General features: G+C 44.5%; 2 protein-coding genes, 1 long non-coding RNA gene and 1 pseudogene across 11 annotated transcripts; 1 reads left to right on the plus strand and 3 right to left on the minus strand.

The window, feature by feature from the left end:
• Positions 1–21,666: 21,666 nt before the first annotated feature.
• Positions 21,667–35,409, minus strand: LOC138422779 (uncharacterized). Its single transcript, XR_011250013.1, has 5 exons — positions 34,945–35,409; positions 34,473–34,600; positions 24,746–24,793; positions 22,853–22,983; positions 21,667–21,964 (listed from the first exon to the last, which is right to left on the minus strand). It is a non-coding gene; the product is annotated as an uncharacterized lncRNA (long non-coding RNA).
• MASP1 (MBL associated serine protease 1) lies at positions 34,093–101,099 on the plus strand. Of its 9 annotated transcripts, XM_069558245.1 has the most exons (18): positions 34,229–34,832; positions 40,962–41,193; positions 51,135–51,260; positions 61,886–62,063; positions 63,829–63,960; positions 66,079–66,275; positions 68,179–68,326; positions 70,246–70,364; positions 71,300–71,378; positions 78,193–78,330; positions 79,162–79,236; positions 88,948–89,085; positions 92,108–92,221; positions 93,105–93,290; positions 95,078–95,145; positions 97,487–97,586; positions 98,036–98,261; positions 99,647–101,099. In XM_069558245.1, exons 3-17 carry the CDS (start codon positions 51,225–51,227, stop codon positions 98,224–98,226), a joined length of 1,899 nt encoding a protein of 632 aa, XP_069414346.1. In that variant the 5' UTR covers positions 34,229–34,832; positions 40,962–41,193; positions 51,135–51,224; the 3' UTR covers positions 98,227–98,261; positions 99,647–101,099. The 9 variants fall into 9 exon arrangements, with proteins under 9 accessions (XP_069414285.1, XP_069414346.1, XP_069414337.1 ...); XM_069558199.1 differs by lacking the exon at positions 51,135–51,260 and having other exon boundaries at positions 34,284–34,832; positions 99,250–101,099; XM_069558207.1 differs by lacking the exon at positions 51,135–51,260 and having other exon boundaries at positions 34,284–34,832; positions 99,628–101,099.
• Positions 101,100–109,843: 8,744 nt separating this feature from the next.
• Positions 109,844–112,688, minus strand: RTP1 (receptor transporter protein 1). The gene is made up of 2 exons (XM_069573032.1): positions 112,417–112,688; positions 109,844–110,363 (listed from the first exon to the last, which is right to left on the minus strand). Exons 1-2 carry the CDS (start codon positions 112,686–112,688, stop codon positions 109,844–109,846), a joined length of 792 nt encoding a protein of 263 aa, XP_069429133.1.
• An 8,945-nt stretch (positions 112,689–121,633) lies between these two features.
• LOC138430959 (Golgi phosphoprotein 3-like) lies at positions 121,634–122,835 on the minus strand (annotated as a pseudogene).
• Positions 122,836–144,179: the final 21,344 nt, after the last annotated feature.

Here is a 144,179-nt window from a genome sequence, read left to right on the forward strand (position 1 = left end):
AACTTCAAAGAAATCTCAGCCTATTTCTGCTGTTACCTCATTTCCAGGAGTTTTCAGTCTTTAAGAGACTTTAGGGGAATTAGGTCCAGACCCAAGAGCTGGTAGTAGTTAATACTACTGAACAAAGGACACATAGATTCTGTTGAGCCTGTCAGACATTCCCATGATCAGTAGAGCATGCAAATGGTTTTGTAACTTTATTTTGATAGAAGGGTTTGCAAGGGAACTGATTTAATGTGACTTAGGTTTTAGAGGACCACCCTGGGTATAATTTTTTAAATAGAGTGTGTGGGGAAAGTAGGGAAAGCAATTAGGAGGCTATTGCACTAATCCTACTGAAATCTCAGATCACAGTAAGAGAAGTAAGACATGGTTGGATTCCAGATACACTTTGAAAATAGAGTCAATAGGATTTCCTGACTGGTTGGATCTGTGGCATAAGAGGAAGAGAGGGGTCACAAAGACAGCATGGTTTTAAGGCTGAGCCCCAGAGAGTGGGAGCCCTCACAGCACCTCACATGACCCACAGGACACTCTTGGTTTTGAGAAGATGTATATGAGGGCAGGACAGAGGAAGAGTTGTATTAAATAAAACTGTTTTGTACACAAACATTGCACATATGTCTTCTATAAAGCAGAGAAGAGTTTTTGAGAGAGAAGGGTTTGTCCTCAGAATTCCTAATAATTAATTCCTGCTTTCCTTGCTTCCTTTTTATACTCTGTCCAGGAAAACTAATTTTCTGAATAACTTGCACATAACAGAATAGCTTAAGTCTAACAGACTGTTTAATTAAAATGCAACTTTAAAGATGTCCACACACTCACAGTGCTTCCTGAGGGAACTCTGACCCTCAACATGCAGGTTTTGTCTGAAAGCTCTGTGTTGATTTGCTTATTTATTTATTTGTAATTGGAGGGTAGTTGCTTTACAATTTTGTGTTGGTTTCTGCCATATATCATCAATATGAATCAATCATAGGCATACATATGTCCCCTCCCTCTTGAACCTCCCTCCCGCCTCCCAGCCCATCCCACCCCTCTAGGTAGTCACAGAACACCGAGTTTAAGGCTCCTGCATCATACAGCAAGTTTCCGTCTGTTGGGTTATCCTGTTTTGCATATGGCAATATACATGTTCCAGTGCTCCTCCCTCTATCCGACCGCCCTCTCCATCCCTCACTGTTTCTACAAGTCTGTCCTCTGTGTCTGCACTCCATCGCTGCCCTGCAAACAGCTTCACCAGCACCACCTTTCTAGACTCCACTTCTATGCATTAATACACAATATTCTCTTTCTGAGTTAACCCGTTCAGTCTAAGAAGTTCTGGGTTCATCTACCTCATTAGAACCGACTCAAATGCATTCCTTTCAATGGCTGAGTAATATTCCATTGTATATATTTACTACAACCTCTTTATCCATTTATCTGTTGACGGGCATCTAGGTTTCTCCCATTTCCTAGCTATTGTAAATAGTGCTGCAATGAACATTAGGGTACATGTGTCTTTTTCAATTCTGCTTTCCTCAAGGTATACGCCCAGTATAGGGATTATTGGGTCATATGGTAGTTTTACTCTTAGTTTTTAAAGGAATCTCCATACTATCCTCCATAGTGGCTATATCAACTTACATTCCCACCAACAATGCAGGAAGGTTCCCTTTTCTCCACACCCTTTCCAGCATTTATTGATTGTAAATTTTTTTGATGATGGCCATTCTGACTGGTGTGAGGTGATACCTCATTATAATTTTGATTTGCATTTCTCTAATAATGAGCAATGTTGAGCATCTTTTCATGTTATTAGCCAACTGTATATCTTCTGGGAAAATGTCTATTTTGGTCTTCTGCCCACTTTTTGATTGGGTTGCTTGTTTTTCTGGTATTGAGCTGCATGAGCTGCTTGTGTATTTTCGGAGATTAATCCTTTGTCAGTTGTTTCATTTGCTGTTATTTTCTCCCATTCTGAGGGTTGTTTTTTCACCTTGCTTATAGTTTCCTTTGCTGTGCAAAAGCCTTTAAATTTAATTAGGTCCCATTTGTTTTTTCTGTTTGTTTGTTTTTATTTCTGTTGCTCAAAGAGGAGGGTCATAGAGTATCTTGCTGTGACTTATGTCAAGGAGTGTACTGCCTATGTACTGCTAAAAGCTTTATAGTGTCTGGCTTTACATTTAAGTCTTTAATACATTTTGAGTTTATTTGTCTGTATGGTGTTATGTCAGTGTTGCTCTAAAGCCCACCCAGTGAGAGGGGTGAGTATTCAAATGACTGAGAGGAGTACAGGGAGGGGGAAGGGCTGTATTTTACATTTCTAAGCCTCGTTTTCTGATCCAGTGTCCTCTGGGCTCTTGGATTTCTACAGCTACACAATGTCAATCTGTTCAATGACAGTGTCTCACCCAGACAGAGCCTGACCCAGGGGATGGGCCTTGTTGGAGACAAAAAGGGGAAAAGAGTGGAGAAGAGGACCAAGGGTCTCCCAGCTCCCCATCACTAACATTAGGTTACTCTGTGTAGGTAGCCTATGACTTGGAAATCTGGGATCACATGAAGCAGTAAGGCCAGACAGAAACTGACAGCTGGGTGTCTCAGGATGGCCTGGGGGGCTCAGGATGCCGTGAGGAAGAGCACAGGGTTCAGGAGACTCGGCGTGTCCTGAGGCGCTTCCCTGGCCAGCAGCTCACAGGTCTTGTGTGTCTGCCCAAATTTCAGGGGAGAACTGTGTGTTTTGTTTGAATAGTGAAGTCCCCAGTAAAATTGAATCCAGCCTTTGTACTTCAACACTGAATTAAATCTCAGGGACAGAGTTTTGGGTGAAACAGAAAAGAATAGCTTTATTGCTTCACCAAGCAAAGGGGGCCACAGTGGGCCAATGCCCTCAAAATTGTGTACCCCTTGGAGAGAGCAGTTGTTATGCCCAAGTCGCGAAATCTCCCAATGACCACCCAGGAGCTGATGTCCGATGCAAAAGCAAGAGAGTCTTTATTACCAAGCTCGAGCTAGGGCTCTCACCGTTACCGACTCAGCAGCTATGGGGAGGAGCCCCGAGTTTTGGGTTACATTGCTTATATAGGGTATATTCGTGTAAAAGGGGATTTTCAGACTGGAGGACATCTGATTGGTCACCGTCTTTCGAAGGGCTGTGTTTTGATTTCTGATTGGTTCTTATTATCTAGGCAAACCACAAATTCCTGAACGTAAGGTCAGAGGATTTTTGTCTGAGGTCTGATTGGCTCATGGGTGGTGGGGTGAGGTCAGGGGATTTTCAAAGTCTCTTTCCTAGAACTTTAAAAAATGGAGTTCTCCTATTAGACAAGATGGAGTAGCTTAAGCTCTTCACAGTGAAGCTTTATAGGAATGGTTCAAAGAGGACATGATCAGCTCATGGGCATTATTCTGATTGGTTGGTGATGAGGTAAATGGAAGTCAATCAACATCATCGACCTTCTGGTTCCAGCTAGTCTGGGGTCTACAGGTTTATGGTCAGCATCCTGTCACTGTTAACTTCTCCCAACTGGTTGGCGTTTCAGTATCTGCAAAATAGCTCACAGATATGTATGTATCCCTTAACGGGGAACAAGGACCTTGCCCCAGCGATGCTCTACTGTTTCTCTTGACTGTTTGTTTCTCCCTGGTTTCACATCCCCTCCCTTCCCTAATTAAAAACTGCTTGAATCTGCCTGTTGAAACTCAGGGAAGATCATGGAGGGTGTGTGCATGCTAAGTTGCTTCAGTCGTGTCCAATTCTTTGTGACCCCATAGACTGCAGCCCGCCAGGCTCCTCTGTCCGTGGGATTCTTCAGGCAAGAATACTGGAGTAGGTTGTCATTTCCTTCTCCATGGGGATCTTCCCACCCAGGGATCAAACCTGCATCTCTATGTCTCCAGCATTGGCAGATGGATTCTTTACCACTAGCATCAGGGTGAATGTAGCCTATTTCCTGTTATCAAAGAAATGAGGGACACAGAAAGCCTTTTTTTCCCAGGAACCCCAGAGGCTCCTGCTTGGTATCACCAGTCCCATGCTCTTATCTTCCAGAAGAAAGATTTCAAAAAAAGAAAAGAGGATGGGCATGGTCAGACCAGTTACAATTTCCCACCTAGCAGGACTGAATCCATCAACTCTGCTAGGAGATAAGTTCCTCATATTTGTGTTCTTTGGAGCCCTGAGTCTGTGTCTGTTTGGAACCCTATCTCCTGCCACAACAGCCTGCAAAGCCATTCAAACAAAACCAGCAGAAAGATTGCGTGTCAGCAGAGCACTTCATAGTTAACAGAAGGTATTCAGATGTTTTCTGGTTTTGATTCTCAAACTAGCCTGGACTGTCAGCTTCATCAGGACAGAGAACCATGTCTGTTTCATTCAGTGTATCCATGGTGTTTGGAGCAGGAAAGTGACAGTGAAAGTGAAGTCGCTCAGTCATGTCCGACTCTTTGCGACCCCGTGGACTGTAGCCTACTAGGACGCCTCCATCCATGGGATTCTCCAGGCAAGAATACTGGAGTGGGTTGCCATTTCCTTCTCCAGGGGATCTTCCTGACCCAGGGATCGAACCCAGGTCCCCCGCATTGCGGGCAGATGCTTTAACCTCTGAGCCACCAGGGAAGCAGGGAGTGGTGCATAATAGGCCGTCAGTGCATGTTTGTCCAATAACTGAACCCTGGGGGACCACAAAAGGGAGTCATTATCCCTATTCTAGATTTAAGGTCTAGAGACTCACAGTTAATAAATGGCAGAGCCAGGACCAGGCAGAGCCTCCTAACCTAAGGTCATTGCTAGTCATTTGGTCCCTTGATGCTTCTAGGTCACTAGTCTAAGGAAGCAAAGAACCCTAAAGCCATGAGTATGTGTAATAGCCATCTAGTGCACAGAACAGGCAGCAAAGGTTTTCCAGCACAAAGAAAAATATTCAAAGAAAATTCAGGACAGAGATGTGGGCATATAGCTGACAAAAAGCTCCATGCCCTCCCTGTGCAGAACAAAGTGTGTTCCAGCAGGCAGACACTGGCTGGAAACATGTGCAGCTCTTCAGCATCCCCTGGAGCAGAGCTCCAGAATACAGCCTTTCTGCAGGGCTCAAGTGCTCATAGGAAACCCACATCCAAACACACCATAGTTATATCTAACTGATGCTTCATGGTTCACTATTTAGTTTTTAGCTATTAGCCATAGTAAGGCTCAGGATTCACCACTCCTTCTATTTCTTCTCTAGGGAAAATAACCAAGAGTTTAGTCTAACCACAAATCAGAAAGCAATGTGCATAGCTGCCAATGCTCAGTTGGTAAGTTGTGTCCGACTCTTTGTAACCCCATGGACAGGAGACAGCCAGGCTTCTCTGTCCATGGGATTTTCCAGGCAAGAATACAGAAATGGGTTGCCATTTCCTCCTTCAGGGATCATCTCAACTCAGGGATCAAACTCGTGTCTTCCGCATCTCCTGCATTGTCAGGCAGATTCGTTGCCACTGAGCCACCTAGGAAGCCCAGCATAGCTGATTACTGAGAGTGAATACATGATCTTAGGTTCTTAAGGCTGAGAATTCTGAGTGGTTCACAGCCTGGGTCCCTAGAAACAAGGTCTGAGAAGCTGCTGAAATAACATGTTTGTCATGAGTGTTCTCGGAGAAGGCAGTGGCAACCCATTCCAGTGTTCTTGCCTGGAGAATTCCAGGGACGGGGGAGCCTGGTGGGCTGCCGTCTGTGAGGCCGCACAGAGTCGGACACGACTGAAGCAACTTAGCAGCAGCAGCAGCATGAGTGTTCTGGAGGACAGCATCCTCACAGAGGTCTCTGAGTTCATTCCAGCCACTGAGAATCTGGAGTTACCTCCCCGACTTCCCACCTTTGCTCAAAGGCCCAGGGATGGGACATAGGTCCCTAGCAAAATATCCCAACCATTTCTTGGCACTTTCCATTGCCCAGGTGATCAATACCTGGCCCCACAGAGACTGAGGTGTGGGCTGATTGTCCCACTAGGACCTGAACAAAGCATCTCCCTCCAGTGTCTAGTCCATGTTATCAGAACCAGAGCTGCAACAGCAATGCTAGGACGACCTTCAGCAGGTATCAGGGGCTGCTTTTCAAAAGGGTGTATTTAGAGACAGTTAATGACAAGTTCCCCCAAAGTGAGGCATTTATGTGCTGCTCATATATCTCAGAAGAGCCTCTTACATGGAAGCCACATCTGGAGCTGGTGGTGTCCATCAGGCCCAATTCTAATGGACTGCCCCCAAACGAGATTTCAGTGATTGAGGCAAGACCCAAGTTTGTGAAAAAAAGAGATCCTCTCCTGCCATCTGGTGGCTAACGCTAATTATGCACCTTTTTAAAACATGTATTTGTATCAAGTTCAGTCTCAGATCTTTTCAAGGGTTTCAGAACTGAACCCAGTATAAACTCCTCCCTTTACTTGCATGAAGTTGCAGCTCAGGAATTGTATAAGCATGTGTCACACATCTTATCAGTGGCAGAGCCCAGACTGAGGCTTAAGCCTTCTTGCTGTCCTTCAGGAGCTCTTTCACACCCTGTGCCGTGTTTTATGTTTAATCTTTCCTACCTTTTTGCCCTTTTCCTAGGACAGGCACTTTCCATCTGGAAACAAGGTCCAGTCTGGTTGCACCCCTCCACACCCCCACAGCTCCCCACACTTCCCTCTATAACAGATTCTCTCTCTACCCAGGGTCTCTCCATAGACTTTCCCGTGTCCTTCACTCAACAAGAAACCTGTGAGAGCAGAGACGGTTCACAGCCTAGAGCCCAGCGGATATAAACTGATGAGAGAAGCCGCCTGTCACCTTGCTCACCAGGTGGGCAGCACAGTCTGTGTCTGAACCAGGAGCATCTTCACCACACCTCTCACCACAGCCACTGTCTTCCTGTTCTCTGCTATGGAACCCCATGTTTCTGGGGTCCTGGAGAGAGCAGGTGTGGGTCCCCTTGTGAAGAGCTCCAGAGGGTAGGAGGCCCAGCCAGGACAATACTGAGCTGGGGGCTGCTTACACCTGGGTGCCCGAAGGGCAAAAAGAGAATGTGGTACGGCTGTCAGGCTCAGGGTAGTTTCGGTGAAGAATGTTCAGGGAAGTTTCTCGGACTTGAAGGTGAATTCAGGAGAACCTTGGTGGAGAGCAGCAGAACAACCAGGCCCAGAGGTGGAACAGGCAGGTGTGTTAAGGGTACATCTAGGGTATGGAGAACTCTCAAGAGTTGTGGGGAGAAGAAGCCTAACCCAAGAACTGCACCAGGGCCAAATGACAAAGGCCTTAATGCCAGGGTCTGGGAGCTTAGCCTCAGTTTCCAGGGGAGAGAAGGCCATGCAAGACTTTAAGGAGAACAATGAGATGGGGACTGGACAGCAATGGGGTCGATGAGTCAGGAAACACTGGATTAAAAAGTGTGGCCCAGTGGAAGTCCATAGATCTGGTTGTTCTCACACTTCATCATGCTTTCGAATTCCCAGGAGAGCCAGCTTGAATGCAGATTCCCAGGTCCCCTGCAGAGATTCTGATTCAGCAGGTCTGTGCATGCGCACTTTCAGCAAGCAGCAAACCCTTTGAGTGTTTCTGATATATATGACTTGAGGGCACACTTGAGATATCACAGAGGAGAATGAGAAGAGGAGAGAGCAGAGGACAGCAGGCAACACGCAGGGGGTGGGCAGTGAAGCTGGTGGTGGACGGAAAACAATTTGGTAACAGGAAGTGGAAGGGAGAAGCAGCGCCTGAGAAATGGAAGGAAGACTGCTTTACGGAGGAGAGACTATTCCTTCCCAAATATAGGCAAGGGACTTGTCGACACGGTAGGGGAAGGAAAGAGTGTAACAAATGAAGAAAGTGGCATCCACATACCATGTGTAAAGCAGCCCAACCTGGTGCTCTATGATGACCTAGAGGGAAGGAATGAGGGGAAGGGAGGGAGGCTCAAGAGGGAGGTGATATATGTATAGTTATGGCTGATTTGCTTTGTTGTATGGCAGAAACCAACATAACATTGTAAAGCAATTTTCCTCCAATTAAAAAATTAATTAAAAGAATAAAATAAGGACCAGTCACGCATACCAAAAAAGAAAAAAAGTAGAGACTATTCCTCAAAACAAACTCAACATGAAAGTTAAATTAGGTATGAATAGACAATGGATTGATGGGATTTGGACAACTACATAGTCATTACTGACTCTATCCAGCAGTGGTTTATTGAACAGTGGGGACAAAAGCCAGACAACAGAGGGTAGGAAGTCCCTGCAGGAGAGAAGCACCAATACTCAGGGGATTTTCCTTCTGGAAGCTTGACTTGAAAGAAAATGAGAAGGGGAATGGAAGCTGGGTGGGAAGGGACTGATGGTGTGGAAGCATTTTGGTTTTAGATGGGAAAGACTGGGATATTTTTCCATGTGCTGGAGGACGTGTGGGCTGACATCAGAGCAGAGGGTCCAGGAGAGAGAGGTGGGGTTCCCAGAGGGCAGGCAGGATTGGGGAGCCTCCTGAGCCCCAGAGACAGGACCCTCCTTTCCTGAGGCAGACGATAAGAGGAAAAGCGTGAATGCAAATAGGTCTGCAGGTTGACTAAAGTAAGGGACAAAAGAAAACAAATAGTGTAAATATGTAAACTTGCCTTGTCAAAATTTGAGTTGAAAAATAAATCTGGGAGAAATAGAGAGTTCATTAAATAACTGTATTAAGAGTTAAAAAATTGTTGAGTCTCAAATGAAGACCTAAAAACTGACTTTGACCATGCAAATGTAAATTCTGCACTTGGTTTAAAAATTAGCTTCTGAAAATACAAAAGTGCAACTTGACCTAATGGCAGCCAACTATTTTTAAAAACTAATAATTGATGATATTCTCCATTTAACTGAAAAGGATATGAAGCTTTTAAAAGCTAAGAATTTGAGATTATCAATGTAGGATCCAGGAATTTGCAGAATTCTAGCTTAAGACTGTTACTCCATCCCTTTCTAAAGGAATGAAAGTGAGAAAGAGTGGGTGGTGTGATTGTTGAGACAACTTAATCTATACTTTGCTTTATATTTAATTCATTCATTTGCAAACTTTTATCTTTTAACTGTAACTGGAAACTAGTTTATTGTGTTCTGTCTCAAATCTAATCACACTGATCTCACCAAATGAAACTCACAAGTCTCCCTGATCACCTAGGAAGTACTTCTAAGGCTGCTGCTGCTGCTGCTGCTAAGTCGCTTCAGTCGTGTCCAACTCTGTGACCCCATGGACAGCAGCCCACCAGGCTCCGCCGTCCCCGGGATTCTCCAGGCAAGAACACTGGAGTTGGTAAAGAATCCTAAATCTCCACGCCCTCGGATGCTCTGATGGCCTGGGTCTTGGGAGTGGGATGGGAGGCTCTCCATGAATCATTCTCATGATCCCTTAGGTTTGGAAGCCACTGAACTGATTAGGAAATGTTTGGAGGTGTCTGGTTGCCACACTAAGCTACTAAGGAGAAACAGAACTTTTTTCCTTGTGTTTTGCAAGTATCCAGAGCTATCAGATTATGCCTTTGGGAAGTATGACAAATTACATACCTGAAACTATGGCTAATTATGGTCTACATCAAATCTAGCCAATCCTAAAGGAAATCAAGCCTGAGTGTTCATTGGAAGGACTGATGCTGAAACTGAAGCTCCAATACTTTGGCCACTTGATGCGAAAAACTGACTCATTGGATAAGATCCTGATGCTGGGAAAGATCGAAGGCAGGAGGAGAAGGGGACAACAGAGGATGAGATGGCTGGATGGCATCACCGACTCGATGGATGTGAGTCTGAGCAAGCTCCGGGAGTTGGTGATGGACAGGGAAGCCTGTCGTGCTACAGTCCATGGGGTCACAAAGAATCAGACACCACCGAGCGACTGAACTGAACTGAACTGAATGGCATTTGTTGGTGTAGCATAATGTTAGAAGACTTACTCAGGCTTATAAACTCCTTAAAAAAGTTTTAGTGTTCAGTATAAACCTAATCACTCTATAGCTAATCTTTTCAAATGACTAGTATTCATGAGTAGTATATTTATGTGCAGTGATGCTGTGGCTGATATGAAGAGAGACTAATAAGGCAATAAGAGGTGGTCCAGAACTAATTCATCACGCCCCCCAAAAAACACAATTGAATAAATCATGTATCATCTTTATCCTTTGGGTTTAATTTTATTAGTTGTCATATCTCTTTGAGTTATAATGTACATATTGTAAAGTTCACCCATTTCAGTGTACAACTGGATGAGTTTTAGCTCATCCAGGGCTGAATAACATTCATCACAGTTTTAGAATACTGCTGTCACTCCACAAATTTCCCACACAGAGCCCTACAGCCCAAGAAAACCTATGATCTGCCTCCGTCTTGAAGGTTTTGCCTTTTCTAGAAATGTCATGTAAGTGGAAACACAAAGTATTTAGTTTTCATGTTTGTCTTCTTTCACTTCACATAATGTTCATGAGGGTTCATCCTTGCAGTTAACATATGCTCATAGTTCACTACTTACTTTTAGCCCTTAATATTTCAATCTAGGATCCATTTTTAATTCACTTGTGTGCATCATGTGAAGTACATGCGCATATATACATATGCATATATGTATGTATGTATTTTTGAATATGGATAGTCAATTGTGCCACCACCACCTAAAAAAGCTGTTCTTATTCATTGAATTGCCTTGGCACCTTGGTTGGAAATCACTTGACCGTAAATGTGTAGGTTTATTTCTGGAGTCTCTCTGCTTTCCATTGATCAACATGTCAGTGCTTGCAGGAAGGGTAAGCACTGATTTGTGAAAACTTTGTTTCAGTTACATATACTAAGTAACTCTGGGAAATGTATTTCTTAATAAGGATTGTGGTAAAAATATTATCCAGGCATTTCCAGATAATATTCATAGCAAGACACACAAAAAAGGGTCCTAGAATAGTCTATCGGGATGCATAAGGATGGTGGAACATGAATATAGCCACACACTTTGCAAAAGGGGAAACTGAGGCTGGAAGGGAGGAAGTAACTTACCTAAAGTTACACCGGAATGCAATCCAGGTGCTCTTCCTGATGCCCCCATCTTTCCAATGCGTCGGCTTTTGCTCCCTGTTCTTCAGCAACTCCTTAAGCTGTTTTCACCCCACCCTCCACTGAGGCTGTTCTGGCAGCAGCTGGCTGAGCCCACGTAGGCGTACAGCTGGGCAGGAGTCTCCCTGTCCTCGGCCTCCTCTCTGAGACTTGCCAGTCTCCTCAAGTGCTGAGTTGCCTGCAGGATGGCCCTAGATGACTTGCCCCCTGTGCTCCTGCCCCTCCCTCTTCGGGGACAGTAGAACTGGCTTTTCTTCAGGGACTCTTCTCAGAACAGAAAGAAGAAAGTCATGCCACCGACGTCAAATGGCTCTTACACAACGGCAGCATCTTGCTGAGTATTGTGCAAATAACTCCAGAACATATGGATTGAATTTCCCTTCACTTATTCAGGAATGTAATAAGTCATTGCCAATGGAGGAAAGCTGCCACTGGGCCCTGACACTCAGAACACTTGAAAGAGTCGTCTCCCCATGCCAGGGACCTCTTAGTCTGGAGCTCTCCCATTCGTCTCAAGTTCAAAGGGCTCCTACCCTCAGCAAGGTGGGTCACAGAAGCAGTGTCCCAGGCACACTGCTGCCACCCTCCTTCATAGGAAGACTGTGATTCTAAGCACATAAACTGGGCAGAATGCCTGCTCATTAGTTCATTCATCCATCCATTCATTCAGCTAGCACTTATTGAGCCCTGTGGGAGCAGGGGGAGTAAGAATATCAGAATGAGCAAGAAGGCACAGCCCTGTTCTGGTATCCAGTGAAAGAACTTTTTTAGAACTCTAGGCTTTTGAATGGGAGTGAGTTCCCTTCAGAGGTTGATAGAAACTGAAGCATCAGATGAAGAACCGGGTGGCTGAGCTCTTAGATTCCTCCCAAGGTTTCATGAACTTTTAAGTTCTTGGAATGCTGCCACTGCTCCCTTGCTACCTGTGTCCCTTTGGATGGCACCTGCAGAAGCTTAGACCCAGAGATTTTTGTTGGAAGGCAAGGGTGGTCTCGAGAAGCAATAGAGGATCCAGGAAAATCAGATACCTGTTTTTCCTGCTGAGAAAAGTCTTTCCTTTCTTATTTCTTTTCATATCCTGTCTTCTTTATCTACTCAGAAGAGATTTGAGAAATTTACCCTCTTTAACCCACAATTAGGGAGGTTCTGACTGTGCTTGGGAAGCAGAGCTGAATAGTCAGGTCCTCAGCTTCCTTTTGCCTCATTTCCCTAGAACAGTAATTTTCACACTTTTGCTGCCTTGGAATTACCTGGGAGCTTCTTATAACACAGACCGCTGGGCCCCGCCCCTAGAGTTCTCTGATCTCTGTTCATTTCCAAGGCAAACCATTCAATATCACGGTAATCCAAGCCTATGCCCCAACCAGTAATGCTGAAGAAGCTGAAGTTGAACGGTTCTATGAAGATCTACAAGACCTTTTAGAACCAACACCCCAAAAAGATGTCCTTTTCATTATAGGGGACTGGAATGCAAAAGTAGGAAGTCAAGAAACACCTGGAGTAACAGGCAAATTTGGCCTTGGAGTACGGAATGAAGGGCCAAGTCTAATAGAGTTTTGCCAAGAGAACACACTGGTCATAACAAACACCCTCTACCAACAACACAAGAGAAGACTCTACACATGGACATCACCAGATGGTCAACATCAAAATCAGATTGATTATATTCTTTGCAGCCGAAGATAGTGAAGCTCTATACGGTCAGCAAAAACAAGACTGGGAGCTGACTGTGGCTCAGATCATGAACTCCTTATTGTCAAATTCAGACTTAAATTGAAGGAAGTAGGGAAAATCACTGGAGAAGGCAGTGGCACCCCACTCAAGTACTCTTGCCTGGAAAGATCCCATGGATGGAGGAGCCTGGTAGGCTGTAATCCATGGGGTTGCTAAGAGTTGGACACGACTGAATGACTTCACTTTCTCTTTTCACTTTCATGCATTGGAGAAGGAAATGGCAACCCACTCCAGTGTTTTTGCCTGGAGAATCCCAAGGACAGAGGAGCCTGGTGGGCTCCTGTCTATGAGGTCGCAGAGTCGGACATGACTGAAGTGATTTAGCAGTAGCAGCAGCAGCAGGGAAAATCACTAGACCATTCAGGTATGACCTAAATCTAATCCCTTACGATTATACAGTGGAAGTGAGAAATACATTTAAGGGACTAGATCTGATAGACAGAGTGCCTGATGAACTATGGACTGAGGTTCATGACATTGTACAGGAGACAGGGATCAAGACCATCCCCATGGAAAAGAAATGCAAAAAAGCAAAATGGCTGTCTGGGGAGGCCTTACAAATAGCTGTGAAAAGAAGAGAAGCAAAAAGCACAGGAGAATAGAAAAGATACAAGCATCTGAATACAGAGTTTCAAAGAATAGCAAGAAGAGATAAGAAAGCCTTCCTCAGTGATCAATGCAAAGAATCAGAGGAAAACAACAGAATGGGAAAGAGTAGAGATCTCTTCAAGAAAATTAGAGATACCAAGGGAACATTTCATGCAAAGATGGGCTTGATAAAGGACAGAAATGGTATGGACCTAACAGAAGCAGAAGATATTAAAAAGAGGTGGCAAGAATACACAGAATAACTATACAAAAAAGATCTTCATGACCCAGATAATCACGATGGTGTGATCACTCACCTAGAGCCAGACATCCTGGCATGTGAAGTCAAGTGAGCCTTAGAAAGCATCACTACGAACAGTTAGCGGAGGTGATGGAATTCTAGTTGAGCTATTTCAACTGCTGAAAGATGATGCTGTGAAAGTGCTGCACTCAATATGCCAGCAAATTTGGAAAACTCAGCAGTGGCACAGGACTGGAAAAGGTCCATTTCATTCCAATCCCAAAGAAAGGCAATGCCAAAGAATGCTCAAACTCCCGCACAATTGCACTCATCTCACACGCTAGTAAAGTAATGCTCAAAATTCTCCAAGCCAGGCTTCAGCAATATGTGAACCGTGAACTTCCAGATGTTCAAGCTGGTTTGAGAAAAGGCAGAGGAACCAGAGATCAAATTGCCGACATCCTCTGGATCGTCGAAAAAGCAAGAGAGTTCCAGAAAAACATCTATTTCTGCTTTATTGACTAAGCCAAAGTCTTTGACTGTGTGGATCACAATAAACTGTGGAAAATTCTGAAAGAGATGGGAATACCAGACCACCTGACCTACCTCTTGAGAAACCTATATGCAGGTCAGGAAGCAACAGTTAGAACTGGACATGGAACAACAGACTGGTTCCAAATAGGAAGAGGAGTATGTCAAGGGTGCATATTGTCACCCTGCTTATTTAATATATGCAGAGTACATCATGAGAAACGCTGGACTGGGAGAAGCACAAGCTGGAATCAAGATTTCTAGGAGAGATATCAATAACCTCAGATATGCAGATGACACCACCCTTATGGCAGAAAGTGAAGAGGAACTAAAAAGCCTCTTGATGAAAGTGAAAGAGGAGAGTGAAAAAGTTGGCTTAAAGCTCAACATTCAGAAAACTAAGATCATGGCATCTGGTTCCATCACTTCATGGCAAAATAGATGGGGAAAAAGTGGAAACAGTGTCAGTCTTTATTTTGGGAGTTGGTGATGGACAGGGAGGCCTGGCGTGCTTCGATTCATGGGGTCACAAAGAGTCAGACACGACTGAGTGACTGAACTGAACTGAACTTAACTGAACAAAATCACTGCAGATGGTGATTGCAGACATGAAATCAAAAGACGCTTACTCCTTGGAAGGGGAGTTATGATCAACCTAGATAGCATACTCAAAGGCAGAGACATTACTTTGCCAACAAAGGTCCATCTAGTCAAGGCTATGGTTTTTCCAATGGTCATGTATGGACGTGAGAGTTGGACTGTGAAGAAGGCTGAGCGCTGAAGAACTGATGCTTTTGAACTGTGGTGTTGGAGAAGACTCTTGAGAGTCCCTTGGACTGCAAGGAGATCCAACCAATCCATCCTAAAGTAGATCAGTCCTTGGTGTTCACTGGAAGGACTGATGCTAAAGCTGAAACTCCAATAATTTGGCTACCTCATGCAAAGAGTTGACTCATTGGAAAAGACCCTGTTGCTGGGAGGGATTGGGGGCAGGAGAAGAAGGTGATGACAGAGGATGAGATGGCTGGATGGCATCACTGACTCTATGGACATGAGTTTGAGTAAACTACGGGAGTTGATGATGGACAGGGAGGCCTGGCGTGCTGCGATTCATGGAGTCGCAAAGAGTCGGACATGACTGAATGACTGAATTGAACCAAACTGAACTGAGGCCTGGTGCCTTCAGGGAATGTGGGTCTTCAGCAAGTCCTCAGATAATACTACTGCTGGGTTCTCTGCAAACCCAGAAGATGGCTACAGGCCCCATGTTCCAGGGGAAAAAAAAAAAAATGCAGATTTGCCGGGAGCTTGGCCCTGAGGCCTGGGGCCAAAGAGGAGAAAGAGATGGGGACAGATGGGAGGGAGTCTGATAGAGATCAGAGCAGGGACCAGCCCCAAGATAAGGTCGCTCTAACTTTTCCTTTTCTTTCTCCCTTCCCATTTGAAATGAAGAACTGCCCCCCAGCCCCTCTGCCCTCACTCCCACCCCTGGGAAGTCACCAGAATCAGGTGAGGATAGCCCCAGGCTGAAGTTCTGATATTCTCCCTGGCAGAGGGAGGGAAAGGAGCCCTGGGGGAGGACCTCCAAAGCCCAAGACTCACAAGCTGGGAGGGGAGTGGAATGGAGTCCATTCCAGACTGGTTTGTTGGGGGCACGTTCTTGGTAGGTGGAGGACTATGGAAGTGGGAGCTTGCCTGTGGCCGTGCTTGTGTTTGCCAAGACGCGCATGTGCTGCAATGAAAAGTGAGGTGGGAGATGAAGAAGAATAGCTAACTTTTATTTAGTACTTAAGTAAGCGTCAGGCCCTGAGTAAGCACCTGAAGCAGGTATTATCCCCATCTCACATAGTGGATGCTCCCCAGTTACACAGGCACTTGCCCCAACTGACACCTGATATCAGATCCTGCTCCCTGCACTGTCACAACCTCTTGGGCTCTGCACCCCTACAAGCCATGAGACTTTGACCCAATCAATTTTTCTGAGTCCCAGTGTCTCTGCCAGTGTTAAAAAAAAAAAAAAAGTCAATATTGAGTGCTTCCAAAAGGATGTTAAGACACAGATAAACAGCAAGGTGAAACAATGAGGTGAGATGCAGTTAGCTGTGCTGTGTATATCTCAGCCCTCCACCTAGTAGCAATGACCCCACTGCTGGCCTCTGACATTAACTTAGAGGCCTTAACGTTTGGTTCTGGGCATCACCAGGTTAACATTTCATCTTGTTTTAAATAAAACCATTACTCACCAGTGTAACTAATGTTTTATTATTACTAATTCCAAAACCATTACACCATGGAGCCAGAGTTTAAAAAGAATTTAATTGAAGACCAAAACATGCCCAGTAGCATTGCCTATTTTGTAAACAATTTCTGTTCCAAATCCTAACTTGGTGCAGCTTTTTTGGTATATTTCAGTTTTCAGTGTATGATATAAAATGTTTTCATTTTATCTCCATGCAGAATCCTGAAACGTTCAGAAATGTATTAACAACAACAACAATTATCCTTCTCACTTTTGTAGCACCAAATGATACGCTGAATGACCACTCATGTCTTTTTGTTATAGATGAGGAAACAGGCCCAGGCAAGCAACATGGGATGCTCAGGTTCTTAGATCTGAATCCATCCATTCAGGTAGCATGTGTGCAGACCCAGTGTTCTTTGTTTTGTCCATGCAATTTCCACAGAACATTTGAAAAAAGAACATGCTGCCCCACCCAACAGTAACAGCAAGGCTGTCTTTTCATCTGAGTGTGTGCAGCCATCCATAGGGAAATGCCCTCTTAGAACCAACACCCATTCCATCCCCCAGCTGCTAATTTTATGGAGCCATTTCTCAGGCTCTGGGAATGACTTTGGGTGGCTTTGATCAGTAAGCTATGTCCTGGAGTTTTGTCGGTTGTGTTCTCTGTAAGTGTCTCTGGGGAGCTGTATGGTTTCACAGGGTCCCAGGAGTTTCCTGCCAAGACCATTGTCCTGGAAAAAGTCTGGAATGACTCTCAAGTGACTTAAGTTTTTTTCTCAGGACTATAAGCGTAAGGCATTTCCTGGAGTGTATACTCATATGTCCTCTATTTTCTTGATAGACAGCAGAATCTTTTCTATCTTGTTGTTAAGATTAGAGACTCTGGAGTCGTATGAATGTCGCTTTGTTGCTTGTTGGGTATATGACACTGGAAAACTTAAATTGTTCTGAGCCTCAGTCTCCAAGTCTGTATAATGCAAATAATAATGATGTTTAACTCAGAAGATTGTTGGCATAACCTAAGTGCTTGATATATGCATGCTGTCATTTTAATTATGCCTTTCTTTGCACTCAAAATAATACAGACGCTTTTGCTTCCATGAGAATATCTTTTTAAAACAAGAGAAGGGCAAAGACCTTTCCAGATACACAACTTTAAAGAACTGGAGGATAAATCCATTAAAAATATGCAATAGAGATATGCTGGGGGAAAAAAAAGCAGTGAAATCAAGAGCAGCCTCTTTGAGGAGGTGATAAAGCTGACAAACTTCTATCAAAACTGATCAGCACAAAAAGAAAGAAGATACAATTACCAAATTCAGGAATAAAAGAGGCAACATTACTAAAGATTTTATAAGTAGTAAAAGTACAATAAAGCAATACTACGATAAACAATGTTATACCGTTAAGCAGAAACCAACACAATAGTGGAAAGTAATTAACTTCCAATTAAAAATAAATTTTTAAAAAGACAGCATAGATAAAATGTACAGATTCCTCGGAAAACACAAAAATTTACTCAAGATGAAACAGATAACTTGTACAACCTTTTATCTGTTAAATAAATGGAATTTGTAGTTAAAATTATCTCCCCACAGAGAAGAAGGGGGGAAACTCAAGCCTATATAACTTCACTGTATTAAGAAATGCTTAAGAAAGAAAGAATGCCAATCCTATACAAACTCTTCGAGTAAACTGAAGAGAAGTGAATGCTTCTCAACTCATTCTTTGAAGCCAGTGTTTTCCTGATACCAAAATCATATTAAAATGTTATAAGAAAACTTCATACCAATATGCCTCAAAACCATATATAAAAAATTATTGACAAAATTTTATAAAATTGAATTCAACAATATACAAAAAGATTAATATATCATAACCAAGTAGAATTAATGCAAGATTAACTTTCTGGAAAAGTCGAGAAAATAAATCAATGTAATTTACCATATTTTTAAAGTGGTAAATTTTTAACACTGACATTTTAAATATTAACAAATGAAAAATCATATGATTATGTCAATAAAAGTAGAAAGTAGAATTCCCTGGAGGTCCAGTGGTTAGGACTCTGTGCTTCCACTACCTGGTCGGGGAACTGAGATCCCACAAGCTGTGTGGCATGGCCAAAATAAATAAATAAATAAAGGCAGAAAAAAATAATTTATAAAACCCAACAGCCATTCCTGGTATAAATTCTCAGCAAACTAAGAATAGATGGGAACTTCCTCAATCTGATAAAGGACAACTACAAAAATCCCACAGTTAGCAAATAACGTAATGGCAAAGACTGAATGCTTTCTCCATAAGATCAAGAATAAAACTTTTATGTTCAGTCTCCACTTCTATGCAATATTACACTTTTGGTTCCAGCCAGTGCAATAAAGCAAGGAAAAGAAAAGAAGTAAAACTGTCTTTATTCTTTTGATGATATGATCATCTATGTAAAAAATCTGATGGGATCTTTAAAAAAGTTATTACAACTAAAATGTAAATTCAGTAAGATTGCAGAAGACAGAAAGAAATCACTTATATTTCTATATTAGCAATGAGCAATAAGAAATCAAAATAAAGATAAAATGCAATGAAATCAAAATTTATGAAAGGCCTAGAGATAAATATGACAATAGGTAGATAAGAATTATTCACTAAAAACAACAAATCATTACTGAGAGAAATTTGAAAGAACTTTATAAGTGAAGAGATATACGGTATTCACTTAAGAATACTGAATGTTCTTAATATGAATACTTAATTATTCTTAAGATGCCAATTCTTCCCTAAACTGATGTATAGATTCGACAAAATTCCAATCAAAATCACAGCAGGCTTTCTGGTAGGAATTAACAAACTCTTTCTAAAACAACTTTAAAAAAGAACAATGCAGGAGAGCTAACACTACATATTTCTAGATTTTTATAAAACTACAGTAATTAAGACAGTGTGGTACTGGCATAAAGATCCACAAATAGATGAACAGAACAGATTGAGAAACCAGATACAAATTCACACTTAAGGACAACTGACAAAGGTGTAAAGCAAATCAGTGGAGAAAGTATAGTCCTTTTAACAAGTGATGCTGAAACAATCGGATATCTATATGCTAAAAAATGAGCTTCAATCCAAATCTTGTGCAATATACAAAAATCCACTCCATATGGATCATAGACCAAAATGTAAATCATAGTATCATAGACCTAATGTGAATCTAAGTCTAAAAATTTTGAAGGAAATACAGAGAATAAAAAAAGAAAATACAGGAAAAACTATTGTGACCTTGGTGTTATAGACTGAATATTTGTACCCCCTAAAATTCGTATATTGAAGCCCTGTCCCTCAACGAGATAGTTTGGAGGTGGAAACTGGGAAGTAATTAAGGTTGGAGAAGATCATGAGGGTGGTGCCCATGATTAGATTAGTGTCCTTATAAGAAAAGACACCCTTTCCCTCTCCCATGTGAGGACACCACAAGAAGGCAGTCTGCCAACCAGGAAAAGGGTTCTCACCAGAAACCCAATCTGTGGCACCTTGCTTTTCGGCTTCCCAGCCTCCAAAACTGAAAAATAAATGTCAAAAATGAATGGCTGTTGTTTAAACCCCCAGTACATGGTATTTTATTATTGTGAACACTTGGGTTAAGCAAAGATTTTCTTGATACAACACCAAAAGCATGATCTATAGAAGAAAAAATATTGATCTTATACTTCATCAAAATTAAAAACTTTTCCTCTGCAAAAAACATTAAAGTAATGAAAAGACAAGCCGTGGATGAGGGAGAAATATTTGCCAATTATGCATCTGATATACAGCAGTGTGCTTAGACTCTTCATCATGTCGGACTCTTTATGACCCCATGGACTGTAGCCAGCCAGACTCCTCTGTCCATGGGATTCTCCAGGCAAGAATACTGGGGTGGGTTGCCATTTCCTCCTCCAGGGGATCTTCCTGACACAGGGAGCAAACCCAAGGCTCTTGTGCCTTCTGCATTGGCAGCCAAATTCTTTACCACTAGTGCCAGTGGACTCATATATAAATAAATTAATAATTAGAAAAAAAAATTTTTAAACAGGCAAAAGGTTTGAACAATTTACCAAAAATGATACATGAATGAAAACACTTAAAAATGCTCAAAATCATTAATCATTAGGGGAATGCAAATTAAAATCCAATGAGATACCTCTACATATATATGATAATGGTTAAAGTTTTTCAAAAATCAAACTTACCAAGTTTGGGCACAAGTATGGCACAACTGAAATGTTCATTCATTATTGGTGGTAATGTAAAATTGTACAACCACTTTGGAGAAGTGTTTGGTAGTGTATTAAAACATTAGACATATACTTACAATCTGATCTAGCCATCCCATTCCTAGAGATGGACCAAATAAAAATGGAAGCATCTTTCCAAATAAAGACACATACATGAATGTTCATAGAAGCTTTATTTGTAATAGCTGAAACCTAGTAATAACCCAGGTGTCCATGAACGGATGAATAAGCAAATCATGACATATGAACTAATTACATGTGTAACAACATGAGGGAATCTCAAAATAATTATGCTAAGTGAGAGAAGCCAGACAAAAATGAGTATATGCTATATGATTCCATTGGCTTAAATCTCTAGAAAATGCAAATGAACCTGTAGTGACAGAAAGATAACCAATTATTTGCTAAGGAAGCAGGAGCAAAGTTGAGTGGGTAATTCTGCGTAAGAACATTTCCTTTTCTCTGTTTCCTGTTCTCTAACAATATCTCATTGTGGAGGTTGAAGTAAATAATGCATATCACACCTGGAACGGAGCTAAGTCTCAGTAGTATTGCTCATTCTGCATAATCCCTTCATCACTGAGTCTTCCATTTTTGCCATTACTGTAGCTCTTGTTTTTCTTTCGGCCTGTTGAAATCCTACTCATCTTTTCAGGCCCATCCTGAAGGCCACTTTCTTTGTATATCTATCATGGTCCTTACTCTTACTTTCTAATTATATTAATAACAATTACTATTGGTTGAATCTCCACTAAGGGCCAGGAGCTTTGCAGGCAATTTATAAACATTACCAAAGCTGGGCTTCCCTCATAGCTCAGTTGGTAAAGAATCTGCCTGCAATGCAGGAGACCCAGGTTTGATTCCTGGGTTAGGAAGACCCACTGGAGTAAAGGATAGGCTTCCCACTCCAGTATTCTGGCCTGGAAAATTCCTTAAGAGTCGGACACCACTAAGTGAATTTCACTTTCACTTCACCAAGGATTAATCACCAGTCTTATAAATATCTAGATACAGGAAAATTTTATATTTTTCTCCAGAAAAGGTCAACTTTCCGTAGAATCCCAAAGGTATTACTCATTTAAAAGACTTTAAGAACAACTGTTTCTTTGAAACAAGATGTAAAGAAAAGTGCTTTCATTTCTCCCATCTTGTGGGGAAAACGAAACAACTCAGGCCTAGAGAGTTACCACAGCTTACCCAAATACCCTCACTGTCCTGATGAGTGCAGCATTGAGTGTCATGTTCTGCTCAACTATCAGGGTCTGCTGGCATGTCTTCAGAAGAGTCATACTTGTTGACAGTCCTATATGGATAAAGACACACAAAGAGCTATGTGACCCTTCCTGCTTCAGTCCCTTCATCTGGGGCCCGAAAATATTTTGAAGCCCACTATTTGAAAATCATTATCTGAGGGATGGTCAGCTTTCTTGCAATGCTTTTTTTTTTGTGAAATACTTTTGGAGAAGGAAATAGCAACCCACTCCAGTATTCTTGCCTGGAGAATACCACGGACGGAGGAGCCTGGTGGGCTACAGTTCATGGGGTCGCAAAGAGTCGGACACGACTGAGCGACTTCACTTCACTTCACTTTGGTCTTAAAATCCTGCTTTTAAAAAGTCATTATGGTTCAGGTTCACTGTTTTGTGACAACAGAACATTTAAATTAGCACTGCCGTTTGGCCAGAGAATGCTGATGGCCCCAAGGCCTATGTGCTCCAAATGCCCCTGGGCTTCAGCCAAGCTGTGCCCTGGGCTGGGTCTGGCCAGGAGGTCTTTTCAGCTCTTTTCCAAACAGCTTTAGTTCCATTAAATTCTTCCTAGCCTGGGAGCGGCTGAGAATCAGGCAGCCTGGGTTTGTTAGGTATTGTAGCTCCTGTTTATCCTCCAATCTCTTGTGAACTCACTACTGCTATCAAATATGAATTTAAAAAACAAAACAAAACGCTATCTGATCATGTCATTCTCCGTTTAAAAATCTTGCCTTTCTGTGGCCTAAAATGTCAGCGTTCCTCAACTCTTTCAAGATTTTGGATGGGATCAAGTCTGGGAGCTGTGGCAGAAATTTGAATTTTTCAAGCTTCCCACGTGATTCTCTCATTTATCCAGAGTTGAGAAAATTCCCAGCCTGCCTAGTAGATTTTCTGCATCTAGTGTGGCGTGCAAGGCCCCTTACACCCTGACCCCCACTCACCCCCTACTTCTCTTCCCCCATCTCAGTAAGTGGCAACAACACAATCTTGAGTCAGCATCCTGGAAGTTGTCTTTGCTGTCTTCCTCTCCCTCAATTTCTCACTCTCAGTTTACGGCCAGGTTCAGGCTTTTCTGAAAGACAAAATTTATTTTGTCTTTATCCTCTGGGTTCCATATTTGCCACCACCAGTCCGATCCATCCAGGCATTCTCTCTCCTAATCTGGGCTTTATTCATAAAAATAAAAATAAATAAGCAAATGTTATATTTTAATGTTGCATTGCTACAAAGATAACTGGATTCTTTATTATATATCCATTATCATTTTATTTTTTAATTCCAATTTTAAAAGAAATTAAAACATTTACATGGGCCCCAGGCTCTATGCCCAGAGTGCTGAATGGTCCTAAGTACTGCAACAGGCTCCAAACTGGCCTCCAGATACATTTTCCTCACAATACCCAGAGTTCTCCTTCACCCTTAAAATTCCCTGCTTAAACAGACTTGATCAGTCACTAAAAGTTTTGTTTATTATAAATATGAATAAAGCCTCTCACCACATCCTCCACACAAGTAACTAGTTATCTGTAATTTATTTCCTTCCACTTTTGTCAGTTATATATGGAAAATATATGCAAAATATCTATGATATGAGCCAAATGTGTATTTCATGTTGAACCTATTGCTTTTTCATTAAATAAATAGTATCCTAATGTACATACCATTCTTCAACCTACCCATTTCACTCAACAGTAAATCTTAGAGATAAATCCAGGTTGATGCGTATATCAATAGATCTTTCACATCCCTTCTTATTGTTGTTTTGTGTTCCATAGTATGACTATATTATATTTAGCCATTATTCCACTAAAGCCCATTTTTCACCTTGACAAATAATGCTACAATAAATATGTTCGCAAATGAAAGTTTCTCTGAGACAGATATCTTGAGGTAAGATTATTGGTTTGTAGGATATGCCTATTCTTATTTTGTTAATATCCCCAGATTGTATTCCAAGTAGCCAGGCCACTTTATGTTCTGACAAGCATGATACGCATGTACTTGAAAGTGTTGAAAGTGTTAATCGCTCAGTCATGTCCAGTTCTTTGCAATCCCATGGACTACACAGTCCATGGAATTCTCCAGGCAAGAATACTGGAGAGGTTGCCATTTCCTTCTCCAGGGAATCTGCCCAAACCAGGGATCGAACCCAGGTCTTCTACACTGCAGGTGGATTCTTTACCATCTGAGACACCAAGGTTCTAGTGTGCTTCAGTTCAGTTCAATTCAGTTCAGTCACTATTTCTCCACAATTTCACCAACGCTAACCAGCTCCAACATCCTGCAGTAACTCTTTCTGAAAGGGCCTGCAAATGGTAGGCTTTTTAGAGTCTGAAAATGTCTTCATTATTTCAGCTTCACTTACATAATCCTTAGTAAACAATGATAAACTTAAAGGTATTTTCTTTTTTCACATTTGGATATTCTCTATTTCCCTTTTGTTTCCATGTGGTTGGTGAAAATGTCTGAATGATAATCTAATTTCATTTTTTTCTCTTAAAAATTGGTAATTTTAAGATTCTAATTTTATTCTTAATACATTGACCTTTCATGACAAGGAATCTAGGTCTAATTTTATGTAAATATCTCACTTGGGCCTTGGTAGATCTTTTCAGTTTGAGAATTCTTGTCGTTTCTCAATTATGGGAAAATTAAGGCCAATATATCATCAAAGATTATTTCACATTCCCCCTCTTTATTTCATCTTTAAAGAAAATTCTATTAGACATATGTAAGAACTTCAGATTGACTGGTTTTCTGTGAGTATGGTTTCAGTGTGTCTGCCCTCTGATGCCCTCTTGCAACACCTACCATCTTACTTGGGTTTCTCTTACCTTGGGCGTGGGGTATCTCTTCACGGCTCCTCCAGCAAAGCACAGCCGCTGCCAAAGGCAATGCAAAAGAATGCTCAAACTACCGCACAATTGCACTCATCTCACATGCTAGTAAAGTAATGCTCAAAATTCTCCATGCCAGGCTTCAGCAATACGTGAACCGTGAACTCCCTGATGTCCAAGCTGGTTTTAGAAAAGGCAGAGGAACCAGAAATCAAATTGCCAACATCCTCTGGATCATGGAAAAAGCAAGGGAGTTCCAGAAAAACATCTATTTCTGCTTTATTGACTATGCCAAAGCCTTTGACTGTGTGGATCACAATAAACTGTGGAAAATTCTGAAAGAGGTGGGAATACCAGACCACCTAACCTGCCTCTTGAGAAATCTGTATGCAGGTCAGGAAGCAACAGTTAGAACTGGACATGGAACAACTGACTGGTTCCAAATAAGAAAAGGAGTACGTCAAGGCTGTATACTGTCACCCTGCTTATTTAACTTATATGCAGAGTACATCATGAGAAACGCTGGGCTGGAAGAAACACAAGCTGGAATCAAGATTGCCGGGAGAGATATCAATAACCTCAGATATGCAGATGACACCATCCTTATGGCAGAAAGTGAAGAGGAGCCAAAAAGCCTCTTGATGAAAGTAAAAGAGGAGAGTGAAAAAGTTGGCTGAAAGCTCAACATTCAGAAAACGAAGATCATGGCATCTGGTCCCATCACTTCATGGGAAATAGATGGGGAAACAGTGGAAACAGTGTCAGACTTTATTTTTCTGGGCTCCAAAATCACTGCAGATGGTGACTGCAGCCATGAAATTAAAAGACGCTTACTCCTTGGAAGGAAAATTATGACAACCTAGATAGCATATTCAAAAGCAGAGACATTACTTTGCCGACTAAGGTCCGTCTAGTCAAGGCTATGGTTTTTCCAGTGGTCATGTATGGATGTGAGAGTTGGACTGTGAAGAAGGCTGAGCACCAAAGAATCGATGCTTTTGAACTGTGGTGTTGGAGAAGACTCTTGAGGGTCCCTTGGACTGCAAAGAGATCCAACCAGTCCATTCTGAAGGAGGTCGACCCTGGGATTTCTTTGGGAGGAATAATGCTAAAGCTGAAGCTCCAGTACTTTGGCCACCTCATGCGAAGAGTTGACTCATTGGAAGAGACTCTGGATTGGGGGCAGGAGAAGGGGACGACAGAGGATGAGATGGCTGGATGGCACCACTGACTTGATGGACGTGAGTCTGAGTGAACTCCAGGAGATGGTGATGGACAGGGAGGCCTGGCATGCTGCGATTCATGGGGTCACAAAGAGTCGGACACGACTGAGCGACTGAACTGAACTGAACTGAAGAACTTCAGAATCTATATCCCTTTATTTTTTGCTATACTTCTGATCTCTTTATCTGAGAGAATTCTTCAGCTTGATTTTTCAAATCATTAATTAATTTTTCATTTGTAGCCATTCAGCTATTTATACTTACAATTGCATCTTATTTTTTAATTTCAATAAACATTTAATAAATGCAAAAGTGTTACTTTCATTTCATTAATTGTCCAGTTGCTTCTTTTTTGCATTTCAACCTGTTCTTATTTCAAATCTTTCTCCTTGTCTCATAGATGATATCCCCTCCTTTAACTTTCTAGAGACGGTTGTTTTAAAATCCTGTTCTTGTGGTTCTATTAACTCTATTTCCTTCCATGAAATTCTTTTCTTATTGAGTTTAGTATCACTTTTCCATATACAGGCTTTGAAAAATATTTGTTGGCTCTTGCTTGGCAATTTTTCTGTGTTGGTGATTCTTTCTCCTTTCCCAGTACTTCACATACAGTCTTGTCAGCCCCAGCAGGACTATGAAGATATCCCACATGGTTAGGATGGGTTCCCACTGTGGGAAACTCACTGCCATAACTTCTCATCTATCGCCTTCCTTTTATGGACTTTCCCACTTCCTCATCCACAGGTCATTCCTCTTCTTGATTCTGAGCGCAGCTGTTCACATTTCTATATCTTTATTATTTCTATGAACTGGGTTATAAAAATGGGGAGTTTCCACACGTGTGATGTCCAAGTAGGGTAGTCCATTGTTGAGAAATCACCAGCTCTTCACTAGCAAACTTGTACTCATCCTATTGATTTTAAATAACAGTTCACCAGGATTTTGCTGACCACTCTGCATAAATTAAGCCCTTCTATTAGCCTCTCTCATAGTTCTCTTTCTTTATGATAGTCATCATAATTTATAACTATAGATTTAATTATATGTTTACCTGTCCTGATATCTTTCTAAAAATTTATTTAGACATTATGCATTCACTAAGCATTTATTGAGTTGAAAGTACAAACGATATTGTTCAGACCCTCAAATTATTGTGATGAAAGAATGACACAAGTCAACAAAAAAATTGCTCCGAAATTTGACACATGCAATTTAAAGTATAATTTAAAGTTTAAGTGTAAGGAACAAAGGTAGTGTTTACTTCCATGTTGACTGACTGGGGAAAATTTTCCAGAGAAGCTGATGTTTAAGAAAGATTTCAAATGATAAATAAGAGGAAGTTCTGTAGACAAATGAGGAAGAAAATAGCATTAAAGACAAACACAACCAAGTATGTAAGTGCCTACAGACATGAGAGAGCATGACAAAATCTGGAACATGAAACTAGTTTGGTACCAGTTCTAGACATTAAGTGCTATGTGTAGATGTGCTGGTTCTGGGGGAAAATACAGAGGTGAAAGAGTAAACCCATATAAGAGTATTGTGTCAGTCAGAATAGGCTAAATTATCTACAATAACAAACAATACCAAGAGCTCAGTGGCTTCACACAACAGTTTCTTTCTAGCTTAAGCAAAGTCTGCTGTGGATCCAGGCCATTCTCCAGGCAGCTGTCCTCCACATGTTGGCTCAGCACTGCAGGCTACTTCAGTTTCATGGCAGCATTAGGCTTTAAGGCTCAAAGGCTATTCTAAGGTATTTTTATTTTATTCTCTAGGAAAAGGAAGGATCTGAAAGGTCTAGCAAAGGGAGAGAATTAGTGAGACTTGTATACTTATAAGAGTGGTACTAAAGGTAAAGAAGCCAATGAGAAGTTATTGAAATAATCCAATGAAAACTAATGAATCATTCCACTAGTGCAAGGGCAATGGGGAATGGATGTTAGGCATAATGATGGATTTAAAGATACTTATATGTAAACAATAGGAGTTATTGATCCATGACAGATGAGAAGAAAAGGAAAAATAAGTCAGTGATGACACTCAAATATCTGGCTTGAATTTCTGATTTGCTAGTAGTTCATGAACATTGTTCATACGAGAGAATGAGCAAGTTGGATACAGAAAATGACTTGTGCCTAATGGAACCTTGCGGTGGAGGTGAGAATAGACATTTGATTTGAGCATGAGGAACTATGGAAAGACATTTAGGCTAAAGAAGTAGTAGATTTGCTAGTGATCAGTATGCAATGATTTTTAAACCTATAGTGGGATGTATGAGAAATATTTGAGAAGCCTGGTTACAATTGAACTTCTGAGCTCCATGGTTTTAGGAGAGCCATCAAGCCCCTGAAATTATATCCCAAATTTGAAGAATAGTGCCTATTAAATGTTTCTTGGAAGAAAACTCATTCCACAGATGTTTATTAAGGTCCTATTTTGTGCAGGCCAAGGGCATTATTCTTGGTACTGGAAATAGAGCAGTAAACAAAAAAATACAAAAATACTTGTCCATTTGTAGACAGTGTTATTCTAATGGGGTGGAGAATAAGCAACAAACCAATAAAAACTTAAAATAAACACCATCTTAGCTGGTGGCTAGTGCCGCAAAGACAAATGAAGCAGGATACGGGGAGAGCAAATGGGGGTGAGAATAGAAGCAATAGAGTAGAGTGGCCAGGAAGGACCTCACTAATAAGGTGACGTTTTTAGAAAGAACTGAAGGAGTGAGGGAATGAATTATGTGGTCTTGTTGGGGATATTCCTGGAGAAGGCAATGGCAATCCACTCCAGTACTCTTGCTGGAAAATCCCATGGATGGAGGAGCCTGGTAGGCTGCAGTCCATGGGGTCACTAGGAGTCAGACACGACTGAAGTGACTTAGCAGCAGTAGCAGTTGGGGATATTCCAAAGAGAGGGAATCTGGCTTTCATTAGACTCTCACTGATTTACCAGAAATATGAAGAATCATTCCTCTGAAGTAAGAAGAGAGTCAAGAAACTGGTTAAAAAAAAAGAAGAAGAAGAAGAATCCACTAAGGAGTGATGGTGATTGGTTGTGGAATTCAGAAAAGATATAAAGCCAAGAGAATCTGATAGACTGGAAATGGAATTGTGTTAGAGGGCTAGCTATCCTGATGAGGTTGAATTCTAGGGTTATTGAAGAAGTCAGACTTAGAAAGATGGGAGACAGTGGTTAGGGAATGGGGTATCACAGGGTAAGATTTCAGACATAGATATGGCTATAAGTAAGAGTAGATGGCTATGGTAAAATGGAAGAAATCATCATTAAACTAGATCAAGCAATGAGAGGCCACTATCACTCAGGATGTCAGGAGGAATGGGGAAGGAGAGGTGAGCATAGTGTCACATGCCTAAGTTATTAATGAAAGGAACAGAGGATAGGATAAAGAAATTGGAAGATGACAGTAGTAGAGATGAGTAGAATGTGCCAGAATGATAGAAACGCAGGGGAATTTAGAAGGAGTTTGGAAAAGTAATGGTCATGAAACAGCACTAGAGAGTTAGAGAGGTGATAATCCTGAATCCCCTGACCTTTCACAAGGTCTGACCCCTCCTGTTCATTTGCTTCTTAAGTCATGTCCAACTCTTTGCAACCCCATGAACTGTAGCACACCAGGCTCCTCCTTCCATGGGATTCTCCAGGCAAGAATACTGGAGTGGGTTGCCATTTCCTTCTCCAGGGGATCTTCCTGACCCAGGGATCGAACACAGGTCTCCCGCATTCCAGGCAGACACTTTAACCTCTGAGCTACCAGGGAATTCTTAAGGCCTAATTAATCCTGTCTGATGGTTGTATCTTCTTGATCCATGCGGTCTTAGCATTTGAGGAACTTCTGTGGGAGGGGAGACCTAATATGAGTGAATAGCAACCATAATTTGTATCAAACATATTTAGGTGAGCAAAGGTAAGGCAAGTATAGATGGTGTATTAGCTTCCTAGGGCTGCTACACTGAAATACCACAGACTGGGTCACTCAAGTAAAAGACATTAATTTTCTCACAATTCTAGAGGCCAGAAGTCTAAGATCAGGGTGTTGGCAGCTTTAGTCTCTTTTGAGAGCCTTTTCCTTGGCTTGCAGATGGCTGCCTTCTTACTGCGTTCCCTCATGGTCTCCCCACTGTCTGTGTTGTCTGTATCCTAAACTCTTCTTCTTACATTAATAATCAGATTAGGCCCATCCAGCCCTATTTTAACTTAATCACTTCTTTAAAGCTCCTGTCTTCAAATATGTTCATATTTTAAGATACTGGGAGTTAAGGCTTCAATATATGAATTTGGGGAGGAAATAATTCAGCCCATAACAGATGGTCTATGTTTCACGTACCTAACCCTAGGACACATCACCCCTCCCAGGACTGACAGAAGAGAAAAAAAAAGAAAAGGAAAATGTCCCCAGGCCCACCTTCTGCCTCACTTCTTGCTACACAAGGAAAATAAACTCTGTTTCAGCACTAGTCAAGGTTTCTCTTATCACCTACCAAACAAAATCTTAACTGACTCAGTATTTGTTAATTCCATGTATGTGGTGCTTGAACTTAGCTTGACACTATGGCAGTATGGGCTTACTTACGCTTTGGGAGAACTTCTATTAACAGTCTGCATTAGTCTGCCAGAGCTGCCATGGCAAAGGATCAGAGACTAGGTAGCTTAAACGGCAAAAACATATTTTCTCACAGTTTGGGAGACTAGAAGTTCAAGCTCACGGTGTTGGCAGGTATTTTAAGGAAGTTCAAGATCAAGGTTGTTCTTCTGAGACCTCTCTCCTTGGCTCACCGATGGCTGTCTCTTCACCCCATCTTTCCTCTGTGTTGTCTGTATCTTAATCTCCTCCTCTTATAAGGACACCAGTCATACTGGATTAGAGCCCACCCTAACAACCTCCAGTTGAATCACCTCTTTAAAAATCCTATCTCCAAATAAATTCTGAGATCCTGGGGGTTAAGGCTTCAGCATATGAATTTTGGAGGAGCACAATTCAGCCCATGAATTTTGGAGGAGCCTAGTTTATTTTTTGCATATAAATTATTTTTCCCTCCCCTAAAATCTTGCAGTCACAGGACAGCATGGCTCATGAATGCTCAAAATCCACGGACAGAATCAGGGGTCTACAGACGAGGACAAGGAGGGCTGGACTTGGGGTCAGGAGTCCAAGGCTCTAGATGTTGATCATCCTCTTGTCGGCATACTTAGTCTCTCTGAACCTCATCTGGAAGCACATGTCAACATTACATGTAATGATGTACGGTATCTGGCAGATGCTAAGAATACTACATCAAATATAAGATGTCATTAATTATGACATACCATTATATGTACCCAAAATGGGACACTTGTGCATGGGAGCTTTTAAGATTATAGATTCAAGAGCCCCTCCCAAGATTCATTGAATCTGAATCTTCTGAGACGAAGCTCAGGCACTGTTATTTTTTTAATTTCCCATATTTTTCTGATGACCTGATAGTTTCTAAAGTCAGGGTTTCCAGCATTCTGTCAGTCAGTTTATTGAATAACCCAAAATTTAATTCTAAGGTGTAATCTTTGGGGCCATTGATCAGTTTTTAGATATTCTATAGGAAGCCTGGATTTCACATTTGGCCAATAAAAACTTTTTGCCCAAATATTTTACTTTTTCCAATGCATTCATGGAATTCCAGAAAGTCTGTGCTCAAGAGTTGTATATAATAAACACTTTGGTAGAACATGTAAACAAAGCCCTATTCTAGCTGTAGGAATGCTGTAGTATTTACTGTTAGTAGTAGGTTTCTGATCCGTTTCCCTTACCATGAACGGGATGTTGAGCCAACATCCGTCATTCTACACTTTTATGATTCTAACTGACATACCGTTAGTTTCCTATATGTAAGTATGTTCACTTTTTCATCAACATTTTTTAAAACAAGTTGAATCTTCTTAGAAATTATCTTTCTGAATACCTGTGATTGAATCCTGAGTATGTAATATTATAACCACAGATAAAAGCAAGTGTCAAGATTAGAAGGCCACTCTGGGCTTTTTGACTTTTAACAGATTATTAGCAATTCACCTCGCCACCCCCACTGCAATTTCATTCCATAGTCCTCACACTCACATTTATATGTGCTTCGTGCTCCCAGTGGACTCCTATCCCCTGAGTTTACAGTAGAAAAAACTGATGTCCCTCCTTCCCCTCCTACAGCAGAGAAGGTAGGTGACTTTCCCAAGGTCACACATGAGTTACCCATGTTTGAGTCTATTCCTAGACCACTGCCTTTTCCATTCCTCCCATTCTTCATGATTTATTCATGTTGCTCCAGGACGTTCTTATCAAAAGATCAGGACGGTATCACCAGTGCAGCCCCACACAATGGGAAACTGCCCTGAGTCCAGGCCAGATCAGTCCCAAGCCACAGAGTTTTCATGCAGATTCCATCTGAGCCTTGGCTAACTCCCAAGGAAGCACATATCAGCTCTGCTGTATATTGGCAGAACTTTGGCTCAGAACATATTTCAAATGCCTCCCATTGAGCGTTGGCAGCCTTAAAAAAAACATAGTCAGGAAATTATTCTGGGAGGCTCAGTGGCTCTGTGACACTTCACAAGGAGAAGCTGATGGCTTTCCCTCCCAAACTCTCCCCTCTCTGCCCAGAGCAAATGACTGCATTTCCCTGGATATGCCCTAAATTAGGAGAGGGCCAGCTCATCTGCAGCACTAATGGAGGAACGTCTTTAGTGGGCAGGGCCCTCTGCATGGCGCAGGGTGCTTTGTGCCAAGTTCTTCCTCTCGTGGTTTTAAAATGCTTGTCTATTCCAAAAGAAATGCAGCCCATGTGTTTCTGATTCATTTACACTTAAATCATTAAAATGTTGGTGAGAGTTATTTGATGTCGGAGGAGCCTGTAAGTCTTCTTAATGGGACTTTTAAAGGTTTGTTTTGTTTTGTTTTTTTTTCTCTTGCCTAAACCAGAAAGCAGTATTTTGCAAAAACAGTGCCTAGGTTCAAACATTTCCTCATCGCATATACTTGTACCCACAATATCAAACATGGCTTCTTAATAATGCCCAGCTTAGTGAAGTTGACCTTTAAAGGTGATAAAACAGAGAAACTGAAGAAAAAATGGAACAAGGAGAACTTCAGCAAGATTCAAGGCACTGTTCCCCAAAATGTGCCAAAGCAGTGTTATCAGAGTGTGGAGAATGCACATGTTTGCCGTCTTGCTTGGAATGGGTGGGAGCCGTCTCTTGAGTACACTGAACAGTTAAAAAAGTGTAAGAATAATTCCTTTAAGTCTCATAGCAAGCCCCATTTTCCAGATGAGGAAACAGGATCAGAGATGTTATTGAGTCCAAAGTACATGGTTTGCTTGAATAGAAAGGAAAGATTATAGCTAACTCTGACTGAGTCTAATTGCTCTTTTCAAAAAATGCCTCAAATTGAGTTTCTCTGTGACTGCGGTATGTATCTGTAATGCCATATGCACTATAATATGTTTGTTAGTAAGAAGCAGCACAACATAGTGGATACCGGCTCAGATTTTTCCCCATCACTTTCTAGCTGTGTGATCTTGGGTAACTTACTTAAACTCTCTGAGCAGCTTCTTCATCTGGAAGCAGAAATAATATTACTACTCAGCTCTGCAAAATGTAAAGACAATCAAAAGCAGTTAACCCATTACTAGAACAGTACCTGACACACAGTGCTCAGTAAATGTTAACTATTAGCTGTGACAGCAGTAGGCGTAATAAGAAGCTGGATAATCTAGGCAAGTTATGGACCTCTCTTGCCTCAGTTTTCTTGTCTGTAAAATGGGTATGATAGTGTGACCCTCTCACGTTTGTGGAAATAATTGAGATGATGTTTGCACCTAGCCCTGTGCCTAACACAGAAAAGGTTCTCAGTGAACTGTACTGTTTTTAACCAGACATCCCTCTCCTTGTTCAGGACTGGTGGTCATTGTTGTGGAGAAAGGAAATTTCCTTCTTCAGCTCGGCTGAGATCTGCTGCTGCTTTTCTTCACAGTCCCTGGGTCTAGCCATGTACACAGGCCCAGGTCTCTTCACACCCATGGGGTGTGAGGCTTTTTGACTGCGGTGGGTCCTCCCTGGGCGGTAACAGGCCCCTGCACAGTCTGAGTTGGTAAAAAGCTCAAGCCTCACTTTCAAGTGGTGAGAAACAACTAGCCAAGTGAAGGACAGGCTGCTAGCTCACAAGCGCGGCCAGCTGCTCGGTTCACCAAAAAGCCTGTGGTTGTTTGTAGACAGACAAGCTTTGGGATTTGGATCTTTTTTCTTGCCTAGCGTAGGATACTAGAATTGCCTTCTTAGTATTGTCCTTGCTTAATTGATGTCCTTTTGCCAGTGTCCTGAAGACGAGCAGAGAATTATAGCCATCTGGCAAGGGAGACTGGGGAGAGCTGACGCTGTCCCTCTCTACTATCTACACACACACACACACACACACACACACACACACCACACACACACACACACGGTGATACAAATACCTATTCGAGCTGCTCAGCGATTCTCTCCCGGGAGCTGGAAGCAGCCGTACAGGATGAAGGAGGGAACTGGAGGAGGAGATCTTGTAAGGAAGAAGACGGATTCTGTTCTGTCAGGTCCCTCTGAGTGTCTGTAAGAGCAAGTCAGAGGAGAGAGAGAGAGAAGGCAGAGGGAGAGAGGGGGAGAGGGGATCTGTTGCAGGCAGGGGAAGGCGTGACCTGAATGGAGAATGCCAGCCAATTCCAGAGTCACACAGGGACCTCAGAACAAAGATAAGGCTGATACCACACTGGGGACGAGCTCGCAGACGAGTCAGGCCAAGGGGACCAGGCAGCCAGGAGCACTCAAGGCAGGAAAATGAGGTGAGTGCCAGGGCAGAAGTGGGCATGGGGTGGACGGAGGGGGGCGGCAGCTTTCAGGGACCAGATGCCAAGTAGCTCTGGAAGGTCTGACCTTGTCTCTGGGCAGACTCACCTGCGTGTCCTATGGTTGGTGCAGGGGCTCTTCATCAGTTCTCGGGGCTCTGAGAAGGGAGCCAGGCTGGGGCCTTGCCTGGGACTCCAGAGACTTGCAACTTGAAACGGGAGGCTGTGGCTGTGTGCAAATGCCGCCGGTGCCGCTGGAGCTCAGATTTCTCCTCTGCCAACGCAGGGTGCTGCCTGCCGGCCAATGTGAATTTTATCCTGTTGCCTACAAGGTTGAGTTTTTGTTTTCCTCCTTTAAAAAGAGCACTGGTTTCTCTCTTCCAACACTCTGTGAGTTAAATATGTGTTTGTGTGTTTATTTGTTCTGACCGGAAAAGAAACCAGATTCCCATTGCTCAGCTCTGTGGCTTCTTAAACCTTCAGAAGTTTGCTAGTTTAAACCTCAGTTTAAAAAAGCAAAAACCTGTCCACATTTTACAGTCCCCTATAAATTTCTGCATTTCTCACTGAAATCAGAGGCCACCAGTAGCATGAATCAGGCTATGAATTGCACCAAATGACTCTTAAAGGGATATTTCAAATTAAAAAAAAAACAAAAAACAAAAAACTTCCTGATTCTGAACCTAAGATTTTAAATTGCAATTGTTTCCAAGCTCTTCAATATTTCCAGTGTCTCAGCCTATATTTAGTTACTAGCTGCTTGTTACCAGACATTTCTTGTAAGTTTTCCTCTCTAAGTGTCAAAATCCAGCCACCATAATTATTTCTACTACTTATAAGTGCTAATACTGTTAAAAATACAAAAAAGAAAAAACGAACACTCCAGAGACGTGTTAAGTCTCTGAACACCTCTTTTCCCGTTAATTTTACTCTCAGTTGGAAAGGGGTTTCTATTTGTTTCTCTTCTGCAGTCACCTAGCAACTTTTCAGGGTCTGGGGCCAATGAGGGGCTTCAGGCTGTGTTAACTCTTTGAACTCAGATTACCTGTGGTTTAGAGAGATAACCAGCTCTTTAAGGTTAATCCAATCACTCTGTTCTTTTTAAATCCATTGTAATGTTAAACCTGCTGTCTAACTCCATTTTCCTTTTTCCTGAAAGAGATAAGATTTATGCCCATCTACATGGAATGACAATTTGACTCATCTGTCCACTATTCAAGTCTTCACCCTGCCACCCAGGACCCCAGCCATACCAAACTATAGGGCCAATGATCAGTTCTGCCTTGGCATTTGCTCATCCCTCAACTCTCTTATTTCCCCTATTTCTAGAGCAGTGGTCCCCAGTCTTTTTGGTACCAGGGACCGGTTTCATGTAAGAAAATTTTCCAGAGATGGGGGAAGGAGAGAGGGGTTCAGGCAGTAATGCAGGCTACAGGGAGTGACAGATGAAGCTTTGCTCACTGGTCCACTGCTCACCTCCAGCTGCACAGCCCGGTTCCTAACAGGCGGCAGACTGGTACCAGTCCTTGGCCAGCCCACGGGTTGGGGACCGCTGTTCTACAAGACTTGATCATTCAAGCTTGCTCAAACATCACCTCCTCTTCCCTGCTCAGCTTCCCCAGAGTCAGCATCTTACCCTTTGTGCTTTCTCTGTCCTTGGGAGTTATCTCTCTTAATATTATCATGCTGAAATGTTCACCACCTCCTCCAAGGCTGGATGTTCCTTAAGGAATAGGATCTGTGGCTTGTTCACCTTTATATGCCTCATACCTAGCATAATGTTTCATACATACAATCATTTCATTGCATACAATCAATACTGGCTGAATTGAATTCAGTTGTTCAATAGCAAAACTTCTCCTGGAAAAGTGCTCCACTAGAAGTCTCTAAGGAAATGGCAACCCACTCCAGTGTTCTTGCCTGGAGAATCCCAGGGACAGGGGAGCCTGATGGGCTGCCGTCTATGGGGTCACACAGAGTCGGACAGTCGGACACGACTGAAGCAACTTAGCAGCAGCAGCAGCAGAAGTCTCTAAAAGGTCTTGCCTCATACAGACACAACACTTCAGAGTTTGCAAAGCACTTGTATAGTCACTGTTTGCATCTGGTCTTCAGATTTTGGATGAGGTAAGGGTTTATGGAGACAAGAGGATAAAAGAGTTAAGCAACTTGCCCAAAGCCACACTGATGATCTTGAAAAAGCCCAGACCCAAATTTGGATCTTTGGGCTCCAAGTTTAGGACTTCTTTCTATAATATTGTGCCAGACTCTCAACCAAGTGTATTATTGTACATCAGCAGCTCTCAACCCTAGCTGCACATTAGAACAATTTATAGTACTTTTTAAAAAATGCCAATGACCAGGCCTCACTCCAGACCAATTAAACTAAAATCTGACCAATTAAACTAAATACTTTTGTATTAGAATTTTTTTTTTTTTAATTTTCACATAAAGCTATGGGTTTTTAAAATTATTTTTCACAGGATTAATTGCTTTGGCCAGATGCCTGGGCATGATATGGGCATGGACCCAGCTTCCTCTGTGAGCTTTTGTTATTGCTGTTTTCTGTGGAAGCTAACTCACCATATGGCATTGGATGTGACGTGTCACCTCTTGGGGTATCCTTTTTGTCCTCTGTCAAGCAAGAGTGTCAAAGAGATCTGCACAAGCCTTTTCAACTCTTCTATCCCAAAACAGTCTTGGTGTTGCGTAGGCTGAAGTGAGGAGTGAATGGAAAGGATAGAAAGTGCTACTCGTACCACAACCATGGCTATGTGCCGGCATTTTTTATGCATTCCTCAGAGCCTGCGCCTACAGTAGGGCTTATGAAATTCCGGCTTTATATATTACTTGTGACATTTCAAGCAAACGTAACTAAACTTTTTGATTAGTTGGAGAATAGATAGCAGGTGTCAGAATTTGTACAGCCGGTGCCTGGTGGATAAGAAGCCAAAAACACTCAGAGAGCGTGATGGGGAATGGAAGCCGCCACTTACATTCTTTGATTTGCAGCCCCGCAAGCAAGCAAGTGAGCATATGCTCAGGCTTATTATGTGAAAAGAGAGATTTGTTTCATATGTTTGAAACTGTTTTGAAATGCAAACAAAATAGAACAGAGTGCTTCACAGGCCTTCCTCCTACGCTGACCAGTTGCCTACTACACGTGGTCTGAGGCCTCTGAGGATAGATGGAGCCATCCACCTGGGCCAGCCCATGACAGAACTAGCAGCAGGAAGCTCAGGGTCTCCTCCATGTGGTGTGAAAAAAGCAGAAGTGGAGAAAGCTGACCTTTCAGCCTTGCATAATCTGTTGCTATTGCAGGGAAGTCCAGTCTAGGAACCAAAGCTCATTCCTAACCCCTGCTTTTCGGGAAGCCGCCTGATGGGGTAATAGTAACTAATGTTTAACTAGGGCTGGACAGTCGACAAAGTACTTACTCTCCAATCCTCCTTTACTGTGACAGCAGCCTCGGGGGGTGTCATTACTATGACACTTAATGAATGAAGAAGTTGAGAGGGAAACCTTATATGACTTCCCCAAGATGGGTTAGATGAATGAAGTAAAAGTCTGGACTGGAATCCTGCTCTTCCAACCCAAGACTAGTGCCCTCCCCTGCTCAAGAGGCACTTAACCAGAATTTCCAGCGCAGGTTGGAAATATCAGTAAATTTCCTCATTTCAAAGTAGGGCTGCCTGACCCCTGCAAGCCAGAGTTTTCAAACTTACCTTTCCTACTACTTCATCAGAGAGCTTGGACCCAAGCCTGCCTTTCTCTCTGCCTTAGAGGCCCTTCCTCCACAGATTGGCTTATAAAAATATTGACCCTGGCAATTGCATGAAAACATTTTGTTTCCTTAGTTGCATCTCCTGTGTTGCTATTGTAGGGGCCTTGGGAAAAAATTTACCTCTATTTTTCTTAATTGAAAAAATAGCACAAGGTCCTTCTGGACACATTTGAACATTTTACATACACAAAAGTAAAATTGAAAGCACTCATTTTTATTGAGTGTAATTTTATATTACCACTTCAGAGATAACCACTGTTAATACCCCTGCTGCTGCTAAGTCGCTTCAGTCGTGTCCGACTCTGTGCGACCCCAGAGACGGCAGCCCACCAGGCTCCCCCATCCCTGGGATTCTCCAGGCAAGAACACTGGAGCGGGTTGCCGTTTCCTTCTCCAATGCATGAAAGTGAAAAGTGAAAGGGAAGTCACTCAGTCGTGTCCAACTCTTCGCGACCCCACAGACTACAGCCTACCAGGCTCCTCTGTCTATGGGATTTTCCAGGCAAGAGTAATGGAGTGGAGTGCCATTGCCTTCTCTGTTAATACCCCAGTGATACCCTTCTAGGCCTTTTTGCAGTTATGTATTTACCTTTTATGTAAATATTATATAAAATAGATAGATAATTTCATTGTGGTTATCTCATTGTGTTTATACACTCAAAAATTCATATATATGCATGTAGACACATATATGTATCTTTTTACTGGGCAGGGAGGGGTAGGTTAGGAGAAACAGCTTTCCAATTAGCCAAATTCTAACTATTAATGTTAAAATGCTGGTATAATTCCCCAGAACTTACTTTTTAGACTATATATTAATAACGCTGTGGCCCCCACATTCGTGCTTTACCTCATTCATTCATTCATCATCTATTATATACCAGGCTTTATATTGGGCCCTTTACATACATCATCCTTAATATTCACGTGAGCTGTGTAAATTAAAGACTATAATCTTCACTTTACATTTGAGGAAACCTAAATTCAGAGACTAATTCCCCAAGATTTCACAGCCAGTAAGGAAGTGAACTGGGATTTGAACCCAAATACACCTAACTTCAGGGCTGTGCCTAAAGCATTGCTCTAATTGGAAGCATGTACAGGGAGCTGCAATCTGGAGTGAAGGATATTCCATGGTATCCTGGGAAGCTTTGAGTTGGAAGGTGGAGGATAAATGAGATGACCAGGTGAGGAATGAGTGGGGCATGTGTGATGGAGTTGAGGCCTGGATGGGTGTGGCATGCTTCCAGAATGATCTGCCTCAGGCTGGTATGAGATGAAGCAAATCAGCGCTAGATCAAAAAGGGCTCATCAGCCAGCCCAGTAGCAGATGCTTTGCCCTGCAGGCACAGTGAAGCCACATGGACACGTCTGTGTTTTAGAAAATCAAATTTGGCAGAAGATTGCTAAATGGTATGAAATGGGGGCCAAGGAAATCAGTTAGGATTCAGTAGCAATAGTCTGGATAAGAACATTTAAATTAATTGACTGAGGAGAAACAGAAGGGTTTCCAAAACATAGGAATCAGCATAAGATTTAGGGGAAAATTGATGAGCCAGGTTTGAGATGTTTGAGTTCAAGGTCTTTGAGTCTTGCAGGGGAACAGTCTATTGGATGCCTTGGTTGTGCTGTACATTGACCATTAGGTTTTTGGCAAGCCTTGGACATTCTGCCTCTATTGCATCAGCCACTTGGGTGTGTTCTGTAAGTTTTAGTTGAATTTCCCATGCCCCTTATGCAACTCTTAACAGTCTAATATCTTGGATTCCTACAACTGGAAATAGATTGTAAGTTTTTTATCCTTTAATAAGAACACTTGTCAAAGAGGGGGGAAAACAACTTCTTTTGGTAATTTCTTCTTAATTCAAAATTTTATATTTCTTGATTAATTTTGTTTAATTTGTTTAAGGTACTGCAGATCCCATCATTGAGTACAAGCCTTATCTCAATATTTCCATCTTACTATTACTTACTTTTTAGGAAACTGAATCAAGAGTTTATGATTCTTAAAATAAGCTGAGCTGAAGAAATTATATCAGCTTTTACTTAACTATGAAATTTATGTTTTAAACCAAATAGCAATATGTCTCAGAGTCCCAAATATGATATTTTCTGGGAAAGTTTAATACTATTATTGAATCTTTAAAAGAGCACAACTGGGAGTAACCTTAGAAATCAAGTTACTATCCTTCAGTATTATACAGTGGATAAGCAAGGCCCATAAGGGAAAAATAATTACAGCAAGTCAGTGGTATGCTGCAAACTTGGCCTCCTGGCTGTTGATTTAGTTAAACGACAAGGACCGCTATCTGAGTGTGCGTGAATCCATTCCTGTCTTTCAGGTGGCTCCTTCTCTCTCATGCGCTGTGCTTCTCCTTGTTGAAGGCCTCAGCCCACATTGTGGAGCTTAACAATATGTTTGGCCAGATCCAGTCTCCTGGCTATCCGGACGCCTATCCAAGTGATTCAGAGGTGACTTGGAATATCACTGTCCCCGAGGGATTTCGAATCAAGCTCTACTTCATGCACTTCAACTTGGAATCTTCCTACCTTTGTGAATACGACTATGTGAAGGTGAGATCTGACGTTCCCTTACCGTGGCAGGTTCTCTACTGGAGGATCTGCTGGGAGTTAGAGGAACCTAGATGAATTAGATGCTGTGTTTGCCCCCCAGGCTGGCAGTCCAGTGAGGGAGACATACAATATCATAGCATGATAAATGAAGGTTGCGGGTGGTACACTAGGAGCAGGTTGAGTAGGAAGACCTAGAAAAGATCTTAAGGGAAGATGAAATTGGCAAAGTGTTACTCAAATACAGCCTTCCCTTTTCCTTTCTGTTCTCAAAGTCTAACATTTCTGCTAACCTCTGCTCCAATGTCACCTTTAGTTCAACAAGCTAAAGAGACTCCAGAGTAAGCTATCATTATATCCAAAGCTGAGGCATTAGAAAGCATTGTCCAGTTCTCTAGGTAATGATCAAGATAATGAGAAGTATAGAGTATGTCACAGGGGAAATAAGAGGTGAGGTTGGAAGGTTGATTGGAGTGAGATCCTGAAGGGCTTTGAATGTAATGCTAAAGAGTTTAGATTTTATCAACAAAGAGTATAGGCAACAGAAGATGGAAGTGACGATGGATATAAAAAACAAAGGGAAGAGGAGCAGGAAATGATTACAGCATCAAACAATTTCTCAGAATTTAGAAAGTACCCATAGCAATGCCATAGATATGAAGCTGTTCTCTTTTAACAGTGGAGCTAAAACAGGTCAAAGTACTTCTGAGAGATGACATATATTACAGTTGTATCTGGTTCAAAAAGAGGTGAAGACCTAGCTTAAAACCTACTTATAACCTCTCTCTGGCTTCCTGGAAGAAGCTCTTATTAAACCACTAAAGCTGAAACTCCAGTACTTTGGCCACCTCATGCGAAGAGTTGACTCATTGGAAAAGACTTTGATGCTGGGAGGGATTGGGGGTAGGAGAAGAAGGGGACGACAGAGGATGAGATGGCTGGATGGCATCACTGACTCTATGGACACAAGTCTGAGTGAACTCCGGGAGTTGGTGATGGACAGGGAGGCCTGGCATCCTGAGATTCATGGGGTCGCAAAGAGTCGGACACGACTGAGCGACTGAACTGAATTGAACTGAACTGAGCATAGACTTCCTATATTTTTGGTATTAGTATAGTTTCATTTTTGTACAGCCATAATTCAGTAAGAATTAACCTGGTATTAACCAGGATGTTAATACCACTTTGCTCACTTCCCCAGCAAAGAAGTGAGTTGGCAAGATGCTTACACTTATAATCTCATTCAACCTTTAAAACAATCCTATGAGATAGGTATTACTATCCCATTTACAGGCAAAGACACAACCCCAAGAAGGTGAAGCAACTCATCTAAGATTGTACAGCTAGTAAATGATGGATCAAGATTCCAAATCCATGTCTTATGACTTTCAGTACTTCCTTCTTTTGGCTCCGCCAAACTGCTCACAAGCTGTACTCCACTGAGCCCTAGGATACTTCAGAGGTTGACAAGAGCACTGGGGTGGGGGCCGGGGAAGCCTGGTAACTGGGGCTGTGAACTCCTACCCTGATTAACTCATTTTGAATGGTGAGTGTTGCTGATTACATATGTTGGATATGCATCAAGTATCCCATTTCAAGCAAGTTTTCTGTGACTGAAAACTTTCTAAAATTGGTCCTCCATGGCACAGTTTTTCAGTTTTAGCACTATTGACATTTTGAGCCAGATAAGTATTTGCCGAAGAAAGCTATTCTGCAAATTATAGGATTTTTAGCAGCATCCCTGGCTTCACTTACTGGATGTCAATAGCACTCGCATTCCAGTTGTGACAACCAAAAATGCCTCCAGCAGTTATCAACAGCCCCAGAGGAGCAAAAGCTCCACATGTGAGAACCACTGCTCTCTGTCCTGCTGCCCATCTTTGAACGTCCTGTGCTAGGAACTGTGAGAATTTAAGGACCCAGAAATCTAGCCCATTAGCGAAAGAGCTGATCCTAGAAAAAGAGCCATTGCACCAGGTGGAAAAGAGTAATGATGATAAAAGATTGACAAAGAAAGAATGAGAAATGTTGAAACTATCTGCTCTCAGAGATGATGTGGCTTGGTAATCTAGACCGAATACAGCTTCTATAAATCCATTACAAATGGAGCCAACTTCTCAGAGTCACAAGGATCAAACAGGGAATATTCACCAAGGCCCTAAGTGTTCATCATAGTAAACTGAAATTTCCAACAAACAGGATAGTTATGTCTTCTAAGATATAATCTAGCCTCTGGAAGAACCAAACTCCAGGATCCCAGATGTACTATGGGTAAGGGGCATTTGGTTAGCAGAATCCCCCAGCCCATTCCCCTAGCTAATGCTGGCTGTACCACCATTGTATTCTCAGATATTTAGGTTGGAGAGCAAACTTAGCAGAAGGAAAATGACCAAACATTGGCTTAATACGAGAGTAAATTCCATTGATTTAGACAAGGCTAGATGTGAACTTCCTAACTGCTTTTTATCTACTTTCAAACATGTCAAACATCTAGAAATTTTGCCAGTGGAAACATTTGCCTTTATTAGTAGTTGAGGCCTCAAGATCACAGAAATGGCAATTTTTTTTTTCTTTAGCTGTGACAATGACTTTTTTTCATTATTTCCCATCCCTCCACTGCAAGAATTCACTCTCAATTCATTTGCAATTTTTTTTTCTAACAACTTTTCCCCTTATTGAGACAGAGGTCAAGTCTGACCTTGTTAGGACACCTTTGGGGCTTTCCTGGTGGCTCAGCTGGTAAAGAATCTGCCTTTAGTACAGGAGGCCTGGGTTCGATCTCTGGATTGGGAAAACCCCCTGGAGGAGGGCATGTCAACACATTCCAGTATTCTTGCCTGGAGAATCCCCATGGACAGAGGAGCCTGGTGGCCTGTAGTCCATGGGGTCGCAAAGAGTAGAACACAAGTGAGTGACTAAGCACAGCACGGCCCGGGACTCCATCACCAAGATGATAAACACACACTAGAGGACGCAACCCATTCCATTGCTCCCAAATAAGTGGATTCTCCTGACAAGATAGATTAAGGATTTGACATTGGCTATTTTGTAATGGAAACACACACACACACACACACACACACACACACTGTACTTTTCAAGGGCCGCAGTAGAATATGAAGACCTCTTCTGACCCTGACTTAGGGACACTGGAGTACATTTAGACCCAAAGCTTGGCTTTTCTGGCTGGAGAATATTTTGGAAGTTAATTGATGATTTCTATCCAGGGTGATATGGCACCTTCCTGAAAATTCAAGGAGATGGGACTAGGCCCTCTGGAAGGGCAGCATGCTCTGGGTCCTTGCCTGGAGTTTGGGAACTTCCTGTCCTGGCCCCAGATCTGCCACTAAATCCCAAATGATCTGGAGTGGACAAGACAATCTTTTAGCACTCTCTGCTCCAAAATTAGACCTCTGAGCATAGCAAAGAATCAGTCTAGGTGAGACAACACAGAGTTTGAGCCACCAATCTGAAGTACCCGACAGTTTCCCAATTTCTTTAGAAGAAGAGATTAACATATTGGACAGAGAGGTATTTCTTTCCTCGGGCTTGCACAGCTCACTTCCTTCCAGAATGCTGTCCAGCACCATCACTGGCCCCTCTTCAGAGGTTTTAGCAGCCATGGGGCCTGAGTAGGCCTTTCTTCACAGGACACTGCACCCTGATCGGCTGTCAACTGATGCTCACGTGGAGACAGGCCCAGTGCCCTTGCTCACACACCCCTGGCAGAGTTCCCCTCCTAGACTCAAGAACTTATGGGATGTCAGACTGCAGAGGGCCACTGGAGACCCACTTAGACCCACATTGTTGTTATTGTTTTTCAAATACTTTCTCCCCAGTGGACATTTTTCTCCTTAGAAATCTTCTAGTAGTACTGATTCAGGAAACAGAAGTGGGGCTGTTGGGGCTGAAGGTGGCTCAGAAGCTCACTCTGGTCATTTAGTCTCCTTGGTCCCCCTGAAGGTCACAGCTTGTAGGAATTACAGTTTGTGTGCATGCGTGGGCACATTTTAGGTTGCTTCAGTTGTATCAGACTCTTTGCAACTCTATGGATTGTAGCTCTCCAGGCACTTCTGTCCATGGGATTTCCCAGGCAAGAATACTGGAGTGGGTTGCCCTGCCGTCCTCTAAGGGATCTTCCCAACTCAGGGATTGAACCCTTGTCTCTTACATCTCCTGCACTAGCAGGCAGGTTCTCTATGACTAGTGCTACCTGAAAGTGAAAGTGAAGGTCGCTCAGTCGTGTCCGACTCTTTGAGACCTCATCAACTATACAGTCCATGGAATTCTCCAGGCCAGAATACTGGAGTGGGTAGCCTTTCCCTTCTCCAGGGGATCTTTCCAACCCAGGGATTAGACTCAGGTCTCCCGTATTGTGAGTAGATTCTTTACCAGCTGAGCCACAAGGGAAGTCCAAGAATACTAGAGTGTGTAGCTCATCCCTTCTCCAGTGGATCTTCCCGACTCAGGAACTGAACCAGGGTCTCCTGCATTGCAGGAGGATTCTTTACCAATTGAACTATCAGGGAAGCCCAACTGGGAAGCCCCAATTACAGCTTAAATACTCCCTAAGTCCTCAATTCAGGTACAAGACTAGTATTTCCATCTGAGAACTCAGAAATTTCAAACCCAGAAGTCTTCCACATATAGTTGAAACCCACTGAATTTTTCAAATTGCATACTCTTCCTAACCCTCTACCCCCAGGATATGTGGGTTTTCTGGCTATGAATGAGAAAGAGGCTCTTCCCTTCTCGTCTGAATGAAGCATGAGCATGCTGGCTTTATCACCCTTAGATAAGTCAATATCCCTTTACAAAATTTTGTTCTTTCATTTGTTCCGTGAAGAGTGAGATGAGATGATCCCTAAGGTCCCTAAAATTCCAGGCTTTTAATCTTAATTCTCCTTTCCAGGGCTGTCCAGATGACCTCACTAAATCCTCATTATCGTAGGTAGGATAATGCCAGAAAATAGTAATAATATGGTACAACAGCCACTTCTCCAAGTTCCAGCACTCCGGTAAGAGACCATAGTCTGCTGGAGTTGCCTTAGTGACATGTCATTTAAAGAGAACTTGTAAATATATCATTCTAGTGCTGTTTTTTTTTTTTTTCCCAAGGAACTTTGCATATCACACATTTCCTTCCAGTGAAATAATACTCCTGTCCTGAGGATCTTTCACTCTGTGACTGAATTCCCCTGGCAGGCCTGGGAGTGGGTTTAAAGGACCCTCCAGTTCACAGGAATCCTTTCTGCCCAGCCACAGTTCCACAGACTGCCCTTCCCATCCTGGCCCATCAAGGTCATGATGACAGAATTGCTGACACTGCACATCAGCAGCTTGAAGAAGAGCAGGACCCCGAGGCTGTGGTCCAGATACTCACACTTTATGAAAATTCCTCTCCAGACTAATCTCCTGCAGTCCTTGGTCTTCAAGGCTCATGAGCATCTGCACGACAGTATTTGCCTCTTTGGAATGCGGCTGCAATGTATGGACTCCTGCAGTGCACAGACAGGCGTAGGAGTCACATCTGGTTAATGCCGCAGGCCAGGGGCAGAGCACAGACATGGGCCAGGCAACAGGAGGCCTGGATTCTTGTGGCCATTCTCTATAACTAAGAGACCCTGGGCAAGGGATTCCTCTCTCACAAACAGGGAGTTGAGCCACATGGTCTCTAAGGCTCATCTAGCCCTGATATTCTATGTATCAAAGACCCCAGGAATCATGGTTCAACTTCATGATCATCACGCTGAAGCCCAGGGAAGGGCAATTCTTGGGCCAAGGTCACACTGGGACCAGAATTTATATCTCAAAACATTCAGTCTTTTTTCCTTTAAAAATATTAAGTCACAGTGAAATCCCCCATCATATGGATGCTTAGGCTTTGAAGTGTAATGTAATGCAAGTGTTGTACGGATGTGAGAGTTGGACTATAAAGAAAGTTGAGCGCCGAAGAATTGATGCTTTTGAACTGTGGTGTTGGAGAAGACTCTTGAGAGTCCCTTGGACAGCAAGGCGATCCAACGAGTCCATCCTAAAGGAAATCAGTCCTGAATGATTCATTGGAAGGACTGATGCTGAAACTGAAACTCCAATACTTTGGCCATCTAATGCGAAGAGCTGACTCATTTGAAAAGACCCTGATGCCAGGAAAGATTGAGGGCAGGAGGAGAAGGGGATGACAGAGGATGAGATGGTTGGATGACATCACCTACTCAATGGACATGAGTTTGGGTAAGCTCCTGGACTTGGTGATGGACAGAGAGGCCTGGCATGCTGCAGTTCATGGGGTCGCAAAGAGTCGGGCACAACTGAGTGACTGAACTGAACTGAAGGCAAGTGTTGTCTATAATCAAACTTAATCTCTTAAATACACTAGGGCACTGTCTTTTAGAATGTCCAGAAGAGACTTTTTTTCAGAAATGCAACCAATTATGGTTCCTTTAATTGAGCATCAGGTGAAGTAACTGATTTATGCTGAGAAAGGAGCCCTGGAGCTATACTTACTGCAAAAGGTACTCAGAAATCAGAACCACCAAGGGAACAGCAGATTCACACATCCTATTTTCAAGTTCACTTCATGGCATCTGTCCATTGGAAAAGGAGATTAAAACCCCACATTTGGCTTTCATTCTCTTTCTCTCTTTTTCCTTCTCCTGTTGAATGCATACAACTCAACTGGCAACTGTTAAATGCTCTTATGATGTAACACCATTTTTTCTCCCCTTAATCTTATATTCTTGATATTTTCAACATTTTTTTCCCATTCTCTTCACTTTAGCCCCTTAGTTCCAATTCTTGTTGTTCTCACCTAGTTTATTATAACAGCCTCCTAAATGTCTGCCAGCGGTCAGTCTCTCCCCGTCCGATCCGCCGATACACGTGTCCAGAGAGATGTTCTTAAACATGCTTTGATTGTGCCATCCTCAAAACCTTTCAACGGCTCCCCACTGTCTATGGAATGAAGTCCAAGAATTCTATTGAAATCCTACTGTAAGTTGGACACTCCACCAAGGACGGGGCCCATGATGATGAGTAAAACAGTACCTGCCCTACAGGAACTCACAATAGTATATCATGAGACAAGTATATAATTAATAAGCTAAAGCTGGGAAGAGGAACACAAGAGTGTGAGGCAGTATATATGCTGTAAAGTGGTCATTTCTGGAGGTTCAAAAAAGGCTTTGGAAATGGTTGATGTTTGAGATAAGTCTTGAAGGATAAATAAGAATTTAACAATTTCTATATAACAATTCCCTAAATGCCTTGATCTCCCTAAGCATTGGTTTTGTGATTATACAAAAAAAAAAGACAATAATGCAATACCTTCCTCGAAGGTTATATGAGGATTTAAGCGAAATGATAGCTGTGAGTGGAATCAATACTGTGAAAAGGCAAACATTTTCAATGGTTTGGACATCAGGGTCTAGAGCCAGTCAGACCTAGAGTCAGGTCCTATCTCCACTACTTATGGAAAAATAGGGATAACAATAATGCCTGTCTCCTGGGCTTATTATTGTGAATGCCAAGTGAGGCAAATGCTGTATCTGCATGTGTCCAGTGCCTATGGAATGAGCTCAGTAAGTATTATTTCAGTGGTGATGATGGCAAGGGTGTGAGTACTGAAGCGCCAGCTGATATTACTGGATGCTCAGTGAGTGTCAGCTTCCTCATCTCCTCTAACACTAACTGGTTGCCTATGACCTTGCTCAAGTCACTGAGTTTCTCAATTATGGGAAAGTACTTTGAATGGACTGATCAAATGCAAGAGGCTGTTTATTTCTGTTGTGTGTTCACCTTGTAGTGACACAAGTGTATGGCAATGTCAACTAAAAAATATAGTTACAACCTGAAAGTAGAGAGCTGTTTTCTTTGGTGGGAATGTTTAGTACTCCAAGCCCCAGTAGCTCTGAGAAAACTGTTCCAAGGAGGACAGAGGGGGAGTCCAACTATATACTGGTTTGCAACAAACAGAACAGACAATCTGAACATCAAAGATCAGATTTCAAGCTAAGGAATTTAGTGTTCTGTGTCTGGGAAGATACAAGCTTCTGGGCTCAGTGAATTCGTTCCCTTCATATGCACCTCTGCTCTGGCGGGGGCGGGGAGGGGGTGTATGGGGTGTGGGCAGCACAAACCCTGTTTTGTTGTTCACCTTAAAGAGTGGCAGATGGCTGCTTCTTGCATTCCCCCAGCTCCTTAGCAATCATGGTAGAGGGTTGACAGCATCTGTTGGATGCCAGTTTTGGGAGCCCTCATTCACATTCGGAGGCCAGAAATCAACAATGGCTATGATATTTCCTGTTTATTGTTATGGCAGGAGATATCTTCATTTCACAGCACTTTCTAATCTGTTACCTTCTTTGATGCTCATGGACTAGGGAGAGTCAGAATTATTACACCTAATTTACAGGAAAGGACGCTGAGCATCAAGAGCTTAAGTGCATTCGTCTAGGACTTTATAGCAAAGCCAGGTCTCAATCCCTGGTCTTCTTACTCCCAAGTTAACATTGAGTCTCTCTGTTTGGCCCTTCTCAGAACAGGTTTTATCGTGAATGGAGTATCAGGATTTTGTATATGCTTCCTGAGTTATAAGAGAAATTTAGTAAAATTGTGTAAAACTGTGGGACCTTGAGGGCCCCTGTGTTGTCTCAGTTCAGTTCAGTCGCTCAGTCATGTCCGACTCTTTGAGACCCCATGAATCACAGCACACCAGGCCTCCCTGTCCATCACCAACTCCCGGAGTACACTCAGACTCACGTCCATTGAGTCAGTGATGCCATCCAGCCATCTCATCCTCTGTCGTCCCCTTCTCCTGCCCCCAATCCCTCCCAGCATCAGAGTCATTTCCAATGAGTCAACTCTTCACATGAGGTGGCCAAAGTACTGGAGTTTTAGCTTTAGCATCATTCCCTCCAAAGAAATCCCAGAGCTGATCTCCTTCAGAATGGACTGGTTGGATCTCCTTGCAGTCCAAGGGACTCTCAAGAGTCTTCTCCAACACCACAGTTCAAAAGCATCAGTTCTTCAGCACTCAGCCTTCACAGTCCAACTCTCACATCCATACATAACCACAGGAAAAACCATAGCCTTGACTAGACGGACCTTAGTCGGCAAAGTAACGTCTCTGCTTTTGAATATGCTATCTAGGTTGGTCATAACTTTGTTAAAGAATTTTTTCTCTTATCCTGACTTTGTGAGGAAAAAAATATTTTATAAAAATAAGAGGAAATGGAGTCTGTGCTATGAAGGATGGAAAGTGTTTGATTTATCTGTTTGCGGTACACAAGTTCTAATAGTAAACTCAAGGTCATTGCATGGACCGTCAGCCTCATGAGCTCAGGGCCTGTGTCTGTGTTTGTTTCTTGTAGTGTGGGGCAGAACAGGAAAAAGCATGGGTCTCCTGGTGGTGAGCATAAAGGAAAGGGCTCTGGTTTACAGATGAGCCACTGACTCCTGCTGAGACATTGCCAAGTCACCTGTCTGTTCTCAGCCTCAGTTTCTCCATCTGCTCAATGAGGAAATTGGACTGGCTCGCCTCTCCCAGTCCTTCCAGTCCTGATTCTCCTTTCCCAAGCCTCGCTGGGTCAGTCTGCATCCTGCTGCATAATTGAGATAAGTCCCTCCCATGGCCCTGCTCCAAGACTGAGTCCTCTGACCCCCAGCTCCTAATTTCTGTACAGTGCTCTGTGTTTACTCTGAACATGCCCTCGACCTTCAACTATGATGCAGCTCTGCTCATTCTCTGGGAGTAGACAGGAAGCCTTGCTTCTGAAGGAAAAGAAGAATGAGCAAAAGTTTCTCATGAATTTCAATGGTATTCCCTAGTGGAATTCCTCCACTCCAGAGATACCCAGTTCCCAAATCCATTCTAGTTGATTCAGAACAATCAAGAAGTGAAAATGAGCTTCAGAAACAGTGTGATAAAGGCTTATTTTATGCAGGAGATGCAAGCGGCACAGCCTTGGGAGTGATGAAAAACAGGAGGACGGTCCCAGCTCTGAGGCAGAGAATGTGCGCAAGAGAGAGGTGGAATGCTCTGGAGTGCCCTGGTGTGCAAATCTGTGGGTGTAAGTGTACACAGGCTGCTCTCAGACACACCTTAGTACAAAGCAGAGCGTGAATTTACTTTGGTGTGCTCATACAAGAAGGGAATGGGAAGTATTCATTTATTCAATAAATCTTCATTGAATGCCTACCATTTACTAGCACTTGGAGTATAGCAGTAATTAAGACAGAAAAGTTTATTGGCACTGCTTACATTACACTGGGGGGAACAGACAATAAACGCTAAACAAAATTCAAAGCTAATTATATAATGAGTAGTAAGATATGGAAAAGGAAATGGCAACCCAACTCTAATATTCTTGCCTGGGAAATTCCATGGACAGAGGAGCCTGGTGGGCTATATAGTCCATGGGGTCAGGAAGAGTTGGACCTTAATTAGCAATTAAACCACCACCACCACCAGTAAGGTAATAGGCAAAGAAATGAAATAGAGCAGGGTAAAGAAGTGTGGGTGTTACGATTGAAATGTGTTGGTCAAGGCAGTCCTAGATGAAAGGGTGACATTTGAGCAAAGATGAAGAGACAGAGGAAGTCGGCCATGTGGCTTTCAGGGAAAAGCTCTCAACTAGAGAACAGCCAAGACTTTAGAGGGAAAATGCCTAGTGTATTTGAAGAATGGCAAGGAAGGCTGGCTTCCCTGATATCTCAGTTGGTAAAGAATCTGCCTGCAATGCAGGAGACCCCAGTTCGATTCCTGAGTCGGGAAGATCCACTGGAGAAGGAATAGGCTACCCACTCCAGTATTCTTGGGCTTCCCTTGTGGCTCAGCTGGTAAAGAATCCTCCTGCAATGTGGGAGACCTGGGTTCGATCCCTGGGTTGGGAAGATCCCCCGGAGAAAGGAAAGGCTACCCACTCCAGTATTCTGGCCTGGAGAATTCCATGGACTATATAGTCCATGGGCTTGCAGAGAGTTGGACACAACTGAGTGACTTTCACTTTCAAGGAAGGTTGTGTGGCTGGAGCACAAGGGAGAAGGGTAGAAGATGAAGACAGAGGTATAGATGGGAGCTGGATTGCCACGGGGCCTGGGAAATAAAGGCCCTGCTGAATGCTCACAGGCAATGGCAGACTTTACTAGCTGCTTTTCTGCCCATGTGTCATTTGACCTCCTGACTCTTAGAGGATAGAAGGAAGTTCCACCTAGTATGTTTGTAAAACTGAGCCGGAACCCAGTAGGGTCCTTATCATAATCAGCAACTGGATCTGGACTGGGGGTGGACTAGGAGGGCAGACAGGAGCCCACTCTTCATCACTCCAGTATTCTAGAAGTAAGTAAACTCAACTGCAGAGATAATGGTAAAATTTTAGAATTGTTCGGAGGTGATGAGTTTTTACATAATTTATTTCTTTTTAATATAATTTATTTAACTGTAAGTTTATAAAACTGAATCTTTCATAATGGCTGTGTCTAACAAAAGCATAGCAAAAATCCCTGAGAAGTGACAGCTGGTCCCTATAGGTTGATACAAGCCAGCTCCAGGGCACATGCTGGGGAGAGGTTGAAATAACACATATGAGTGGTAGGGTGGTGGCCAGAACCCAGGTCATTAGGTCCCTATTCCAGGGACCTTAAAATTTTCCCTGCGAAGATTTGAGGATGCACTTTCAGACGGTGCAGGGCAGAGTCCCAGGCGATATCAGAGGGACACACCAGCTCACACATTCCTGGAAAGTGCCTGGCGACGCTGGCCCGCGGCAGATCCCTTCTCTCTGCTAGGCACTTATTTAATCACTGCTTTCACCCCAGTGCTGACTGCGACTGACTTGGAGCCAGGCTGCCTCTGCCACAGAAGAACACAACAAGGCTTTGTTTTTGCCTGTCCCCAGGCTATTTTCCTGCCCCTGAACCACTTGGGGCTCAGCCTCCCAGTCCCAAAGGAGATTTGCATGTGAATAGGCCTGTCTCTGAAGTCACAGAAGCGGTGTGTGGAGAGCCTAGGCCAATGAGGGTAAAGTCCTTCCTGGCCCCCCTTCCCAGCCATGACTCCCAGACGCTTCATCCCACACCCCCAGCCCTGCCACACTGAGATGCCAGGCACCACCAGTTTCCCACCTGCGGGATGCCTGCTTCCCACGCTGGAGGTTACTCCTCCCCAGCCAGCTCTTTCTTCTCCCCATGCTCTGCTGCCTGGAGACCATCTCCTTTTCTGCCCAGGGCCCTCCTGGCAAATGGGCAATCCTTCCTGGTAGCAGTGGAATTCCTGGATTCCAAGGACCTGCCAGCGGGTCTAGGCCCTCACACTGTTAGTGGCGTCCAGTATTGATGTCCAGTATTTGTATGTGCATAGTACATATCTTGCTAGGGTTAGGGCATTCCCCCAGCTCAGTTAAGAGGTTCTTACTTGAACTAACAAATACATAAAAACACTTTACTGGGACTCTCCATAGAGCTGGGCCTTGACAGTGGCTTCACCATTATGTGGCCATGTGACTTTCAACCAGGTACTTTACTTCTTTGAGCTCAGTTTCCTCATCTAAGAGAAGAAAAAGATAGCCTTTAATATCCTTTCTATCTCTGATCTGCTATGGTCTTGTGATTCCAGTTATTGAACCAGGGCTGACTCATGTCAGGACATTTAGGTTTTGTCTTAGGTGGACTACTCCCAGGCTATGTGAACTTGGAGATTCATGTCACTGGTCTGGTTTGGAAACTGCTGTCTACCTGAAGTGCATTCACTACAAGACTACCTAAAGATGGTTGAAAATGCCCTGTCAACTGGAAATTCCACATGGAAAGTGGGGGTGGATTATTTCTATTCCTACTACCACTATTACTGCTAGTGGGCTTCCCCAATAGCTCAGCAGGTAAAGAATCTGCCTAGAAAAGCAGGAGACATAGGAGATGTGGGTTTGATCCCCAGGTCAGGAAAATCCTCTGGAGGAGGAAATGGTAACCCACTCCAGTATTCTTGCTGGGATAATCCCATAGACAGAGGAACCTGTTGGGCTACAGTCCACAAAGTTGCGAAGAGATGGACACAGCTAAGGGACTAAGCACGCACTACTAGTAGTACTTTAATTATTATTATCATTATTATTTTATAGCCAAATTACTCGGTCAAGACTGAAGCAACAACCTACAGCCCCTCTCAAATATGGCCAACTTGAGTCTTAACCACACCAGCTGTGCTCTTTTTACTTACGTGGCTTTCAAGAACTTCTGAAATGCAACACATATACACATCTCCTTTTTTTTTTTTAGTCCCAGGTTCTTGTCTAGCATCTGGTACTTTTAATTTGCTCCTTCTCATGGTCTTTGGGCTTCCCTGGTGGCTCAGCTGGGAAAGAATCTGCCTGTAGTACGGGAGACCTGGGTTTGATCCCTGGATTGGGAAGATCCCCTGGAGAAAGGAAAGGTTATCCACCCCAGTATTCCAACCTGGAGAATTCCATGAACTGTATAGCTCATGGGCTCACAAAGAGTCGGACATGACTGAGTGACTTTCACTTTCACTTTCATGATCTTTAACTGCAGTTTGGGCAGCTGAGTAAAGTAGTAACATTGGGCTTTGCCCCTGGCCCAGTCCCTGGAATCAGGAGTTCTGGGTCCAGAGCTGTCACTGAAACACTGGCCTAAATTCACACACCTAGAGAAATCCTTTGAAACCCAGGAAAGTAAGGGGAAGGTTTCTGGACTTATTATTATTCTCTTGTGGGTGAAAGCTGTCAGAGATCCTTTAAATTACTCTGGTCCGCTCATATAAAATTAGGAAAATATCTTCACCATGTCACCCACCTCCCAGGACCGTTAGGAAGCTTGTAAAATGCAGAGTTAAAGAGACCTAAGGTGCCACCTGTCAGATGAGGAGGCCATGTGGCGAGGGCTCCCTCGGTTCCCTTCCCACCCCATTAACCTGTGATCTGGGACCTCATGAAAAGAGAGGTCTGTGTTGCTGGCTTCAGAGAGGTTAGGAATGAAGGAGTGGAACCAGAAAACAAGGCCTCCAGGAATGGTTTCAATCTCTTAATTCTTCTTCAAATGTGTGAAATTACCCACAATCCACTCATCTGGGAGTCCAGAAAGATGTCACCTCAGTTGGCTCAATCTTGCTGCTAAGTCACTTCAGTCGTGCGACTCTGTGCGACCCCATAGACGGCAGCCCACCAGGCTCCCCCATCCCTGGGATTCTCCAGGCAAGAACACTGGAGTGGGTTGCCATTTCCTTCTCCAATGCGTGAAAGTGAAAAGTGAAAGTGAAGTCGCTCAGTTGTGTCCAACCCTCAGCGACCCCATGGACTGCAGCCTTCCAGGCTCTTCCATCCATGGGATTTTCCAGGCAAGAGTACTGGAGTGGGGTGCCATTGCCTTCTCCAGGCTCAATCTTAGTGCTCTTGTTTTTCCCTCTGATTTACTAAGTGCTGACCATATTTCAGATAACTATCTTCATAGTTTACATATATGTTCACCAAGTCCTCTGATTTAAAATACTATTATTTTCACTATTTTACAAATGAGGGAAAACCTATTTACAGACCATTTTCAATTTGTAGGGTTGTCATAATACATTACCATTAACCTAGTGGTTTATTCATTTAATTATAAATAAATATATAGCGATTTCTTCTGTCACAGTTCTGGAGGCCAGAAGTCTGAAATTAAGGTGTCAATGGAGCCATGTGACCTCTGAAGGCAATCAGTACACTCTCTGAATATCTGCCTAAATTAAGCCTGAATAGCTCTTCAAGGGCCCAGAGAAGATGTCAAAGGGGCTCAAGGATGTAGCTTGGGAACATTGACCAGCAAATCTCTGAGGTATTTGGACTTATATCACAGCCTTTTTGAAAAAAAAGAAAATGAGGTAGAGTTGATATACAGTTGTAGTTCAGTCGCTCACTCGTGTCCAACTCTTTGCGACCCCCAAAACTGCAGCACGCCAGGCCTCCCTGTCCTTCACCATCTCCTGGAGCTTGCTCAAACTCATGTCCATTGCATCGGTGATGCCTTCCAACCACCTCATCCTCTGTCACCCTGTTCTCCTCCTTCTTTCAATCTTTCCCAGCATCAGGGTCTTTTCCAAAGAGTTGGCTTTTCACATGAGGTGGCCAAAGTATTGGAGTTTCAGCTTCAGCATCAGTCCTTGCAATGAATATTTATGGTTAATTTCCTTTAGGGTTAACTAGTTTGATCTCTTGCAGTTCAAGGGACTCTCAAGAGTCTTCTCCAACACCACGGTTCAAAAGCATCAATCCTTTGGCATTCAACCTTCTTTATACATTATTATGTAAGTTACAGGGGTACAACATGGTGATTCACAACTTTTAAAAGTTAAATTTCACTTATAGTTGTCATTAAACATTAGCTATATTCCCTGTGTTGTAAAATGTGTGCTTGTAGCTTACTTATTTATACATAATAGCTCCTTCCTCTTAATCCCCTACTCCTATCTTGTCCCCACCCTCCCCTCTCCCTTACTGGTACCCACTGGTTAGTTCTCTGTATCTGCAAGTCTGTTTCTTTTTTGTTATATTCATCAGTTCATATTATTTTTTAGATTCCACGTTTAAGGGATATCACATAGTAGTGGACAGTCATTTTTGCTCCCCTTGTGTCTTAAAGGATCAGGAGACATCACTGATTGGGGAATCAGAGAGCTGCAGTGTGAACCTGAAGCCACCACTCACTAGATAATGGCTTTGAATGATTCACTGCAATCATCTCGGCTTCAAGTTTGTCACTGGGTGGATGTCAATGCACTGATAGTCTCTGATGGGATCACTTTATGGACACGTGGAACGAAGCCATAGCTGTCGTCTTACAGAAAGTTCACCAAGTTTTCTGCTGCCCTGCCTTAGCTTTGCCTAGGAGGTTTGTGCTGTTTACTAAGGGAAACAGCTCATAGAAAGCAGACTCTGGTTTCTCCTCCTTCCTGCCCCCTGTCCTCAACAGAACCCCTTTCCTATATCAGGTAGTGGTGGGTAGGGAGGGGCAGCTGAGACTCCAAATGCCCTCAGAATTTTGCTATTCCCTCTACCTAGATGTCCTCCCTTCTGCCCCCTTCCCAGCCCTCCACCTACGATTTCTACCTGCCTATGTCCTACTCACCTTTTGGTCCCAGCTCAGAGACCATTCTCTTTTTCCTGTTTTCTGATTCCCCTAAGCTGGATGCAATATTTTCCCATCTTATAACCCCAGGGACTTCCTAGCTTTCATTGCAATAACTATAATCTGGTAATTCCCTAACACAGACACATGTGAGTACTTATTCTCCTACTAAATTTTATATTCCCAGAAGCAGGGGGCTTGCTTATTAAGCACATGCAACAAATTAGTAGTTTTTGGCATCCTTCATGTTATAATGAGGACAGAACTTGGTATATAAATATTTGTTGAGATGAAAGAAAGCAAATTGAGGACATGCATCCATATGTTGGTGCCGAAAATCACAATAGGACACGGCTGAAAGGACATGGCTGCCCATAATAAGTAGAAAAAAAAAAGAGAGTCTGTGATCCCCAGCCAAATGGTTTTCTACTATTATGAATTTTTTGTTTTCATTTGATAAGGTATTTCCCCCCATCATGTTAATATAATGACCCTAGTACAGGGGCAGTCCAAACAGAAGCCAGGGCTCAATCCTCCATCTGCACTCAGAAGTTAATGGGTTTTGTAGAATTTTACAGTCATAGCAAGGGCTGCAAATATTAAGTAGGGCCAGTGACCCCTCTGTTTAGGTTACAACCAGAGCTGTCACTGAGCCACATCCTCTCTGGGAGACAGTCCATGCACGCCAGATAAGTTTCAAGAGGCCCTTGAGCCAAAAAGTTGTTTGGCAAAGTGCCTGTGTCATTTGCCTTGCACTCTCTGGATCGGTGGGCTCCTTTCTCCAGGGTCAGAACTGTTCCAAAAGCAAATCTGGTATCAGGAAATGCTCGTGGTTATCTCTCTACTCTTGAGCGAGTCACTGCCCTTCTCTGGACCTCAGTTTCCTTTAGAAGGAGGGGATTGAAACAGCTTAAAGGTCCCTCACTCCAGGCTCTATTTGGAGCTGCAGGCTGAATTCCCAGGGACCTGGGGCCTTCTCTTCCCTGCTTCTAAAGGTCTATCAGACTCAGGTTTTCCCATGGGTCTCAGCTGGGGGATGCTTACCTGTCCTCTTTAATAGTGAGGCTCTACAGGTGAAGATTGTTTATCTGCCATCATAAACTTAGGTATCCTTAAGCCTGGAAGTTACAAGAAGGGAGGCTGTTTATCATAGACCTTCATTAGGTCTCTCCCTGATCCAAAAGACCTCTGGTTGGTTTTACTTGCAAGTCTCATGCTACAGGTACTACAGAACCTTGGCGACCTCGGGGATAACAAATGAGGAATGAGGCTGTCGTGTCTAGAAGTGCTGATGCTCAAGGCTTGACTCTTCATTAGTAATTGCTTCTAGAGCACATGGTATAGACCATGAACAAGTTCAAGTTCTTAAGTAGGAGGCAATGTCTGTGTTGAAACTCCTCCTCACCATTCTCTAGTTCAATGAATCCCAACTTTTTTGACACCAGGGACTGGTTCTGTGGAAGATAATCTTTCCACAGACCGGGGGTGGAAGATGGTTTCAGGATGATTCAAGTGCATTACATTTATTATGCAATTTTTTTCTATTATTATTATATCATCTCCACCTCAGAGCATCAGGCATTAAGATCCAGAGGTTGGGGACCCCTGCTCTAGTTGGTTTATTTAATGTATGGATATAATGCCTTGTTAGAATACTAGGTTGTCAGGACTAGAAGAGAAAGTAGAACTCAGCTTGTCCAAACCCCTAGTTTACCAGGTGGATAACTGAGCGCTTCAGGAGTTAGCCATATACCACTTTTTGGTGGAGTCAGAAATAGGGGTCCAGACCTCTAACAGCCAGGTCCATACATTTCGCTCTAATGCAGAGGTCACCAAGATAGTGCATTCCAGCGCATGTGGTTACTCATCGAAGAAGCCTCCTCCCAGACCCTCATTCTTTATGTATTTAGTCTTATTCTCATTATATTCTAATGATAGCAGCTTAATGAATTTCTACCTGATTTTAAAACAGTAAATAAAACCCTATCTACATAAAGAAGACATAAGATTTGCAACAGCTTTATAGTCTGGGGGCTTTCAATGCAGGGCAAGCAACATTACAAACCCCAATATCCCAACTTGATGTTCATAACACTGTCCTTGGATCACCAAGAAGGATTAGTATATTTCACCTGAGAAAGCAGGTATTTGAATAAAGTGCTTTGAAAAGCATTACACTCACAAACACCCCAGCTTTTAAAAAAATCACAGGTAAAACTTCAGCTACCTGGAAAACTCAGATCACCAAAACAACAAAGCAGCTGAGATGTTCAAGAAAGTGACATTTCAGCTGTGTGCAGATTGGAACACTCCACAGCAATAAGGCTGGTGTGAGTTTGGCTAGTATCTGCAGAGAAGAGGAAAACATAGCAAAGCTATGATCTCATCTTCTGTTTACACTTCAATTCCCAAAGTTAGTGATTAATTGTCCTTGTGTTTTGTTGCCAGGGCAAATTGTTTTCCTTTAAAGCTCCCACTTATTTTAAATAAATAAATCATTAGTTTCAAAACAGAAGTGTCAAATGTCAAGATACTTCTGACACACTAAGCTAATGAATGAAACAATTCATTAGAAGCTACTAGAGATAGGCAGGTTTTGAGACCTATGCTTTAAAGATTTTGAAAGGCAGCAGACATCATTCTTGGTCAGATTTTTCTCATGCATCTTGGCTAAAACATCAAGCTGGAGGATGCAGATAGAAATGCTTCCTTAAAAGGATCGAGATAGGTATAAATGATAGAATGGTAGGTGAGCAAAGTATGGTAGTCATATAAACATACCAGCCAGCTACAACACTGCTTCGCTAACCAAACACGCAAAATCTGCTGTAGACAACCAGTTTAGAATCTCTCCTTGGGTTTCTGAATCTACCCAGGGCTGCTGGCTCTTGCAAAATAGGGAATTCTTTAGCAAATAGGCAATTTTGCAGCTGAGTCTTTAAAAAAAAATGCAACTATTTTGGAGTGATTCCAATAGTTTCTATATTAGTAAGACTACCTATTAAACACAGTTCTGATTACGTGACATCCCTTTTTGTTGTTTAGTCACCAAGCCATGCCTGACTCTTTTGCAATCCCATGGACTATAGCCCACTAGGCTCCTCTGTCCATGGGATTTCAAGTCACTTGTTATGTGATTCAAGGTCGATAATAATCTAGTTTCAACCTATCCCTCCAAATATATCTTTTCCTACAATCCCCACAGAATTTCTGGCTCTCATTGTTCTCAGAATAGGTCTTGCACTTTTAGTTCTGGCTGACAAATATTTATTGGATAACTGCTATATTCTAGGTCCTATTCTATGCACTGAAGATATAACTGTAAAGAAAAGAATCTGAAAAAGAATATGTGTGTGTGTGTAACTGAATCACTTTACACCTGAAACTAACACATTGTAACTAAACACATGGTTTATTTATGATGTTTATTTACAATTTACATTTTTTAAAATTCCAATTCTGATATAGATAATGTATCATTTTAAAAATAAAGCTCAAATATACCAATAAAAAAGTAAGTAATTAACAAAAAGTCTCACCTTCCCATAGCTTATATTCCAATGGGGATCTTTTGCCTCCTTCTGAGTATATTCTTCACACGACACTTATCACACTGTATGATAGCTCTGTCTGTTTTCCGCCATCTGAACACTGCTTCCCTATGGGCATGTGCGTGCTCAGTTGCTTAGCTGTGTCCAACTTTTTGTGACCCCATGAACTATAGCCTGCCAGGCTCCTCTGTCCATGGAATTTTTCAGGAAAGAATACTGGAGTGGGTTGCCATTTCCTACTCCAGGGAATCCTCCTGACCCAGGGATTGAACCCAAGTGTCCTGTGTCTCCTGCATTGCCAGGTGGGTTCTTTACTACTGAGAGACCTGGGAAGCCCTTCCGCGTGCACAGCTCAATGGCTTACTCATCTCCCATCACCCCCATCCCACACTTTGTTCTGTGGTTGGCACATACCGAATTCTCAATGAATGACTTATATTGTGTATAAAGTTTCTTTTCCTGGAAATGTAAGTTCCTATTGTATCTAGAATCCATCTGTGAAATCTAACTCTTCTGTTTTATTAAATATGAAAATTTATTTTTAACATTGAATTTTTTTTTTAACAAATAAGGCATTCCCTGGTGGCTCAGAGGTTAAAGCCTCCAATGCAGGAGACCCGGGTTTGATCCCTGGGTTGGGAAGATCCCCTGGAGAAGGAAATGGCAATCCACTCCTGGAGAATCCCATGGATGGAGAAGCCTAGTAGGTTATAGTCCAAGGGGTCGCAAAGAGCTGGACACAACTGAGCGACTTCACCTCACCTCAAGGCATTTTGTTGCCAACAGGACTAATATGAAGCTACTTCTGATGGACCTAAACAAAATGAATGAAACAGGAAGAGGACAGATACATTGGCTTAACCTGTAATGAGTCTTTCCTCAAACCCCAGAACTCCTAAGCCTCTTTCTTTGGGCTTCCCAGGCTGCCTGGCCCACTTGTGGGCAGCTCCTCTGTCTTTTCTCCTTGAGACCAGCAGTGAAGCTAATTGGGGAAGCTGCACATCTTGTTCCCTTTCTTTTTGACCCTAAAGGTAGAAACTGAAGACCAGGTGTTGGCAACCTTCTGTGGCAGGGAGACCACGGACACAGAACAAACCCCAGGCCAGGAAGTGGTTCTCTCCCCCGGCTCCTTTATGTCCATCACTTTCCGGTCAGATTTCTCCGATGAAGAGCGATTCACAGGATTTGATGCCCACTACGTGGCTGTGGGTAAGTTGGAGAAGTGGGTGACTCATCCCCACATCTCCCTTTCTCTCTGAAAATTAAAAGTGTCTTGTGTTCTCTGCTTTAAAATGAACGCCTACTGCATAAATTCTACCATTAATGTCTTACTGCATTTGGTCTATTGCACATCTATCCATCTATCTATCCTCTATCCATCAATTCATCTTTTTTGACACATTTCAAAATAAATTGCAGACATCAGTACTCTTCTTCCTAAATATTTTAGCATGCATATTGTTTATCTAGAGTTCAACAGCTATTCACAATTTTTTCTTTCTGTGTAAAATCTATATATTCAATGAAATGCATAAATCTTAAGTACATTTGTTAAGCTTTGAAAAATTTTTATTTGTACATAACTAAGTCCCTAACAAGACGTTGAGCTTTACCATTAACCCCTAAAGTTCCTTTATGCTCCTTTCCAATTATACCACACTCTGACCTCTTTAGAGGTCACCACAACAGTCCCGATTTTTTCCACCACAATAGATTAGTTTTGCCTCTTGCAAAACTTCATATAAATGAACACATACATATTATATTTTGGAGATGAGAAATATTTTACTCAGCACAAAGTTTTTGATTTTCATTAATGTCGTTCCAATTCATTAGTAACTATTTCTTTTCCTGGCAGAGTAATTTTCCATTATACAAATATACTACAACCTATTTATTCATTCTCCTATTGACAGACACCTGGGTTCTATCCATTTTTTGGATATCATTAATAAAATTTCCACAAACCTTTCTGTACAAGCCATTTTGTAAACATATGTTTTCATATATTTCACATATGTTTCACTTCTGTGGGATATATGTTAATATCTAGGGGCAAAGTTGCTTAATCGTAGTGTAGGTGTATGTTTAGTTCTATAAGAAATTGTCGTAGAGTCTTTTTCCAGTGTTTGCACCATTTTGTATCCCTCTACCAATATATGAGAGTTCTGGCTGCTCTATATCCTCACCAACATTTGGTGTCATCAATTAAAAAAAAAAAAATTAACCATTCCAGAGGACATGCAGTGGTACTTCATTATGGTTTTAGTTTGCATTTTCCTGGCACCCAGTGATGCTGAGTGTCTTTTCAGGTGTAAGCTTCTTGGCCATTCCTGTATCTTTTGGGAAGAAATATGCGTTCAAATTAGGTTGAAAACATACATCTTTTTATCTTTATATTTCCAACGCCTAAGATAGGGCTTGACCCACCTTAGAGACTTAGAAAGAGGAGAGGTTAAAAACCCAGATTTTAGAGCCAGCCCACCTTGATTTGAATGAGGACTCCACTTCCTGTCTGTGTGACTTGGAGTAAGTTCCTTCATGGCTCTAAGTCTCAGTTTCTTCATCTGTAAAAGGGGGTCATAACCGTCCTGCTCGCTGTCATCACAGCTGTTAGAGAGCAGTGGCACCACCAGGAGTCAGGTTGCCCAGGTCTGACCAGGTTTTCTGTGACCTCGGGCAAGTTTCCTCATTTGTAATTGGAGGCTTGCTGCTGCTGCTGCTGCTGCTGCTAAGTCACTTCAGTCGTGTCCGACTCTGTGCGACCCCATAGACGGCAGCCCACCAGGCTCCACTGTCCCTAGGGTTCTCCAGGCAAGGACACTGGAGCGGGTTGGCTCAGATGAGGCTTAAATGAGAGAATGCAGGTATCTCTCAACACAGTGAGTGGCTCCACTGAGTGCTCTGTAAATGTCGGCTGCTCTCTTCACCATCACACTTGAATTGGTTGTGAGAGGCTCTACCTGCCCTACAGATGTGGATGAGTGCACAGAGCGGGAGGACGAGGAGCTGTCCTGCGACCACCACTGCCATAACTACATCGGCGGCTACTACTGCTCCTGTCGCTTCGGCTACATTCTCCACACAGACAACAGGACGTGCCGAGGTGGGGCCCAGCGCTGATTCTGTGCATCACTGCTAGGAGTCATATTTTCCAGTACGATGAGGGGAGGCTCAGAGGAAGGATGAACAGGCAGCAGGAATAATTAAAAGTGCAATCAGACCGCAGGGATAAAGATGCTGAAATGCCCACCAGCCTGGAAGTGGGGTTCAGATTCTCAGAGAACTGCCTTTGAGAAGCCCTGGCCTCTAGGCCATCTTCCTTCCTGGGGAGCAGGGCTTTCTGCTCTTTAGCCCCCATTTCCTCTCCTCCTGTAAGTAACAAGCCCAGTCAAGGGAAAACCCAGGTTTCCCAGTTCTGAACCCTGAACTAGGTTTTACCCACCCACTCCTTTTTTTCTGCTCTTCCCTGGCCTCTCACTTTTATATTGTGATAGAGAGAACCCCAGTGCAAGCGAGAGAAGGGGAGAGAGAGAGAGAGAAAGAGACAAAGATAAGACAGCAAGAAAACATCCCTTTCCTTCTTGCTCCCTTTGCTTTCCCCTCTCATCCACGTGCCTTCTCTGCCATAGTATCCAGGCTGAGGTGGGGAGGGAGAAATAGGAGGACGAAGACATTTCCACGAGGACCTCCTGGCTAGCGGGTAATAGCCACACAGGCAAATGATACAATGTCGTGAGTCTTGTAAATGAAGTGCGAGTGTGGCTCCGTCAGACCTGAGTCGGCACCGAGTGAACAAGCACTTCCCAGAGATGATGCCCTTGATGAAGGAAAAAGAACAAGGGAAAGGAGGGCATGACAGGCAGAGAGAATAGCTTCTGCAAACATTCAGGAGCATGACAGGATTCAGAATATTTGGGGAATTGCCAGCAGATCAGTATGACTGCAGGGTAAGGATCTGGGTCCTAAAAGACCACTTGGAAGCTGAGTGAGGGAGCATTGGGGGAGGGCTTGCTAGAAACAGGATTTCTTTTCCTTTCTTCTTCAAAAACTTCTACTTCTGAATAAACCCATCCATATAAAGCAGGCATATACATGGGTTTTCTTGAAGAGGGTTGTATTTTCCATGGTTTTCATTCAGTACTTATTTATTGAGTATCTACCACGTACTGAGCACAGAGGGGCTAAGACTGAGCAATGTTTATGAATCCTGTTTTTCATTTTTGCTTCTGCCCCCCAAGAGCCTTTTTAAACATTCTCTTCCTAATTGACTCGAAATTTAATGCCACAAATACCCTTATATATGTTTATGCACTATATGTCTGCCTGTGTGTTATGCATGAAAAAAGTAACAACTTCCCCTCTCTAAGAACCAATTTTGGCCCCTCTGGGAGCAATGCCATCCCCATGAGAATGCTTGGGATAGAAAGTTAAAGCACACAAATTCAGAGACCACTCTAAACCTTGTTCTGTAGCTTGTAACTGAGGGACTTTAGGGTCAGCTATGCCCCCTTTCTGGGCCACAGTTTTCTCATTTACAAATGACCAGAAAGAATTGACATGCCAGATCCAAGGACGATGGTTCAATGGCATATAACAGGACCTTTGCAGGGTTAAGCCATGGCCAGGATCCAAGACACTGGTTGCTGGGTTGCAACTGTGATGGGGAACAGGGCAAACTCCCTGAGCTCAGGGAACTTGTGGGGGCAGGAAAGTCCACCGAGAAATACGTTTCACAATGCAAGCAGTGGTCAACAGCATGAAGAGAAACAAAGCAAGGCCAGGGTCCAGAAAGCGAGGGTATGTGTGAGGGTCCTGTGTTAAGGAAGGATCAAGGATGGCTTTGAGCAGAGATCTCACGGAGTCCTGGGCTGAGGGGAGAGCAGCACAAAAGAGGAGAAGATCCTCTTCCTGACCACACATCTCAAAACCTTCCATCTGAGACCCCTCAAGCCCCACACCAAGATCGGAGAATTGGACAAAAAGGCATATCACACTCACTGCCTTTGAGTCTGAACCCTGCAAATTACTTGGTTGTGTGACCTTGAATAAATCTCTTCCCCTCACTGAACTTCAGTTTCCCCATCTGTAAAATGGGGATAGTGAATCCTTCCCCAACTTGCCTCTCAGAAACCACTGGGAAAATTGTACCATCGCAGATAAGGAAGGGGATGCTGTGGCCTTGAGTGTGGTGTACCACTTTGCTCCCATCTGCTTCCCACAGTGGAGTGCAGTGACAACCTCTTCACCCAGCGGACTGGCGTGATCACCAGCCCCGACTTCCCCAGCCCTTACCCCAAGAGCTCCGAATGCCTCTACACCATTGAGCTAGAGGAGGGTTTCATGATCAGCCTGCAGTTTGAGGACATTTTCGACATTGAGGACCATCCTGAGGTGTCCTGCCCCTATGACTACATCAAGGTAAGATAGCAGGGGCTATATGCACTGGGGATACTGACAAATCTTGGCTGAATTGGGAAAATTCTCTACCTTCTTCCAGGATAGGGGGCCAAGCCAGTGGCTTCCTAAAAAGTAATTATTTAAAATAACATCTACCACCTTGACTGGACCCAGTCTAGGGAACTTCCCTGACCCCACCTGCAAAATCCCTTCTGGCAGGTAACATAATGTCATCATGAAGTGACACCAGGGTGAAGATCATGGGGACCAGCTTAGAACTCTGTCTGTGTGTGTTAGTCATTTAGTCAAAAAATGTCTGACTCTTTATGACCCATGGACTGTAGTCCATCAGGCTCCTCTATCCATGGAATTTTCCAGGCAAGAGTACTGGAGTGGGTTTCCTCCTCCAGGGGATCTTTCCAACCCAGGGATGGAACCCGGGTCTCCCACACTGCAGACAGAATCTTTCCCATCTGAGCCGCAAGGGAGGCCCAGAACTCTGTCCACCATACATTATATCCCAGGTGCCATGCTATGAGCTTATCATTAGGCAGGCAACTCTAGGGGTTTCACTGTCCCCCTCACCACAGTAAGGGTGACAAGATGAAGATATACTCAGGATTATGGAAGTCATCAAATGAGGGTTAAGATGTGCTGGTCCTCAGAGGAGGAAAGAGAAAGAGTTAAAGCAGAGGCAGGACGCAGGCCTGGGGGCTGGAAATCTGGACCAGCCCAGATTGCCTCTTCCTTCTCTCCATCTCCGCTGCCTCTACCTGAGTCCAAGCCCTGCTCTCTCCGGTCAGCTGCAAAGCTACCTGGAGGGTTTTCTGGCATCCACTCTTTCTCTGCATGGTATGTTCTCTTCTAGCATCCAGGGTAAATTTTATAAAAGCCAGGTTACATCAAGATTGTACTTGGAATAAACATGAATTCCTCAACACAGTATGGCCTGTGGCTGCCTTCCCATCCTCAAGCCATGGCATTCCCTCTCCTCCAGCCTCACTGGCTTCCTTCCTTCTCTTGATACTTACCAGGCTCTTTCCCACTTTTGGCCTCAACCTTTATATACATTGTTTTCCCCACCTGGAAAGTATTCTCCCCTCCTCTCCAAATGACAAGCTCCTCCTACTCATCCTACATATCTCAAATCCAATGTTACCTCCACAAAGAGGCCTTCCCTAACTGTCTATTTAAAGTTATTATCTATTATACTGAAGCTTCGCTGGTGGTACAGAGGTAAAGAACCCACCTGCAATGCAGGAGACACACACAGGAGACAGGGGTTCAATCCCTGGGTAGGAAGATCCCCTGGAGAAGGAAATGGCAACCCACTCCAGTACTCTTGCCTGGAAAATTCCATGGACAGAGGAGCCTGGTGGGCTGCAGTCTATGGGCTCACAAAAGAGTTGGACATGACTTAGCAACTAAACAATATCTATCATATTAATGATGAAAATTATATAGACTACATAGATGTTACTACTTAAATTATAAACATATAGCATACATTTATATTATATATCACCCTGATTATTTTTTGTGATACCTACTACAGCTGGTAATTATTTTTTTTTATTATCTATTAGTCTGCCCTGACTAGACTGCAGGGTCTTTGCAAGCAGGGGCCTTTTCTGTCCTGTATACCTGGACAGGGCTCTGCCCCTCTCTGAAACATAATATGTTCATCTCTGAGGAAAGGAAAATCAGCCTGCCTTGTCCACTTCCAAGGTCATTGTAATCTGTGAATGGGAGAGTGGAGATGGAACCCTTTGGTGAATGGTAATGCCCACTAAGAATATAAGTGAACACCATGGACTCACATGGAAGCTTCCAGAAAACCCTGGGTGCAGAGTAGAGATGATCCCAGAAGCAGTCACTGTCACTCAGGTGTGACCCTGCTTTTTTTCTATCTCTCCCCTCACAGATTAAAGCTGGTCCAAAAGTTCTGGGGCCCTTCTGTGGAGAGAAAGCCCCAGAACCCATCAATACCCAGAGCCACAGCATCCAGATCCTGTTTCGCAGTGACAACTCAGGGGAGAACCGGGGCTGGAGGCTGTCATACAGGGCGACAGGTAACACAGCTTCTCCCCTCCTGGGTCACACCTGGCTTCCATGCTCAGCCCTCATGGCGTAGCGGCCAGGGAGTGTGAGGGGTGCTGGCCTGGGGCTCCTCTGGGGATGTGGCAAGACTCCCAGCCCTGCCACTGAGCAGCTTGGGACCAAGGCAGATTCCCTCTGCTGACTAGCTTCTCATCTATAAATGGGGTAAAGGGCAGCAATGATGGTGGGTTTGGATAAGACGTTTTCAAAACTGGCTGCACTTCAGAATCATGTGGGGAGATTCTTAAAAACAAAAAACATATATACATTAGTATATGATACTTGTTTCTCTCTTTTGGACTTACTTCAGTCTGTATGACAGATTTTAGGCCCATCCACAGCTCTACAAATGACCAAATTTCGTTCCTTTTATGGCTGAGTAATATTCCATTGTATATATGTATCACATCTTTCTCCATTCATCTGCTGATGGACATCTAGGTTGCTTCCATGTCCTGGCTATTGTAAATAGTGCTGCAGTGAACACTGGGGTACACATGTCATTTTGAATTATGGTTTTCTCAGAGTATATGCCCTAGGAAAAACGGTACAGAGGAACTCTTTCCAGGGCAGGAATAGAGATGCTGACATAAGAGAGTAGATGTGCAGACACGGGGTGGGGGAAAGGGGAGGGTGGAACAAATTGGGAAATTGGGATTGACATATATGTACTACCTTATCTAAAATAGATAGTTCGTGGCAACCTGCTATAAAGCACAGGAAGCTCAACTCGGTTCTCTGTGGTGACCTAGACAGACAGGATGGGGGAGGGAGGGTGGAGGGAGGGGATAAATGGATACATATAGCTGATTCACTTTGTTGTACAACAGAAATCAATACGACATTGTAAAGCCTCTAATAAAATAAATAATTTTTTTAAAACTATAATTTTCAAAAAGGAAAACAGCTTCCAGAACTTCACACTGTGATTGACTGGGCCTGAAGAGGATCCTTCCAGCCACAGGCCTTCCAAAGTCTGGGGCAGAAATTTGAGTATAAGCCTCTAGCACAAAATGTTTCATCATGGTGGTTTGCCTCCTTGTGCACCCAGAGTGACAAAGCCCACAGGCCTCATTGCTCAGTCCCTTGAGGCACCCGGTCCTGGTCCAAACCCTGCTGGAGTTACTTGACCCAAGGAGCGTACAGTAACTGGAGGAAGAGGGGCAGTGGAAGGATCACAGCTGGGTATGACTAACACAGTGCAAAGACGCTATATCCTGGCCTTGACTCATCACCAGCTTCAGTGCCTGCTTGTGGGGAGAGGCAGGAAGAGGATATTAATTAGGGAGAGTTTATCCAGGAAATACATCAGGCTTAGGGATTCTATCCAATATAGCCTTTTGAAGTGCAAATCACAGTCTCTCTAGCACTGTGAAGAAAGATCTTGGGAAGAAAGAGGGGTCATCGTGAGTGGCCCGAAAGAGCCAACTACTCCCACTGAGTAAAAATTTCAAGGGTAAATTTCAGCTGAATATGAAAATTCTGTTCCTCTCATCGTCTAGTATGAAAGGTACACACTGGTAGGTACTGAGCTCCTTATCCCTGTAGAAATGTCCCACAGGTCTACTATGGAAGGTGGAAAGGAGACATCAGACAAGAGTTATACTCAGACATTTAATACCTTTTCCTACCCTGAGTTTTGATGAGATCATCTAGCAAACCACCTCATTTTACAGATGAGGAAATAAAGGTCCAAGTTGGAAAGTGACCTGCTCAAGTGTCCAAAGTAAGCCTTCTTCAGGGCCTGGTAGGTCTAGGCCCTGATACCCTGGGGGTGCAGTTTTCACGTGTTTTTTTCCACCTCCATCAGGCCTTGAATTCTAGGGAAAGGCTTCTCATGCCCACACTTTCCTTTGTTTTCTCACCTACTCCTTTCATTGCTCCCCACCAGGGAATGAGTGCCCCAAGCTGCAGCCTCCTGTCCATGGGAAAATCGAACCCTTGCAAACCATATATTCCTTCAAAGACCAGGTGCTCATCAGCTGTGACACAGGCTACAAAGTGCTGAAGGTACAGGGTCCTGCCAGGGGAGGGGTGGGTCTCCAGGCTAGAGAAATTCCCCAGAGCTTCCCAAGGCAGATGGGCTTCCAGAGCTTGTCCTGGTCCCACCATGGTATTTCCGAGCTTTCCCACAATGCGCCAAAAATTCCAGCCTTCTGAAAATTCAAAGCATGTGTCCCAGACTCTCCCTTCTGAAGGTGGTACAAAAGTCCAAGCGAAATATCCATTCAGCCCGACAGTCAGTACAAACAGCCTTAACAAAGTTCATCAGGCTTACTGGGTAGCTCTGGGACAGAAGCTGAGTTTTTAAATGTGGCAGGGGAGCATTGCTCATTCTCTGAAACAGTGGTTCTCCTAGGAATCCTCTGGTTAACTTAACAAAACCACCTCCCAGGCCCCACCTGAGATCAATTAAAACAGAATCTCTGGGGCAGGGCCTGTGATCATTTTGTCTGTTAAGGTGCCCAGGTGAGTCCAGCGTAAGCCAAGCTAGTGGACGGCTGCTCTCATGGAATGATAACCCAAGTGGGGTCCCCACCACACCAGCACATCACTAGTTAGAAATGCAAAGGCTTGGTCCGCAGGCCAGAGCCACTGATTCAGAAACTCTGGGAGGGGGCCTGGGACACTGATGCTCACTGAGTGAGGTTTGAGAGCCACGGCTCTGAAGAAGGCATCACCAGCACAGGTGTCCCTTCGAGACAGCTGCCCAGCCCCCAACCAACACCCCCCGAGCCCTGCCCTGGCACTAGGTGTCTCTCCAGAGTAGAAACAGATGACATGAACTCAGTGTCTGTCCTCCCCTTGACTTCAAGCCCTCGGAGGCCCCCGTTGGGAAAGCCCAGCGGAGAACAGCCAGCTCTGGAGGGTGAGCTGGTTACACTGGGAAACAGTCACCAACCCACCCCCTCTCCTTTCCTCTGCTTCTTCATGCTTCTTCCTAGGATAACGTGGAGATGGACACATTCCAGATGGAGTGTCTGAAGGATGGAACGTGGAGTAACAAGATTCCCACTTGTAAAAGTAAGAACACACTGTTGGCTGGTTATAAGGGTCATGAGCCCCCCAGCACTGAGGGGATGTGAGCAGAGCCCACACGGGGTGGGGGGAGCCTGGCAAGTGCACCCTGAGAGGGATGGGGCAGGAATTTTACAGACACAGTGCAGTTGGATGAAAAACTCTCAAATGTTCCTTTCAGCAGTAAGGTGTTAGGATTTCAAAAGACACTGCTTGTGAATCTCAGTTTGCTTTCTAAATACTAATTTTACCTCTGCCTGCAGACAGGTTGCCAAATTTGCTAGAGGAATAGCTTGTCTCCACATTTGAAACTAGCTCTGGCATTTGCTAATATAGGACACTATTTTGGCGCTGGTGACCTTGACAGTATTTATGTGGCCATCAGCTGTATCCACTGTCTCCTGGGACAGCTGTGAAGGCAGGGTGGTGAGGTCAGCACAGTGGACCTGCACGAAGCAGGGGATTCAGCTCTGCATGGGTTCTTGGAACCCAGAGTTCTTGCCTTGGCTCTGCTTCTAACCCATGCTGTGATCATGGATAAGATCCTTCACCTCAGCTATAAAGAGGTTTGGACTAGCCTTAATATTCTAGAATATATTCTAGTGGTTCTGAAATAATGTGATCCATATAAATCCTCCAGTAAGTTTTGTAAAAATACAAACTGACAGCAGCCATGCCCTCTCCCACTACCCAGGTGATTTTAATGCAAGACTTGTAAGGACCACAGTTTTAGAGGACATCTGTGGCAAAAGTGATGGGAGGAGGCATAGTGACAGAAAGTAAAAGAGAAGGGAAGGAGGGGAGGAGAGGTGAGACGTCAAGAAGTAGAGTGGGTCCCCAGCCAGCCCCAGCCCCAATTCATGAGCCTATATAAACTTTGAAGTGCTATTCCCTTCCCTTGTCCTAAATGACTCTGGTCCATTAAGCAGACAGATGCATTCCCAAGGGGACACTCTCAGGGTGGGGCTCCCTTGAAGCAAATCCCAGGCATAATTTTGGAGCGGAAAGTGCTTGTTTTAAATTTTCTTTTTAATAGGACATTGTGGCTGGAGTCAGAGACCAGTGTAGGAAAGAGGGGCATTTTTTGACTCCAACAAAAAGTTTCAACAGATGTTTACTGGTTGCCTATGCAGAAGTCCATAGGGAATTCAGACGGAAAAGACAAGGTCCAGACGTTAAAGAACTCAAATGCCAGCAGACACGTGTGCCACCGCCTCCAGCAGGTGGCTCGTGTGTGGTGCTGTGACTGAGGCCTTTGTGAAGCACTCTGCAGGACAAGGCAAGGGAGCATTCTGAAGGAATCGGAGGACAAGGGGTAGAAAGGACAGGATGTTGCTTTGGAGACAAGGAGTTTTAGATTCCAATTCAGACTCCACCAGTTCAGCATGCCTGAACCATTGGCTCATCCTCATTTGGCCTGTTTCCAGCATTGTTGATTGTTCTGAGGACTAATTGAGATTCGGGTTCAATCCCTGGGTCGGGAAGTTCTCCTGGAGGAGGAAATGGCAACCCACTCCAGTATTCTGGCCTGGAAAATCCCATGGAAAAGAGGAGCCTGGCAGGCAACAGTCCACGGGGTCAAAAGGAGTCAGACAGACATGACTGAGCACAACTGAGTTAATGTACGCATAATACCTAAGGTGCACCAGGAATAAGCAAAAACTCAACAAAAGCTTGTTCAGCTCCCCCATCCAACACCCTTTATAAGAAGAGGTTTTGGTCTCTCTTTCACACTTTTGGAAATTTTGGTAATAATTTTTTTTTTTTCCCTAATGAGATACACACTTTTTATGGTAACAGAAGTGTTGGTAGAGCAGGACAACTCATGTGATTGATGGTACTTTTATGTGACATATTAATATACAAAAGTATCAGGAAAAGAGGAATTGTTTCCTTCCTAATATGGCCTGGTTCTCCCACACGCCGGTTCTCAGACACACCGGCATCTCTGCTTGTTCACTGAGTAGGTATTTATGGAGCACTTTTGTTCCAGGCATGTGCCAGGTCCTAGGAGAGATGCAAAGGCAAAAAGGACTGAGAAGTTGAGAGTCCCCAGGGAAAGGGGTTGAGACAGACAGGAAGCATATGTGTGCAGTGAAGGAGACTTGCATGGGAACAGGAAGTGGGAATTATGGGTTGTGGTCCTGGCCCTGCCTCCGCCTGCTGCGGTGACTCCAAACAAGTCTTGCTCTGCTCTGATGCCATCTGTCAAATAAGGGTTTGGAACAGATGAATGCAAAGCTTGCTCAGGGAGCAGAATGTTATCATTGCCGCGAGCCAGGACTTATGACTGTGCGAGTTCTCAGAATGGTACACATCCCACAATCCCAAGCTGTCCTTCACACTAACTGTACCTGCACTGTGCATTCTTAATCAATTCTGGTGGAGCAATTTCTGTATTTCCTGCATAAACCATTTCTGCTTTGCTTGCTAATTTTTCTTTCTCTTCTTTTTCTCTCTCCCTTCTCTCTGCTTCCTTTCTCTGCACCGCCTAACCCCTCTTTGATCTTCATCATGGTGGCAGAAACAGAAATGGATGTGGAAAGCGACCCTGAGTCAGAGCAAGTGGCAGAGTGAATGCTGGGAACCCACACTGTGCAGACATCCAGGAACGGACCACTCACGAGACCCCGGGTCCCAGGGCTCCTCCATCCCTCCCCATCCTCCCAACACTCCATTTCCCATTTCAGTGCGGGTTAGAATGGATGCTGAGCAAGGCAACACAGGCCCAAGCAGTTGAAACTGCCTCATGTATGAGAACAACTCTCCTTCTGAGGGTTCACCCATCATTTAAACATTATGCTGGAAAATAATGAAAAGATAATGGGCGATTTCTTTTTTAGCACTTCTATGTGGACTATACTCTTGTGAAAGGAAAAATGGCTTTGATTCTAGAGACACTTGATTTAATTTATATTCAAATGCTTAGGAGGACCAGGTCAATGTGAGCCCTGATTTCTACTCCACATCTCAAGGTTAAATGGGCCAGAGTCACTTTGTGACTTTAATATTTGTACCTGTTGCTACTTTCTTAACAACCCTGAGTAGGTGAAGTTAACAATAACTTGTATAATGTGGGTTTTTAGGAAACCTAGATCTAGTCTCACACCCAAAAGTTTCTCTTCCACCTGTACCTAAAATGGGGCTAAAATCCCATCACCAGAAGATCTTTCCTCTGGGGCTTACAAAGTTTGCATTTCTGAAAACTTCCTAATTAAAGTTTTTCAAAAGATAGGCATCAGACTTGAAAACAGCAGTGTTCAGCTTTGGAGTCATGGGACATCACTGGGTTATAAACAATGATGAAGAAGGGGCTGCAGAGGTTGGGAGTCTCTGCTTCAGCCTGAACAAAATCTAGGTAGACATATCAAAGAACCCTTGCATTACACTGTGCCTGCTTATTAGTTTATTCGCTGATTGAATGGGCTCTTGATGAGGGCAGAATCCTGCAAAGCTGGCCAAAGAAAGGTCCAGAGACTGAAGTGCCATTCTAGATCAAGGGTGCCCCTGAGAGAGGAGCTGGGGCATTCACTAAAAATAATCATTAGTGGAATCAATATTTTTAACAGTACAAAGGATAACAGGCCTTGCACTCAGTGTGATAGAGGGGATCATCATTTAGGCAGAAGATATGATATGAACCCAAATATTTATAATACCAGTAAACAAAAGATACATGCATCAGAGGGTGAAGAATAAAGGGCCGTGCAAAGAAAAATGTGGAAGCAGCTGTATCCAATTAAAAGAATGAGAAAATACTTTCAAGAAGCAGCAATGTTTGATCAAGGCCGAAGGGTGGGCAGAGCATGAACCACAAGGTTTCCCCGAGTGGGAAAGCAGCAGCGCAGTGAGGGGTCCTTGAAACTGGAGCACAAGGGCACCACGGGAGGGATGAAGATGGGGCTGGGGTCTGGGTGGGCGGGGCTGGGCATTTCCGGATCTGGAGGGCCAGGTGAGCCAATTGTGTGTGGTTGCCTAGAATGCCCCTAGACTGTGTCAAAGCATCTTCAGGATGGAGGCTCAAGAAGAACATGTCTGAAGGGAAATAAATGACAGCAAGAGTGAGAGTGAAGATAGGGTGTGGGTAGCACAGCCTGACGCAGAGACGCAGGAGAAAGGGAGGCCGAGGGAATGGAGGGAGGAAGCGTATTTTGATTCCAGGGTGTGGAAGTGACCAGGTGCGCTTTAGAGAAGACGTCAAGACCCTTCCTCAAGCAAAGAAGATAGACTGAGACAGGCCTGATCTAGCATCTTGGATTGTGTCAGGCAGAGCTCCAATGGTCTTGCTAATGGAAGTTGTCTCCATGTCCCAAGGAGATACAGTAATTTGCCTACCACAGTAGACCTGGAGAGAAGGTGCACCTCTTTCCCACTCACTATATCCAAGCTGCAGTGATCCTCTGTTTTCCACTATTTGTCACACCCTCTGTGTGGCTGTAATAGCAACTTCATCAGTGAGCCAAGTGACTTCTCTGGAGGGAAGTGAAAGCAGGCCTTCAGTCCAGACAGTCTCTGCTAGTGCTGGACACGTACAGGCTCTCAGGGGCTTGAACACCTAGCCATGTCTAAGACCAGCCCTGGAATTGCTCCACCTTGGAAGAAAAGTTATGACCAACCTAGATAGCATATTCAAAAGCAGAGACTTTACTTTGCCGACTAAGGTCCATCTAGTCAAGGCTATGGTTTTTCCAGTGGTCATATATGGATGTGAGAGTTGGACTGTGAAGAAGGCTGAGCGCCGAAGAATTGATGCTTTTGAACTGTGGTGTTGGAGAAGACTCTTGAGAGTCCCTTGGACTGCAAGGAGATCCAACCAGTCCATTCTGAAGGAGATCAGCCCTGGGATTTCTTTGGAAGGAATGATGCTAAAGCTGAAGCTCCAGTACTTTGGCCACCTCATGAGAAGAGTTGACTCATTGGAAAAGACTCTGATGCTGGGAGGGATTGGGGGCAGGAGGAGAAGGGGACTGCAGAGGATGAGATGGCTGGATGGCATCATTGACTCGATGGACGTGAGTCTGAGTAAACTCCAGGAGTTGGTGATAGACAGGGAGGCCTGGCGTGCTGCGATTTATGGGGCTGCAAAGAGTCGGACATGACTGAGTGACTGAACTGAACTGAACCGAATACTAGATATTAGGTTTTGAAGATAATTTGGGCAAAATAAACTGCTAGACCTAAGTTAAGTGAGACAAGGCTCATACAAAGATCCAGACACTAAGCAATGATATTTCCTAAAAAAAGGAAGAAAAAGCTGCTTTGAGACTCATCAGGAAAATACTTGTAAAATTGTTTACAGTTTTAGATAGTAAATATTATTGCCTCTTGCTGTCGTAGTGCTGACCCTTACACACTTCCCCCACCCCCGCCCCCCCAGAATAGAAGGGTATCTCTACTTTTGGGCGATCAAAATAAATGGTAGCAATTCATCCAAGGGGATTGGAGGCTGGGAAACACCACTAACCAGTTCTCTGGGTGTGTTTGCCTTTCTTGTGGATAGGAGGTACCTACCTGCATTTACTCCCATCCTTCATCCCTCTCCTCCATGCTGGAGGCTCTTAAGATCAACTATGTTTTAAGCTAGATAACACTCTATTCAATAAAAAAGATAAATTTGGAATTCTAAAATTAAAAATCACAGTTTCTGAGTAGCATCTTATGGGTAAATTGCCCCTGTTTCTGTTTTCCAAGGTGAGCAGGTAAAATTCAGGAGGAAGGAAACTGGCTTTAGAATGTGATCCTCTGACATCAGACAGCTAATGTCCAGCCTTACCAGAATATTGATTATAGGCCATTTTTACTAGAAAACAGATTCTAATAACTGTCCGTCTGGTTTACTTAAAAAAGCACTGAGTTTAAGATCAGGTCTAGTTCTCTGATTCACTGTGTGACCTTAGACCAGTCAAGTCTCCTCTCTGGCTCATCTGTAAGTAAAGATGATGTTCTAGATTGCCTAACTTCAGATTCCATTCCCCCCGGGAAGTTCTGAGCCCCTGGCATTCTTCAGACAGTTCTGACAGAGGCTGTTTGACCTAAGATTATGATTTCCTTAGAAACGAGCATCACCCCATAACAAGGCCCTTGAAGAGATATTGACAGATTGGCTCTGCAGCCCCTGTCCTGGCTCCTGGCAGACTCATGCTGGAAACTCCCAAGACTTGCCTGGTCTGGCAAGTTCTCCTAAGACCACCTCTGAGGAGCAGGTATCTTTGGTCTTGTCCTTCAGCCAGCCCCCCAGGAGCAGCCACCCACAACCAGAGAAAGTGTGCAGGTGAAGATGAAAGTTCGGTTCATCCTAGCTGCCCCCATCCTGCCTTCTGTGCCTGTGGGGAGCCAGCAGGGTGGGGCTGTGCAGGCATGCAGAAGTTGAATTTTTGCTTGTTTTTGTTTTTTCTTAAATGCCAAGCTTCAAAGTGAACACAGTAACTGCTCTTACTCAGCATGTGGTTGGGGCTGGAAGAAGTGAAGGTTCTTTAGTTTATATGAGCCAGAATTTTCTCACTGAGCCACGGGTTTCATATTTGGACAAAAGAGGATAAGAGGATTGCACAATAGTACTGGAAGTTAAGGAGAGGGCCCTGGTGGGGAAAAGTCTAGGATCTGCTTGAATCTCAGCAGACCAGCCCCTGTCCTGGAATTGACACCAGACCAGGTGAGCTGACCGCCCAGCAGAACTATCACAGATGGGAGAGAGCCCCAAATGCAAGGCTGTAACATTGCTCTCTGGAGGCAACCTGCACATCATATGAGACAGACCCACGAAGTTGCCCCAAGAAGAAGGGGCAAGGCCAACTGAGGGGTCTGCTCTCTTCCCTCTCAGTTGCGGACTGTGGAGCCCCGGCAGAGCTGGAAAACGGAGTGGTCACCTTCTCCACCAGGAACAACCTCACCACATACAAGTCTGAGATCAGATATTCCTGCCAGAGGCCCTACTACAAGATGCTACGCAATACCACAGGTGAGCCTTGCGTGCTTTCCCAGCCCACTCCCTCCTCACACTTTGGGCTCAGGGTGATGGACAGCCAGTCTGCTGGCCCTCCTTTGAGAGGAACTGGGAGGAGAAACCCTTGGAGACGTGCCTCACCTCTCCCTGCCTCAGGCCTGCACCCTGAGAGTTAAGCTTCATGACACCCCAGCAGCATGACATACTGCTGGGACCTATATGACATACCCACACAGACACACTCACAGCCCCCCGCAGTGAAGGAACCCTCAAAAAGATGCGAAGGCCAATCAGTTCTGCCTCCACCGCAGACGAGAGCCAAGAAAATGCTCCGAATTTCCCAGAGCCTGCAAGTCCTCTCTTTCGAAGAGGGATAGTGGCAGAGCTCACAGAGCGCACAGGGCTAGTGTAAGCCTCATGAGATGGTGGGCACGACCGCGGTTTATGAAAGGGTTTATTAAGTGGGGAAGCAGGGGCAGGGCAAGTGAGCCGCCCAGAGCTGTGTGACTAATGAGAAGTGCCCTCCAGGGTCTGGGCGGGGCCCCCACAGGCAGGAGTTAGATTGCTCAGAGGCTTAGACACCATACTGAAGAGCATGCCATTTATTTTAGAGGCCAATCGGGAGCTATTGCGATTTTGAGCCGAGACAGAACCAGATCAGATTCCCATTTTAGAAAGACGCTTCAAGTTGCAGACCAGACTGGCTCAGAGAGAACAGCATCAGAAAGACTCTTTGGAAGACTTGCAGTGATTCACAGTGGAAAAGCTAAGAGCTCAGATCTATTTTCCATGTGCTAAGAATCAACCACATTCTCCTTTTTCTTCGACCTTTTTTCCCTCACCCAGGTGTATATACCTGTTCTGCCCAAGGAGTCTGGATGAATGAAGTCCTGGGGAGAAGCCAGCCCACCTGCCTGCCAGGTACCTCGCTCTCAAGTTCTCTGCCTCAAGGTCCCATGCAAGGCACTGGGCCCACGGGTGCTCTGGCTGTTAATGGGGTAAGGGGTAGGGGGCATGATGCTTTGATTGCTTTTGAAGAGATATCTTTAGGTGGTCAAAGGTCAGAAAAGCCTAGCCTCACATCTTCTCGAACAAACCAGCCTCTATGTTCAACCTATTCTATCACAACAGAACACTTCTTGCCTCCTCTCTCTGCCTTTCTGCTCTCTTCCTGCCAGGCTTCTCATCTCACACAGTTGGTATTTGTATCAGCTGTGCACCAGGAAAAGTGAGAAAGTGGGCACCTGCTCCTCAAGCACTCACTGTGTGGTAGTGAAGTGAAGTCACTCGGTCATGTCCGACTCTTCCCAACCCCATGGACAATAGCCAACCAGCCTCCTCCGTCCATGGGATTTTCCAGGCAAGAATACTGGAGTGGGTTGCCACTTCCTTCTCCAGGGGATCTTCCCGATCCAGGGATCGAACCCAGGTCTCCCACATTGTAGGCAGACGCTTTACTGTCTAAGCCACCAGGGGGTAGAGGAGGTGGAAATCAGACAAGCACTAAATAACCATAGGACATAGGAACAAATTCTTCCAAAAAGCAGTATGCTCAAGTCTTAGAGACTGCTGTCTCCCCTGAGCTTGCTTACTGACCCTACTTTAAAATGAACAAAGAGTTTTGTGGTAACAGGAAGTGTCCCTGTGCATATAGATTTGGGGGCTATTCTATGGATATTTGCATTGGTATTAAACAGATGAATGGTTTACATCATCATAATGATGAATGCACATATTCAAATTGACTTAGAATATTATAGCCCTAGATGCACACTCTAGGGTTAAATAAACAACCCTTCAAAAATTAAATATTCACAACACAGAAATTTACACTTCAAAAATAAATAAGAATAGTGATTCAATCAATAGTGATTGAAAGATACAATCATTCAAGAGAAGCAGTGTTGATTTCATCATTTGGTCGAACAGCAGTTGCTTTGCCATATGGTTCAGGGTTGAGTGGCATTCATATTTTACTGAATTAGAGTGTTGGGTAAATTGAGATAGTATATTATTTGAATGGTACATTTTAGTAATCTTCAATAGTCACTCAGTAGATTTCTAGATTTAGGCATTAAAATGGAAAGGCTATGGAGCCGTCTACCAGACCTGAAGAAAGTTTTAGCATTTGGGCATCAGCTTTGGCCATCACAACGGCTACAAGATCTCAGAGAAGGAAGACATTCCTACATGTGGTTGTCTGGGAGCAGAGAAATGAGGACGGGTTAGGAAGACTTCACTTAAGAGTGCTTTCAATCTAAGCAAGAATTCAAAGAATTCATGAGGATCTGGAAGAAGGAAAAGGTCAACCCATCCACACTCTGCTGGCCCCCATCATCTCAGGTAGGCTTAGCCAGGAGCACACCTAAGGGCCACAGCTGGGGAAGCCTTGGAGAAAATGGGGAATGGTACAGCTGTGGCAAACTTGAGATCAAATCCCCATTCTGCTAATACTATGCGCACTGCTAATACTATGGCAGTGTAGGTGGGTTCCATCCTGGGCAGTCCTGTTGTGATGTCTAGAAGTGGGTGAGGCACTACGCTGGGAGTCAAGGGCCCAGCTTCTAGTCCTGGTGTTGCCTTTTCCTGATCTCCATCTTTGGTAAGTCATCTGACCTCTTTGGGGCTAGGATTTCATACCTCAGAAGTGGGGGAGCAGAATCAGGTGATCCATGACACTCTATGACTCTCGATGGTCATCATCCTGTAGATTCATACAAAGCATGTTGGATATGAGTCTTTAAATTCTGGTAACACCTAGTCTTGAGCAGAACATGGTGTATCATTGGACCAGGCCAGAAAATTCCAAATTCTCTTCTAAAACACTGAGATTGAATGCAGAGACAAGCCAGAATAGAGAAAGCCATTTCAACTGGCATCATAATATCCACCTTTCCAAGGAAACTATTAAGCAAATATTATTTTCCTCTTATTTTACACTGAGAGAACGAAGGACCAAGAGGGTATAATGACTTAACCAAGGTTACCTGTGAAAAGTTAGAGGCAAAACTGGAAGGTGGACTCAAGACTTCCGATGTCAACACAAGCAATACTGAGCCACTCTTGACTCTGCCATCCTCAGGAACCCAGGATTCCAGAATATTACAATTTTGTTTTTAGGGCCCTCCCTCAGTACCTCCAGTCTTCTAGAGCCCAAATCTGATTTCAGCACAGCTGAAGCTCTAGTATTTCGAGTCAAGTCTTCTGTCCCAGGAAAGACTGGATGGAGAATGGTAGCAGATAAAAAGAATGGCCCCATTTCAATGAGCGCTCTCGAAGGCTTGTGGCATCATTCAACATCTTGAAAGGACAAGAGCATATAAAGAAGAAAAAAAGACTTCAGTGGAAAAAATGAAGCTAGAATCCAAAGAAACAGGCCCCACTCCTGGCTCTGTCACTAATGACTTTGAATATGTCTCTTGCATTCCCTGAACCTCAATTTTGCTGTCAGTAAATTAGCCGTTCTCCAAGCTTCCCCAGCTTGGAGACATTCTGTGACCTGGGGCATGCCACTGGCACCTTGGTTGGAAAAAAGGCACCGTTCAGTGCTGGCTTTGTTCTGACCATGGATTGAGCCACAGGCATGTCCCTCATCAGATGCGGGCCTTGCAGCACTCAATAAGTTGCTGCACAGGGCTAGTCACAGACCAGCCTTGAGAAATCACTCTGTAGGCTGCTGCTTATAATTAGGATTCTGGCCTTCAACTCTGAAAGGCTTGGCCACAGCCAATTAGCAAAACCCAGCTCACATCTGGCCTGGGGTGAACAGCAGGGTGCCTTAGACTCACATAAAACATCCGGAAGAAGAGCATCTGAAAAGCATTAGGTTGCTGGAAGCCTGACCTCTCAAAGTTGCCAAGACAACTCAAATGCTCCTTGGTCTTTAAAGGATTACTGAAAGTATCCAGGGCCAAGGGGTGTAGCCCTGGCAATTTGCAACCAAGAGGAGGTCAGTGCTCACACCAGGCTTACCTACCAGACCTAAGCACTCTGCTGGGAGGGGCCCTTGTGAGCTTGTTCTTAGCCAGCAGGGGGCTGGTACTGAAGACCCTCTGCTCATGGGCCGAAGGCGTTTGGCTGCAGGAGACTGGTGGTGCATGTGCATGCTCGGGGTACAGCTCGGTGGAACGAAGTTTGATCAGACCTTTCTTCTTCCCCTGAAGGTACTACTGGGTTCCTGGGTGCAATGGTGGATGGCTCAGAGCAGAGCCCATGCATCATTGCTTGTAGATTGTGCCACCTTTCTCTAAGCTTGGATGCCCTGGCCATCCCTTCACAGCATGTGTCCCAAAGGCCAGAGAAGAAAAGGCTACAGGGCATGAGACCATGCTCTTCATATGTAATGAGGCATTGTGGAATACAGGATAAGACATTTGTCTTAGAATCTAGTTAAGCCCCTGCTACCCAGCTTAACAGCAATGTGACCTTGGGTCAGTCACTTACCCTCTGGACAGTTTTATTCACCTATAAAGTGAGAGTGGCCAGGGCAAATGAAATAAAAATCAAAGGAATTTGTAATTTAAAGGATCCTTGAAGATCATTTTGACCAACAGTCTCATCTAGCAGATCAAAAAGTGAAATCCAGGGAAGGAAATTTACTTACCAGAGTCACACAGGACAGAGGGGAGAAAAGCCAGATCAAGACCCCAAGTGTCTTGTTTTCCACTCCAGTGTTTGCTGTGACCTGATAGACAGTCTTTTAATCTGTCTCTCAAAGCCATTGACCTGTGGTTTTCAGAAGTTTTCCAAGTGCCCATAGCATGGACCACATCTGGGTTCTGAGATGCCTTTTCTAGAGAAGAAAGGGGCAAAGGGGACTGCTGCTAGAGATAGCCCTGGTTAAAGATGATCCAGACCACAGGTGGTCTTGGCTGGAAGGGTTCAGGATGGTGAAGGCCCACAAGTAACCTGGTCTGGTCCATAGAGGGTCCTGGCTACAGAAGTGTCAGACTACAGAGGAGCCAGGCTAGAAAGACTTAGGCCAAAAATGACCCCATTCAGAGCTTTCCCAGGCCAGCATGGCCCCCAGACATAGGCCAGGGTCCACGGTGGCATAATCTACAGTGGGTGAGATGTGCATTTCTTTAAGAGGCTCTTTGCACCTGGCTGACCTGACCAGTCTCCTTTTCTCCTTCCGCCCCCTCCTTCTTACAGTGTGCGGTCAGCCCTCGCGCTCGCTGCCAAACCTGGTCAAGCGGATCATTGGGGGCCGCAACGCCGAGCCCGGCCTCTTCCCGTGGCAGGCCCTGATTGTGGTGGAGGACACCTCGAGGGTGCCCAATGACAAGTGGTTTGGGAGCGGGGCCCTGCTCTCCGAGTCCTGGATCCTCACGGCCGCCCACGTGCTGCGCTCCCAGCGCAGAGACAACACAGTGACACCGGTCTCCAAGGAGCACGTCACCGTCCACCTGGGCCTGCACGACGTGCGGGACAAATCCGGGGCTGTCAATAGCTCCGCGGCCCGAGTGGTGCTGCACCCGGACTTCAACATTCAGAGTTACAACCATGACATCGCCCTGGTGCAGCTGCGGGAGCCGGTGCCCCTGGGGCCCCACATCCTCCCCGTCTGCCTGCCGCCGCCCGAGCCCGCAGGCCCGGCACCCCACGTGCTGGGGCTGGTAGCCGGCTGGGGCATCTCCAACCCAAACGTGACGGTGGACGAGATCATCGGCAGCGGCACGCGGACCTTGTCGGACGTCCTGCAGTATGTCAAGCTACCCGTGGTGCCCCACGCCGAGTGCAAGACCAGCTACGAGTCCCGGTCGGGCAACTACAGCGTCACCGAGAACATGTTCTGTGCCGGCTACTATGAAGGCGGCAAGGACACGTGCCTAGGAGACAGCGGTGGCGCCTTTGTCATCCTCGATGACGCCAGCCAGCGCTGGGTGGCCCAAGGCCTGGTGTCCTGGGGAGGCCCTGAAGAATGTGGCAGCAAGCAGGTGTATGGGGTCTACACCAAAGTCTCCAACTACGTGGACTGGGTGTGGGAGCAGATGGGCTCCCGGCAGGGCCTGGGCGAGCTGCAGGTGGAGCGGTGAGTGCCGCACTCCTGCCCGCCAACCGCCCTGCCCAGCCCCAGCAAGACTGCACCACACCCCACTAATGACAACACACTCCACTGTTACTCACAAGACCAAGGCACGGACACGCTGTTCCCACCCTCCCAAGATGGCTCCTGGCTCCCTGAGAGGCAGCAGTGTGTACAGGAAAAGGCCCTACATAGGAAACCTGCATCCCTGGCCCTGGGGCAAGTCCCTTTCCCTCTCTGGGCCTCACTCTCCCGCAGAACGGGGAGGGAGCTAGACTCAGGCCAGTGCCCACACTCCTCTCCTGGAATGCCCAACCCAAGGGCCTCATTCACTCCTAGTTGTTCATCAGATCCAGTGGCCCCACGTTGGTGTAACTGAGCTTGGACCTGACTGTGAGAAAATGTTTCCTTGCCTAGAGCTGAGTCCATATATTTTCCCTACTCTGCCCTCTGGGTCTAGACCCTTTTCTAGCAGAAAAGCCCTCAGATGTGAGGAGACAGGGATGACAACCCACAGGCCTCTCTCTCTAAATATAAGGCCGTGTGGTATTTTCGTCCCTGGGTTTTCTCTCCCCAAAGCTTCTTACAGTCCAAGCCTTATCCCTTCTGTACCCTGTTAAAGGAATCTCAAAGGACAAAGAGAAAGCTGGGAAACTCTGTGATGACCAGGGGGAGGAGAAGAGCAGTGGGAAGCTTTCCAATCCCATTAAATTCGTATCATCAACGCAGAACACTTACTGGGTACATTCACAGCTGACTCTCCAGACAAGCGCGAAAGAGACTCAACCCGATTGCTTGGAGAAAGAGAAGGCTCACACCATGCCGCTGTGCCTCTGGGCAGGGAAATGGAAGAAGGGGGGATTATATGAGTGACCTCCTCCCACCAGACCCCCTTACCCCCACAGCATGCCTGCAGTCTGAGCTCTACAGAGAGCCCACCTCGCATGAATGTTCTGAGGGACCCACTCCTCCAGCTTCCAGGAGCCAAGTCAAGAGAAGCAGGGTCTTGCCCAAGAAAGGCAGTAAGAGGAGACGGAGAGCCCAGAGTCCTGGGTTCAAGCCGCAGCTCTGTCCTCAGACTGGCTTGTAACTTTTGACAAATTGCTTTCCCTCCCTGGGCCTCAGTTTCCCCATTTGTAAAAGGAAAGCGTCGGATCCCCCTCAGGGTCCTTCCAGCTCCAGCGTTCACTGCTTCCAATGCCAGCAACCTCTCCCTGGCTATCCCCAGCCTGACTGTCCTCCTCCCTGGGGTTTGCTCTCCTGGGGACTCCCCAGCAGAGACAGAAGCCTTGAGAAGGATTCCAAGAGAGCAGTTGGGAAGCATCTGCTTTTCCAGTTGGGTCCTGACAGCACACTCCTGTGTCTGTGAGCGGTGCATGTAGAGGATGCTATACTTTGTATATTTATATCACAAGCTTCACTCCTCTGTAAGGTGCCTCTGCGATGTTTCCTCCATCAGGGGACCAAAATGGAAATAAATCCTCTGTGGATGACAAACAGCCTTTGTTTGGGGGTTTGGTTATTGCTGATGTTTGTTTGTTTTGACCTTTTGAAGAAAATCTGACCCTTCATTAAGCCACAATCTCTCTCACCGTGGAAAGGGTACAGTTTTTGTCACCTGGACATTATCCAAGAAAGGGTGACGAGAAATGGAGTTGGTTATGGACACGTGTCCTCTAAAAGGCTACCTCTTTCATCATAGAAGTGCCTGCTATTTAAGTCCTTGAGTTCAAAGTGCCCAGATAAGCATAGGAAGCAAGATCGTGTGCACCCAAGTCTCACGCAGGCAAGGGGAGTTCAATGTCATGAGAGGAGTGGAGATCATAGTATTATGGGAATTTAAGGAGGGGGAGAGGGGGAGGTTCACACAGCTGAAAGGGGTCTGGGTAACTTTTCAAAGAGGTTACAAAGAATACACTTGGGAGATGGGAGGGCAGGGCAGAGGAGACAAAGGTCAGGTAGAAAAGTGTGCCCCGAGTGGATGGGAACAGAGGGTGTAGGGGAGAGTGGACAGTCTTGAATGTCATACTTGTGTTAGTCCTGTAGCCAGTGACTGCCTAATTTGGGGCATATCAGAATCACTTGTGTTTATTAGGAATGCAGGTTCCTAGGTCTCACCCATGGGAGGTTCTGAATCAGTAGGCGGAGTGTGGGCAGCAGGCTGTGGAAAGTGGCGGGGGTGGAGGGAGGTACCGACCTAGAGAGAGTGATAGGGAAGTCACTGTGACTATTCTGGAGAGAGGGGGTGCAAACACCAGGCCAAGGAAGGGCGTGACACGGCAGATGTGGGGCTGGAGTCTGAAAGCATTCAAGTAGAGCTTGGTGCAGAGGCATTGCGTGAAATAGTGCAGACAGGAGATGTGGTGGGACACAAGCTAATATGTTAGTGAGGGCTCCCATGTCATACACTCATAGTTTGTGTTTGGGGTTTGTATCATATTGAAACAGTCATGCTTTTTATACTACTGAGAACTAAAAGAATCCTACATTATACCTTACACTTTATATGCAGCTGGTTTCAGGGATTATCAGTCTTGTGTTCCATCACATCCTCTAGGTTTTTGGATTTATATTGTTGATGTATTGAGACACTGAAGTGTCATGGGGTTGCATGAAGAGCACACTGCGACATTACTCTGCTTCTCCTGGTGATTTTTCTTACCAGTGGCTGATTAAAGATGGTGGCTGAAGAAAAGGGAGGCAACAAGGACACTGTCTGTGCAGGCATTAACAGACATCTGGGGATGCCAGACAAAGGGGAGATGGCTGGTGAAGGATGGCGACCAGGACTTGGTTTTGCTATGTTTGAGGAGTTTATGAGCAATCCAGTTGGAGATGTAGAAAGGAGGAGTCCAGAGGAGAAGGCAGATTAGAGACACTGATTCACCAGGGTCTAAGTGGTGTGATAGCATGGGAAGAAGTGGCATCATCCACTGGAAAGGAAAAGAAAAGACGAGGGGGCTGAGGACTAAAGAAGGGAAACACCAGCATGGATTGCATGGAGAGAAAAAGAAAAACCCCAAGAAAGAGAAAAGGGAAATCAGAAACACAGAAAGAAAAGAGCTTCAGAAGCCAAGGAGAGAAAGTATCAAGAAGAAAAAGGTGATCAACAATGCAAATGAGCCGAGACAGTCCAGAGGACACGTGCAGGCTGGGTGTTCCTAGGCACCGGGACCATCAACTACCATCAAGTCTGGAAGAGGATCCAGGGAACAGACCCATGCTCATGTTTAAGTCCCTAGCCCTTCCTCCCCCTTCCTTTATGCTCCATGTCCCTAATCCTCCTCCCCTTCCTCCTCAATAGCCTCTTCTTTCTTTCCCACTTTTCTCTTCCTCGCTCTCTCCCTACCTCTCCCTCCCATTGTCTCCCTCCTTCTCTCTTTCTCTCTCCAGCTTCTCCTAGGTTTTTTATCTCTTTCCTGAGGCAGCCTCTCTGGAACGTCTTTGCCCAGTTCTCCAGGTTTTGCTTCCTTGAAACCAATCAATACAAACCTCTTCTTCTTGTCTGGCTCTTCAAATGAGTTTGTATTTTCAGACTTTGATTTCTGTTTTGCTCTTTCATGAGTCAAAGCTGTATCTAGCCTCACCTAAAACAACAGATGCTCCAGCTTTAACAGTGGGCAGCTACAAGGTGAGGAGAATTCTTAGAGACGAAGAATACATGAGAGAAAATTTCAGAAAGAGTGTCCTCCTATACATGTAAATATCACCACTGAAGTTCCAGTTATGGGTCTGGAGCCATTCTGTCTCCAAGTATGATTACAAATCTATCAGATTGTCACATGGCCACTTCATGTCCAAGTTTGTGTGAACCATGGTACTTTGTTCTTTTGAGTCCACCTCCGAAGGACAGGGAAGGATGTGGATACTGAGTGTCAATTTTCTTTCCAGAAGCTTGACTATGGAAGAAAGGACAGGGAGAGACTATGGAATGAATGAGAAGCTGAGAAAGCGGAAAATTCAATTTTTAGCATGAAAAGTCTTGATCATGTTTTGAAGACATAAAGAAAGTAGAAATGCAAGATAGAGGAGAAGGGCATGAATCCTCAAAACCAGGTCCCCAAGAGTTTGGAAGTGAGGGGATCCAGAGCCCAGAATCAGTTCTGAAGAGATGTTTAGAGAGGGAGTAGATACAAAGGAGAATGGTTTCTTGTGGCCTTTGTGTTTGTTGAAACTTTTTCTGCAAACTTTCCATAACGTGACGGTTGGCAGGTCTGGGCTTATAGTCTGTAGTCTAGCAACCCCCACTGAGAAGGACCTTCTAGCAAAACTCCCAAGGCAGGCTTTTGTCGGCCTGTCCAGGGTTACATTCCCATCTCTGAGATCACTGTGACCAGAGTGTAAGAGGCTTTCACTAGTCAAGGCATGGTCACATTCCTGCCCCTAGAACCAGAGGGAAGATCATTGCAACTCAGGCTAAAGGGACAAGAAATGGGGGAAGACAGGACCCCAGAGGGAACTTCGGGCGCTATTACTGAAAGGGGCAAGGATGCTGGGAAATAAAAAATAACAGATATTCCTAATAGAGGGAGGTGAGCTAGCAGCTTTTGCAAAGGGCAAGGTGGAGCCCAGAGTGTGACCTGTCCTCCTTCCCTTGGCTGCAGTGTGTGGGATCCCCAAGTTCTCCCGGAATCTGTTGGCCAGGATCATCAATGGACGCCCCACCCAGAAGGGCACCACCCCCTGGATTGCCATGCTGTCACACCTGAATGGGCAGCCCTTCTGTGGGGGCTCCCTTCTAGGTAAGGAGAGGTGGAAGGGGTGGGGGATCCGGGATTAGAGGGTGGGGTAGGGGAAAGGGACCTGACCCTCTTCTTGGAGACTGACAAGGTTTCTTCACTGAGAAGCTTCCACTCCAGCAGCAGGGCCCAGAAGCACAATGTGGTGGAAAGAGCCCTTAGCTGGAGCAGGGAGACACTTGCTCTGCTCCATCTGGCTCCTTCAGGCAACACCTCCTGAGCCCTGGTCACTCTCTGGCACTGAGAAGGGTCAGGGAGTCAGAGCCTTAAACATAGACTACAACACAAAGCACTTACATGCAGCTCAAAGTCAGGGTGTGCCGGTGCCCTGGGCCGAGGGGAGCCAGGAAACCCACCCTAGAGGAGTCAAAGAAGGGAGATTCACAAAGCTTTGAGTGCAATGCTTGGGAATCAAGATGTATCTTAAATGCTACTCCAGGTTTATAATCATGTTCTTAAAAGTCCCCTCCCGAGACAACATGGATTGAAAGAAGGGTTAATCTGGAAGCCAAGAGTCCAGTGAGGTAGCTAGATTGCAGTAGTGAGGAGCGAAGTCATTAGCCTCAGAATAAGAATAGGGGATGAGGGATGGAAACAGGCAGATTCAGGGTCAAAGCCATTGGAAAAGGGAACTGTCAGACTTTTATAATGGACTGAACATGGTTGGGAGTGGCAGCAAAGGAAGGAAAGAAATGATTCATGGCTCTTCCTATCACAGTTCAGCCCAGATGAGCTAAGGTCCATCCCAGCTCTGACATCATAATAAAAATTAATAGCAATCTAGAGTCCCTCTGACCCCATCACAGAGGAGGAAGGCATGGAGGGGTCCGCCTCTGCTTGGGCAGCTCTAGGGTTGCTGGCCTCACCTCACCCTGACCCACCCTCTCCTCCAGGGTGCAGGAGAGGACAGCTCCCTGACAAGAGACCCCTGCGGGGAGGTACAGGCACTGGAGAGGCTGCAGCCTGCTCATCTGGGATGTGTGAAATGTAACCCAGAGGGGCTGATCCTTATATTCCCGCAAACACGAAGACAGGAGCTCTCACTCTATGGAGCCTCTCAAAGGGTCACAGTGAGTGAGCACACGTTAAAGGGGAGCCCAGTGGGGAGCAGGCAGGGGAGAGAACCAAGAATGAGAGGGGTCAGAAGGACAGAGACGGAAATAGAGAAAGAGGGCATGTCAGAGACCTAGAGAGGGGAGCGAAGGGAGATGCAGGGCGAAACGAAAGGAAACAAGTATAAACAGAGAAAGAGAAACTGGTAGGGCAGGAAATGAGAGATAGAGAATCATGAAAGGAGAAAAGCAGGGGAAAGCATCAGAAAATAGCAGAGAGGGGAGGAGCAGACAGGGAGAGTGGCAGAGAGCAAAGACACTGCTGATTCTGTTAGAATGTGTTACATGTAAAAGAGATGGATTAAGTACCCATGGTTTAGGGTTAGATTCCTTTTCGGAAGCTTGGGTGTTTCGGTTCAATGGTGTTCAGGGCTCACTGCGTCTACTGCACATTTGTTCCCACCTCTCTACCCTCAGCCAAGCTACAAGAGCTCTGCAAGATATCCTCAGCCTTGCCCATAGCCCTTCTCACCTAGAGTCTCTCTCCTCCTCCTGTTGTCTAGTTTTGTAGAGGGAAGGAAAGGCAGGAGAAGGCGTAAGAAACAGAGAAGCTGAGGGACAGAGGGAACCTGCCCATTCAGTGCCCACCATGAAGCCTGTGCAGAGGGGTCCTGACTCAGGGACTCCCTATCTGCAGAGCTGGGAGATGAAGCTATGTCTTGGTCTCATCATTGCTCTCCCCAGCCCTGTTCCATGGCAGGCTTCCTAATCTGGGTACCTCATTCCACTTTATCCACTTGGAAAATTAGCCAGGAGCCCCTGGCTGTAGACAGGGATCAAAAATACCACCAGGGGAAAGAGGATGGCCTGTGTAGGGCACTATCCTGAAGCCAGTAGCCAGAGCACATGGCTGCTCCCGAGAGGGCCAGGGACCTGCACAGAAAGGGACCTCTGCCCGCAACTCTGAACTCTGCTTTGATGCCCACACTCCAAAGCCCTGGTACCTTTCTTTCTGTTTGGCTCATCCCAGTAAGTCTCTGGGCTCAGCTATTTATGGGTTTGTCACCTGATTCACCTTAGGGATGAACCAAGCCCTAATCCTATATTAAGCAAAGAGCAGGAATGTGTCCAGCAAGGGAAAAAAGAGCCAAGATACAAGAGATGTGCTAGGCTGATCATCAGGAGACCCACGGTCAGCCCTGGTCCTGCCACCCACCTGCAGAGCTGCCCTAGACGTCCCCGCTCCCCTCGGGCCTCAGAATCCATATCTATAAAATGAGAGGTTTGGGTCAGAGCAGTGGTTCCCAGCCTTCGTGACAGCCGAACTTTGGGGGCACTTTTAAAGTGTGTTTGTACCTGGGCCTCATTCCACGACGTAGATGGTCTGGCTGAAGCTCAGACATTGTTTGGGAAGGATTTCTTTGTTTTTAATTCCCCACATGATTCTATTATAAATGTGTACTCAAGAATCATGTACAACAATACTTTTCAAACTTTAATACGCCTAGAGATTACTTGAAGTTCTTTTTAAGATTCTCAGATTTTACTACTGAGTACAGATTCTGATTCAGTAGACCTGTGTGGGGGCCTGAGAGTCTGCATTTCCAAGAAGCTCCCAGGTGAGGCTGATGCCACTAGTTCAGGGACCACACCTTGAGCAACAAGGCCCAAGGGGCAACGCGTGAGCAAGACTATGGACACCTTGGGCTGTCTGGAGCTTGCCAACCCCATGCATTTAAGGGAGACCTGGAATCATTTTTTAAATGTTCAGTGTTGACCTAGGTTGGGGAAGTAGATGAAATCTCAGGTTCAACTCCGCATCTTCAGATTAAGATCAATGAGTTTCTGACCTGGGGCTGTGAAATGCAAGGGAGAGGGGTACCATGGAGAGGGGTCTGAAAACCCTCAGCTTGAGGTAGTGGGACGCAAGGTGGGGCCACGAGGACAGTGTGTGTTCACAATTCTGTTCTCAGGCTCCAAATGGATTGTGACTGCGGCTCACTGTCTCCATGAAGTGCCGGATTCAGAGGACGTAACTCTTCACGATTTGGACTTGCTCAGCCCCTCTGCCTTCAAAATCATCATGGGTGAGCATGGGCCAAGCTGAATCCTGAATCCAGCTGTGGTTCTGGGGATGGGGTGTATCTACTCACTCAGTCATTAGGGAGGGAGTCTAGGAATGGAAGGACAAGCCAGGACTGGAGTCCAGGGACCTGCCCAAGTTCTGGATCACAGTCTAAGCCCAAGGCAGTGATTCTCGGATGTTAGGACCATGAGCAGATCACTGAAGGTGAGGCCTTAGATTTTATAATAAAGACTCCCATCTGGATAACTTCCAAAGATGTCTCGGGGTTCTATAAATCCGTGGTTTCAAGTGATTCATACACAAACAATCCAAGCTTCCCATCTCCTTTGTAAACTGACTGATGGAGTTCAGGTCACTGCATATTTATGTCCTGACACTATGTCAGATCTAAAGACACAAGTTCCTGCCCAAAAGGACGGATAGTCTAATAAAGGGATAAAATATGAGCACAAAGCCCTCTAATAAAATGCAGGAAGCAGTAAGTTCTGTAGGAGAGAAACAGGAGGAGTTCACAGGGAAGAGATTCCTAACTGAAGCATCTAACTCAAGAATCTCCGAGGTTTCATGGAGGAGGCAACACATTACCCAGGTACAGAAGGGTGATTATGGTTCGGACATATGGTAATGGGCCCTGGAATGAGTATTAACTACAAGGTGATGGCATCAGATCAGATTATGAAGAAAGACAGAGGTTTGAGCCCAGGACAATATGTGGGGAAAGCCAAACGGGGAGGGATGGCTTAAAACAGGTAAGTGAAAGGCACTGTAAGGGTTAAGGCTGGAAGCATGGGCTGTATGGGACAGGGGCTGACAGGGAACAAGCTGTGACTTTATCCTCCAAGCTTCTGCTGCCCTCATGCCTCACATGCCTTCTTCTTGCCCAGGCAAGCTTCGGAGGACCCAGTCAGATGAGAATGAACAGAGTCTCAGTGTCAAACAAGTCTTCTTCCATCCCCTGTATAACCCCAACACATACGAGAATGACGTCGCTCTGCTGGAACTGTCGAGGGGCCCGGTGCTAAATGACTTTGTGATGCCCATCTGTCTACCCCAGGGGCCACCGGAGGAAGGTACGGCACCCACCTGTGATTCCACCTCGGCAGAGCCTCCATGCAGGCTTTTACTCCAGTGCTGGTGAGCCTTCAGTGCCAGCTGAGTCAGCTGACTGTGTCTGCCTGATTCCTCAGCCGCCTTCCCTAAAACAGCTAAGTCAAAACAGGTTTCACGGTGGTACACAAAAGCAGGCAGGCTTGGTCTGTATTTCAAGCATGTATCAGTCAGGGTCCAGATAGGAAAACAGAAACCAGACTAGTTACTGTAACAAAAAGAATTTAATATAGAGTGTTGGAGGGCTGGAGAAGTAAAGCGGGATGCTGAGGTCAGAGAGAGAACACTTGCAGGGAGGAACTACCCCTCCTGGGACTGGAGGAACAAAGGGAAGAGGTTGGAGTTACAGAACCTGGAAGCTTAGACAGAGGCTCCGTGAAGTAGGAACTCAGACTCTGCAGAAGAGGCCCTGTGCTGATGGTGCGGGGGAAGCAGCCGCCACTGGTAGGGTGAGGAACCATCTCTAGGGTGACGCCATCCGGAATAGCAAGGCTTCCTGGAAGTGTCCCCTGCTTTCAGGAATGTTCCTGACAAAATGGATCTGCCAATCTAGAGTCTCATTCACAGCATCACAAAGCAGAGTATAAAAGGGCACTTCTGGAGCTGAGAGACAGTAACTTAGTCGCTAGCACAGGCTCAGCTCTCCATGCTGCCGTCTCCTAGCTGGACAACCTTGAAGAAGCTGCCCAGCTTCAAGCCCCTTCCCTTTACACTAGGAATAATACCCCATGGGTGGTTGTGATGTTTAAGTGAAATAATAATCAAACATATTCAGCACAGAGTGAGAGTCCAACTCGGGGAAGTCGGTTTTTGTTTCATCCTGTTCTAAATTCACAGCTAACCTTCTTTAGTTCAACAAAGTTATTTTTTTTTTTAATGGCTGGATGGAATATTAGAAGTATTGAGGGGAAGTGAGCCCACAGGAAAGGCCCAGGTATGGATCTGATGTATCAGATACCATGTGCCTGCCATGTAGCACTTGATTTACATTAATTAATTTATGTGCTACTTATAAAAGCCTTGTGAAGTAGTATTGTAGTCCCATTTTCCAGGTGAGAAAACTGAGGCTTGGCAAAGGGAAGTGCTTTACCTAAGGTTCAGCTTGTAGGAAGTAGATCTGAGGCTGGAATTCAGATCTTCCAACTTAAGGCCCAGAGCTGTTTTCAGTATCCAGGCTCTTTTCAAATGATGAAACAAGTAAGTGCTCTATCAGTGCCCAGCCCATTTTCACATTGCCTCAAGATTTGCCAGCCTTACAGACTTCTAGAACATCAGAGCTGGGAGGGGTTTTAGAGGTACCGAGTCCGACCTCTTCGTTTTATGGATGAGAAAACTAAGGCTCAGAAGGGGAGGGAGCACATCCTGTGGTGGGCTAGGCTGGACTTTGTATTTATCCAGTTATTGATTGAGCATCTACTCTGTGTCAGCCCTGCTGTAGGCATAAGGACACAGCCGTGAATAAGGCAGATGAGCTTACTGCCCTCACGGAGCTGAGGTTCCAAGCTAGTTGGGAGTGGGAGAGAACAGACAACTAAACCCATAAACCAGCTAACATCTCACAGAGACAAATGCCCAAACTGCTGTCTCAGGGAAGCTCCAGCCCAAGTCTTCCTCCCCACCGTGCTGGCATTTTCTCAGGGGGAAAACTCAGTGCTTCTTCCACATGCAGGGGATGAGGGGGCTGCAAAGTGCCACCCTCCAAAGGCCCGCAGACAGCCTCTCCACTCTCACTGTGTCTTCTCTCCCCCAGGGGCCGTGGTCATCGTCAGTGGTTGGGGGAAGCAGTTCTTGCAAAGGTTCCCAGAGACCCTGATGGAGGTGAAGTTCAATATATACCCTTCAGAGGGTGACACTTGTGCCCCACATTGGACGTTTCTGAGCCCCAGTGTCTCTCAGGGGTTTGGAGGTTTGGACTGGGGATGAGTGAGACAGGTATGAAGGGACCGGACTCACCTTCAAAGCTAAGTGAGACTGAATCCCAACTAGTTTGATCTGTTTGTTCTACATGTAATAAGACTCTAGTCTGTAAACATTGTTCAGTGCTTCTGTAGCTTATTAAAAGCTCAATTTATGGAAATTCTTCCAGAAAAACAGCAGGCTTGGACACCCTACAAGGTGATCCATCTGTATACATCAGGAAGACTCACATAGTCGTAACCAAGAATGGGTCAAGGGATGGGCCCTGAGAGCCACAGTCCTTGCAGCAATGAACTTGACTGCGGCATTTGGGAGTTTACATTTCTCGTCATTTCAGAAAAGAACACTGAACCAGGAGTAAGGAGCCACACTTCCAGGTCCCAGCCCCTAGTAACCTACTGGGTGATCTTAAGTCATGTTGCCTCTAGACTGCAGAGTAGTTTCTCAAGGTGCAAAGTCACCAGCAACACTAGATGTCCTCCAAGAGCTGTCTGGCTTGGACATTACCAGGTTCTATGAGAGCCACGGCTAGTTTCTAAACCGTTCAATGTACATTATTTTAACACACTTTAAATTTGGAGTTTGCAACAGCCATTTACCCCTTCAATCATTCACTCTGAGTGTTTATTCAGTGCCTCTTCCCAGGGGGCACTAGTGGTAAAGAGCTCACCTGCCAGTGCAGGAGACATAACAGACGTGGGCTTGATCCCTGGGTTGAGATGATCCCCTGAAGAAGGAAATGGAAACCCTGGAGAATTCCATGGACAGAAGAGCCTGGCGGGCTGCAGTCCATGGGGTCGCAGAGTCAGACACGGCTGATGTATTAACGACTTTGTATTGTATTAACTACTAAATATGCAGGGGGATAAGAGGACAGATCTGGCCCCTTGTCTTCTTGGCTTATAGGGACAGACAGAAAGTATTCATCAATGTGATCATCAGAATGAGGAAGGGGTGCAGCATGCTTCAGAATGTATAACCAGGACTCTGACTTTGTCTTGGGAGTGCAGAAAGGCAGAGGAAGTGCAATTAAGCCATGTATGAGTGGTGGGTAGAGGTTAGTCAGACACTCGATGGTTTGCTGAGGACGGGTGCTTATACCACCCTGCCTGGCTTCCCCTCCCCCACCTCTCTGGGAAGGCCATGCGCCAAAGGGACGTGGATACCTCTGGTACCCTCCCAGCAGGGCCGACAGGACTTGTGCTTTGTGGGAGATGTGGCTCCTTCAGTTCTTGGTTTGGCTGAATGAGACTCATGTGATTCCTCTTTTATTTTAGACACCCACTCCAACAGTTACCCCCAAGCTGAATCAAGGGCGCTAATAAATGCAACGCCTTACCTTTATGTATCGATGTATCACCTCAATTCAAAATAACATTTCCTGAGTAGCGGCCATGTTCCGAGCTATATAAGATAGAAACGTGCAACACTGAGTGTATGGAGACTCAAACCATGGCGAGGGAGAACACACGTGAAGCTTGCTGCAAGGTGAGCCTCACGAACCTCTATGCAAGTGTGTGTGTGCCCATCTGACTTTTTGCAATCCCCACGGACTCCACTGTCCATGGAATTTTCTAGGCAAGAACACTGGAGTTGGTTGCCATTTCCTACTCCAGAGAATCTTCCCAACCCAGAGATTGAAACTGCGTCTCTTGAGCCTCCTGCGTTGGCAGACAGATTCCTCACTACCGCGCTGCCTGGGACGCCTATACCACCTACTGCATATACAGTGTTTGTAGTTTACAGAGCGTCTGCTTGTCCAGCTCCTCTTTTCATAACAACTCCATGTAATTAGTATGTCAAATATTATGATTCCCATTTTTCAGATGAGGAAACAGAGTCTCAGAAACCTGAAAAAACAGTGAAGGCTACATGTCCCACATCCCACAACCAGTAATGTTAAGGGTGGGGAAAAGAAGACTGCCCATAGGTTTTGCATATGCCGATGTGTTTGAAATAATGCGTATGCTAAGCAGTATTATCTCCATTTGACAGATGAGAAAACTGAGGCCCAGAGGGGGCAAATGGCATGTGCAAGGTCACACAGCAAGTTCATGACTAAGACTGTACCAGGACACAGACCTCCTGGTTCTGCATTCAGCACCTGTACCAGAGGGCAGTTTCTGAGGCGAGGCCTAAGGCAGACCCAGGCTCCTCCAGGAAGGAGACAGAGAGGGGGATGGGGTGTCAGAAGAGCGGGGCTCAGCCAGGGTTGGGGACTGACAACGGTCTTGTGTTCCAGATCGAAATCCCAATTGTTGACTACCACATCTGTCGGGAGGCCTATGCTCCACTGAAGAAAAAGGTCACCAGAGACATGATCTGTGCTGGGGAGAAGGAAGGTGAGTCAAGACGCCTGCCTACAGCAGGGCGCCACCAGCCAGGGAGGGGCACCAAGCCCAGCAAAGGGCGCCCTGCAGACCTTGGAGCTGGCAGGTTGAACAGGAAGGGGAGGAACGAGGCAGGGGACGGGGAGGAAGATCAGGAGAGGAAAGACTCCACTGGAGAAGTTACATCAGAGAAAAGTGTGCTACGTAAGGGATTTCCATACTTCCTTTCTCCCAGCCCAGGTTTCCCCCTGTGTAACCAAGAGTCCTGAACCTACACTTTCTAAAATCCCGGAGGTAGGAGGAGGCCCGACATCCCTGAGCCCAGGTTTTGAGTCCAACGGTCTGCTGCGCCCCCTGGTGTCAAATTCTCTGAACTACACGTCAGTTGTAGGGAGAGGGAGGGGCCTCTGGATTTGGGTCTCGGGAAGGGGACACTTAACCCGCTTCACTTCTTCCTCTAGGGGGCAGGGATGCCTGTGCGGGTGACTCTGGAGGGCCCATGGTGACGCTGGATACAAAGAGAGGCCAGTGGTACCTGGTGGGCACAGTATCCTGGGGCGTGGACTGCGGAAAGAAGGACCGCTACGGAGTGTATTCGTACATCTTCTACAACAAGGAGTGGATCCGGAGGGTCACCGGCATGAGCGACTGAGTTCAGTTCCTCACCCTCTGCCTCACCTGCCCATGGTCAGTCAGCAGCAGAGGATAATTATCTGATGCCAGACGTCCCTGACCCTACACACACCTCATTCAGCCCACCTATTACTGACCAATTAAGGGGGCATCTCAGCCATCTTCTCACTCTCCTTAAAGAAGCAGAGTAGCAGAGTGATCAGAACCCAGGTTGTATCACCTACTAGCTTTGCAACACTGGACAGGTGACTTCACCTCTTTGAGCCTCAGTTTCTTCATCCCAGTGATGGAAATGGCCTTCCTTACCTCCTCAGAAAAGTATAATGAAGATCAAATTTATTTTCTAGCACTTAGCACAGTGCAGGTATAAACTAAGTGCTCAATACATGTGACTTAGTGGAAGGCCAGTGTGTTCAGGCACACTGCGTTTCCTTACAAATCCTGGCTGGGCCTTAGGGTTGATCAAGTGTGTACCTGTCCCCTCAACCTTGACCATCGCCTTCGCCTGCCCCCAAACGCTCTATGCTTCTTTGCTGCCACGCATTCCCCAACCCCAGTTCGCACCCCTCTCCATGGAAAGGTAAAAGAGACAATCTGAGTCTCTCATCAGGTCCCATAGCGATGCACTTATGACTGAGCTGGATACTGAACTGTGAGAGTGCCTGAGAGAAGCAGAGACAGGGAGAGGGGAGACTGGGAACCAGCTCTGCCCCAGCTCCCTGTGACTCTATGCAAGTCCCTTCCCCTCATCCCAACAAAGACCCTCCCAGCTCTGACAGTCAACGATCCAACAAAGCCATTTCTCCTTGATGAGATGAGTTAAAGCCAAAATTACCAAAAGGTCAAAAAGGCCCAGTAGAGCTTTGAAGTGAAAGTGTTAGTCACTCAGTCATGTCCAACTTGTCGTGACCCCGTGGGCTGTAGCCACCAGGCTTCTCTGTCTATAGGATGTTCCAGACAAGCATACAGGAGTGGGTAGCCATTCCCCTCTCCAGGGGATCTTCCTGACCCAGGAACTGAACCCGGGTCTCTTGCATTGCAGGTGGATTCTTTACCACTTGAGCCACCAGAACCCAGTAGAGCTTTGATGCAGACCAAATCTTGCTGCTGCTGCAACACCCACCCCGTGCACCACACCCTGGCTCCCCAGGAGGTAGCGCAGGCAGAGTGCAAGCCTAGGGGCCTGTTCTTATTCCTAAGCAGAGCCTCTGCTCTAGGTGCCCACCTCCTTTTCTTCCCGGGAAACTGGCATGAGGTAGGCCCTGGGAGGCCAGACTCAGGCCCCTGTACTCTCCCTCCCTGTGTCCAGAGCTGACCCCAAGCACCGTTCCCCTGGTTCCTCACCCCTGTTCCTCAGCCAGAACACCCCAGCCCTGCAGGGTCATAAAATCTTCCCAAGCAGAATGCCTCTTCCCTTCAGGAGCCACCTTCTCTCTCAGGAAGATTCCAGGGTCCTCCTCCCCTCCAGAACTCTGAGATGTGAGCCCTTCAAGGGATCAGAAGCTCCAAGTCCTGTCTTCTGTTCTGTCTTCAATTCTGTTCCAAAGTTGGTCTTCATGGGAGATTTCAGTTCTTGACCTACACTGCAGCTGCCGGAGTCATTCAAGGCCTCTTGCTGAAAGAAGATACTGAGGAATGAGAACCTATGAACACTAAGCCCTAGGCTGCCCACTCAGGGACAGCAACCTGCAGCCTGTTTTGGATTCTCTGAGCAGGTCGTTCTACCTCTCTGTGCCCTGCTGTTTGCTCTGTGCACAGAAGGCGGCCTTCATACTCAGTCCCACCAGACATTTGTCAAGGAAACTGGAGCTCTATTTTAGACACCAAAGAAGAATCACAATGCAAAGTTTTGGAACAACCCTAAAGCGTTCCAAACATCAGGCCTGCTCATTCCACAGCACTGCCTGAGCGCCCCCCTGCGCCAGGCTGTCACGACTGCTATGGGCACCACCACGATGAAGGGAACATGATTCACACTTTCCAGGAGCTCCTGCACGAAGAACTGACACCTACACAAGTATCCACCATGACAGAATGAACCCTACTGTGTGCTATGTGTCAGAACAGCACAGATGTGAAAGAAAGGCCATTCCTGTATGCAGGCCTTGGAGGAGGGGACATCAGGAAAGCATCTCAGAGGAGACAGTGTTGGAGCTGCACCTTGAAGAAGGTGGGCATTCCTACAGGTAAGACAAAAGGAGGCCTTCTAGACACAACAACAAGAGCACATGTCCATTCTTCTCTCATAAAAATGACATGTCCAGCAGACCAGTGCTCGGACTCTGGAATCAGAGTCAGTATCTAGAAGAACTTTTCTCCTTACATCCAGGCAGTTCTGGGACTTGAAGCAGCCTCAAGATTTGTGTACGAATGCCAGTTTCTGGCTGGACCAGTTTATCTTGTTTATTCCAATTGCAACTGCATCCTTATCTAAGGGATATCTAGATTATTGCTGCTGGACTTTACCTTACCCTTGATCTATGACCATTTACTAGATATACCAGCCCCTGCACTGCTGCTAAGGTCCAAGAAACCCAAACGTCTCACAGGGTTATAGAAGCAGAGGGTTGGAGGGTCTGTTAGGACCATGCTGTCTAACTCTATGACCTCATTCTTGAGCACATCTAAACATGTGACACTAGCTACCTCCAAATATAGCCAATTTCAACTTCAAAATGACTGTCCCTTAAAGGGGTCTCTCTTCTATGCAACCACAATTCACCTCCCAGAGAATAGTTAGTATATCTAAAGCTATGATTCTGTGCCACGGAATGTTGTTATCAGCAATAGTGATCATGCCCAGTTTCTTTAGAAACAGGAACTGTCGGTCTACAACATGTGTAGCTGTAACTGCACATTTGTTCCAATAAACATCTGTATTGAGGCAAAGCATCCTATTTGGCTTGTACGTTTTTCATGGACTGGTGGTTCTGGTGAGTTGCATTGTCGTGTATCAACAGTTCTCTGTATCCAATTAGGATCCCTGTACCATGAAGAGAGAGAGAGAGAGATTATGATGGGAAAATCAAATCATTGACACCAAAGCACATCTTAGGCTTCTCAGGTCAGTTCTGATGAAATCCCTTGTTGTTTTGTTCCTATAAGTTATCAAAATATTCCGGGAAGACACTCTTTCAATATCCAAGTTACATTTCTTGATTCATCCACATCTAGAGTAGAAAAAACTTTTTTTTTTTTTTTTGGATCTTGTGTTCAATTGTTTGGTTCAGAGACTATGGCACCAGGTTGATGAGTAGCCTATTCTGAATTGGAGTACGTACTTTCCTTCTGCCATGAATTAAACTCATTACCAGGTGACAGAATCAAAGAATCAGCACCACCAAGAAGTCCTTCAAGTAAAAGTAAGGAAGAATCAGGGAAGGAAAATCTGTACCCCTCTTGCAGCAGAAACTGTAGCCAATCTGGGTCTAGAGTGAGTCTTGAAATCAAAAGACTTAGATTGTAATCCAAGCATTGGTTGACTTCCTTATTCACTTAATTTACCCATCTACAAACTGGCAGAAAAATCTTTGCCCTACCCTTGTCTGAGGGTTGTGAGATCAGATGAATTAACATACAGGGAAAAAAAATTGGAAACTAAATTAGATCAATATAAATAGTTCTATGGGAGATAATAACACTTTGGAGTATTTTGCAAGCTTGGGTCTTCGACTCAGGTCACACACCCGGTGGGAAGCAGAGGTGAGGCAGACACCCTCCTGCTCTGGCCCTAGATCCAGAACTGCTCTGACTCAGCAGCAGCACCATCACTAAGACATTCTGCTTTAGTGCTTTCCTGGAAAGAACCATGTTTGTTTACTTTGCAAACTGAAGAAGAAAGCATCCCAGCCCCGGACCACAGTATGTGAAAAAGCAGGGAGATGAAAGGGTAGTGAACGTTCGGGGAAAACTGAGCGGCCCATTGTCCCTGGAGAGCCAGAGAAATCAGGAGAAAAAAGAACACCTTCAGGCAGTCCTGACTGGAATGCTCAGTGTGGTTTTGGGAATCTGAGGATTTTAGACCAAGGAGAGACATGATCGGCTATATCTTTCAAAATCAAGCTTTACTGCAAAGAGTAAACTGAGGGAGAAGAGGCTAAAGATAGAGACTCAATATGGCTTCCGAACAACAGGCGAGGGACCCCCTGATCCTGAACAAGGGCAGGCCGAGAAGAGGGAGGAGAGGAACCTGCTTCCAGGGGCCCTGAGGAGCCTCTTTAGAGAGGTTCAAACTTCTGTTCACGTTTGAGAGTGAATAAGCAGAGAGCACAGAGGGGAAAGAGCAGAGGCCAAAACCCAAAGGCAGTCATTGTTTCAGGTCCCTGGACTTTCTGTGACCCTCCAGCATCAGTGCGGTCTCCAGAAAGAAAGCCAGGGCGTTCTCTGAACTTGAGAGAGAGAGACAAACAGGGCCTTTGTGACCCCCTCCTGTGTCTGGTATGTGCTGACCTTTTTTCAAGAAGATAAGGAAAATGTTTCCTGTATGCAAAAACACAGGCTCAGTTCTCAGCAATGAGCCTCTGATCACAGGAAAAAGAGCCAGGACCCTGCCGATATTTAGGCAAAGGCTCCACAGGAGGCCCCTGTGAGGAAGGGGAGTTAGGACAAAACAGTGTTATGACAAGGGGAAGATGTGTCAAGCTGGGCCTGTGCCCAGGACGAGCGTGCAGAATGATGAACAGATTAGTGTGGGTGGGAACAGAGCTCTTCCTCTAATATCCTCCAGTCCCAGGGGAAGACTCTGCAAAGTAAAATGCCAATGGGCCAGCACCAAACAGAACAAGCCCCAGGGATACAAAAGGCACAGCATAGATGCAGTGCAGGCCTGGGGTCTCAGAAATGCTGACCTACTGTGCGGAGTCTCACCTCCCCCTGAACTGTTCATCCTATGCCACTATTCCGTCTTGCCCATCTTCTGGGATTATCTGGCTTATTTAACCCAGGCCCACTAAACACTCACATGTGGCCCAGACCTGTTGACAGGATCCCAGACAATGGAATCTTTCCAACAACAACTCCCTTTGGTCTGAGTTTGTATGTCCAAGGCCCAAATCCATGTTGGCAATCTAGGCCTCCCATTATGTCTTTTTATTTCAGTGCATTTCAACATTATGAAATGCTTTTAAAAAAAAAGAAAAAAACAGAGACACAAATCCACGTCCAGCTCAAACCTGCTGAAACAACACACCCCACGCAGAGGACGTGGGCAGGATTCCAATCCAAGGAGTAAGCTGGTGCCATTGGGAGAGAAGGCACTTTAGACTCATGGAAAGAGCCCTGGACCCTGACCCTGAAGACTCGGACTCCAGAGCCAGCTCTGCCACCTGTTAGTTCCGAAAACTCAAGTGGTTCACGCTCTCTGTTCAGTTTCCACAGTCCCCGAGGGTGTCTCCTTTCCAGCCGCTATACTCAGACAGGCCCGGGACTCAGTCTCTGGGCCTCTTTCTATACTCTGAGCTCTCACTCCCTCAGGGATCTCATCTAATCTCATGACATTTAATATGGTGGAAATGCTAATGACTTTACTTGTATCTCTAGCTTGGTCCTTGCGTCGGAACCATAGGTGTGAATATTCACCTGCCTTGGCGTTTCTTGTGTTCAATATCCAACAGGATGCCTTTAGCATCTCAACCTTCATGTGTCCACAGTCAAGCTCCTGATATGGCCCCCACATCTGTTCCTCACACAGCCTTCCCCATCTCAGAAAGCAGTAACTCTACTCTTCCAGATCCAGATGACCTGGCCCAAAATCTTAGGGTGTCTTTGACTCCCCTTTCTCTTAGACCCCCCCATCTGAGTCACCAACAAACCCTCTCAGCTCTACCTTAAAATATAGCCAGACTCAATCCCAGTTGCTGCCACCCTGTTACAGGCCCCCACCCTGGAACAGGCCACTATCCCCTCTCTGCTGGATTGTTGCACCAGCCTCCTGGCTAACCTTTCCTTTTTCATTGTTATTCCTCTGTGGTCATTCTCGACACAGTGACAGTAAACTGAATTACATCACCCCACTGCTCAAACCCTCCAGTGGCATCTTGTTTAAGTTAAAAACCGATGTCCTAATAATGACCTATATGGATTCTGTGCTCTGAATCCATCACCCCATTCCCACTTAGTAATGGCTACTAAGCCTGAACTACATTCCAGCCACATTGGCTTTCTCATGGTTCAGCATTCCAGGCTGCTCCTACCTCTGGGCCTTCATATGCCCTTCCCCTTCCCCTTACAGTTTCTTCATCTTTTTTTTCCCAAATGTCACCTCTTAGTGAGCCCTTCCTAGCTACCTAATCTAAAGCTGTCACTCTGTCTCCTGCCTTTCCTGTCCCCCTTGCCTACTTTATTCTTCTCCTTAGTCCTTACACTAGTGCTCCACACAGCCTGCTGACACTGCTTTCTGTCTCGTTCCTCTACTCGCCATAAAGTCAGTGATCTAGTCACTCTGCTCTTCTGTGTATCCCAGCACCTAGAACAAGGACTGGCACATAATATATACTCAACAAACATTCATTGAGAGAATGAATCTTGAAAATACTGAGTATCTTATTATGTCCTCAAAATAAAATTATAGGCCTATTAAGATGGAAGTGAAGAAAAATTTGGGGGCTTATTTTAGAAGAGAGAGAATAAGACACAGGCTGAAATTTCATTACCACCACACAAGTATTTGTATAAGGTGACACCTTTCAAAGTAACTACCTTTCAAAATGTGAATACCTTTAAAGAGAGGTTGAGTCAGAGTAAGACACGTAACAGTTTGCTGCCAGAAAGCAAAGGAAGATGCTATGGGCATTCAGATAAGCAGGTCCAACTCCAAGCTGACCTAAGCAGACGGAAATCTTGGTGTAACAACTAGATGACCTATCAGAGGGATCAGGGTCAGGGCACCATCCCAAATGCCTGAGGACAAAACAAGGCCAAGCAGAAGTTTTTGAGTGATGTCAGAGCTAGCAGGGACTCTTCAGATCACCTTACCTCTTTGCTTGGTAAGCGAGGAAACTGAGAGCCAGGGAAGAGAAAGGACTAGGTCACCCAAGGTCAGCAGCCTAGATGCCTAGATAATGGCTAAGCCAGGGCTGAAACCCAGGCTTCTGGCTCTCAGGTCAATGAGCTTTCTATACCACCACCCACCCTCCAAGGCGCTGTCACAACAAAGCCATAAAACAGGCAGCTCTCATTCCCCGGATGCATGCAGCAGTACCCACGCAATGCCGAAAATGATCCCAAAGGAAGTTTCTTAACTGGGAGTCCTACGGAGAACCAGAATGGGACTTGGAAAAGAACTAAATTCCTTCTTGGCATTTCAGCCAATGGGAATGGAGCCCAGAAATCACTGATGTTTTCTGTTTGGGGAGATTGTTTTAATAGCTGTCTTTGAAGAATGAGGAGGTCTACCATGCTGCTGGAAAAATGAAGTTGTTGCTTTGAGAGATATATGAGGAGAAGAAAAGAAATGACACTACATATATTAAAATAAACGAGTTTCTAACTCTTGGGCTGGGAAGTTAACCCTTGTTTTCCTAAATTAGTTAGCAACATAACCAAAATCACAAAGAGGAAGAGCCCTTGAAGACTCAAAGGGGAGGCCGCCAGTTGAAAGGGAAAGAAGAGAAATAAGGATGACTGTTCAGTCTCATCAGCAAGAAGAGAATGAACATGGGCTTTGAACCTGGAATGCCATAGATAATGTATTATTTATTCCTTATAATAGACATCCACAGCAAATCTATTATTTCCATTTTGATGAGGAGGAAAATGGGGCTCAAGGAGCTTAACTAATTGGCCCAAGGCTATGTCAAGTACAAAGGCTGAGCACTGAAGAATTGATACCTTCTAACTGTGGTGCTGGAGAAAACTCTTGAGAGTCCCTAGGACAACAAGGGGATCAAATTTGTAAATCTTAAAGGAAATCAACCCTGAATATTCAATGGAAAGACTGATGCTGAAGCTGAAGCTCCAATACTTTGACCACCTGATGTGAAGAGCTGACTCACTGGAAAAGACCCTGATGCAGGAGGAGAAGGGGGCAACAGAGGATGAGATGGTTGGATGGCATTATTGACTCAATGACATGAGTTTGAGCAAACTCCAGGAGATAGTGAAGGACAGGGAAGCCTGGAATACTGCAGTCTGTGGTGTCAGACAAGACTTAGCAACTGAACAACAACAATACAGCTAGTAAGTAGCAGAACCAGGACTTAAGTGTTTCTTCCTCAGATTTCATGATCTTGCGTTACTCCACACTATAACTTTGGTGCTTTCTCTAGGCTTCAGTTTCTTCTCCATAAAATAAGGGCACTTAATCACAACACCTCTAATGTGTCTTATAGCTCTGATGGCCTATGGACTTACTAATGTTAGAAGTTTTCCTTAGTTGGTGATCTTCTGGAGCCCCCTCAAGAGCCGTAGGACTCTTGAGCCCCAAGAAGAGTGAGCTGATCCCCTGGCCTGCTGAGTTTGAAGGAAGTGATCAAGGCAGCTCTTCTTGCTGACCCTAACCAAGGATTGCAGCCTCTCCAACCCCAATTCAGTGCCTACAGGTCTCCTCCTGGCTTGAACATCAAGACAAATGCACAGAACCTCCACTGGGAGAGGCCTGGGATCCTGAAACACCCCTGAGGTATTTATTTATAACACCTAGGGTATATCTAACAAGTTCATCATGTGGCACGTGGTTATGTGTGCAAAGAAAGAACTGTCCCTGAGAAGTCTTTGCTAAGACAAGGGCTAAGCTGTGAGCAAGCCTAGCAAGTATAAGGGACAGTAAGGGAGACAGAGGAGGTGTTCATAGATTGCAGACATCTTCCTACAGAGCAGTAAGAACCTAATGCTTTAGCAAAGAGTTCTGGGCTAAAGCCAGGTGAGAGAGGGACTCCTTGCTCTGCCACTCCCTGACAGTGGGATCGGGGGTAACTTTGATCATGCTCTAGCAGGGAGTATAGCGATGCTGCTGCTGCTAAGTCACTTCAGACGTGTCCAACTCTGTGTGACCCCATGGCTGGCAGCCCACCAGGCTCCCCTGTCCCTGGGATTCTCCTGGCAAGAACACTGGAGTGGGTTGCCATTTCCTTCTCCAATGCAGGAAAGGGATAAGTGAAAGTAAAGTCGCTCACAGCTATAGACCAGTATTAAATAACTGCAACAAAGTTTGACAAGTATCTGGCAAGGGTGACAGAACTTAAAAAATGGAGACTCTCAGAGCAAGATAAAGCCATGGTCACAGGTGGACAGGCAGGAGCAGGGAGGTTTGAGGGAGGGTCAAGTCCCCAGCAGGGAGGGGTGGTGAGTAGGGAAACTGCGCCCAAATCCTAAAGAATCCAGGGAAGTCATCAAGGAAGATCTCAGGGCTTATAATCATTAGTCTGGGTACAGAAGAAAACATATTCCTCAGGTTGGCGGCATTACCCCAGGCAACTCAGGGGGGTCACCTGGGGGTCTGATCCTAATTCAGATGCTCAAGTGCCACCCAGAAAGTCTGATTCTATGGGTCTGAGGTAGTGAGCACCGACATTTCTCGAAAAGCTCTCCAGGGTTTCTAAACTACAGCTAAGGCTGAGAACATCTGCGGTAAGCAGAGATCTCTGAGAGACAGAGCCCACCCCTTAGTAGCCACTGCATCAGGCCTTGCCAGACAGAAGGTGCTCAGGTATGCTTCCTGGATAAAGGAAGGAATACTGAGTACGTGAAGCAGAGGAAGTCACCAGACAGTTACTAGTATCAGAGCAAGGCCAAGAATAAGACTGATCTTATGCTGAGTCCCTTGAATGACTGGCCAAGGGCTGCCTGCATCCCTCCTGACTATGTACATGATTGGCCCTGACCTGGAAGCTGGAGTCAGATCAAGTTTATGTGAGGGCCCCCGAAAGGGGAGAGAGGGGATCAGGGTGTCCAAAAGCCTATTACAGATCAAGGACACCGGTGAATGTCAAGCACACAATAATGACTATGAAGCCTGATTGAAGAAATCTCATGTTTATTAAAGTACCCTGCCTATATATAAATGGCCCTCCTCCTTCCACCACTACAGATGGTAGTGAGTTTCCCTTAGGAAAGGGAGTGGTGAGGGAAGAAGAAGGAGTCAGTTATTAACAAAAGTGAGGTGAATGAGGACCATCAGAAATGAAGGTAGCATCCTGCTTCTTGCTTTCTCCCTCCCCCCATACCTTATTCTATACCCCTACTGTCAGAAATCATCTTTCCTCCCTCTCCAAACCATATTGCATCCCATTTGAAAGCTGTCAGGATTCTTGCACCTACCTATGCACTTCTCTATGGGCAAAACCTTTTGCATCTTTAATGCTCCCTTTCTTACTAATGAACCCACAACCCTGTAGTTCTGGGTGCACTGCTGATCTTTGGTGAGAGGAACAAAACTTGGGCAGTATGGGAAAGTCCCTCAACAAACAGCCCAGGAAGCCAGATCTCTTTTCCTGTATTCTGACCATCAGAAGAACCACTGAGAATCAGTCGGACTTGGTCCCTGAACTTTGCAGACTCTTCACTATAATGGAGACACGCTGATTTGTTTCCTAGGAATTTTGTGCTTTACTTCTAACACTCTACCTTCTAAACCCCTGCTAAATTCTCTGATGGTTCATATGCAGTGGGTGGGAAGCCAAGCGCTATGGGGCTCCACCCAACCACCATGTCTTCCCTGAATGGAGGGAAGCTGGAAACTGGAAGTATAACCCTGATGTACCCAGGAGAAAAGGGCAGCCTAGTGCCCCCACCTCTCTGTCTCTTTGAGAGGAACCTCTGCTGTGTGTGTGAAGACAGAGCTCTGGAAGAGACTCATACACTGCTGCTGCTCCTGCTACTTCGCTTCACTTGTGTCCGACTCTGTGTGATCGCATAGACAGCAGCCCACCAGGCTCCCCTGTCCCTGGGATTCTCCTGGCAAGAACACTGGAGTGGGTTGCCATTTCCTTCTCCAATGCATGAAAGTGAAAAGTGAAAGTGAAGTCACTCAGTCATGTCCAATTCCTAGCGACCCCATGGACTGCAGCCTTCCAGGCTCCTCCGTCCATGGGATTTTCCAGGCTGGAGTACTGGAATGGGGTGCCAGTGCCTTCTCCATACAATAGGCAGAGGCTAATTTAAGGCCGCCGCTCCCCGATGTGGGTGATAATGAGGGGTAGGGGTAGGGTGAACCAGGAGGCAAGGGTGAGCTCATCACTGTGGAAAGGCCCTTTAAGATCACCTAGTCCTGTAACTTTCAAACTTTTTAAAACCAGTTGGACCTTTTTCCATCCAAAACTCTTAAATAAAACTCCATCTAACACGGAGCTGCTCTGATTAAAGCAAGAGGAGGAGGTAGGAGTTGGGGATGGGAGGTAGGACCAGGGTGGGAAAGCCACTCCCTCAGTCTCCCTTCCAAATGCAAGAAGTCCCTAAGGCACCATGCAGAGCATTGGGGCCCTGGGTCTCACTTCAAAAAGCCAATGATTAAACCCAAACCCTTAATTTTATAGACGGAAAAGCTGGGTGATTTGTGCAGGGTCCCTGTGGAGTCGGTGGTGGCACCAGCGCTAGAACTTAACCCCACTCCCAACCCAGGCCTCTCCTCACCCCCTCCCACCAGCTGGCTGGCCCCTCGGGCCTTGGGGCCCCAGCGTCTCCCTGGGCCCAGCAAGGGAATCTTAGACGGAGCTGCGGAAGGAGAACTGCAGGTAGATGATTAGCAGCAGGACCGTGGCCCAAAACAAGCACCAGGGGATGGAGAAGAAATTGCAGCCAGAACCCTCCTCGGCCTGTGGCTTGGTGGGGCTGGGTGCCCGGGAGAAGGTGTAGGTGGTCGCCTCCTCCTCCAGCAGCTTCTCGCTGGGCTTCCAGTGCACGATGCCCTCCTGGCAGGCCTCGCAGAACTCGCCGCGGTGCCGCCGGGTGTCTTGGCGGCTGGCCACGTGGATGCGGTACTGGCCGCCGCGCTCCCCGTAGCACTGCTCGCGCAGGCTGGTGATGAGGTTGTCCACCAGGCACTCTATGTTCTCCTCCAGCATGCTCGACTCGTCCAGCCGCGCCGTGCCGCACTCATAGCACAGCTGCTTGAAGACGCGCATGCGCACCGAGCCCGCCCGCTGGGCGCGGTCCAGGTACATGTGGAAGAGGATGACCACGTGGGGCGACTGCCAGGTGTGCCAGCACCAGGAACAGTGGAACCTGCGGGGACGAGGAGAGGCGAGAGGAGAGGACAGAGTGGAGAAGGTGGAAACAGACTGCAGGGAGGAGGTGTGGGGCAGGAGGCAGAGCTGGGAGGTGGAGGCGGTGTGTTTATGGCTCCCTGAGTTGATTAGCTTTCCCCAGGTGGCTGCCCAGCCCGCCCCCTTGTGTGCTCTGCTAGGACCAGAGCCCGAGCCTCAGGATGCGCTTGGCATCCAGCAGTGCTCAGCCATCTCGGGGCCCTTCTCTGTGCCCTGCAGAAGCCTCAGTGCCCTCCATCTCAATGCCCAAGGGCCTTGCCTCTAGGAGAGTGGCTCTGGGCAGCTTTCCTCACATGTAAAACGTGCACGTTGCCCGAAAGGGGCTCTTCCTGTTCAAATATCCGTTGAGTCTGGTAGCAGGGATGGCCCACATCACCTAGAAAACGCAGCATCCATCCACACGCTCTTACCTGTCCACACTGACTGTGGCTAGACCCAAATCAAGAGAAAAGGACACCGTTATCGCTTCTTAGCCTCTGGGCCAGTGCCAAGATTAATGTGCCTGAAGTCCTGGGTATGGAGGCAATCTACACCCAGAGTGAGCTAACTGGAGCCAGCTGGGGTCTCTCAGGAGACACCAGCCCTCCTCACTCAGCCCCACAAGCCCTGAGCAGCTCCTGGGCTCTGTCAACAAGTGTCCAGTCCTTTGCATCTGTCCTGTCCACTGGGTAAGGGGTTCCACATTTTCATTTATCTATTTTCTTTTACTCACATCCTTTGAGGACTGTTTCCCCTCTCTGAAACAAAACTACAAAACTTGGAATGGAAAATGTCAGAACTAGAGAGACCTTAGGAGTCATCTAGTTAGCCCTTTGTTTTACTCTGAGGCACAGAGAGTAAGAAAGCGGAACACACAGTGAGTTAGAGGCAGAGCTGGTACCCAACACGTAACAGGTGCCCAGTAGATGTTTCTTGAATTAAATTGAGTGACTTGAACCAGGGAACGTAGAAAGGAAGGCCTTGCTTCTGATCCCCAGGCTGCACCACTCAGCCTCCAAACCTTGTGTCCCAGAGGCAAGTCTTTACATAATCCACCCACGGACAAGAGTGCTGGAAGGTCATCTTGGACATTACTGTAAGTACGAATCACCTAGGAACCTTGTTGAAATGCAGGTTCTGATTCAGTAGGTCTAGAATGGAACCCAAGATTCTGCATCTTTAACAAGTTCCAGGTGGTGCCGATACTACTGTTCCCTGAGGAACAAGGATCTACGCTAACCCTTTCTTCCACCAAGTGGGGAAAGAGGTCCAAGAAGGAAACTGGACTGTTCAAAGGCCATGAAGAGTAGAGCTAGTTTCCAACATACTTCATGTGTTCAGTAGTTTATATTAAGTCAAGCTGAATTAAATAGATTGAAACTGAATTGGTCCAGGACCAGAACACAGATCTCTTGACCCATAAGCACGTTCCCCTTCACTTGGCTTTCAACCTTTTTAGGAGATTTAAAGTGAAAGTCGCTCAGTCATGTCCTCCAACTCTTTGTGACCCCCTGGACTATACAGTCCATGGAATTCTCTAGGCCAGAATACTGGAGTGGGTAGCCTTTTGTTTTTCCAGGGGATCTTCCCAACCCAGGGATCAAACCCAGGTCTCCTGAATTGCAGGCAGTCTTTACCAGCTGAGCCACAAGGGAAGCCCAAGAATACTGGGGTAGGTAGCCTATCCCTTCTCCAGTGAATCTTCCCAACCCAGGAATCAAACCGGAGTCTCCTGCATTGCAGGTGGATTCTTTAAAACTGAGCTATCAAAGAGGTTATTAAATATAAAAATAGATAAAATATCAGCACTTAGAGCTATGACTCAGAGAGGGAACGTTACCAGGTGCTCAGTGGAAGAACTGGGGTCGAACTCACATGCCCCAGCTCCCAGTTAGCTCCTCTTCCTCTGCCTCCCAGTCTGCAGTGGCCTCACAGCAAAGCTGACCCTTAGCACATGGGTTTTCCACGTTTCTGTCTCTTCTGGAAAGGTGTCCCCGGGGCTGCCTGCAGAGCCTGTTTCCTGGGCTACTCACCTGCCCGAAGCATGCAACTCCAGGTACTGCTTCCAGCCTGGAGCTAGCACGTTGTGCTTGAGGTTGGGATCTATGATGAGGTCCCAGCTGTCCGCTGGCTTTGCCTCCTCCATCTTCTCATAGAAGATTTTCTTCCATTCACCTGTGGTCACACTTTTACACATAGTCTCGTCAGGGGCCAGGGAGGGCAAGCTCCACTTGAGTGAGAACACGGGGAGTGAGGGCAGGTGCAGGGTAGGGCAGCGCAGTCTCCACGGTCTAAAAATCCTCATCAGTAGGACCGGGAGGAAGTGGGATCCAGCTCCCTCCTTTGTCCGCAGTGGAACCTGTTTCCACGGCAACCAGGCAGGGAGCCAAGAGACAGAGGTTGAGAAGGAGGGAGTCTCTGAAGGGGTGTTTCAGGGCCCCAAACTGAGGCTGCCGAGGCAGAGTTTGTGAATCTAAGCGACCTTAGACAGGGTGGGGGGCCTGAAAGGAGAGTGAGCTTCAGACCATCTCACTCTAGCCTGCCAAGGGCATGCAGAGGCGAGGACCTGGGAAATGGCTCAGCTTTACCTTGCTGTCCCTGGAGGTACCATCAGCATCTGGCTGCTGTGGTAACCATGATGCCTTTGGGAGCCAAAGAGAAATAAGGGATGGGAAGAGGCAGACCTGTTAATAGATGCAGCAATAATAATAAACCCTTTCTCTGCACCCTCAGCTGTCTTGCAACCAGCACTTGGCCATTTACAAAAACGATTGGAGGTCTCTTGACCCACAAATATTATTGCCACTATACAGATCAGGAGACTGGGACTCACCTAGCATATAAATTGGCAGAACTCCTGGCCAAATCCAAGCTATTGAGTCTGTACCAACCCATCAATTCGTTTGTCAAACATACCCATGTGCAAGGCTCTGTGTATGCCAGACAGTTATAACTGGGTATGTACTCAGTAACCAGAGCACAACAAGATCTGTGCTGTGACAGCCATGTAGAAGAGCAGCCACCTGTGCACAAAGGTGGGACCTTTGCATCAGCCTGGCAGACGCAGAAAAGATAATCTTCAACTTGGTTATAGAAGAGGAACATAATACCCATGGGGCAATCAGCCTTTACTATTGGTGCCTCTTTGGCTAATCTTTAATACATTTTCCTTTATAAAAGTCATACAGGTTTTTTATAGAAAAATTGGAAAATATAGATCAAACAAGGCAAAGATAAGATTCTTCCTAATACCCATGGTCAAGATAGTCACTGTTAATTTTCTGATGTGCACACCCTGCCTGTTATTTTTCTGTACATGTACAAGTGTATACAGATGTGTGTGTGCGTGTGTGTGCATATATACACACACACATCATTAATATTATTCCATCTCGGAACCTGCCTATATGCTGTTATATGGCTGAGTGTAATTTATTTAGGAAACCCTCTTTTGGGGGGCATTAATTTTTTCCAACATTTCACAATTACACTCACTTCCTATTTGAATAAAGCTTATTGCTGAAGCTCATGGGCCTGCATTTCAGGCATGAGAGATGATGCTTCCTACAGTTGGAAAACACACTTGTGGCTCTACTCCCTATAGAAGCTTGATGTGGCTAGAACATGAGCAGGCTCTTTCAACAGTATAACTTGTAGACAGCCTACAGATTCTAAAGCTTAGGGATGAAAAAGAAGGACCTAAATCTCCTATCTGATACCCGAGACTGTCTTCCAAGTGATTCTCCTGCCTTTGCATGAATGCTTGATGCTTTGGCATCCTTTATTTTAGCCTCAGTTTATTCAGATAGACAGTGGGATAATAACGAAGCAGTGTCTCTGGTGATTAAAAGCAGGAGCTCTGAAATTACTTGCCTGGGTGTTTGAGGGTTGTTTTTTTTTGAATGCTCTTATATCCTCTTGGGTATCCTAATATATTTATATATATCATTTCAAAATGTGTGTGGATATTTTATGTGAATACATTTTTAACTTGCATAGCAACAGCAATCACTATGTAGAACTTAAGCGAGGTATCAGGCATTTTCCTAAGTACTGTATATGTATTACTTTATTTCATCTTAATAATAATCTCTATACAGAGGTAATATCAGCAGCTTCACCATTCCTGTGATGCCACAGTCATTTGATGAGAGGCACCCAGGTTCAGCGGAGAAGGCAATGGCACCCCACTCCCATACTCTTGCCTGGAAAATCCAATGGGCGGAAGAGCCTGGTAGGCTGCAGTCCATGGGGTCACAAAGAGTTGGACACAATTGAGCGACTTCACTTCCACTTTTCACTTTCATGCTTTGGAGAAGGAAATGGCAACCCACTCCAGTGTTCTTGCCTGGAGAATCCCAGGGATGGCAGAGCCTGGTGGGCTGCCGTCTATGGGATCGCACAGAGTCAGACACGACTGAAGCGACTTAGCAGCAGCAGCAGCAGCAACCCAGGTTCAGTGGAGAGAACACTGAACTGGAAGGTGGAGATACCAACATATATCCTCAGCCCTCTTACTGGCTTACTTTGTGACCATGGTCAAGTCACTTCTCTTAGCCTCAGTTAGTTCATCTGTTCAGTGGAGAATGAGAGTACAGGGCAAGGCTAAGGTCCCCTCTGACTATAGCCACATATGAATTCACAGAGCTTTATACTTAGAAACCTGAATCCTTGGAGGGCAAGATGTAGGCTTGAGGCCATTGGATGGAAGAAAGATGCTTCTCATGAGGCATTGCAGGTAGTGCCTAGGGCCAGGGTCTGTCTCTTTGGGGGCTGCTACATAGTTAAAGATCTCTGGGGAGGTGTCAATCCCTAGCTTTGTACAGGACATAATAAGAAAAACAGAAATTAAGTCAGAGCCACTGAACATTCATGCTGGAAAGGATTTTTAGGCTCATTAAACTTTTATCCTTTAAGTCAGTGTTTTTGTCTCTGAGTTAAGGCAGTTGATACCCAGAGAAGTACATAAATTGACTAACCAGCCTCAGAAGTGTGATGGGAGCTGTCTTACATTGCAGCCACAGGCCAAGGAGAGAGTGGAAACTGAGGATATTTCCAGGAAGTATGTGAAGCTGAGAGAAGCTTCTGTGAACTCGTTGTGAAACCAAAGTGTATTACCTGATACCAGGAACAAATTCTCTAGAAGTATTTTGCAGTTGTTGCTACAATAAACATTATGATGAAAGACAAGAACACAGAAGGTAAGAATCACCAGAGTTGTGTGTGTGTGTGTGTGTGTGCGCGCGCACGCGCATATGTCCATACGTGTGTGTGTAACCAGCTGATGCAATTCCCATTGGCACAAATTAAGTTTAATTTAGAACCTGAGCTTACTATTGTGGAGATCTATGTAATACATCCTTCTGTATAAGAGAATCTTTTCTTTAATATAATAATATTTCTATCAAGGCGAATAACCCTATGGTATTGCAACTTGCTGTCTATCAGATGAACTCGGATGCCATGAAATCCACAATTTAGAGACTGCCAGTCTTTTAGCAATCAGGATTCTTGGACTCTAATCAATACAAATTGATAAGAGGCCAGAGGGAAAATTCAGGCAAGTCTTTGCTGGGACTTGTGCTGCAGCAGGAAGGGATGGAAACAAGTAACAGGTTCTCTTGCTCATTCCCTGAAGGGAACAGTGAGCTAGTTCTTTGTATGGGGTGAGGGTAGGGGTGGGTCCAGGGGTCGTGCCAGAGGGGTAGCTTAGGTAGTTTCACCCTTGTACTAAGGGCAAGAGGTATGCACAGTACCTTGCTTTTGCTTTGAACCCATCTGAAGTGGCAGTGGGCTTTTGGTCTTTTCATATCCTGATGTTCATAATTTGCCCCAACTGCACATGCCTGCAGTTGTTTTTATCCCCTTATAGTTTCTTTTCTTTTTTCTTTTTTTCTTTTTGCTTGAGGGTATGTTTGTCCAGCTGCAAGCACTGCAGCAAAGGGGCCCTTGTCCCAGCCTGTCTCAAATACAGATGTCTTTAAAGCCAATGGCATCACCTTGACCAGTTTCTTAAAGTTTGTGATGACAATTTAAATCCATTAAATAGTTTAAAGCTAAATCCCCAAGTAGAAAATAGTGTGGCAGTGGGGGAAAAAGAAAGAAGAAAACCATGTCTCTAATTTGGTATTTGGCTCAATAAGAAATACTTCCTGAAGTTTATTATTCTATTATTGCTTATCAAAATGTTATAAAAATAAACATCCTTGCTCTTAAAATAACATACTAATGACAAGTGATTCCCAACCACGAACAATTCCATATCCCTAAAGGGCATTCGGGAAGGAGGAGGGTATGTTTGCTGGTTGGATTAATGACTAGATGTTTCTGTTGGCACACAGTGCCTGGAAACCAAGGATCTAAACACATCTGACATTTCCACAACAAAGAACTGTCCTTCCTAAAATGACCTACCTTTTCTGAACCCAAATAGTAAGCCCCTCCATGATCTGTTGATTTGCTGGTATAAAGAGCCCAGGTGGTAATCTCAACTTCCACCTAATTAAACCATTTTTTTCTTCCTTGATGGAAACATTCCTCCCTTGGAAACCAAGACCTCTGAACCAGCAGACTCCAAAGTTGTGGTGGATAGGAAGCAAAGAGTAAACCAAAAATAAAAAAAAACAAAAACAAAAAAAATTCTAACTACCTAAAATCACTAACTAATCAATAACTAAAATCTCAAAGACAACCGAATGATCTCTGTTCATTTCCAAGGCAAACCATTCAATATCACAGTAATCCAAGTCTATGCCCCAACCAGTAATACTAAAGAAGCTGAAGTTGAATGATTCTATGAAGACCTACAAGACCTTCTAGAAAAAACACCCAAAAAAGATGCCCTTTTCATTACAGGGAACTGGAATGCAAAAGTAGGAAGTCAAGAAATACCTGGAGTAACAGGCAAATTTGCCCTTGGCGTACAGAATGAAGCAGGGAAAAAGCTAATAGACTTTTGCCAAAAGAATGCACTGGTCATAGCAAACACCCTCTACTGACAACATGAGAGAAGACTCTACACATGGGCATCACCAGATAGCCAACACCGAAATCAGATTGATTATATTCTTTGCAGCCAAAGATGGAGAAGGTCTATACAGTCAGCAAAAACAAGACCAGGAGCTGATGGTGGCTCAGATCATGAACTCCTTATGGCCAAATTCAGACTTAAATTGAAGAAAGTGGGGAAAACCACTAGACCATTCAGATATGACCTAAATCAAATCCCTTACGATTATACAGTGGAAGTGAGAAATAGATTTAAGGGACTAGATCTGATAGACAGAGTGCCTGATGAATTATGGACGGAGGTTCATGACATTGTACAGGAAATAGGGATCAAGACCATTCCCAAGAAAAAGAAATGCAAAAAGGTAAAATGGTTGTCTGAGGAGGCCTTACAAATAGCTGTGAAAAGAAGAGAAGTGAAAAGCAAAGGAGAAAAGGAAAGATATAAGCATCTGAATGTAGAGTTTCAAAGACTAGTAAGGAGAGATAAGAAAGCCTTCCTCAGCCATCAATACAAAGAAATAGAGGAAAACAATAGAATGGGAAAGACTAGAGATCTCTTCAAGAAAATTAGAGATACCAACAGAATATTTCATGCAAAGATGGGCACAATAAAGGGCAGAAATGGTATGGACCTAACAGAAGCAAAAGATATTAAGAAGAGGTGGCAAAAATACACAGAAGAACTATACAAAAAACATCTTCACAATCCAGATAATGATGGTATGGTCATTCATCTAGAGCCAAACATCCTGGAATGCAAAGTTAACTGATCCTTAGGAAGCATCACTATGAAAAAAGCTAGTGGAGGTGATGGAATTCCAGCTGAGCTATTTCAAATCCTTAAAGATGCTGTGAAAGTGCTGCACCCAATATGTCAGAAAATTTGGAAACTCAAGAGTGGCCACAGGACTGGAAAGGTCAGTTTTCATTCCAGTCCCAAAGAAAGGCCATGCCAAAGAATGCTCACACTACCACACAATTGCACTCATCTCACGTGCTAGTAAAGTAATGCTCAAAATTCTCCAAGCCAGGCTTCAGCAGTACATGAACCATGAACTTCCAGATGTTCAGGCTGGTTTTAGAAAAGGCAGATAAGCCAGATATCAAATTGCCAACATCCGTTGGATTATCAAAAAAGCAAGAGAGTTCCAGAAAAACATTTATTTCTGCTTTATTGACTATGCCAAAGTCTTTGACTGTGTGAATCAAGACAAACTGTGGAAAATTCTGAGAGAAATGGGAATACCAGACTACCTGACCTGCCTCTTGAGAAACCTGTATGCAGGTCAGGGAGCAACAGTTAGAACTGGACATGGAACAATAGACTGGTGCCAAATAGGGAAAGGAGTATGTCAAGGCTGTATATTTAACCTATGCTTATTTAAGTTATATGCAGAGTACATCATGAGAAACGCTGGGCTGGAAGAAGCACAAGCTGGAATCAAGATTGCCTGGAGAAATATCAATCACCTCAGATATGCAGATGACACCACCCTTATGGCAGAAAATGAAGAAGAACTAAAGAGCCTCTTGATGAAAGTGAAAGAAGAGAGTGAAAAAGTTGTCTTGAAGTTCAACATTCAGAAAGCTAAGGTCATGACATCTGGCTCCATCACTTCATGGGAAATAGATGGGGAAACAGTGACAGACTTTTAGTTTTTGGGCTCCAAAATCACTATAGATGGTGACTGCAGCCATGAAATTAAAAGATGCTTACTCCTTGGAAGAAAAGTTATGACCAACCTAGACAGCGCATTAAAAAGCAGAGACATTACTTTGCCAATAAACGTCCATTTAGTCAAAGGTATGGTTTTTCCAGTAGTCATGTATGGATGTGAGAGTTGGACTATAAAGAAAGCTGAGCACTGAAGAACTGATGCTTTTGAACTATGGTATTGGAGGAGACCCTTGAGAGTCCCTTGGATTACAAGGAGATCCAACCACTCCATCATAAATGAAATCAGTCCTGAATATTCTTGCAAGGACTGACAACGAAGCTGAAACTCCAATATTTTGGCCACCAGATGTGAAGAACTGGCTCACTGGAAAAGACCCTGATGCTGGGGAAGATTGAAGGAGGGAGGAGAAGGGGACGACAGAGGGTGAGATGGTTGGATGGCATCACTAACTCAATGGACATGAGTTTGAGTAAACCCCAGGAGTTGGTGATGGACAGGGAGGCCTCGCGTGCTGCAGTCCACGGAGTCGCAAAGAGTCAGACACAACTAAGCAACTGAACTGAACTCAACTAAAATCACTAGTGTACCATCAGAGATAATTTTGAGAGAGCTTTTCCACCTCTCAATACTTGAGGCTGAGGAAAACGGCACTAAACCTTGGTTGCTAATTCAGAGTATATGCCACATCCTGGAGAGTAATATCCCAGTCCTGCAAGGTCAGCTGTGTGTTAGTCGCTCAGTTGTGTCCAAGTCCTAGTGACCCCATGTATTGCAGCCCACCAGGCTCCTCTGTCCTTGGAATTTCTCAGGCAAGAATACTGGAGTAGGCTGTCATTCGCTTCTCCAGGGGATATTCCCCACCCCGGTATCAAGCTCAGCTCTCCTGCATTGCAGCCGGATTCTTTACCATCTGAGCCACAGGGAAGCCCTGCAAGGTTACCTAGATGGCTCTATAACTGAGTCTTCCAAAGGCCTCCCACTGTTCATTCAGGTCAGTCGCTTTACAGTGATGGGAGATATAGTAAGACAAATGAATTCCGTGAGCATGAACCCAAGCAATGCTATGCAGAATATCATAGTGGCAAATAAGGTATTCTCTAGGCTCACTGCTGAGTGTCCAAATGACAAGAGCAGAGATCAACACTGAACCCTTGACTGGGGGCACAATCTCGTGGGGAACCAGCTAACCACCTGGTGGCAGTTTGATTATACTTGACCATTTCCATCAGGGAAATGAAAATAGGTAGAACTTTGTTTTTAACCGAAATAGACAAGTACTATGGATATAGGTTCTCTTCCTTCTTCATAATGCTCTGGCATTTGTGGACTTTCAGAATTCCTTATTCACTGTTATGGCATTCCTCAGCTACTTAGGCTTCCTCGTTGCATGGTGGATGGTTCCCAGGAAGGAGCTTTCCAAGAGGAAGGAAATGGAAGCTGCCAGTGCTCTTAAGTCTAGGGTCAGAAATCCCAGAATATCATTCCTATCATATTCTGTTGGTCAAAGCAATCACAGGGCCAGAGTGAAGGAGATAGAAAATGAACTCCACCTGTTTTTAAAATTGAAGTACCATTGATTTACAATGTCATGTTAGTTTCAGCTGTACAGCAAAGTGATTCAGTTATACATATATAGCTGTAATTTTTCAGATTCTTTTCCACCATAGATTATTACAGGATATCAAATATAGTTCCCTGTGCTATACATAGGTCCTTGTTGTTTATGTACTTTATATATAGTAGTGTGTATCTGTTAATCCAAAACTCCTAAGTTATCCCTCTCTCAGCCCCTTATCTGAATGCCCATGGGGAACAAGTCTAAAAGGCTTAAACAGATTAACACACCCGCCCAGAACTAGCCAAGTCTGCCCCAGAGTGAGCTCATGGGTTATAATGACCCAGGCATCGCCCAGACCACTTGTGCCTGACTGAGAAGGATTTTGGCATACATAGCCATTTCAATCTAAGTGTTGCCTTGACTGTTTTCTTTGGACTCTTTGCCATTGTTTGACTGAATTGCATTGTAACATCTGGGACACCTCACCTGCTTCTGGAAGCAACTGGCCTCTTGTCTGACTATATGGTGCCACATACCCCTGCATATTATATATAATATGATATTCAGTACATATCTACATATATAAACTCTCAGAAACTACAAGGAGAGAGAGAAGGAGAAAGAATTGTGGAATGAATGAGAGCAAGAAAAACTGAGGGCGGGGGTGGTCTCCATTCTGTCACTGACTTGCTGTGTTACCCAGAGAAGCTGACCTCTCTGGTCCTACATTTCTGTGACCCTAAGGTTAATAGAATTGTACCACATATCTATAAGTTTCTTCTTCTTCTTCTTCTTCTTCTTCTTCTTCTTCTTCTTCTTCTTCTTCTTCTTCTTCTTCTTCTTTTTTAGCTCCAAAAATCAGTTTTATTTCCATTGCCCCTTATTCAAAGAGATGGCTACTTCAATAAGCTACATTACTTAGCAGAGCCTGAGAGATAGGCTGAAAACATATATTTAAGACAGAAAACAAACTTTAAAAAATGAGATAAATGGTTTGCTCTACATCTCATTCACATCTATGGCTAGAGAGATCCAAATCTCACTGAAATATTCCTGATAATCCAAAAGCACACTGGATGGAAGTGAGCCAAGAAATGAGAGAAAATGTTTACTGGGTGAGTGCTGGTTCACCCAATTTATTCACCTCTGGAGTGGAAGTATAGGGAGATATAAAGCCTGCTTATAAGAGACAAGGTCTATGGAGAAGCCCTGAAGTTGCTTTCCCCAAATAACAACTTTGATTCAAGAGGGAAAAAAAAAATGATGGAAAACATCTCATCACACAAAACTCTGTGATGGTGTCTCTGATAGTCACTGGCCAGCAATGGAAAAGGAGAAACGCAACAGCTGGCTTACGATTTACTGAAGGCTGCCAGCACAGCCCAGATCATCTCTGTGCCACTGTGCTTTGTCCCCTCTACCTCAGGGTCCAGTTCTACTAGATCCTTGGCTCGACTCATCGCCATACACTTGTCACCTGTCAGAGAGAAGAAGACACTCTCTAGCACATCGGAGGAGTGGGCTAGCACCAGCAGTGCTAGTGTTCACTTGTCCATGCACTGAGGGTCATTTACCCACTGCTCTAGGACACTGTCTTGAAGTTTTGTCACTAGTTGTTGCTTCTCTGTTGTATTGGTCACGGGGTGAGTAGTCATGTCAAATAGGAAATTCTGCTTCTCAATGGTTAGAATACCCTTCTCTACTAGGTTCTTTGCAATTCTCTCTCTTACATTTCTCGACCGGTACTGTAATTTGAAAGGGTTCCAGGTCTCACCGATGAGTAGCTTTATCCATGTTTGGACAGTTTCTGTGGGTTCAGTTGCTTTGATGTGTTTGAGAGTCTCATCCAGTAAAACATCACCCGTTGGGCTGTCTGACTTTAGCAGTACCTTTCTGTCTAGTAGTCACTTCTTACGCATGGTTGGGGGTTCTAGATAGATTTGACCTCACATGGCCAGCTCTATCAGGATGCCGCCTTGCAGGCCAGTTGATATGTAGTCATTCCAGAAAGATGTGTAACCCTCTTTATCTTTTAGTCCCAGGAGCAATACTTCTTCCATAAGGGTGAGGCGGATATCCTTAGAGTCTCCAATGTCCTCATTGTCTTGATTTCGGTCTTGATTCATATCTTCCTCGATTTCTACCTTCTTTTCAGAATTATTCCCTACTTCAGTACGACGGGCCCGGTGAGTTAAGGTGGTCATTCTCACCTGTTTCTGACGTTACTCCTGGGTTACAGCCAAACGCAGATTGCAGATTGCACTCTACTTTATGGGGACATTTGTCCCCACCCCCACCCCCTACCCCATCCTGCTAGGTGAAAAACTTCTCAGCCACACAGAGAGAACAAACTTCCTGATCCTTCGATTCAGAGCTGTAAGTTTCTTCTTTGTCCTAACAATTTATGGGCCCACAGTTATATGAAACACCTAAAGCTCTGGCAAAGATAGGATTTCTCTCTTCGAACCCCACCTAGGAGAATAAGATGGTAGAGGAGTAGGTAAATGTGGAGTACATCTCTGTCCACAGATACTTCAGGAATACACCTTCAGACACATAAGTGCATGCAGAACACCAGCCAAGAGTGGACAGGAATACCTGATGAGTGGAAAAGAATATATAGCCCCATGCAAAACTCAGTAGGATGAAGGAGCTAGGGGGGGAAACAGGAGTGTTAGTAGGACTGGACCTGCCCTTGGCAGGTGGGGGAACTGAAGCAGGGGTCTGATCCCCACATCGGGGCAATTGTCTGAGTCAGAGGAGAAACATTTAAGGCTGAGAGTGAAAGAGCTGATCTGTGGCAGCCTAAACGGAATGAGAATCAAATAGTCCTTGCCTCAGCCATACATACCCTGGACAGGGATGCAGGTACCCGGGAAGGTGCAGTGGCTGAGTTTAGGCATTGTGGAGCAATCCCAAGGTGAGGGCTGCTGTTGACTGTGGAGAGATGGATTGAGGGGATGTGAGGGAGGAGATTGTGGTGGGAAATGCCTGTGGAGGAAAGCCAGGCAGCCATGGAAGCAAGGTGATATGCTGAGTCATGCTTAGGGGGTGGAGCCATCACCATAGCCTTTCTCTCCCCATAGGCCAGCATCACAGGAGATCAGCCCTGGGATTTCTTTGGAGGGAATGATGCTAAAGCTGAAACTCTAGTACTTTGGCCATCTCATGCGAAGAGTTGACTCATTGGAAAAGACTCTGATGCTGGGAGGGATTGGGGGCAGGAGGAGAAGGGGACGACAGAGGATGAGATGGCTGGATGGCATCACGGACTCGATGGACGTGAGTCTGAGTGAACTCCGGGAGTTGGTGATGGACAGGGAGGCCTGGTGTGCTGCGATTCATGGGGTCAGAAAGAGTTGGACATGACTGAGCAACTGAACTGAACTGATGCACCCCACATAGGAGCACCTCAATACGTAAGACAAACACTAACAGACATAAAAGGGGAAATTGACAGTAGCACAATAATAGTAGGAGACTTTAACACCCCACTCACACCAATGGAAAGATCATTAAAACAGAAAATTAAGAAGGAAACACAAGTCTTAAATGATATATTAGAGGAGATGGATCTCATTAATATCTTCAGGACATTCTATCCAAATACAGAAGAATACACCTTCTTCTCCAGTGCACATGGAACATTCCCCAGGATAGACCACATCTTGGGTCACAAATCAAACCTCAGTAAATTTAAGAAAACTGAAATCATATCAAGCGTCTTCTCTGACCACAATGCTATGAGACTAGATATCAATTACCAAATAAATAAATAAATAAATAAATAAATAAATAAAAACCCGCAAACCCATGGAGATTAAACAATACGTTTTTAAATAGCCAACAGGTTACTGAAGAAATCAAATGGTGAAATTAAAAAATTTCTAGAAACAAATGACAATGAAAACACAACAACTCAAAACCTATGGGATGCAGCAAAAGCAGTTCTAAGAGGGAAGTTTATAACAATGCAATCCTACCTCAAGAAACAAAAACATCGAATAGACAACTTTAGGTTACTGGAAATGTAAAAAAAACTGGAAAAAGAACAAAAAAAATTAGTAGAAGGAAAGAAATCATAAAGATCAGAGCAGAAATAATTGAAAAAGAAATGAAAGAAATAACAGTAAAGATTAATAAAAGTAAATGCTGGTTCTTTGAGAAGATAAACAAAATTGACAAACCTTTAGCCAGACTCATCAAGGAAAAAAGAAGAATTAAATCAACAAAATTAGAAATGAAAAAGGAGAGGTTGCAACAGACAATACAGAAATACAAAGGATTATAAGAGACTATTATGAACAACTATATGGCAATAAAATTGATAACCTCAAAGAAATGGACAGATTCTTAGAAAAGTTCAATCTTCCAAGACTGAACCAGGAAGAAATAGAAATTATGAATCACCCAATTACAAGCACTAAAATTGAAGCTGTGATAAAAAAATCTCCCAAAAAACAAAAGCCCAGGACCAGATGGCTTCACAGGAGAATTCTATCAAACAATTAGAGAAGAGCTAATGCCTATCCTTCTAAAATTCTTTCAAAAAATTCCAGAGGAAGGAACACTTCCAAACTCATTCTATGAGGCCACCATCACCCTGATACCAAAACCAGACAAAGACAACACAAAAAAAGAAAACTGTAGGCCAATATCACTGATGAACATAGATGCAAAAATCCTCAACAAAATTTTAGCAAACAGAATTCAACAAAAGCTCACACACCATGATCCCAAGTTGGGTTTATTCCAGGGATGCAAGGATTCTTCAATATATGCAAATCAATCAATGTGATATACCATAGCAGCAAATTGAAAGATAAAAACCATATGATAATCTCAATAGATGCAGAAAAAGACTTTGACAAAATTCAGCACCCAAAATTCAGTTTTTATGATTAAAACTCTTCAAAAAATGGGCATAGAAGGAACCTACCTCAACATAGTAAACGCCATATATGATAAGCTTACACCAAACATTTTTCTCAATGGTGAAAAACTAAAAGCATTCCCCCTAAGATCAGGGACAATACAAGGGTGTCCACTTTCACCGCTATTATTCAACATAGTTCTGGAAGTCCTAGCTACAGCAGTCAGAGAAGAAAAAGAAAGAAAAGGAATCTAGATCGGAAAAGAAGAAGTAAAGCTCTCACTGTTTGCAGATGACATGATACTGTACATAGAAAACCCTAAAAATAGTAGCAGAAAATTACTAGAGCTAATCAGTGAATTTAGCAAAGTTGCAGGATACAAAATCAATACACAGAAATCACTTACATTTCTATATACTAACAATGAAAAATCAGAAAGAGAAATTAAGGAATCAATCCCATTCACCATTGCAACAAAAAGAATTAAATATCTAGGAATAAACTTACCTAAGCAGACAAAAGAACTGTACACAGAAAAGTATAAGACCCTAATGAAAGAAATCAAAGATGACATAAACAGATGGAGAGATATTCCATGTTCCTGGGTAGGAAGAATCCATATTGTGAAAATGACTATACTACCAAATGCAATCTACAGAGTCAATGCGATCCCTATCAAATTACCAATGGCATTTTTCTCAGAACTAGAACAGGAAATTTCACAATTCATATGGAAACACAAAAGACCCTGAATAGCCAAAGCAGTCTTGAGAAAGAAGAATGGAGCTGGAGAAATGAACCTTCCTGGCTTCAGATTATACTACAAAGCTACAGCCATCAAGACAGTGTGGTACTGGCACGAAAACAGAATCATAGACCAATGGAACAACATAGAAAGCCAAGAAATAAACCCATGCATGGGTACCTTCTTTTTGACAAAGGAGGCAAGAATATACAATGGAGCAAAGACAGCCTCTTCAATAAATAGTGCTGGGAAAACTTGACAGCTACATGTAAAAGAATGAAATTAGAACACTTCCACACACAAAGATAAACTCAAAATGAATTAAAGACCAAATATAAGACCAAAAACTATAAAACTCTTAGAGAAAAACATAGGCAGAACACTAGATGACATAAATCAAAGCAAGATCCTCTATGACCTACCTCCTAGAGTAATGGAAATAAAAACAAAAGTAAACAAGTGGGACCTGATTAAACTTAGAAGCTTTTGCACAGCAAAGGAAACTATAAGCAATGTGAAAAGACAACCCTCAGAATGGGAGAAAGTGAAAGTGAAAGTGAAGTCGCTCAGTTGTGTCCAACTCTTTGTGACCCGTGGACTGTAGCCCACCAAGCTTCTCCATCCTTGGGATTCTCCAGGCAAGAATACTGGAGTGGGTTACCATTTCCTTCTCCAGAATGGGAGAAAATAATAGCAAATGAAACAACTGACAAAGGATTAATTTCCAAAATACACAAGCAGCTCATACAACTCAATACCAGAAAAACAAACAATCCAATCAAAAAGTGGGAAAAAGACCTAAACAGACATTTTTCCAAAGAAAATATACAGATGGCTAACAAACACATGAAAAGATGCTCAACATCACTCATTATTAGAGAAGTGCGAATCAAAACTACGATGATATATCACCTCACATCAGTCAGAATGGCCATCATCAAAAAGTCTACTAACAATAAATGCTGGAGAGGGTGTGGAGAAAAGGGAATGCTCTTGCACTGTTGGTGGGAACGTTGATGCAGCCACTTTGGAAGATGGTATGGAGATTCCGTTAAAAACTAGGAATAAAACCACCATATGACCCAGCAATCCCACTCCTAGGCATATACCCTAAAGTGAAAGTGAAAGTGAAGTCACTCAGTAGTGTCCGACTCTTTGCGACCCCATGGACAGTAACCTACCAGGCTCTGCGGTCCATGGGATTTTCCAAGCAAGAATACTGGAGTGAGCTGCCATTTCCTTCTCCAGGGGATCTCCCCAACCCAGGGATCAAACCTGGGTCTCCTTCATTGCAGACAGACGCTTTACCATCTGAGCCACTAGGGAAGCCCAGGCATATACCCTGAGGAAACCAAAATAGGAAAAGACACATGTATCCCATTGTTCATTGCAGCACTATTCACAATAGCAAGAACATGGAAGCAACCTAGATGTCCATTGACAGATGAATGGATAAAGAAGTCATGGTACATATACACAGTGGACTATTACTCAGTCATAAAAAGGAACTCATCTGAGTTAATTTTAATAAGGTGGATGAACCTAGAACCTATTATACAGAGTGAAGTAAGTCAGAAAGAGAAAGATAAATATTGTATTCTAATACAAATGTACAGAATCTAGAGAATGGTACTAAAGAATTTATTTACAGGGCAGCAATGGAGAAACAGACATAGAGAATAGACTTATGGATATGGGGAAGGGGAGGAGAGGGTGAGATGTATGGTAAGAGTAAGATGGAAACACACTACCATATTTAAAATAGATAGCCAATGGGAATTTTCAGTATGGCTCAGGAAACTCAAACACAGGCTCTGTATCAACCTAGAGGGGTGGGATGGGGAGGGAGATGGGAGGCAGGTTCAAAGAAAGGGGATATATGTGTACCTAGGGCTGATTCATGTTGAAGTTTGACAAAAAACAACAAAATTCTGTAAAGCAATTATCCTTCAGTAAAAAAATAATTTTAAAAAAGCTAGATACTCAGAAACATAAGGAGCTACTTTCTATTTTCCCAATGAATAATGCTATGCCCTTAGTTTTCTTCATGAAATATTTTCTGAATAAATAAGAACTGGTGATTATTTCAAAAACTCCTCAGATTTTTAAATGGTCAAAGTTATGAAATAACTACCCTCACATCCAGATAATCCGAGATTATGTCTTTACCTGAATCAGTGTATCCTCCAGGTCTTTTCTGATTCCACATAAACTCAGCAGAGTCTGCAAAGGAGGATGGATGTACAAGTGTGGAAATAAGTCCCCATGGAACTCAAGTTCTCCCATTACCTGCTCTCAGTCTAATTCCCCAAGCACAGCTCCCACCACATCAGCCCTTCTCAGCCCACCTTGCCGATGCTTCTTTCTCCAGAACAGGACCTGGAATCCACCCCTTCTCTCATGCTTTCTGTTTCTTCTACCTGACATCCCTTGTTGCCATTTTCATAGAGCACCAGTTTACCCAGCCTGTTATGCTTCTTCCCCTATACGGTGGAAGGGGACGGAGCGCATTTGTTCTCCAAAGCAGCCCACATATTCCATACTGCCATAATTACAAAGATTGCTAGCATTTACTGAGCACTTACTATATGCCAAGCAGGCACCCTGCTAAAGGTTCATGTTTTACTGTCATATCAACCCCATAAAGTAAGCTCCTGTTTTTCTGCTTTTCATGGATGACTCAAGCCTTGAAATGGTTCAGCATCTTGCCATGGGTCACTTGTCAGCAGGTGGTGAAGGAGGGATTTGAAATCTGATGGCAGTGCCCACTCTCTTAACCACTGTGCTGGGTGATGGCAGGATAATCCGTCTTCTCCAAGAAAAGCTGAGCTCTCTGAGAACAAGTTCCTCCTCCAGCTTAACTCAATGATGTGCAAGGCATAACATCAAAGAAAGTTCAATGAATGAGTTAAATTCCTGCTTGCGCTGGGAAGTTTCCCCACTCTGCCGTGTGAGAAAACGCCCTTTGTCTTCTAAGCCACTGCAAACTCTTTTCTGATGCCTCTGTTACACTTGCGATGTTATCTTGAGTATGAGTGAGTTATGACTGTGACAGCAATTCTAATAGTTCACAAGCCCCTTAAGGGTAGCTTTGTGTCTGCCAGAACTACCCAGGCTCAGTGCTTTGTCTGGGAACCCAGACTGACTCATAAGAGGCAAGGCCCCAAGAAATACGCTGGGCCTTAAGAAGTATGGCTATACTTCCTGCCCACAAGGACCTCCACTCAGATAGGACAACTGGGTCATATATTCTCGGTCCCCCTCTAAACTTGCAAGAGAAGCAAAGAAACGCATCTGCAAACTTATTCTCCACTTGCTGAGTAACATCCATCACTTAGAGACTGTCAAGGGCTTGATTATCTTATTCCTGCCTCAGGGAAGTGGCAGTGATATGTCCCCTAGGTACCATTATTTGTGGACGCTTTATAGATGACTGAGTTAAGTAACTCACTGAGCGGAGGGGACATTTACTAACTCATCAGAGTCTATCACTGTTATTCCTGGGCTTTTCCTACTGATGTGGGGTGGTCAATGATGCCACAGGCTCAGACTTGAAAAGCAGATTCTAGAGTCAGCCTTCTGCATTCAAATCTTGGCATTACCTCTTCCTAGTTATGTGACAATTGGCTAAATGACTTGTTTAGATCTCCCTAGTTTCAATTTCCTATATATAAAATGAAAATAGTGCCCACTTTATGAATTTGTGAGGATTAAATTAGGTAATATATTCAGAGTGCTTGGAATGTATTTCAGTTCACTTCAGTTCAGTCGCTCAGTCGTGTCCGACTCTTTGCAACCCCATGAATCGCAGCATATCAGGCCTCCCTGTCCATCACCAACTCCTGGAGTTCACTCAGACTCACGTCCATCGAGTCCGTGATGCCATCCAGCCATCTCATCCTCTGTCGTCCCCTTCTCTTCCTGCCCCCAATCCCTCCCAGCATCAGAGTCTTTTCCAATGAGTCAACTCTTCGCATGAGGTGGCCAAAGTACTGGAGTTTCAGCTTTAGCATCATTCCCTCCAAAGAAATCCCAGGGCTGATCTCCTTCAGAATGGACTGGTTGGATCTCCTTGCAGTCCAAGGGACTCTCAAGAGTCTTCTCCAACACCACTATTCAAAAGCATCAATTCTTCGGTGCTCAGCCTTCTTCACAGTCCAACTCTCACATCCATACATGACTACTGGAAAAACCATAGCCTTGACTAGATGGACCTTTGTTGGCAAAGTAATGTCTCTGCTTTTGAATATGCTATCTAGGTTGGTCATAACTTTTCTTCCAAGGAGTAAACGTCTTTTAATTTCATGGCTTAGTATTTGATATATAGCAAATGTTGAATAAATGTTTGTCATTCTTATATCATCTCTGAGCTGGCATCTCTGTCTGGCATCAGTTGCTCAGTTGTGTCTGACTCTTTGCAACCCCATGGACTGCAGCCCACCAGGCTCCTCTGTCCATGAGATTTCCCAGGCAAGAATACTGAAGTGGGTTGCCATTTCCTTCTCTAGGGAATCTTCCCAACCCAGGGCTTAAACCCACACCACATCTCTTATGTCTCTTGTGCTGGCAGGTGGATTCTTTACCACTGCGCCACCTGGGAAGCCCCTCTGAGCTGGAATAGGCTTTAAAGTTTATTTAGGTCAACTGCCAATTCCAAAGAAAGAATCTTCTCTCTAATATTGTTTCCAACTTCTTCTTGAATATCTCCTCCTATAGTCAACTCACTACTTCAAAACCTACCTAATTCTGAAAAAACACCATCTTCCTTTAAACTCTTTCTTTCAATGCAGTGAACCATCTGTTTTCCTGTTTCATCCATTAGTGATCTTAGGTTTGCCTTGTGAATTCACATTGAGTAAATGATATCCATTCCCCCCACTTCAAGGCACTGTTCAGATACCTAAACGCAGCTGCAGTTATGACCCTTGGAACTTTCCTAACACTCACTTCAAGACACAAGCCTCAGCAATGGCTCTGTGAATAAACTTCTATTAAATAAAAGATGCTAGAAGCCTTTGGGAAACATCTGCATCTTCCTGCCATATTTGAAGTATTGATATATGAAAACACCTCCAGGGCAAGGTCTGTCAGGCTTCTCTTCTGTTCCATTCTATCCATTCTATGCTTTATCCAAAGTGTCTTTAAAGGACATTATCTTTGAGAAATTAGAGCCTCTTTATTCACAATAATCTGGGACTTGAAGACCTGCAAAGACCTGAAGTTCTTCCAGATAACTCTCTGCCTACATTCTTGCTACCTACCTCTCATCTCTACCTATCAGAATCTGGCCTTTTTCTCAGGCCCAATTCAATGCTACCTCCCCCGGGACCCTTCTTACATCATCCCCCAAAGATGATATGTCCCTTTTGTAGGCTTTTTCTTGCTCCTTTATTAGTTTGGTCATTATCTTTTTGTACCTTGTATGAAAGGCCAAACCCGTCTGATTACCCTACATCTCATTCATCACTCTGACTGCAGAAGTATATTGGATGGGTGAATATATATTATACACATCCCCAAGATATCACTCCAGCTCTCCACCTAGATGCCCTCCTCTCTGCCGATGCCCCAGGCATCCCTCACCTAGGAATACTGGGACTGCTGATGGTTCATTGGGAATCACCCTTCACAGTAGGCTTCCAAAGGGCAATGACTGGCTGATTCAAGGATTCAAAGCCCTGCCCCCCCAGCCTAATTCGAGACAACTGTAAAGGACCATCTTACTGCCAGAGCCCCACAAAGGATAGACTATTGCTCAGTTGCAACCATATTGCATGTTCCTTTCTTATCTATCCCATCCTGCCTTCCTCACCTCCCTACAGGTACAACTCCCGAGAGCACTTCCCAATAAACTCTGCACACCACTCTCCATCTCTGAGCTTGTTTCCAGGAAACTCAATCCAAGGCACCCTTGGACTCTATGTAGGGCATCACTACTGCCACACACACCTGGTGCAGCTTGCTTTCCCTAACAAGCCTCAACAAGTGAACATAGAGCCAAGGGAATCTGATGTAAGACATGAACTTAAACTCTGAAAAGGAGGCAACCACAGGAAGAGAGATTCCTCTCCAACCCCAGGTGTCTCAGGGGCTGAGACGACCTGGGACTTCAAATCCCATATGCCCCCCATGACACAGGATAGAGAATGGGGGGAAGATTTAAAGGTGTCCACCTTGTCATCCTTAGAAAAGACTATGGAAACTTCAAAGGATAATGGGAAAATAGGAAAAATTAGAAAGGGAGGAAGAAAGAGAGGTCATATGGACAGGGAGGAAGGGAAGAAAAAGAACATGGAACAGTGAAAGATTATGAGAATCAAGGAGTCACAGGAAGTAAGAAAAGGAAGTTGGAGAGGAAATAAGGGAAAGCAGATTACTCTAAAGCAAGCTTTTGTTTTCTATAGTAACTTCTTTTAAATTTGTACTTCGTTTGCAACTGTAGAGTATTACTATGCTTTTTTGTGGCTTAATTGTTGTGTAGATTCCACTTGAACTGTGTTTTTATTTTTATTTGGCTTTATTTGAGGCTTGTTTTTCTCTTTGCTCAGATTTGAAAGGAGGTCCATGAAGGCTCAGTGTTTTCCAGAAAATTGTTGGTATGGATACCCTCTTTACCAACTGCCTGCCTGAGTTCCCCTCATTCAGGTCACACGCAGGAGGGAGGTGATTGTCCTGTAGAAAATTAGGCATCAGGAGTGACCCATTCTGACTAAGAAGGAATCTTTTGATTCTTCCACTGTCCATTTGTCTGACTGAGAAGGGAAGGTAACTTTGGACCACCATGCAATTATTCATTACACAGCGCTACAACCAAAAGAAGCACAATCGAAAAGAGGCAATGAAAAATAATTTATATTTTTATTGACATTACTCAGAGAGTTGCCAGGTAGTGAATTATATTGTGTAACACAAAGTAACATGTCCTAAATGTTTTTTTCACTTATCCATCTCTTGTTTACCATAGCATATTCCTCTAAAATCTTTTTCTTTTCCTTTCTTCAAAGTAACAGAGAAACCTAACCCTTACTGGCTCTCCTGAGTGCCTCCCTCAACAAAACATGTTAAATCACCCTCCCACCGCCCCCACTGAAATCTCCTGGCCTCCTTCCCAAGCGACCCTATGCCCATCTATTACTTCTCTTGGCACAAGAAAGAGAGGGAGAGGCAGGGCAATGCTGTCTCAGGAAACAAAGCCTCTGAAGGCACTGCCCCCAAGGCTCTAGATTTTGTGCCAGGAAGAAACTAACACAGACACTTCATCCATTCTCCCTCCACCCAGGGAACTGCTGTCCAGTAGATGTGACAGCTTAGAGATGAATGGTTGCTATGGCCTGGAGACAGGACCTCGGGGAGGGGAGTGTCAGATCTGCTGTGTAGCATCATCATGGCTAGTCCTGCTGCTCTGCGTCACAGGTCAAAGTAAGCCCCTCCACATCTCACTTAGTGGGAATATTTCTCAGACACTAGCAAATAGTCCATCACCATCCTTAATTTGCAATGTTTTTGCAATTGTATCCTTTGTGTACTTTTGCAGATTTTGGTGGGAAGGAGGGAGATGGCATATTAAAGATGGTTAGACTGGTGCTGTCTTAGACAGCCATGTTTGAAAAGGGACAGTTGGCTAGCAGCACAAAGGGTGGACTGACATGAAGAAAAACAGCAGAGTGGCCGTTAGAAGGCCAAGGTCATAGTCTACCCTGGGAGGAGCTGGCAGATAGCATGGTGGTTTCGAGCATGCACTTTATAGTCAAACAAACAGGACTGAAACCCACAGCTCTGCCACTTACTATTAGTGTAATTTTGAAAGAATTTATATCCTCTAAAGCCTATAGCCTCATTTGGCTGATTTGGGGGGTCATGGTAGGGGCCAGGATAATAACCTCACAGAATGTTCGTGAGCGTAAATTAGTTAAGTATATGGAAACTTTGCATTTACTTTTAAAACGTCGAGCTTAAACTAGTGGTGGGCAGAAAAAGAGGCACCTCATTGTCAATTTACCAATGTGTATCAGGACAATAATCCAGAGAGAAACTCTGAGCAGAAGGAAAGCAGAATCAACCCAAGGTTCCCAAATGAAGCCTGGGACAAGGAAAGAGGCTAAAGCAGTCACAGGTATGTGACTTCCCCAGGTTGCTGCAAAGAGAAGTTTAAAAATTAAACTCTCTGGAAAAAGAATTCAGGCCCCAGGTCTTCCACAGATAGAGATCAACTAAGTAGAGCATTATAAGAATGCTACCCTTGGGGAACGGGTTCCAATCAGCCCTCAAGGTCACCAGGGACAGGCCCAGAAGGTGCGTTTCCCATGAAAGAATCCTGTGCAGGACAGATGGGGCCGCTCCTCGGGCACTGATCATGGAAACCTGACTGCAGGAGTTTCTTATGGGACAGCCACACTTGCCAACGTCTTGACAACTTGGCCTATCCTGTTTAGTTAATATGTTGGCTGTGCTTAGAGTCAGGCTTTATTTTCTATTGATTTATTTTTTCTTCTTTTTTGGAAACTTTGCCAGCGACTCACACAGTTTCATTCCGGAAGACCTGGATTCAAGCACTAGGATGTAAGTGGATGCATGGTATCTGGGAGGACCCAGCCTTGCTTTCTAGGTCTGCTCATAACTAGAAAGAGACATACCTACATTGCATGTGGTGCACCCAAGTACGTGGATGGGTTTCAGTTAGTACATAGTCGGTACATATATATTAATTCACACATAACTGATTGCATGCTCACAGCCAACTTAAATCTCAATCTGGTATTATCTGCAAACACATTAGGCACTTACATTATGAAGACGAAGTTATAGTCCATAAAGTTTCATGTCTTCATGGCACTGTGTTCAAGATGCATATAATGAAAACCAAACAAGTAATTACAGAAGACTTTACTTGCTTTTACTTGCTTTTCCAAAATGAGACAAAGTGATCAAATTCACCAACTTAGCAACATTTTGGAGAAGGCAATGGCACCCCACTCCAGTACTCTTGCCTGGAAAATCCCATGGATGGAGGAGCCTGGTGGGCTGCAGTCCATGGGGTCGCTGAAGGTCAGACACGACTGAGCGACTTCACTTTCACTTTTCAGTTTCATGCATTGGAGAAGGAGATGGCAACCCACTCCAGTGTTCTTGCCTGGAGAATCCCAGGGAAGGGGGAGCCTGGTGGGCTACCGTCTATGCAGTCACAGAGTCGAACACGACTGAAGTGACTTAGAAGCAGCAGCAGCATTTCACATGTTCCCCTCCCCTTCTTCACCTCCTGTGTCCCCTAGCACCTCTCATTTACTGTTCCCATCTTTCCACCACATTGCCTGTCTCCAGCCTCTGTATCCTCAGTTTTCTCATCTCCCAGTCCTCTATTTTTCTCCCTAGGTCATTTCTCTCTGTCATAAAATCTGGGAACTGTACTGGCAATGACAAGTTTAGAGTACAAAGGATGGGAAATAGAAAAGGTTGACCTGGCAATGAAGGTGCTGGCTTTGGTGGACTGGGGGGAGAGGGAAGTATATGGATAATCCCTGGTTAATATTAATTTTCACAACAGAAAATTATGCCTATAGATGATAGATATACATACAATCATAAATTTATTTGTTGCATCAAAAAGCATTATTATAATAATGAAAATAAAAATTAAATCATGCCCCAAGTTTCTTAGAAAAACGTTTAAAACAGCATTCAAATACGCACAAAATATGACAATATTTTCTATATCTTAAAACGCCCAAAATATATAACAAAATAATACATGCATTTCCCTTCAACTCAGCAATCCCAAGTTTAGAAATCTTGGCCTAATGTATACCGGCAAAAATATAAAATGATATACACCAAAAGTTATTGGTTGCAATGTTATTTTTAGTATCTAAAGATTAAAAACAACCTAAATGCTTACCAGTAGGGCACTAGATGAATAAATATGCAACACTCACCAAATGGAGAACTATGGAGCTGAACAAAAGAATAAGGATTGTCTCTATAGACTATTATAGTCTCCAGGATATACTCTTGACTTAAAAAGAGAAGAAAAGGAAAAAATCAAGGGGCAGAACTATATATAGAGATTGCTACCTTTGATCTGGTGGTGCAGTGGTAAAGAATCCGCTTGCCAATGCAGGAAATTCAGGACACCGGATTCAATCCCTGGGTCGGGAAGATCCCCTGGAGTAGGAAATGGCAACTTGCTCCAGTATTCTTACCTGGAAAATCCCACGGACAGAGGAGCCTGTCCATGGGGTTACAGAGAGTTGGACACGGCTGAGCAACTGAGCCTGCACACCTTTGATCTAAAGATGAGAGATAATTATTTGCATACAGTAAAAATAAATGGAATAGTAAATAACCAAATAAAATTCTTCCCCCTCAGGGAAAAAAACAGGATAAGGTGAATCAATCATGAAAAGAAATACAACCAGGTGTTATGTGCCTCTTGATATAATGCTGAAAGAATTGTACAATACTAATCATGAAATATTCATGTCAGAAAACTAAATCTGAATCTAATCAGGCCTCTACTCTAATCAGAAATTCTTAATTTTGTTGGGTGTCGTATGTTATTGCGGACTTCCCTGGAGGCTCAGCTGGTAAAGAATCCACCTGCAATGTGGGAGACCTAAGTTCAATCTCTGGCTTGGGATCCCCTGAAGAAGGAAAAACTACCCACTACAGTATTCTGGCCTGGGAGAATTCCATGGACTGTATAGTCCATGGGGTCACAAAGAGTCAGACATGACTGACTGAGCGACTTTCACTTCACTTCATATGTCATTGTGTATTTTTAAGAACCTGTCCAAAATTTTTAGAGATACGTACTGAAGTACGTAAGCTCTAAATGACAAGGTCCTTGGGACTTGCTTCAAAATTCTCCAAGCATGAACCGAAAGAAAAAGGAACCAAGAATGCAAACATGGCAAAACCTCGATAACTTTAGTCTGGGGGGTGGATATTGTTGCTGCTGATCACTTTAGTCTGGGGGATAGATATGTGGAAGCTTATTATACTATTCTCTGTACTCTAGAGTACATTTGGAAATTTCATACTGAAACATTTTTTTAAATTAGGACATACGAAAGAGAGGGTAAAGAGAGCAAACTGAAAGATGGATACAGGACTGGAGTTGGTGCACAAATGGATCCCATGTACTCCTACACACTCCATATAATCTTGGCTCAAGGTTTGTAGCCAACAATGTGAAAAGGACAACAGAGTAAGATGATTCACCACATCTACATAGCAGAAACAAACGAGGTGTTCAGGCAGAGCACCCGCCCTGATGCTGAGTCCTAAGCAAATCCTCTCCTATGGGTCTTCATTAAGGAGCCACTGAGAGGTGCGTGAAGAGCACCGTCCTCAACAACATGTTCAAAACAAACCCAGGAAAGCTTCCCTGGGGCTGTACTGACCTCCCCCGCTGCACTTCACTTCACCACTGAGCTCTCAGTTCCGTGGGATGGTGACCCTCAGAAATGCCTAGAGCTCAGGCCAAGGAAGCAGTGTAGACATTATCACCCACTCACACTCTGTTTTCTCTAAAACGTTCTGGACTGAGGATGTCTCTCTGCTCTTCCTCTTTGGGAAATCTCTATGGAGGTGGGAGTTAGCCCTTTGTATCAGTAACACTCTTGGAGTGAAAAAATAAGAACTGGGTTATTAAGAAGCCTCCTCAAGGGCTCCAAGCTATTGATTTTTCAATGGTTTCCAAACTGAGCCCTGTTTGAAACACTCTAAACATGCTCTTTTACCTGGAATAACGTGTCCAGCCATATTTTCTATCTTTAAAATTGCAATTAACGTTCTGTCTCTTAAGAGATACTACAAAATTCAAATCTAAGTGGACAAATTTTCACCAAACTTGAATGCTGTATTTGAAATGAATGTGAATGTGAAGTCTCTCAGTCGTGTCTGACTCTTTGCGACCCCATGGACTGTAGCCTATCAGGCTCCTCAGTCCATGGAATTTTCCAGGCAAGAGTACTGGAGTGGATTTCCTTCTCCATGGGATCTTCCCATAGTCTGATCTAAATTAGAGACTGTGGTATGTATAACAGTTATTAAGGTCGCTGAGTGACAGCAGGAAGAAACAATTATCTTTCAGGATGGCTGAAACAGAAATATGATAAAAAGTCATGATGAACACTAATCTGGAGAAGCACGCTGTGTACACAAAGACTTTGCACAGAGAAAACATTCATGTCACTCAGAAACACGACAGTAATTTGGAAGCAAAGATGTATTTACTTCAGTATTACTGATGATGTTTCCAGGAAAAGCTGGGCAGGTCAGTCAGATCCAAACTCTTCACTTCCGGAATATGCAAGCCCACAACGTGCCTTTGATTGTGCTCTTCTCCCCCTCACCCCGCCCTGAGTTTTTCTTTCAATGAAGAAGTTGGCATCCTGAGAGGGCAAGTGACTAACCAAGGTCACAGACCCTGTACAGGGCAGAACTGGGATTCAAAGCCTAGATCACCTAACCCTGAGAACATCTCTGTTTGCGCAAAATCACGGCGATTCTGGAAGGAGAGGGCTTGGAGCAGAATGAAGACAGGGTGAGAAATACTGTGCAAGGCAGAAGAAGAGTTGAAGGGCATCTCCTGTTTTGCCAAGTTCCACATTACGAAAAAGCCTCGGCAGCATTCCCCGTGAGCCAGGATCAAGGATGCTTCCTGAGGCGGTAGCAATGAGGGTTGAAGAGAAGAGTATCACAGGGTTACTCCCCCTCCCTAAGGTGACCCAGTGATGTCACCTCCCTCGTCCACCTTTTCCGCCTATCAATTCTTGAGTTCACCTGTCTGGCGTTCTGCTAGGATGGACAGGATGGAGTTGATGCGTTGGAGCTTTGATATATCTGCCCCCATAAAACTGACTCAGAGTTTTCCTAGTCTCTATAGTGGGCTGGGGGCTCTGGAGGATGGAGAGGGAAGCCTAGGCAACCTCCATTTGTCTGCTTTCCAAAGACTACAGCCAGGTCTTCTCTGGTGCCAGTCAGGCTTTCCGAGAACTCCTTCCTGCCCCCTCCAAACACCGAGGACTCCCTCTTTCATGGCCCCTCTGCTCTTTAGCTGTTTAGTGTCTTGCTCAGCAACTTGCAATCTGTCCTGTAGCTGGGCCCCGTCACTCACCAACTGGACATTCAGTCCTGCCTCTGCTTCTAGGATCAATCTTTTGCCCTTTGGGGGGCAGGGAAAGTTTGGGCAGTAGATTTATAGAGGCTTCTATATTACTTCAAGTAAAAGAAATTCTAAGTCAAATAGTATAAACAATTAAAGGAATCTGATTAAAAGTCAACCTATCAGGGACAGGTTGAGTTCCAAGAAGCCTTGACCAAGTGGCTCAACAGAATCATTGAAATCCATTTAATTCTGTTTCCACCTTTCATCTTTCTGTTCTAACTTTTTGAGACAGGAACTTAAACTAAGTCTGGCTTCCCTGGTAGTTGCAAGATGGCTGTCAACATGAGCCAGACAATATATGTTTTCTCTTTTCATGTCCAGTGGAAGAAGAAAAGCTTATTTCTCCTAATCTGAAATAATGGTATCCTGCCCCTCACCTTTGATTAGACCAGCCAAGGCAATCACTTATTGGTCCAACCACTGTGCACAGGGGCTGAAATTGCATCACTGGTCTGGCCCAGTCATGGCCCACACTGGAGCTATGAAAGGTAAGAGATGTCAACCCGGCTTGAACAGCGTGACTGCAGTCAAAAAGGGAATGGAGGGATGCTAATATACATATACACAACATAATAGTGGCTCAGTCATGTCGACTCTTTGTGACCCCATGGACTACAGTCCCGCCAGGCTTCTCTGTCCATGGAATGCTCCAGGCAAGAATACTAGAGTGGATAGCCATTTCCTTCTCCAGAGCATCTTCCTGATCCAGGAATTGAACCCGTGTCTCCTGCATTACAGGCAGATTCTTATACAATACATACAACAGTCTTCACAGTTGGTTAGGCCACAGTCAAGTCTTTCCCTTTTATCTCCAACCTTTGTTCCAGAGTCAACCCCAATACTATGGGCCTTTGTATTCTCTGGCTGCAAGACCAGAATTCTCCAGGCTATTTACTCCTAGGGCTGAGATTTGTAGTTCAGTGGTGCTGCCAGTAGGGGGGGTTGTTATGCCTTCCTCTCACCTTACTTTCCAGAATTACAAACACATCAGTAACTACATGGGTCTGCTAAAAAATGATGACTTCCCTGATTAAAAAAAAAAAAAAGTTAGAGCAGCTTTTAAAAATAAAGAATTCAACAGTTAAACTGTAAAAAAAAAAGTTACATTAAATAGGTTAGAAATAGGCAGTTAAAGAGAAACTAAGAATGAAAAAGTAAGAGGAAACAAATATATAAGGTTATTAAATTTGTGTTGTTTTAAAGGAGATCATGTACAAAATCTCAGCCACTGATTGGTACGCCCTCTTGATCCACACCATCACCATGGTGAAGTCACATATCTAGCTGTCTTCTGCTAATGCCTAATCTAGGGAGACTTTGTGTTTCTACTTCACTTTTACACCACTTAAATGCAAAAGGGATTTCTTCAAAATGTTTCCGTTGTTTTCCTGTCAGCAAACCATGAAAGCTTTTTTTTTTAGCTTTTTTTCTTTGCCGACCTGTAGTGTAACATATAAATTCACAAGACACAGAAGCCCTCTGAAATGTTCGTTAATCTTTATAAACTTAACTTCTTATGAGCATGGATTGAATTTCTTAAAAACTTCTTGAATGTCTTCACACAATGTCTCATCTTTCCCTCTAGTCTTAATTCTTTCCAATCAAGCTTCCTACTAAGCATCCATCAGCCCTGCTAAGGTCATTCTTTACCACAATCACCAGTGACTTCCTCCCAGAAAATCAGTTGTCAATTCTCAATTCTCATTTTACTTGACCTTTCGATAGCATTTTTAGGGGTGAAGGGGAGGGCAGTTTATGCTGTCCTTTTTTTAACCACTGTTAGAAATTGGCTTCTGGGATACTAAACGCTCTTGCTTTTCCTTCTTCCTTGCTGCCCATTCCTGCGCAGTTTCCTTTACTGGCCCCACCTTTCTTCCAGCTGTCTGAATGTTCAGTGTCCCAGAGTTTAGTCCTCAGCCATGTTTTCTTCTCCTCTCACTCCTTAGTGATCTCATTCAGCCCCACAATGGTTCCCACGTGTATGCCTCTAGTCCCCGTCTCTATCCAAGACTTATGTGCCACCCATCTCCTGGACATGTCCCCTTGGATGTGTAATTGAAGGAGGAAACAGAACAGGCTCTGTGTTGAAAGCAGGACTCCTTCTTGGGCCAGACTGTGGACTTTGAGCTATACGCCCAGTACCTATGGAAACGACATACCAACTGGAAAACCAGGCCCCCGGAAGGAAGAGCCCCAGGGCTCTCCCTCGCCTAAAAGAATACCCTAAGTATCTGTGTAACCGAATAGAATCATACATTCTATTATGCTTATTGGGGTATGACCAGAGGCCTATTGATAATTGTCCAGTGTTAACTACCTAGGCTTAAAGCATATGATCATGGTTTAACTTTGATTGTATCTTTCTTTTTCCTTTGTTCAGACGAGTTTCAGGGAACCTTATACACTTAGGGTATATAAGATTCTCACAAAAACTGGTCGGGGTCCTTGGCTAAGAGGAGATTCTGTTTTGGGCCCGCACTCCACTATCTGCATTGTCCTTCTGAGTTTGTTTGTTTCCCGGAACAGGTGGCTACAACATAATAAGTATCTCAAGGTTAATGCACTCCCGCTAGAACTTGAGATGCGTCTCTTCCCCTGACCACTCTGATCTCCACCCCTCTACTACCTGCTAAGCCCAAATCAGAAATCATCCTGAACTCCTATTTTCCTCTTTTGCCACAACCAGTTCATCAGCATGTCCTGTGGGTTCAGTCTTCAAGATACACCCTTCATATGACCACTTCTCACAACCTCCACCATTTCACCTAGTCCAGAGTTATCTCATTTTTGGCTAGGATTTTTCGCAACAGTTTTCTCTTTTATCGCCCTGTTTACACTTTGGTACCCTTCTAATCAATTTTCTACCCAGGAGCCAGAGGGGTAATTTCAAAGCATAAATTAAACCACATCACTCCCCACTTCAACTCTCCAGTGGATTTCCATCACTCTCAGAGTAAAATCCAATTTTCTTACCGTACCTGCAATGTTCTACCTATCTCTCCACCTCATCTCCTGCTAATCTCAGCCTCCCTCCTCTGCTTTCATCAAACTAACCTTCTCAGTATTCTGCAAGCATAATTAGTTCTTTTCCTCCTCAGTGCTTTTGCCTTTGGAGTTCCCTTCACCTGTGCTCTTCCCCTGGGCCCTCACGTGGCTTGCTCTGTTACACCATTCACCTTTCTGCATGTCACCTTCTCTGAGTGGCACTTCAAGAACCAGCTGGTTATTCTCTATTTCGTTACCATTAATTTGCTTTCTTTTTAATACTTATCACTAACTTGTGATAAAAAATAACTTACAAAGTTATGTGCCTATTTGTTTACTGTATTTGTTTAGTTTTGGATTCTAATACCTAGAACAATGTATGGTACTCAATAAACATCAGGTGAATAAAATGCCTGTTGAAGTGAATTTCCCCAGCCTGCTTTCAGAGTAAGACTTGGTATCTGAGTTAATAACATTGTAAAAGATACCTTTTTGAAAAACATGCATTTAGGCACCTGGGCACCTCCCCACTATATCTGGCAGATCTATTGATGGCAAATTCTTTTCAGACCTGGTAACTCAAACCTCAAAAGAGTTAGCACTGAGCTTTGTGCTGGTAATAAAGGCCTCTCCCTCACAGAGCTCTTTGCAGCTGAAAGGTGTGGTCTCCTCAGCCCCCAGGTGTAATTTGAGCAAGCTGGCCTGGTGAAACTGATTTGGGGAGCTCTTTGCCCTTGAGGAGTAAGATCTATATAATGATGTTGTTATAGTTGTTGAAAGACACAAGGGGGTAGCAAATCCAGCCCTTATTTTTAAAGGCAAACCAAGTTGTCTGAAAACTACAATTTGATGTCAGATAGTTGAATAAATCTCAGCACGTCCATCCAATGAATAATAAGAATCAATGAAAACGAATGGATTATAGCTACAAGCAGCAATATTGATAAATCGTACAAACCTAATGTGAAAGAAGAAAGACATGAAAGAATATATACGGTATGATTTCATGGCAATAACATTCAAAAATAGGCAAAACTAAACTATACTGTTTAGGAGACACATAGAAGTGATCACACTATGAAGAAAAGCAAGAAACTGATATACAAAACCAAGGCTTGTGAAGACTGAAGTATTTGTGGTCAGGACGATACGTACTGAAGGCTATGAATCCTAGCATTAATCTATTTGCCACCTTTGCAGAAGTAACATAGGTGCCCAATTTATAATTACTTGCTAAACTTTGATGGTTTATGCCCCATTAACCACAAATGGTTAATGATTTATGCCCTTTTATATATGTTTATGTTTCACAGAAAGGTTTCTTTCAGCAAAAGGAAAAGAAAAGAGGTTAAGAATGTGAGCAAGAAAGAGAAACACACAGAGAGAGGCAGAAAGAAATAGAGACTAAGAAATAAAGTAGCAAAGAGAAGTTTGAAGTTATAGAAGAAAGGAAGAGAGACTGAAAGAGGGGATAAAAAGAGAAAGAATCAGGAAAGTCCAGAAAGATATGTTTAAAGGAAGTAGTGTTAGAATAAGCACTGACCTCCTAAGGTCAGTAGTCAAGAGGGAAAAAAAAGAAGGGAGAAAAGATGAAGGAAGTAACAGAAAGAGGTGAAGAGGGTTGAAGACAGAGTGTAAAAGAGGAAACCACAGAGTTCCTAGGAAGAAATATGAAACAGCAAATCAAGAAGAACAAGAGGAATTGCCTTTGGCCAGGGGAATTGAAGGGTTGGGCAGTCAGCCCTGAGACTTTGGGGGAGCTCAGTCTCACAGTGG

The sequence above is a fragment of the Ovis canadensis genome, chromosome 1 (assembly GCF_042477335.2).
Source record: "Ovis canadensis isolate MfBH-ARS-UI-01 breed Bighorn chromosome 1, ARS-UI_OviCan_v2, whole genome shotgun sequence".
Lineage (NCBI taxonomy): Eukaryota > Metazoa > Chordata > Mammalia > Artiodactyla > Bovidae > Ovis > Ovis canadensis.

Excerpts from the sequence above, each read along its gene's own strand:
- MASP1 (XM_069558184.1), top strand. Across the intron at positions 63,961-66,078 it reads AGACAACAGGACGTGCCGAG|TGGAGTGCAGTGACAACCTC; the intron begins GTGGGGCCCAGC and ends TGCTTCCCACAG. Across the intron at positions 79,237-83,469 it reads CCAGCCCACCTGCCTGCCAG|TGTGCGGTCAGCCCTCGCGC; the intron begins GTACCTCGCTCT and ends TCCTTCTTACAG.
- RTP1 (XM_069573032.1), bottom strand. The coding sequence starts at position 112,688 with ATGAGGATTTTTAGACCGTGGAGACTGCGCTGCCCTACCCTGCACCTG. Across the intron at positions 110,364-112,416 it reads GAGTTGCATGCTTCGGGCAG|GTTCCACTGTTCCTGGTGCT; the intron begins GTGAGTAGCCCA and ends TCGTCCCCGCAG.